Genomic DNA, 120,496 nt, shown 5'->3' on the forward strand with positions numbered 1-120,496 from the left:
GTTCATTTCAGATATTACGAAGAAATAAGATATTTGGAGTTCGATAATTGAATTATGAAAATTATTGGCAAAGTTTTCTTTTTTTGTTTTTGCACACTGTGTTTATTTTGATAAGATAACTGCTTTAAGCTTTCCGTTACGTTTGATCATGAGCTCTCACGTAATTTTTTTTGTGTTAATCTTCTGATTAACAGTCCTATGGTTTTAGGGCCTATTATTAAGGGCCTCGAGAAATAAAAATGTATCAAACAAACAGCTGAACTAAAAATAACTTGTAGAGCATAGATCATCATCAGACATAAAATCACTGACTAGCTTTTAATCGAACATGCTAAAAATTAACTCAAAACGTTGCTTACTTTCCCGTTCAGTTCGCTTTTTAATCAGACTTAGCATAAATGATGTCGACAATATAAACGTTGCTTTCTGTGAAAGAAGTAACTGCCAACTACTGACGTCACAATAAAAATTTGAGCCCTCGGTGTTTCAAAACACCACACATTTTTACTTAATGGGTTAGGGTTAGGGTTGAGTTGTTGGGTTGGGGTTAGATTCAGGCTTAGGATTGCAGTTTGGGCCTGGGTTAGTCTCGTGACCAGCACTCCTTCCACGCTGCAGCTGGGTCACCTTAGTTTAAGTAATTATAGCCGTGTTATTTCATTGAGCCCTAATAAAGTTTCCAGCCAAGCTATAATTTTAAACGATTTACTTCCCTTGCTTCAATTTTGTGCTTTGGTCTAATGATAAAGGTTTTGAGGGGTAGTGCTATCCACCCTCCCCTTCAACTTCTTGCACTGTGCTCCAGCTGACACAAAGTTTTGCATGAGGTCTAGTATTGATGAGCCTTGCATGTTTGAAGCGTCTCAGAATTTGAAAGATGAATTGACTGACAAAAAATATTTTTTGCTAATCTGTGATTCTTCTGTGTTTTATTCTTTAGTACTATTGTGTATTTAATACGGTAAAACGGCTTATATTAAACTCGGATGTGGATCTCAGTCCAGTGTCTTTATGAACGAACAATAAAAACTGCTTAAAAGTCGCAAAATGCTGCTATCAATTTGTTCCGGGCCCGCCGTGTGCGTATGTGCCGATATTAAGAATAAGACAGTGGCTGGTTCAAAGATTCTTTCTTTCGAGGAAGTGCGGGTTAGAGTGTTTTATCCGGTTTTCTTAAGCATTAGGTTTTAAACAAAACGTCTGTTTTTGCTATTAAACAGAAATCAATATCTCTATTTGGTGCACAAAACGACGTATCTGTGGTCGATGGGGTGTCCGGGGTGGCGAATTGACCGCCAAGAAATTAAAAAAAACGAGAGATCCCCGGGAGTGTGGTAACAGGTAGAAATGAGCCATGCATTGCCGACCGCATTACCAGAATATCAACCGCAGTTTTGAGAACTTGGGCTCTCTCTTCTTGCGCCTGGGTTCAACCCCTATAAACGGCGCGCGGAAGAAAGGATTCAGGGACGGGACTACAGTTTACATGATCGGAAAACCCCAAAACCTTCGATGGACTTTAATATAGTTTCAGTTTCCGGAATTAAAAAAAATCACTTTGAGTTATATCGCGAGGAAGGTGATTCAGGCGTCCCCAGAAAAATACAGCTAGATTCTTTTTAATTTGAAATGCGATCTTTTTGACTGAAGACACCCCTTAACGCATACGGTAACCTTAGGTATAATCAAGATAATATTATTTCACTGCAAGTTTTTGAACGACAGTTACGTCGGCATAGTAATAATGGTTATAACAAAGTAATAAAAGTAATAACACACACAAAGGCTATGAAGATCACAAACGACATGGATTCCAGTCTCTCTCAGAAGAGCTTTTTTTGTAAACGCTGAGCTTTGCGTGTTTCGCCTTAACCCTGATGCACTTAAATAGGCCAATTTCGCGCTTCTTGAAGAAGTTCCAAGCTAAACTTGTATCAGCGAAACCGGACGTAAACAGCTTTTTTTCCTTTTCATAGTTTTTCATTATTATTATTTATTTTATTGTCATTGGGTCATTTAGACAACCCAAAATGCATTCATCATTTTAAATGAAAGTCGTAGCTTTTTAGCTTTCTGTACGTGTTCCAATATTCAAAGTCCCCCGCCCCCTCCTCAGCTGCAGGTGGTGCAGTTAACTGATATTTTAGAAAGTGTCGTTCTTTCTAACCTCGTTGGGTTATTTTGGATAACCTAACATGCATTCGTCATTTTGAAGGAAGTCTTTAGCTGTCTTTAAGCTTTCCGTACGTGCTCCAATGTTCGAAATTCCCTCCCTTCCTCAGCTGCAGGTCGTGCTATCCTTTAACTGCGTTTTAAAAAACTCCTTTCAAACCTAATTGGATTTTTTGTACAACCTATCATGCACTCATCATTTTGAAGGAAGTCGTAGCTGTATTTTAGCTTTCCGTACGTGCTCCAATATTCAAAGTCCATCGCCCCTGAAGCTCCAGGTGGTGTCATCTTAAAAATGTCGTTAGACAACCTTATATGCATCATCATTTTGAAGGAAGACATAGCTGTTTTTTAGCTTTCTGTACGTGTTCCAATATTCAAAGTCCCTCACCCACACAGCTGCAGGTTGTGCTAACTGTTAACTGATATTTTAGAAAATTTCCTTTTCAAACCTTTTTGGGCTGTTTTGGACAACCTATCAAGCATTCATCATTTTGAAGGAAGTCTTTAGCTGTCTTTTATCTTTCCGTACGTGCTTCGATGTTCTAAAGTCTCACCTACCAAGTGCAGATGTTTCTATCTGTTAATGTTAGAAAAAAATTTTCTTTCAAGCCTCATTGGGTTACTTTAGACAACCTATCATGCATTCATCATTTTGAAGAAAGTCATAGCCATCTTTTTTAGCTTTCCGTACGTGCTCCAAAATGCAAAAGTCCCTCCCCTCTTTAGCGTGCTCGTCTCCGAGTCGAACGGCCCGGGTTCGAGGCCTGGCCGGGGCGCTGCGTTGTGTTCTTGGGCAAGACACTTTACTCTCACAGTGCCTCTCTCCATCCAGGTGTATAAATGGGTACCGGCAAATTTACTGCTGGGGGATAACCCTGCGATGGACTAGCATCCCATCCAGGGGGGAGTAGCAATACGCCTAGTCGCTTAATGCTACGGAAACCGGGATAAGCTCCGGCCTGTATGGGCCACTACGCTCGAAGCAGACTTAAGTGCTAACTTTTAACTGATATTTTAAAAAATTTACCTTTTCAAACCTTATTGCGTTATTTTGGACAACCTAGCATGTACTCATCATTTTTAATGAAAGTCGTAGCAGTCTTTTAGCTTTCTGTACGTGTTCCAATATTCAAAGTCCCTCACCCCCACAGCTGCAGGTAGTGCTAACTGTTAACTGATATTTTAAAAAAAATTCCTTTTTAACCCTATCCAGACCGGGGGGGCGGAAAGTGCCCGCGCTGACTTTGGACGCTTCTAACTTTTTTAAGATTCAACCAAACGCTTCCAAACTTTGCGACTTTATCTAATATTTATCTGGTAAAAAAATTAAGTATGATAGGTTGTTGTATCAGGTATTTGACATCACCATGGTAACGGCATTTTGACAGGCATGTTTTCCCAATTTTGTAATTTTCATGTTTCTATTAATGAAAAATAACTCAAATGAATTTATTTTCACCCTTTTACGATTTTTTAGCACATTTTTATTGAACTTGAGTACTTTGCAGTAATTTTGGACGGTTTTCTTACGTTTTGGAAAAGTTTTGAAATCCAAGATGGCGGCCATTTTGACATTATGATGTAATTGTCACGTGATGTGACGTCATCCTCCCACGTGACGTATAGCAAAAGATAGATTTTTGGACATACTATATATCCTCTAAGTTTCATTATGATTGCTTATGTATTCTGGAAGTTACGGAGGGGGGCGGGCCTTTCCCCCCCCCCCCCCCCCCCGGTCTGAAAAGATCCAAAAAAGCCCAGTCTGAATAGGTTTAAACCTCATTGGGTTATTTTGGACAACCTATTATGCATTCGCCATTTTAAAAGAAGTCTTTAGCTGTCTTTTAGCTTTCCGTACGTGCTCCAATGTTCTAAAGTCCCGCCCTCCTCAGGTGCAGGTGTAGTGCTATATAACTCATCATTTTTAAGGAAGTCGTAGCTGGCTTCCAGCTTTCCGTACGTGCTTCAATAATTTAAAGTCCATGCAGGTGTAGTGCTATCGGTTAACTGATATTTTAGAAAATTTCCTTTTCAAACCTCATTGGGTTACTTTGGACAACCTAGCATGCAGTCATCATTTTCAAGGAAGTAGCTATCCTCTAGCTTTACGTATGTAATCCAATATGTTAAAGTCCCACCCACCTGGGCTGCAAGAGTGCAGGTGGGTGGCACCGTTAGCTCCCTTTGCAAGAAAGCGTCTTCATTATTCTCTTCCCTGTATGTTTTTTTCTCACAAGTCTCTGGTAGCCGCCTGGTTTACTTTGCAAACTTGCTGAAGTAAGTTAAGTTTTGCTTCGTATTTCTGTTTTCAGTCAATTACAAACAAAGTTTTGAGGTGTTGTATTTATTAGCTATAATTTGTTTTCAGTTTACCTCATATCCCACCAGAAGAAGAAGAAAAAAAAGAAACCAGAAGGACGTTCAAATTTCAAACTCTTTCCTGCTTCTTCCAACGTGAGAGGTACTTCAGCTTATCCAATACGTTCAATACTGATGATAAAACTATTTGTCGGGTGCCTAAATTCTATTCTCTGGGATAAAATGCATAATCTCGCTAAATTAACTGTTTCCTCGAGATCAGCGTTTATCGTTTGCGTATTTAGCGGACTTTCATGAGATATCTTGGCTTATTAGTTGGTATTAACGTTTAAAATGATTATTTTCTGATCTGTACTGGGTGTTTGAAACAAAATGCTTTCTGGCTTCAGTTTCCGTATTTTTACCTCATTTCCCCTCATGTTTACTTTTGCTTTTATATAAATAGGGTTTAAATTGTATTTTTTTAAAACATACAAGCAGTTAAAGTTAAGCTTTCCCCCAGACAATTTTGAGGCATTTGAGCGCGCGTACCTTAAATTAAGGTGGAATTATATCGTTGCGTAATTTTACGTACATTAACAGGCGTAAATTTATCTGGCTTAACGTGCGCAAAACATTCAACTTTTTTCGCAGACGGCGACACTTTTGGCAGCACATCAGTTACCTTATTATAGAAATGAACGGTCCATAAAATTAATTCGAATTTGAAAACTTCGCGTTAATTTATGTCGGCGTTAATTTCCGCGTCATGATAGCGTAAATTTCCACGGCCTTAATTCCCATTAATATTACCCAAAATCCTGGATCCTGTCCAGACTTTCTATCTGTCTCTCCCATCTCTCTTCTGCAAATTGTTTTCCGATCTATTACAACAACAAAATTCTACGGGTATATTGTTTACGATATTTCCTGTGCGTGCCTGCTTTCAGAAAGGCAGTTCGACATTTGACACATCATCTTCTTATGATTTCAGCCAAAAAGTTTTAATGTTGAAATAAAATTTGTTCTTGTTGTCGCCACAAATTGCGCTTCCTTGTGTCAATCGCGTCAATCGCAAATTGTGTCAATTTCCTTCATTTTAAAAATTTACCTCCTCTTTCGCGTTTATTTACTATATTCAGGAGTAAGATTCCCCCCAATTCGCGTTAATTTAAGTCGCGTTAATTTCAAATACCCTAATTAACAGGAGCGTTAATTTCCTATAATAAGGTATTCAACATTTCGTGCGACAATTAAGGGTGTGTTTATCTTTCGCTCGAAGATGTTGTGACAGAGGATTTATTTGTCTAATATATTTTAAAAGGGCTGTATAACGGCTGAGTTTCGTCAATATTATTTCGTTTTGCCAAATATTTGCTATGAAACTTATAATTTTTGTTCATTATTGTTTGCTGTGTTATTGAAACATTCCTCCAGCTCCTTTTAATATGTACAAAACTTCATGCATTTTCCTGGTGACAAACAATGTTTTTCTTTGGTTTTTAAAACCATAGCGTGTGCCAGACCTGTCATTCAACTTGGCATAACCTTCAAAACCAGATCTCCAACCATCCAATTGGGAATCAAATTAAAGTTCTGTTTTATATACTTCCTATTATGACGGTCTGTAGATTTTGGCGGACGTCTGCTCGATTGCGAAAAGTAACATACACAGATAAAACCTAGTTAAATTTTAAGGGTTATGTATGTTTGTTCGTTTTAAAACTTCCGTTAGATTTCTCCTTCTGTTGTAATTCACATTCTAGGGTTTCTTTGTCTCGATGAACATGATATGATATGAAGTTTTGCTCTCTTTATTAGAAAAGCAAATAGAGAAGCAAAAATTTGAAGATGCGACCCACAAAACGTCTTAATTTCCTGTTTTTATGTTAATATAAAGTACTGTTTACATAAGTAATTTGCAGTTTTATGCCAAGAAACGTCTGTCATATAGGCTATTGTAGTGCTCCGTAGCTATCGGTTTGCACGCGCATAAGTTATTCAGAATCCAAAGCATTTTGTATGAAAACCTGTTGTTTTTTCATCAGCAATTGTAGATGCGAGTCATTGATGCTGTCATCATTTTATTTCTGATCATTTCTCACTTGCAGGCCTTTCATAATTAGTCGTAAATTAAATAAAGAGTTCAGTCTGTCATTCGTTATTCTGTTTTGATAAACAGGTGTAAACGTCATACATCACTGATCACTGGTGAATTGCAACTCACGCCCCGACTACATTTCTGTTTCAAACAAGCGCCTTCAAAGGGCCATTCACTGAAAATGAGCGATTCTGCTCTGCTGACGAGGCTTCGTGGAATGAAACGCTGTCGGTCTTTTTCAGCTCTGGCTTTGCTTTTGGTATTTGTCCTTTGGGGAGGCTGGCTTCACTGCTTCACGGTTGCTGACTTCCATGGTGAGTTAACTGTCTGTACTAGGTAAATGAAAGTTTTTGTACGCAAAATATTGCGAAAATGACCAAAAACCGTTTTTTTTTTTCAATTGAGATGTAGCAGGATTAAAAAAAGGATGGGAGAGGGCGAGTCAATCCGCGGCATCGTTAAGTTTACTATTAAGGCCCTGCTGGTTAGGGGCTGTTTTTTTCAATACTGTATACATTACTTTCAAAAAGTTTCGGGCGTGAAAATTTCGGACGTTAAATTTTCGGACGCTTTTTATTTTATTAATTATTTTCGGACAAAATTCGGACAAAAAATTCGTACAATGCTGAAACAAAGCTAAAGTAAATTTACGCCTACAAAACACGAATTTTACTAAGACAGCATCTGTGAAAATAATAGTTTTACTCAGTGCTTTCTCAAGGTTTAACAGATACCTTGACTAGATAATAGCAAAAATTCCATCAATCCGTTACCTATCTCAAGCAGCGTCTCAACTAGAGTTTCCTACATCAGTTTTGTTTTGGAGGCGGTCGTACCAACAGACAAGCCAGTGGACGCGAACCGGCATTTATCTGCATTTTGTTTCTTTCATAAAAACAACAAAGAAATTCCTTTTCAGCGATAAAAGAACAAATAAAGCCTAACCTGTACCTTGTCCTTGAATGCATGTGGTCGTGTCCCCAAGAAAGTAGGTACTCAAAAGTTTAATTATATACTGTAAAAAACTCGGACGCTTAAAAATTTCGGATGGCTTTATTTTCGGACACTTCTGATGTCCGAATTTTTTTTGCAAGTTATATATGCCCCCTGCCGAAAATTGAAAGAAATTTGAATAATTGTCTTCATCAAATCTCGATGTATTCCCACAGATTGCAAAAAGAAAGCATGAAATTTAAAAAATATATATATAAACTGGTTTGAATAGTGCGAACGTAATTAACGGTAAACGGTAATCTCTCATATTTGCAGGTCTTGGCTGCCGCAGTCTTAGGTTTCCAAGACCAGTGGATGGCTTTGCCTTACAAGGCCACGTGATTCAAAACATCTCTTTAAAGTTGGACCCTGATGATGTACGTTATGAATGTAGAGCTCTGTGCGGCGAGGAAAGTACATGTGTGTCTATCAACATCGGCCCGCCAGGAAACGACGGCGTCAGTCTATGCCAGCTAAGCAACTCTGACCACATTCGACACCCTGACGACCTCAAGCCTCAAGAAGGATTTCTTTATTGGGCCACTACGGTTAGAATTACCATCGATAGTATCTTTGAGATTTAGTTTTTAATTTAAAGAGCTAAAGGGACACTGTCACGGAGATTTTAATGCTTTTCGGTAAAAAGTACTAAAATTTGCGAATAGGTCTTCTCAAGATGGAGATATAAAGTAAATTGTTGTTGTAATTTTTAGCTGTTTTCCATTCCACAAGGACAAAACTTGAAAAAAATCAGCCTGACTTTTTCAAGATGATATCTAAAGTTCCTGATGGCATCACAATAACATCACTGAGTTTATCACTTCAGTACACTTGCACGGTGATTTTTAACAAAACTGGATGACCACCATTCGTAGTTTCCATATGTCCTTAGGCTCTTAAGTTTTTGATGTGAAACTCGTGACAGTGACCCTTCAAGTAGATGAATATACTGAAAAGACATTCTTTGTTCTTATCAGAACCCTTGCAATAGTGACCCATGCCTTAATCATGCCACATGTCTGAACGGATTTACAGACAAGAGATACGTTTGCCTTTGTCAACCTGGTTATACAGGAGAACACTGCGAAACGGATGAGGCTAACCCAAATGTATTTTGTTGCTATGCTAAGTTAAGGCCCGGTAATACGGGCAACATTTTTGCTCAACTTGTCTCGCAACATTGTTGCATTGCAAGTTGAACGAGTTGTTGCCCGTATTACTATCGCACGCACAACTTGACTCTCAACAAATTTCGGAGTTGCATGTTGCACAAAGAAGAACCGAGTTCTACTTTTTGCAACAATTTTTTTCAATTTTCTGTGAATGTTTTTTCCTTGTGCTCGTGCTTCTGCCCACTGCAACCAGCCTTTACAAATTGTACTTCCTTACATTTCTTTAGAAAAAGACGCGTGTACTATGAAGGGTCACAAATGTGATGTCAATGCCCTATGCATCAGAGACGAGGAAACGCATAAATGCGTTTGCAAAGATGGATTTCACGGCAATGGGGTAACCTGCACGGGTACGTATAAAACACTTTAAGCCATTAATTTTTCTTTATTTTGATTTTGTCTTGTTTCTTCTACTTTCTGGGTTTCGTGTTTTGAGCCGTAGTGTCTTGTTTGACTTGTGGCTAGTTTTCTGTAGCGTGCCACGTTTCTTGTTGTTGTCTTTTGTCCCGGAGGGGGAGCATTCCCTTTAAATGGCTTAACGGGGACGTGCGGCCCGGTAGGGTATGGTTTTTAGGCTTTTTTTGAACGGGGTATATATTTCACCCCTTTTTGTCTTAAACAGGGTATCTTTCAGGGTTTTAGAGGTCGGGCCGCACATCCCTACTCGATATTATGTCAAGAAACCCCCACCCCTCCGGGGGGTGTCTTGACTCAAAATCTGTCTTCCGTCCATGTGTCATCCGTCATGTGCCTCGTCTCGTGTCTCGAATCTTGTGTCTTGCCTCCCTTTTTATCTCGTGTCTCATGTTTTCTAGTTTCTTGACTGGTGTCTCTTTTCATTCTACCTTCTCGTACATCTTAAGGTTTTTGTGTTGGTTTTGATGTTACATTTTCAAATGAATCTTGAGTTCACTCAAATACAATCTATTTTTTCTTTACTTAAGATATAGACGAATGTACCACTAACACCTACAGCTGTCATGTGAAAGCTTGGTGCAGTAATACCGAAGGGTCCTACAAATGTACATGCAAAGACGGATATGGTGAAAAAGGAGGCCTCTGCATCGGTAACTATTAAACAATTTTTGTTGACAGATTTGATGAACTAATATATTAATGTTACTGCGAATGTCACAATTACACTGGCAGTGGTGTTCATTTTGATACCAGCCCAAAATGGTCAAATGCTTCAAGTTATCCCTCCTTATTCCCAGATCAAGAGAAAGAGAGAGCACGGAAGCGCGAGAAATAACTTCGGCCAGGGAGACTAGATGACTAGAGAAAGCGAATGAAAAAGATATTTTTTTTTAAAATGACACGCTCTTTTTTCTTCGATAAGACATATCCTTTAAAAGGTTCTATGATGACTCTCCCTAAAGCCAACATCTTAAATAAATTGAATTTAATTTCTCTTAATTATTTTGTGACGATTGAATCAAGCCAATTATGACAACAACAAGGGTATATATGCATAGTCGCCAGATATCGGCAAATAAAACGTCTCACCCTGAATTCATCATGTTTGCTTAGATATAGACGAGTGTGCATTGAAGAAGAACAACTGTAGCACCCATGCCATCTGCAACAACACAGAGGGATCTTTCAACTGCACTTGCAAGGATGGATATGATGGAGACGGGATCAGCTGCGCTGGTAACTATAACATGCGTGTATCATTTTTAAATGCCAGACTTATTTTGTTGGATTAGACATGTATTTTAATAGCTATCATGATGATTAATTCTGACGCCACTATCTGAAATTAATTTAACAAGGACTTTTCTCTTTAACTTTCAAGTTTTAATCAAGCCAGTAATGATAATGACATATATCGGCAAAAAAGGGTACTGACATGGAAATTATTACCTTTACTTAGATATAGACGAGTGTGCATTGAAAAAGGACAACTGCAGCACCCATGCAATGTGCAACAACACGGAGGGATCTTTCAACTGTACTTGTAAGCCTGGATATGTTGGAGACGGGGTCAGCTGCGCTGGTAACAATAGAATGCGTGTATAACTTCTAAATGCCAAGCTTATTATTTTCGATTAGACATATCTTCTAACAGCTTTCATGATGTCTGATTCTGGAGCCATTAACTAAAAAAGTCTTTTCTCTTCAACTTTACAAGTTTGATTCACGCCAGTTATGACAACAACAACGTTACCTATGCATAGGTAGCCAGGTATCAAAAAATAAAATGTATTGACACGGAATTCATCATCTTTGCTTAGATATAGATGAATGTGCATTGAAGAAAGACAACTGCAGCACCCATGCAATGTGTAACAACACAGAGGGATCTTTCAACTGCACTTGCAACGCTGGATATGATGGAGATGGGATCAGCTGCGCTGGTAAATACAGCATACATGTATAATTCTCTAATGGCATGTTTATTTTGTTCGATTAGACATATCTTCCGACAGCTACATGTATCATCCTGATTAATATAGGAGCCATTTACATAAACACAACTGTTATCTTTACTTTTCCAAGTTTGAATCAAGCTTACAACAACAACAACGCCAGCTATAAATAGTAGCCAGATATCGGCACATAAAACGTACTCACACGGAACTCATCATATTTGCCTAGATATAGATGAATGTGCATTGAAGAAGGACAACTGCAGCACCCATGCAGCATGCAACAACACAAAGGGATCTTTCAACTGCACTTGTAAGCCTGGATATGTTGGTGACGGGATCAGCTGCACTGGTAAATATAGCATACATGTGTGATTTTTAAATGGCATGCTCCTATTTCTTCTTTTAGACACATCTTCTAACAGCTATCGTGATGATTTATTCGGAGCCACTATCTGAAATTAATTTAACAAGGGCTTTTCTCTTCAACCTTTCAAGTTTGAATCAAGCCAGTAATGATAATGACATATATCGGCAAAAAAATGGTACTGACATGGAAATTATCACCTTTGCTTAGATATAGACGAGTGTAAATTGAAGAAGGACAACTGCAGCACCCATGGCATCTGCAACAACACAGAGGGATCTTTCAACTGCACTTGCAAGGATGGATATGTTGGGGACGGGATCAGCTGCGCTGGTAAATATAACATGGGTGTATGATTTTTAAATGCCAGGCTTATTTTGTTCGATTAGACATGTCTTCTAACAGCTATTATGAAGATTAATTCTGGAGCAACTGTCTGAAATTACTTTAACCAGGGCTTTAATCTTCAACTTTTCAAGTTTGAATCAAGCCAGTAATGATCATGTCATATCGGCAAAAAACGTACTGACATTGAGAATTCATCATCTTTGTTTAGATATAGACGAGTGTGCATTAAAGAAGGACAACTGCAGCGCCCATGCAGCCTGCAACAACACGGAGGGATCTTTCAACTGTACCTGTAAGCCTGGATATGTTGGAGACGGGATCAGCTGCGCTGGTAACTATAACATTTAGACAAATCTTCTTGCAGCTATCATGATAACTGATACTGGAGCCACTATCCGACATAAATTTAACAAGGACTTTTCTCTTTAACATTTCAAGTCTGAATCAAGCCAGTTATGATAACGACAACGGTAGTTCTGTATAGTAGCCAGTCATCGGAAAATAAAACGTATTGACATTGAGAATTCATCATATTTTCTTAGATATAGATGAATGTGCATTGAAGAAAGACAACTGCAGCACCCATGCAATGTGCAACAACACAGAGGGATCTTTCAACTGCACTTGCAAGGAAGGATATGTTGGAGACGGGGTCAGCTGCGCCGGTAAATATAGCATACATGTATGATTTTTAAATGGCATGCCCCTATTTCTTCTTTTAGACACAGCTTCTAACAGCTATTATAAAGTTTGATACTGGAGCCACTAACTAAAAAAATGACTTTTCTCTTTAACTTTTCAAGTTTGAAACAAGCCTGTAATGACAACGACAACGCCATCTATATATAGTAGCCAGATAATGGCAAGTAAAACGTACTGACATTGAGAATTCATCATCTTTGCTTAGATATAGACGAGTGTGCATTGAAAACCGACAAATGCAGCACACATGCAGCCTGCAACAACACAGAGGGATCGTTCAACTGCACTTGTAAGCCTGGATATGTTGGAGACGGGATCAGCTGCGCTGGTAACTATTACATGCGTGTATATATTTAAATGGCACGCTTATTTGTTTGATTAGACATAATTAATCTTCTTACAGCATCATGATGATTGATACTGGAGATACTATCTTAAATTTATTTAACAAGGTCTTTTATCTTTAACTTTTCAAGTTTGAATCAAGCCAGTAACAATTATGACAACAATAGCTATGTAGTAAATAATAAAGATGGTAAATTTTAAGCTCGGTAATAAATAATGAAGATGAAGTATTCAACATGACACGAGCATGGGACAAAGAAACATTCTGAGTCCCCGACGGGAATCGAACCCATGGCCTCCCAGATACCGGTTGGGCGCTCTAACCAACTGAGCTACGTGAGACTCGTTGTGAGCTGGGCCATTTTACTAGGTTGATAAGTGACACGCGTGTCTTTGTCCCATGCTCGTGTCATGTTGAATACTTCATCTTCATTATTTATTACCGAGCTTAAAATTTACCGTCTTTATTATTTACTACAAACTTGATGAATTCGACATTGCTGATCCTAGCAGTATGCAGTACGCGTGTCACTTATCAACTTAGTAAAATGGCCCAGCTCACAACGAGTCTCACGTAGCTCAGTTGGTTTGAGCGCCCAACCGGTATCTGGGAGGCCATGGGTTCGATTTCCGTCGGGGACTCAGAATTTTTCTTTGTCCCATGCTCGTGTCATGTTGAATACTTCATCTTCAATAGCTATGTATATAAGCAAAAATAGGTACTGACACGGAACTCCTCATCTTTGCTTAGATATAGACGAGTGTGCGTTGAAGAAGGACAACTGCAGCACCCATGCAGCTTGCAACAACACAGAGGGATCGTTCAACTGCACTTGTAAGCCTGGATATGCTGGAGACGGGGTCAGCTGTGCTGGTAAATGTAACATACGTGTATGATTTTTAAATGGCACGCTTCAATTTCTTCTTTTAGACGCATCTTCTAAAAGCTATCACGATGTTTGATACTGGAGCCACAAACTAAACAAGGACTTTTCTCAACAACTTTACAAGTTTGAGTCAAGCCAGCGTACGTGTTTAATTTTTAAATGGCATGCTTATTTCGTTCGATTAAATATATCCACTGATAGCGACATGAATCATGATGATTAACACGGGAGCCATTTACTCAAAAATGACTTTTCTCCTTACCTTTTCAAGTTTGAATCAAGCTGACAACATCAACGCAAACCATAAATAAAAGCCAGATATCTGCAAATGAAACGTACTGACATTGAGAATTCATAACTTTTGCTTAGATAAAGACGAGTGTGCATTGAAAACCGACAACTGCAGCACCCATGCAATGTGCAGCAACACAGAGGGATCGTTCAACTGCACTTGCAAGGATGGATATGTTGGAGACGGGATCAGCTGCGCTGGTAACTATACAACTATATATTATAGTCAGATATCTGCAAATAAAACGTACTGACATTAAGAATGCACCTTCTTTGCTTAGATATAGACGAGTGCGTTTTGAAGACAGACAACTGTAGCACCCATGGCATCTGCAATAACACAGAGGGATCTTTCAACTGCACTTGCAAGGATGGATATGTTGGAGACGGGATCAGCTGCGCTGGTAAATATAACATGCGCTTCTCATTTTTAAATGCCACGCTTATTTTGTTCTATAAGACATGTCTTCTAACAGCTATCACGATGTTTGATTCTGGAGCCACGAACTAAAAAAGGACTTTTCTCTTTAACTTTACAAATTTGAAACAAGCCAGTAAAGACCATAACAACGCCAGATAGTAGCTAGATATCGGGAAATAAAACCTACTAACACGGAATTCGTCACCTTTGCTTAGATATAGACGAGTGTGCGCTTAAGAAGAACAACTGTAGCACCCATGCCATCTGCAACAACACGGAAGGATCTTTCAACTGCACTTGTAAGCCTGGATATGTTGGAGACGGGATCAGCTGCGCTGGTAAATATAGCATACGTGTATAGTTTTTAAATGGAACATTAATTTGTTTGATTAGACATAATTAGTCTTCTTACAGCATCATGATGATTGATACTGGAGCTACTACCTGAAATTAATTTAACAAGGTCTTTTATCTTTAATTTTTCAAGTTCGAATCAAGCCAGTAATAATAGCTATGCATGGTAGTCAGATATAGGCAAAAATGGGTACTGACATGGGACTCCTCATCTTTGCTTAGATATTGACGAGTGTGCATTGAAGATAGACAACTGCAGCACCCATGCAATGTGCAACAACACAGAGGGATCGTTCAACTGCACTTGCAAGAATGGATTTTATGGAAATGGAAACAATTGCACTGGTAAATATAACTCATTTTTGAAATATTATATCATGTACTTTATTTTTTATATGAATGACGATGAAATATATAGATAACGTGAATGAAATGCTGTGTACTCGCATATTTGTACTCGCACAAATGCGAATATAAAACCAACTCATCTGCAATTTATTATCTTTCCTTATTAGATATCGACGAGTGTGCCATCAGAGCTCATAACTGTAGTTTAAATGCTACCTGCAAAAATACCAAAGGATCATTCATCTGTACTTGTAAGCCTGGATTTGGCGGCGACGGGATCAGCTGCGCTGGTAACTAAAACATACGTTCATGATTTTTGAATGTCACGCTCTAGCTTCTTTGACGGGACACATTTTCTTACAGCTACCATGATTACTAAGCATAGAATCGCCATCTTAAAATTTAAGACAAGATTCTCTTGAAAGCCACCATGCAAGCATTGAGTATGATGTCTTGTTTCGTTGCCCTTGTGAATATTGACCCAATTTTATACCTCCTTTCCTCTTTTGAAACATGTATTTATTGTTTGCTTAAGTGTTACGATTTACATCCCCCTCCCCTTCCAGCATTCGTTCCTCTATTTGTCCTGCTCACCGTGCGGACATTTCTAGAGAGGATAGGATAGGTGTAAGGGAGTCAATACGCCAGCATTCTCACGTGACATGAAATTCTCTTTTCTGTAAAGCCTGACACTTTTGCTTCTACCATGCAACTGTAACCAACTTGTTTGTTTGCGCGGTGTTAATAACAATTCGTGTTAGAAACTTCAATAAGAAAGGAAAGCATCTTAAGAGTTTTTTCCTTTTAAATCAAATATATAAAAATAACTTGACTTTGTTTAACGAGGGTTCCACATTGCAGTCTTGCGACTGAAAAACGTAACCTGTGGCCCTCGAATACCCAATTGAATTGGAATTTAAATTAAATGGATTAACCGAATTTCCGTTAATCCTTCAACATCTAAACAAGAAATCAAGGCATGCAGTTCAAAGCTTGCAATTAATTGTTTTCTTTATTACTTAGCGTTCAAGGCTGTGTTTACAAATCTGGGTGCGAGTGGAAGATATGGCCCAACATCACTTGGTAGTCACTACACAGGTCAGGATCATGACGATCACGTAACACTGTCCAGTGGTGTTCAACAGTGGACTGTGCCGTACACTGCTGACTATCAAGTAGAAGCAGTAGGAGCAGCAGGGGGGTACGATATAGAAACGAAAAGTGCTCAGTACCGAGGAAGAGGAGCAAGAATGATAGGGACCTTCAGTTTATCGAAAGGCGAAATCATCCAAATACTTGTAGGCCAAGAAGGAGGAATCAACGTAGTCTCATATAGTTCTGGTGGCGGTGGAGGTACATTTGTAGTAAGAGGAAACAACACGCCTTTGATAATAGCTGGCGGCGGAGGTGGCATAGAACGAGCACAGTCAAGACATGCAGGATGTGATGCCAGTACGAACACAACAGGGAATCCTGGGTACAAGTCATGGTCAGGAGGGAGCAATGGACATGGCGCACAGACTGCTGATGATGGTGATTCAGGTAACAATATATTATGTGATCACTTAAAAATCAGTCATTACAGCAGACATAATTTGGCCTATTACAAACAATAATTATTATCATGATGTGAAATGTACTCATTACTCAATTACGTGCATTTGCTTTTGTCCAGACTGAGGTATCCAGAAGTATAGCAATGAACAGCTGTTTGACCGACTTCATCCATGTATCCACTATGCCAAAGCTGAAGACACCTATGTAGAACAAAACAACTGTACACTGCTAGGCTTGTGGATGTATACTAATTCTTAAGATGACCGTGGCCAGAACGCCACATTTCAAAGCAAAGGATACCTTTAGCTGGCTACCTAACAGAAAATTCAATTCTCGCATTTGATTCAATTACGTTTGATACAACTGAAATGTGATCAACACTTGTAATGGATTTAATAATAATAATAATAATAATAATAATAATAATAAAAAAAATAATAATAATAATCGATATTTTAACAGGGTGGTGTAAAATAAAATAAATTTAAAATAAAAGAGAGTATGTATAAAATATATATCTATCTATAAAAACTACTTAAAAAAAATACCGCTTAAATGCTTAAAAAAATTTAAAAAGTTTAAAAGAAGTACTAGTGTTCTCATAAAAATTACGAATTAAAAATGTTCTAAAAATAACCTAAGAAGAAAAAGCAGAGATAGCTTGGAAACGTTCCTTTGGCTGCATAGTCTTAATGTTCGTCGGAAGACAATTAAAAATGTATGCACCATGATAATAAAAAGACTTTTTAGCGACATCTAAATGAATGTTTGGAAGTATAATGTCAGTAAAAGACGATCTAGTGCATCTCTGATTAAAAACATGTTGCTTGTCGCTCTGGCTACGTAACAGGAAATAGTCTTTAAAATATGAGGGAATGTCTCCGACCAAGCAATTGTTAACTAACAGTGCACAGTGCTTTTCCATAGTTTTTGTAAGAGGCGGCCAACGTAGGTTCTCGAGTATTGTTTCCGTGGCTATGTCAGGTTTAAAACCGTATACTATTTTCGCAGCTCGTCGTTGTAGGCGTTCAAGAGACTTTCTGTTAGTGCTGCCCAAAGGGCAAAAGCACGTATCACAACAGCTTATTATCGGTAGCACTGTGGACAAATAGATCTTATTTGCTGCTTCCGTGGTTAAACAACCTCTAAGTCGTGACAGGAGGCCAAGTCTGCTGGCAACCTTCAAAGAACAACCAAACTTACGTACGAATCCAAAGGCGGATCTAAGCGTCTGGCCCGTGTTTGTCCTGTGTTTTGTTCAAATTTTCTCGCCAAGGCCCGAGAGGGCAAACATTGTTCATCCCATTCCCCGCCCCCCCCCCCCCCCACTTATTTCTTTCTGATCACTTTCAATTGTCTTGAAAAAAGCTTTTAATAAAATCGTTAATTGAATATCCAATCGTGAATCAAAGACGACATTTTGAGATTGTGTGAAACGTGTTAATAAGATAATAACAGAATAGCGCTAAAACAAAGCTTTCAAGTATAATGCCCCTTAAATTTAAATATAGGAATAAATCAAATTTTCACTTTAATTTTAGGTGGTGGCGGTGGCGGTTTTTACACTAATGGAAGAAGTGGAAAGAATTTTAGGGGCACCATGGGATTCGGTGGAGAAGGCGGTAAGGCCTTTCTTCGGGGAGGAGTGGGTGGAAGAACCCCTGCTAACAAAGCTGTTGGAGGATTTGGTGGTGGTGGTGCTGCTTATGGAGGGAGTGGAGGTGCTGGAGGCGGGGGAGGATACTCTGGTGGAAGCAGTGGGGACGATGAAGCTGACTCCTGTGGAGGAGGGGGAGCTTCCTACAACAGTGGAACGAACCAGCAAAATGACTGCTGTTACAACACAGCAGGCCATGGTAATGTGATCATCACATCACTGTAAAAAAAATGAAACCAGGTGCCGAAACAAATGAGTTACAATAGAAACTGTTGCAACAAAAAATAAGTTGTCATCATTTTAAAATTCAAATGTAACAGATAGTGTGAAGCTAATTATATGCTACATTAAGTGCGAAATGTATAAAATAACAAAAAGATTGCCAAGTGTTCATTTCGTAACCTCGCCTCCCTGACAACCATTACTTAGGTCGTCACGCAATGTTTCTAAGAAAAGCAATGCGTGACATTGTTTTACAAAGCCAGATCAGAGGTAGCCCAGTCTCTGAACTTTCGCTTCCGCGCGCCCTTGGGTTTATCTCAGGCGCGAGAAGCGAGAGCCCAGGATAACATGCATGCGCCTGCTCAGAACAAACTAATCAGAAGCGACAAAGGAGTGTGCCGTTACTTGCTTGGGACGCGCGCTAGGGTTAAAATTGCTCACTCAAATGACATATTCGACTACGTGACTTAATTGCAAAAAATGTGCTAAATTGCATCACAAGCCAATTGAGTGGACACCAGGAATAGCTGACAGATAGCGATAAGTGATTCTGGCATTTGACTTTAAGCAGATACTTCCGGTGTTCTTGCTTTAGTACACAGTCACGCTAATGAAAGCGGCATATGTGCGCGCATTTTTTAAAAAGAGTTGCCAATATGGTTTTTCCCCGTTTTTTTTGGAGGGGGACGGCGGATTTCTTGGGCATGACGCATGACTCTACTAAATCTATTTTCGCGCCTTGGTTCAACTCTTATAAAGGGCGCGCTGACACACTCACGAGAATCTTCAGTATTGAAGGAAGTGAGTTACGTGGAAGAAGATCATGAAGAGGGAGTTCAGGGACTGGACTAGGTCAGAGGCTAAAATGTATATAACTTAGTTGTAAATAGGTTTAGAGACGTCCGCCAGTTTATAAAGCGGTATGTTCCGGTAAGAATACTATAATATATAGATTTAGGCTAGCCTAAAAGCGGAGCTCCACATTTATTTAATTTTAACTGGAGCTTACAATGTTTTCATTCTATTGAATAAGCGGCCAAAGTACTAATGTTTACAGTGGTTTATGGGTGCAAGACAAATTTAAATCGCTCACGTCCCGGTTAAACTGAATGTCTGCGGTACGACAAAAAAAATAATCTTAAAGCAGGGCAAATGTCATTACTCATAGCACGACAAATTACTTTAGGGTACTTTAAATTATCTGCTTTCTAACATTAGAAAATAGTTTCGCGATCCTGTTATAGTTTCGCAGCAGTTTAGTAGACCCCACAATATCTATTACATTGATATACGATATATTCGTCTTGTCTCACTGAGCTTTTCAGATTAGCACAATCGAGAAGGTGCCAGTACGCGGCGCAGGAGGTCGTAAGTTCAAATCCCAGAGGGGTCAGGGTTGAGTATGGGGCTCTGCTCTGCGGCCCTTCGGGCCGCTGTGAGCTCCGCTATAACTTATTATACATGTATGCTATATTGTACCGTGATATGCTATTGCCATTCGCAAGACTGTTTGAATGAATTTTGACCGACAATCGTTTGTCATACTTTTGTTGGTTTTCGAGATGATTCGACCAATCAAAAAGTCGACACTTGCACGGTTAATCTATTGGCATGTGTTTACACTTCGGATTGGCCAGGTTATGGGACAGAAATGTCAAAATCTATTCAAATAGCTTTCGTAGAGTGGTAGCAGTTTTACAGTGTGATTTGACATTTCACCTTGCATTTGTATTATTTACCTAAAAACCTGATTACGAAATCGTTTAAACCGATGTTTATTAATTAAAAGTACCAAGGTGGATGCGATATAGACTTCGTATGGACTTTAAAGCTTTCAGCTTTTGCCAATGATTTTCAATATTTTAAATTTTACATTAATATAGGTTATTAGTTGGTATAAACGGAATATTTTAAACTTTTGCAACATTGTAGCTAATACTGGAAGCTTATTGTGCAACAATCAATAAACCAGTTGACCAGTACATTGTTGGCTCTCTTTAACAGATGTAGAATCAGGCATGGCAATGTTCGTTTGTTATTTGTCCTCTACTCAATCACTGCGCGCAAAATGACGAAAACAAGTTATACAAAGGGACAGTATTACGAGAAATCTTCTAAGTTTTTATGTAAAATATTCTATAATTACAAGGATGCACCCACTGTTAAGCTAAATAACCTTTGTACAACAAAAGAAAGGCATGAAATCATTCCCAAGATGTAAATAAGACGAAATCAATGATTTAAAGGAGAAGTTCACTCCAGAATGGCCATTTATTTTCTTTACGCCAATAAAAAGTTTACACAAAGATATGTTATTCACCAAAATTTTAGCCTCCAACGTTCGCTATATCCCTACGAAATCTTTCCCAAAAGTCGACAACTGAACGCCGCCATCTTGGAGCTGGTAATGTATGCGTGACGTCAAAGAGCTCAGCCTGAAGTTTGACGGGAAAATTTTAATAGTCGAAACTCCTCGTGTTTTGTATTTCTTGGAGCTCTGTTTGAGCAGAATGGAGCTGCACAAACAGGCATATTGACAAACAAAAGCCACTACGAAGAAACAAGGAGTTTCGAGTATTTAAATTTTTCCGCCAAACTTCAGGCTGAGCTCTTTGACGTCACGCATACATTACCAGCTCCAAGATGGCGGCGTTCAGTTGTCAAGTCTCGGGAAAGATTTCGCTGGGTTATAGCGCACGTTGGAGGCTGAAATTTTGGTGAATAATATATCTTTTTATAAACTTTTTATTGGCCTAAAGAAAATAAATGGCCATTCTGGAGTGAACTTCTCCTTTAAGAAATTTTCTTTACAAAGCAAACTGTCAAATTTTAAAACGTCAGCGCAACGTTTTCAAGTTTTAGGCCACTTCTTTCCTACCAGTCCAGATTTAACAGTTTTTAGGACTTGTTAAGTAGGTTCTAGCAAGGCCAGGCCACTATGACTGGATTTTCAATTTATTCAAATTGCACTAAATCTTGGTGATACTGCCCCTTGGTGATACTGCCCCTTTTAGCGCATGCTATTTGGAGATGCAGTCATTGATTCACTTGTGACGTCATCAATAAGCACGTCAGTGGAATTTCGTGATAAGAATCTCATAGAGCTTGGATCGACCTTTCTACAGGACTGTTCATTTTGAATATCGGTTGCATTCTGACAGAGCTAATCAAAGAAAAGCACAATCCATTTTTGGTGCAAAATCGTTGCTTAAACAGGCCAGTACACCTGTAATTGGTCAAGGTCCCCCGTGTTTTCCAATGATAACGTCGAAACTTTTTTGGCCAAAAGAAAGGATATGAAGAGTAGAAAGTAAGGAGAAGTAAGAAGACAGAAAAAAAAAGGAAGCAAAAGGGGCAAAAAATAAAAAATTGGAACGGTTCAGTCCAAATTTTGGCTTATGCGCATGCACCAAAGTAAAATATTGTACGTTTTTACACAGAATCTTCATCAAAATGTTGCTGAAGTGTAAAAAAAGTGCTTCTTTAGCAAATTTGAGGTAAATTCAAGACCAAAGTAGCAAAATGTCAGTTTAGCGGCTAAAAAAAGCGGTTTTTTGGGAAAATTTGGGTGTCAAAGGGTTAATGAAGTCAGTTGGATTGTTCTTGGATTGCTCCTCTACATCATGCCGTCAGAATATTAATTTTTTGTACGTACCAAAAAGTAGATAGCATTGCTGGCACACTCTGATTGGCTACTCAAACTCCGAATATCCTTTGCTATTCACCTCCGAACAACTTGCACGAAAATTGCAATGCGCTTGTGCTCGAGTCGAAGCCGTTTTCACGGTGAAATAAGAGCTGTTACGGTATTCTTGCGCTTGTGCTTTTGTCGCTAGTGAAAACCAGGCTTAAGTCTCAAAAAACGTATTCGCACTTGTTTTCTGTAACAAGTGACACATTAATGATAAAATCAACCAATTGTTGCAAAATTTGTCCTCTAGTGCGAATTGGCCCTTAGCCACGCTTAATTTTAGAAGACTTATCAAAACTCAAAGCCAATCGACAGTGTAAAAGGCCTCCTGAGAGGAAAACAAATTCATGAATTCTTCACGTGCACAAATACAAACTTGTACATGTCCCATAGGCCAATATGCATATTTTAACCAGACCACCATTCGGTCTTGTCTTAATGCTTTGATATGACAACGTCAATTGAAATAGCTGTATATTTTAAATTATACAGTCGAAGCTCTCTTAACGGACACTCTCGTAAGCGGACAGCTCTAGTTACGGCCGACACATTTGAAACCCCGTTTTAACTCCCATACAAACTCTGTATTTTCACATTCTCGTAAGCGGACATTCCCGTAAGCGGCCGCGGACACTTTCAGAGATTACGACTTAGACTTTTTCTTTGCTTTTAAACTCCCGTAAGCGGACACCTTAAAGAAAATCCTTTAAAAGCCTCTGTATCTTGTTTTTATCAATCAACCTTATATCGCCGTTCGTCACAATGATTTTACAGAAATTACAGTACCATATTTCAGTGTTTTTTTTGTCGTCATCTACGTCCGTCCGGTTATTGTTAGCTGGGCAAACTCCCGTAAGCGGCCACCGTATATCCCCCCCACCTCTAGTGGCCGCTTACGAGAACCATTCTCGTAAGCGGCCAGCTCCAGTTACGGACACTTTTTCGCGTCCCTAGGGTGTCCGCTTACGAGAGCTTCGACTGTTCACTTAAAAACCACATGACCACACCAAGGAAACGAAAGTGTTGCTGTACAGTGACTTTATTTTGGCTCAGTTTTACATTCCAAAGCAACCCAAACGACCTTTGCCTTTGCCAGATAAGTAAGTCACAGTCATGTCCAAAGTAGTTTAAAATACCTTATTATAGGAAATTAACGCGTCATGAAATTAACGCTAATTTAAAAAATCGCGGTTATTTTAGGCGCGATAATTTTTGTTAAAGTTAATTTCCGCGCCATTAATTAAGTTTAGCGTTAATGTCCATGACCTTAATTTCCATTATTTTGGCCCCAATTTCTTGACTTCTAGAAAAAGGCATAATTTCATCAGGGTGGAAATCTGCCAGTATCACTGAAACTGTGAAGAACGCTCGAGGCGGTCAGATTTCTTCTTACGTTTAGAAATATACGCCTAGTGTTGAAATAAACTTGTTCCTGTTGTCTCAACAAGTGGTTTTTTTATTTGTGTACGTCGCATTATAATTTCCTATAATGAGGTAGATTAAAAGGAATAAAAATCATACGCATCTCATAATTTCTATTCTCAATTAAATATGATTTTGAACAATTCTCTATAAAATAGATTTTCTTAAATTACCTCTTTTTTCTCCATAAACTTTTCATACAGAGCAAGCTTTGCTTGCTCGATGATACGTACAAAACATCAGCCGCATACATCGTCATGGTGTAAAGGCTTTCTTCTGAAAACTAATAACTTATGCTTTATTTAACAACTAAACAACTTAAAAAAGTTAATACCTATATTTTACGGGATAATGTCAAGTAGTTTAAAAATAATTTGAACGGAATAAAAATTATAGGCTTATATTTATAATATTTATATAAATTCTTTTCTTAATCAAATATGGTTTTGAACCATTCTCTATAAAATTGATTTTCTTAAATTATCTCTTTTATCAATATAAATGCTTTTACAGCAAGGCGCCCAAAAGTGTGACCACTTTTAATTTATTCACATTCTTTCGTGCAGATTTAATCCAATCAGAAGTCAACTGCAAGCTATCTACGGCTTTTGATTGGTTTGAATCTGCACGAAAGAATGTGAATAAATTAAAAGTGGTCACACTTTTGGGCGCCTTGCTGTAATACATAGCAAATAAGAGCAAGCTTGGCTTGTTCGATTTGATATAAACAGAACATCAAAAACCTGTTAAATCATTCATGTTTAAGGGTCACTGTCACGAGTTTCACTTCAAAAACTCAAGAGCCTAAAGACATATGAAAACTACGAATAATTGTCCAATTTTGTTAAAAATCACCATGCAAGTATACTGAAGCGAGTAATGTTATTGTGATGCCATCAGGAACTTTAGATCTCAACTTGAAAAAGTCAGGCTGATCTTTTCAAGTGTTGTCCTTGTGGAACGGAAAAACACCTAAAAACTATTCCTTTAACAAAAATTTACTCCCGGGGGGGGGGGGGGGCACTCAAAAAAGTTTTATACGGGGAGGCTCCGCCCCAAGCTCTTACCCCTTACCCTTTTATATACCATTTTGACAGAAATTGTACCCCTTTCGTATACCTTTTACTGAAATAAGGTACCCCTTTCATATACCTAAAAGACGTGACATAGCCTTAGAACAGGACGTTTTCTTGTCATTTTTATGAAGCGCTTAATAAATTAAAATAATACAGCCATAAAGTGGGTCTGTTCGAAATATTTTAATTACAGGCCTTTTTAAAAAACCTAAATGACGGATTTTCGTACCCTTTCATATACCTAAACTTGTGAAATCGCTACCCTTTTATATACCTGAAGCCTGAAAAAGGTACCCCTTTCGGGCGGAGCCTCCCCGTATAGGCCGTTATATGGAGTACCCCCCCCCCCCCCGGGAATTTACTTTATATCTCTATCTTGATGTACTAGGTGCATTTCATGTACGAGAAGACCTGTTCGCAAATTTTAGTACTTTTAAGCGAAATACATTAAAATCCCCGTGACAATGTCCCTTTAAGAAGTCGTCCAATGGCTTATTCATTTCATTTATCAGAAGATAACGACAGTTTAAAAAAATATATATGGCGGTATTTACAATACACTGTACAAAGCATCGCGCAACGGTTCGTGCGCGTGTGATCCAAACTTCTGTAACTTTTGAAGAAACTCATCCAGTCGCAACGATTTCGGTTTTTCGAGGTTTGATACACATGCTATTTTGCATGCAGCTTGTTTCGCAACAAAGTTGCAAAGTAAGTTGTACAATGTAAGCATCGAACCCTTTTAATTATTACTTCTAAGTGTATAGTAAATCATATTTTACTGAGATCATGTTCTAAAACAAACGGAGAGCCTAGAGACTCACCGCACTACCATCATCTTCGAAGGCATTTAAGCACTCGGAGAAAAAATAAACACTGTGACATTGCTATCGCTTTGTGTTTTTATATGCCCTGGTGTTTAATGACGGTATGATAGTGGGTTTTGCGTTATAGCACATTATACCGAATTTAAAATCTATAAAAACTTAATAACCTTTCGAATACCGTATTTTCTCGATTAGATGCCCCCGGCATATTCAAACTTGGCCTGGTGGACCCTGCGTTTATTGGACTCCTGTATTCGAGCCTGGTTTTCATTAAAGGGCAACTCTCGGGAAATTTACCCCAATTTTTTATTTTTTCTATAAGTTGTTTATAGCAACAGGAATCTTTAGCAGGTAATTTTTTAAAGATATCGGCCAAAATGAATTTACTACGAATTTTCTTTTCCGCCAATTTGGCGGCCATTTTGAAAACGTTCGGATTTTGGTACGTCACGTGATGCTACGTCACAGGTGTGGAAGGCAGATTTGCTTTTGCTTCCGATAAGAGGAAAACACGCCAAGCTTCTCTTCATAAATGAGAATCACAAGGAGAGAAAGACCCTATGCTGTTCAATGATGTCCAAGATAAAAAAGGTAGTGCTTCAGTACTTAAATATGAAAGGAAATAAACTGAAATAGACTAAATCTTGTGTTTGTGAAACGAAACAAATCCGTCAGATCGATCGGCCTTCTGAGGTCAGGAAATGTTCATAGATTTATGCTCAATGCATCCTCCCCTGCACCATATCATGATAAAGATTCCTTTCGTCTGGAGTAGATAATAAATTGAAAAGGGTTTGCGAGTGCTGACTCCCGTAATTTGTCAAGAATCTTTGCATTTGTAAGCAGGAATAGCGTCTATGGTCGTCTATATGGGGCTATATATGAGCGAAATCCACGCGTTCGGAAAAAGACAAATATATTTCGGTTCTAATGTTGAGAAATTTGCAGCCACCCCAAGATTTGTCCTGCTGTTAATTGGCAAAAATTAATAGAAAGCAATTCTCCCCAGCAAATGAAGTCTTTTAAAAGTCACAGCCTTCGAAAGGCGTGTATGATTGCGTGCAGGTCAGTATTGCGCAATACGAAGCCATACAAATTCACTACCCCGCGCGCTAGCAGAGGCGCTCTCGCAGGGTATAAAATCATGCGGAGAAATGGGGAATTTAAAGCAAATATAAAACAATATCCGAAGTAATTAAACAGAAGAAGATTGTGTTGCGTGTAGTACTTATTCTGTGATTGCTTTTGAGAAGCTATTGTTGTAAATAAAAGCAACTTGTAGTGTAGTACAAAAGCATGCCACACTTTCCCTTCTCTCTCCCTAGCCTGACCACGAAACAGTTTCGTGTGTGCAGATGTTAGTCTACGACATAACTTTAGAAAAACATGCCAAGGCTGTATAAAGACACGTACAGTGTAGAGCAGTTACAGCAAAACGATCATCTCAAATGCAAACCATGAATAAAAACGCACGCAAGCAAACGCGAATATTCTTAGAAGAGAAACAGCGCGGTCGTAAAGGGCCAGGCAAACCACAATTTTCGTGGGGGCATTTTTCACAAAAAGATACGAAATTGCAAAATATAAACATGACGACTCAATTACACCGTAAAGTGTAAATATCACGCACTGTAGGGTCGTGTAATAGTCCCGGGCGGGAGTGATAGTCAGTTTGCAAAATCATTCTACACAAGCACGTCATGAACAACCTTGAACAAAGTTCCCTCGAGGCGAGTTGTTTCAACTAAAAAAAGCGAAACTCCCTTCTTCCAACAAAAGAAATGAGTTGATACAGTTGATAGCGATTGAGCAGTCCACCATCCCTAAGAGACCCAGAAGAGTTTTGTCCACATTAAAGTTCTGCAAACCCGAGTATGTCAGGTATGTTCTAAATATATTCTGGCACAGAATTTCGAGCAAAGTTTTAATAGTTTCGTTAGCTGGCATTCCGCCGGCAGAATTCTTCGCTTTTGAGCAGAATTCAGAAAAATCGGTAACACAAAGGATGTAGCTAGCGTTTTGGTATTTGCAAGGTTTCAGACGCACAATGTAGATAGGATACATTAGGCTAAAGCTCAAAAACCAATTATAACAAACATGAGCAAAAATGTGACGACCGAATGTAAACAGCAAAATGTAACAAACAGTTTGGTCGTATAATGTTTAATTAAGCTTCTCGAGTACATGTAAATAATCATAAGGCTTTTCAGGTTTGACTTAGTACACAATTCAGTGGCCGAGGTAATAGAGAAAGATTAGAAACTGTACATTTAAGACTTCAATTCACTCACCATTCCTCGCTGTCGAAATCACAGCGGTAGTGAGAAGGTTCGATATTTTCCTCTCTTTCTCGTGTCTCGCTGTTTTTCTCTGGAGGCTCAAAACGCTAGGGTTGAAATACCATAGAAAATTCTAAATCATCCCCTGACATATCCCCTCCTATAGCTCTCTGAAAATCAGTGAAATCGCTAGCAGAAGTTGAGCTCTCACTGCTAGAATTTGAGGCAGCCATGTTCGTGACTTGTTGTGGTTCCACACCTGTGACGTATCACATCAGGTGACCACAATCGAAGCGTTCATGGCGAGATGTCACAAAAGCGGCAAAATTCGAAGTTTCACGTTAAAATTAACCGGTAAAAAAGCTTCTGAAGTCAAATTTTTTGCTTTCTGTATGATTTTGGGAACATTCGGAAGCTTTTAATGAAATATAGTTTTCTAGCCGAGAGTTGCCCTTTAAGCAACCGTTTTAATTCGTAATTTTTGACAAAAATGTGTCTGGCTACTATAACCACGGTTTATTATACCGTAAATAAATGCCTGAGGTGACTATTTTCAACTTTACCATGTTTATTCGGTACCTGGCATTCAATCGAAAAAATACGGTATATATACAGCTAATTCGTGAAAGGTTGTCGGAAAAAGCACAAAAGTGCACACGACAAGACTGAAAGGTTGTCTGGGTATTCGCTTCAACTTTGCATATTGACCAAGAGGAAATGTACATGTTTTTATTTTTGGACGTGGAGATTTTGTTTTTCCTCTCAGGAGGCCTTTTTCTGTAGCTTTACTTTTACTGTCGCATGTCTTTGAGTTAAAAAAAAACTATTCTTAAATTCAGCGTGGCTAAAAGTACCTTGTATCCACATGTCTAAAGAGAAAGAAAACGTGCAAATTCGCGTTTGTCGTATCGTATTATCTCATTAGTATTCAGCACGTGCGGTAGCTCTCAACGTCTACCCATACCAACTTCCGGTATTGTCGCGTGCACTTTTGTGCTTTTTTTCCGACAACTTATCTCGAATTAGCTGTATTCATATGATATACATGTGAGCACACTACTGCCCTGCTTGAGCTAGTCGAAGGAGAGACAATGGTTTGACAACGTTCATTAATTTATATAGTACAGATCTACTTCTATATTGACCTCCGCATTTGTGTTTTCGTTTCCTTTTCATGCTTCCTGCAATTCGACTACAGTGGGACTGAAGATATAAAAGTTGAAAAAAATTAACATATTGGCTATAAACAGCATATATGAGCCTGCAAAACCTCCACTGCCGAAACAAAACGGATATAAAATCTCGAAAGTTGTTTTACAAAACACTAAAAACAACCATTACTAGTGAAACATCTTTCACTGTGGAGTACTCCCTAAATTTTACTGCAAGATGTGCCGCTGAATCTCTCAGACTCTGGACCTGCTTCAGAGAAAAAACCGAAAGAAAAGAAAGAAAGTCCATACATTCACTATAAAAATGTAAATGTGCACACAGTTTGTCTGAGCCCTGGTAAGGTCTGGTAAGACGCTCGCTTGCCCCCTCGAATGCGAAACGTGCTTGCCGGTTAGTCGATTTTAGCCCCTGTTTATAAAGAGCATGAAGCCTCATAATGTGACCAGTCAAGTACATGCGAGCTGCTTGTGTGCAAAAACAGAAAAAAAGAAAGACGAAGAACGAACGCTAAATGACATACAAGTAAGATAGTCAACTGCAAGCAAGTTTAACGTATCAGGCATGGCGAATGAAAGTCCAACATCAGAACTTGGCCTACCTATTATTCATTTTGAACTTGTATAGAGCCAAAGCTGCCAACAACACTCCAACTCCAACTCCAACACCAATTCCAACTTTCGCTGCTGTATCTAAATGAAAAGGAAATGGTAAACAAACAAGTTTTGCCTGTCTTAGTTTATGCTTCTGATTGGCTCCAGTTGACCCATTTTTTTTCTTTCTAATATACACCGGTAGCTATATTAAAGGAAAGAAACTTATTTCAATATAACTCATTTACGACTTTTAACATTATTTGACTGTATTATGTAATATAGTTAACACGAACATCGAGGTTTAATGATGCGACGAAACACTATCTCTCGTGTTGTTGATAGAGTTAAACCGTTCCTAATGGTAACTTGCTCAATACGGACACCATTATTGCGGACAGTTTTTTCTTCTTATGCAAAGGCTGAGCTATCGTACACTATCAGCTATTAGTAGAAACTCAGCTGTGTTCTATTGGAAATCGGCAAATCTGATTGGTTCTCCCGCTGTTTTCTATTCGCCATTATAGTTCACCACTAATTTTTCTCCGATTCTGATTGGTTTAAATTGAACACGTGACGCGATAGTGCCCGTCCGCCGGAGGGCACTATCAGCCCCTAGTGCCCTCCCGTGAAAAAATGCCCGGATCGATAGTGCCCGCCCGTGACTGTTTATTGTAAACAAGCTGCCTGCAGACAGAAAAACCCAACCAAATTCACTGCATTTAGTGGGTTTCTCGTCTGTTTTTGTTTCGTTTGTTAAATTTCGGCTTTCAATTGAGTTTTTTTTTCTCAAAATTAAAAATAATTCACGATGCTTGTTTTTGTATGTGCGCGCGGAAGAAAATTTAGTGGTGAACAATAAAAACAATTATTTGATATTTTACACAGTTTAAAATATTTTTAATTGTCTTTTTAGTATCTATTTATTTTGTGTCCCCAGTGTAATAACATGGCATATTTTGCACGTTCTTTTGCCCTAATAATACTGGATAATTCCATTTTAGGAATGAATAAAAGAATGACGGTCACTTGTTGCTACTTTAAAAACTCGAAATTGTTGAATGAACTCATTTGTATCAATTAAAGCTACATTAGAAACAAAGAGGATTTCTGAGGATATAAAACAGGCTTTCTTTGCAATCCTTGAGTTACAGGGCCATACCTAGCGGGGGGCAGGGGGGAGAGGCAGTTGCCCCCACCAAGAAAAACTAAAGGAAAAAAGGAAAAAACTAAACTAAAAAGAAAACAGTTGCCCCCCGCCAGGAAAACTTGCCCCCACAGACAAAAATCCTAGGTACGGCCTTGAAGAATATAAAGCTTGACTATGCATTTGATTTTCCAGAACGATGAGACTCGAGGCTCGTTTTCACTGACCGAGCATAAGCACAAGCACATGAATTAGCACAACCGCATCAGAAGAACAAAACTCACAAAAGCACTAGAAAACAATTAGCACTTAATGACTGGCCCAAAGGGAAACAGTGACCATTGTTTCCCCGAGACCTCAAATGTCGAGAAGAACATTGAGGGTTAAGCGGAAGTAAAACTCACTGCTTCCCGTGGAGACAGTCGTTAAGTGTTTTGTTATACCCCTCAAACAGTGTATAACGAAAAATATGGTTCTTCTTATGCTTGTGAGTGTGCTTATGCTTATGCTTACGAATGGGAGTGTGTTCGTTCTTCTTATGCGATCATCATCATCGTCATCATTATTAAGCTATTATTATTATAATGCTTGTGCTTAGTGTAAACGAGCCTTAAAGGGACACTTTCAGGGGGATTTTAATGCTTTTCGGTAAATTAAAATGTACTAAAGTTGGCAAATAGGTTTCTCGTACATGAAATGCACCAAGTACATCAAGGTGGGGATATAAAGTGGAATGTTGTTGAAGAAAGAAGGGAGCCATAATAATTTTCAGGTGTTTTTCCAGTCCACAAGGACCAAACTTGAGAAAATCAGCCTAACTTTTTCAAGTTGAGATCTAAAGTTCCTAATGGTATCACCATGACATCACTTGTTTATCGTTTCAGTACACTGGCATAGTGATTTTTAGCAAAATTGAACCGTATGTCTTTAGGCTCTTGAGTTTTTGAAATGAAACTGCTGACAGTGTCCCTTTAATTGTCAGGAAGACTAAATCTTACCTGCCAATGTTGATGTCTCCTCCGCTGCAGGTGAAAAGAAACTTTCTTGTGAAAATGTCTCCGTAAATAACAACGTACTCTCAGAAGGTATTCCTTTCCAAAAAAGAAAACATTCATTCATTGACTCATTGTTAAAGGGACTATGTCACGGGGATTTCAAACATTTTTGATCTAAACTGTTCTGAAATTAGTGGTAGACAACTTAACCCAAAATAAACATTATCTTTGAACATCTAAAGGAATATATAACCTTAATTTCCGGATAGAAATCAAGCTACGGCTATAAATATCGCTATTGCGAAGACGCGCGAAAACAACTAGAAAACGTTTGCCTAACTTTTTCAAATTGCAATCCATTTCTATCCGAGCCATCCGCAGCCAAAATTGTTTGTTAACAGTTTCAGTGCTCTAATATAGCAATTTTTAATAAAAATGGACTATTATTTTTTGTTTTCCTGCGATGCAAATATAAATTTTGGTGGTTAAAAAATCCGTTACATAGTCCCTTCAATCACACGTAGCATATAGTTTTCTGTGCTTTGGACGGCAACACCAACGAGTAAACATTGTAAATGGTGACAACCACAGGAAAAATGCAAACGGTACCAAACGAGATAACTACAACGACTGCCAAGAGCGCCAAAAACTATGACGTTTGATCGCTGACAGGCACGTAAAAGCAGCTGCAGGGAAACTAACAAAGGGAATAGCGCGCATCTGGTGTCAAGAACGACTGGATTAAAGGGACTATGTCACGGGAATTTCACAGATTTTTGGTCTAAAACCCATGAAACACATTATCTTTGAACATTTAACTGAAGATATATTATCTTATTGGGGGATAGAAATCAAACTTCGGCTAAAAATATCAGTCGCTTTTTTAAAGGAGTAAACGCTGGCTAACGTTTTCAAATTGCAATCCATTTCCATCCGAGCCATCCGCAGCCAAACGCACTTTAAAACAAGTTAAGTGCTCTAAAATAGCAATTGTTAATAAAAATAGACCATTATTTTGTAGTTTCATACGACAAAAATATACATTTTGGCTGTTCAAAAATCTTTTAAAATCCGTGACATGGTCCCTTTAATAACAAAAACAAAAACTGAACTTGGTTCAGTAACGCTCAGAAATCCTCTATGTTTGTCAACTAAATTACTGTCATGCCATTTTCAACATTTTTTGTTTTACATTCATTCCTAATTACGTTCTACAGTAAACAAATAACATCAGAAAACACATTGCTTTAAAGAATTTGCCTGTTATCGACATTTGAAAACGTTTTGAGTATTGGCTTGTTTTGTAACAAAATAATTAAGGCAAGCCCTTTAAATTAAACATTTTATCACCTTGTTGACTTGTTACATATGAGAAGGAAATAGCTGTGCACGTGTTCTTGGCAAATTTGTAAGGCGTCTTCTGATAAACAACAAGGAGAAAAGATTAAATTCTGTGTGTTTTGAACCAGATCGATAATCTTTTATTTATTTTTTTTGTTTCAAACTAATTTAGGCTACGTTTACACGGACACGGTTATCAATCGACACGGTTTCATGACCTCGAAACCGCATCGAAAACGACACGGTTTCGAAGTGTTTACACGGAGCCTATTTAACGATTTTCCGACTGTTTTCGAATGTCATTGTATAAGCAAGCGCTGCTCTCTATGTGTGTTTTACCATGTTTACCCTTTGCAAGCCAGCCAGTTCGTGCCAAAATATATGGCCGTTTTCAAATCGATGCGGTTTCGCCGTTTTTGATCGTTTACACGACAACGAAACCGTATCGTTTTGAAAACGCTCCACTTTTGACAGCGTTTTCAAAACGACCCGGTTACAGTAGTGGTCTCGATCGGTGCCGTGTAAACGAAAGGCGTAACCGCATCGCTTTCGATGCGGTTACAAATGAAACCGTGTCCGTGTAAACGTAGCCTAAACGTCCGCTTTATTTCGATTTAGGTTTCAAAGAAGGAGGAAACACTTCCTGTTTATTTTCTTTAAAACAATTAAACTGATTGCTTGGAGGTTTTCTGAACACCCGTGTGTTGTTTTATTGTACACAAACATTAGAATATTTTGCGGCTCATTAGCATTTAAAAAACGGGTTACACGAATTCACTCTGTTGTGTACGTTTTCGAATTGAATGGAGTAATCGTAGAATTTTAGTTAAGTGCCCCCTCCCCCATGACATCTCCCGTCATCTTTATTTATCTTTTCTTTTTGTGCACCTTGTACAAGATTAAGTGTCATCAAACACAAACAATAAACAAAATAGCGTTCTTATAAACTAGATAATTCAAATATTAAATCTCAACAAACCGTTGTGTTTTATACCGCCGTCTCTTACCTAGGCAAACGTCTCGGGAAACAAAGAAGTTTACTTTAACGTGTTCAAAAGATCGCATCCATATTTTGCCGTTGGTGAATTTTGATACATATTTTTTTCTTTTTTAAGGTCCGTGGATGGTCGTCGTTATTATGATTGACGGCAGTATAATTCTAAAGTTAGGTTTTTAAACTTCAGAGTTAGCGTCTTATTGAAAACATGTTTATGCCATTCGCGTTTTACGTCATATACAATTATAATCAGTTATTGGATGAGGTTTTTGTGATATCCGGAATAATGAAGGTCGAGGTAAGTGTTATCAGTCGAAGCCGAAGGCTGAGGCTGATAACACTTACCGAGACCTTCATTATTCCGGATATCACAAAAACCGAATTTAATAATTGTTTTATTACACATTGTTTTTCTGAAAAAAAAAATAAGGACAAAACGATTTCAACCGTTCTACTAATTCCTACTTGTCGTCTTGCTTCTGCCTTTCCTTCACGGTATTCGTGGAATAGTTCCTTCGCAATCTTTGTTGGTCATTTTGTGTTTCCGAGAATTTCTCTCAGCAATTTTTCAATTTAGGTTCAATTTTTTGCTCGGTTGAAGAAGGGAATCGACAAACTATGAATTTCTTCGCTGTCAGATGTCTCCCATATTGCTCTCGGAAATACCGTAAAATTCCGGTTATAAGCCCCCCCCCCCCCCCCCCCGCTTATAAGCCCCTCCGGTTATAGGCCCATCTGCTAGAAAACAAAAAAAAACATCCGATTATAAGCCCCCCCCCCCCCCGGATATAAGCCCCCTCCACTGGATGGTAGTACTGAATAGGGCTAAATGTTGCTTTATTATGCGTTTTTAACTTAAAAACCTATTTCGATCAACACTCCCGTGGCTCTTTTCGAAACGTTTTTTTCATTCCACTTTTAAGCCCTCCCGGATATAAGCCCCTCCGTTTAAAAGCCCACTCAAAACCCCTCACGAAGTTGTATAAGCCCAGGGCTTATAACCGGAATTCTAGCAGATTGTTCACTAATCTGTGGGTTGCGCTGATTCTCAGAATTAACTGTAGGCTCTTAGCCAATGAGAAGACAGATAGTGACTACAATGTTTAATTATTACTAGTAATTACTGTCTAATGCAAATGCTGCAATCTAATTGGCTGAGCTTTCATACATCATTTGTTAATTATAATTATACAAAAGCAAAATGACCAATACAAAATTCATACAAGAAAGTCTTACTTGTAGACTCTGTCTGTCGCGTTTCCTCTGTCGACGGTGGACTGACAGTAGCCACGTGAGGGTTGTAGTCGAGTGGGTTCAAAGTTGTCCCATGTAAAATCAGCGTCCAGTTAAAAAGTATTCCTTAGCAAGAAAAATACACAGTAAAATTTCACACAGCACAGTAAAACTAAAACAACGAAAACAAAACAAAACAAACAAAAATAAGCAAAACAAATAATTTGTAAAGACGCAATAACCTTTCCATGATAGTAATATGTGGCGTTAAGTTTTTGTTGTATTGCATGGTACCTAATTGTGCAAAAGGCCTACTGAGGAGCAAGCTGTTGACACAGGTACCCCGAAAACAATAGTGTTTATGCAAGAACTGTGGCGAAACAGCGAATCATAAGGATTATATCAGTAAAAATTAAGTTTCTCTTGGGATCTTTGAGTTTTATGGTTTGTCTACTTGTTTTTAAGACGATTCCAGCGAGTTTTACTTTCACTGTTTTCACCTCTCTTTTGAATTCGAAAAACCCAATTTCTTTCGAGTTCACGTGAACACCTGATCTCTTTTGGGAAAGTAATCATCTTCTTCTACAGTCTTCAAACTTTCGCTGTTACTTATCAGACACCCGACGCTTACATATCTCGTTTACAATTACAAAGCTCGCATAAACACTCGTATTTTGCTCTCGCATCTCGCCCAAACCACACATGTCAATATCACAAGTCAGCAAGTCCCCCCCCCCCCCCCCCCCAAACTTGTTTCCATTGTCTAAAGGTTGCTGACACACTAGTATGTATTTGTCATTTTTCTTTCTTTTTTACCGTTGGTACCGTGTTGCTGAAAATACACATCACAACGGTTAGAATGGCCACTTTGAGATTTTATCCAGAGAACATGACAACAGGTTTGATTCCTCAAGTAATGGGGTTGTTACAAAAAAGATGTCAGACCATTTCATCTCTCTTTCTCTACTTTATTATTTCCAATTTTTACAGTGGAACCCCGATAAAACGATATGCCAAGGGAGCAGTAAAATAATATCGTTATATCAAAACTCCCGATATAACGATATGGCCGTAAAATAACCGAAAATATCGTTATATCGGGGTAAACCTAACAAGTACTTTTTACTGCATATTAGAGGAGGATAAGGAGGATAAAGTTGATAAAGAGGCTTATAACACAGTATCATTTTCCTAAATCATTGTACAAAGCTGTTTTTAGAAACGTTAGAGATGACTCGATTACCGTAATGTTATTGCATTAAATTCGATGTTTTGCAAATAAAATGTGACTGTGTACTGATAATATCGTTTTAGTATAATTTCAGAGGTGATTATAAGAATTGAAGCATTCTGATTGGTCGAGAAGCTCGGCTTATGAGGCTATAATCACCCCGCGCGAGGTGATTATAGCTTTGAAGGCTTGGTTACTTAGCCACGCCACCTTTGACATCCAGGCAAGTAAACATGGCCGCTTTTGCTGAATGAAAATTTCTTTGATTTGAAAGAAACCAGTCTAAGTTCTGGATATTTTAAACATTGGGAAATTTTCAAACTAACTACCAAGGCTTTTGGACCGAAAATATTTTCAAGAGATGGTTTTCAAGGCATTAGAAATGATCGTAAACACGGCGGTTTTGGTGATCGATGAGAAACTCAGTCAGATCGATTGAGCCACTGATTGAGCAAACATTATTTAGTTCTCTTCTCACCGTAGCTACTCATTTTTAGAGGTTTCGCACATTCGCTTAGAAGTCATCCACAATCATACAAAGGTACCAGACATCTATCTTTCTCATTGTGTTTGTTTTGTTCCGTTTTATTGCTTTAACTAAATAAATTCTGATTGCAATCGATGATTTAAACTGGTTTACACGTCACCGTATGCAAGCGAACACTTGTGTTTGCTGTTTTCTTGTTTGCTATCGTTATTTTTTTAAGTTCTTGATGATCACCTCTAAAAATTATACTAAAACAATTATTCGCCTCAGGCTCAGTGATTATTGTTGAATAATCACTTCGCCTTCGGCGAATAATTGTTAAATATCAGGAGGATTTTACGTTCGGTCCGCTAAATTCTAATCGTTATATCGGGAATATCGTTATATCGAACATCGTTATATCGGGGTTCCGTCCCATACATTTTACTGTAACTTTTGCTGGGACATAGAATATTCATCGTTATACCCGTCCGGGAATATCGTTATATCGACGATCGTTATATCGGGGTTCCACTGTATATGTATCCTACTAACCTGTATTATGACGATACAGCTGTGTGTTCTGTAATGTTAATTTCCATAGACCCATAGCATTCTCTCCCCAATAATGTAACGACATCAGAACCCAGTTTAAGTCTTTGGCTCCGACAGAACTATCCAACATCCTGTACTGGGTAAGGTTGGACACAGTGCCATGAGGTGAAATAAGCTTTATCAACAAATCTCCACGGCGGGAATAGTTTAAATTGACGGCTACTTCAACGTGTTCCAAGAAGTTAATTTTATCACCACAGAAATCACTCCAGTTACTCAGGTCGATCGATTCTTCTAACGCCTCTATTGAAGGGATTAGACTGAAAAACAAGAACAAATATAATCCATGACAGATCATGACCATCAACCATCTACAATGAATGAATGCGCATAAAACCCATTACTTTACGTACGATATTTCGCTTTAAAAACAAGTAGACAAACCATAAAGCTAAAAAATCCCAAGAGAATCTGAATTTTTACTGACATAATCCTTATGTTTCGCTGTGGAAGGAATGTTTACAGGCCTATTGCGTGCTGTTTATTTTGTTCAATTGTTGTTGTTTGTTCCACACTTCACAGGTGAACCAATTATCTGAGTGAATTTGAATATTTAGGTTAATATATAACCTAAATACAAAATACAGTGGAACCCCGATATAACGATCTTCGATATAACGATATTCCCGATATAACGATGAATATGTTTTGTCCCAGCAATAGTAAAATGTATGGGACGGAACCCCGATACAACGATTCCTCGATATAACGATATAATTTTACTGCCCCCTTGGCATATCGTTATATCGGGGTTCCACTGTAATTAAAAGTATATTAACCGAATTATTCAAATTCACTCTTTCTGTACACTGTAACTGACGATAGTTGAAACTGTCAAAACATATCTTTAAAACTACAAAGTACTGTCTTTTTCGTGAAACTTCAGTGTTACCTGTTTACACCATGACGCGGTATTGTGCAATTAACTTTTGGAGGAACTGTTGTCCAGTTGACTGCCAGATCAACCATCTTTTTTGCATCCATCAGGCCAAATCCAACTCTATCACTCACTGTATCAAAGCAAAGAAGCGTGGTTACAAGAGAACTGACAGAAAGTGCAACTGACAAAGCATAATAATAAAGCAGGGTGCACGTTAATTTGTTTGGGTGAGGTCCAATGGCAACGACAGCATTATTTTTGTCTGTAGTTTCCCTTTTCTTTTGCTTCTAAGTAAGGAATACTTCCAAAAAAATACCTCAAATAATAATACAGGAACAAGCAAGCCACTTACCTATATTTGTGTATTGATATCAGGGTATATTTAAGGGGCTATGTCACGGTATTGTAGGTAACAAGTTCTTTTTTTTCCTTAATTAAGAGCTCTAATCTTTAAATTGGAGGAGCAAAAGTCTTGTTAATGATCCCCTGGCCTTACAACATTAACACCTAATACAACAACAACGGGAACAAAAGCGACAGCAACAACACGTTTTACTGCAAAAATGCTTCTCTAATCCTATTAATCATTGTACTGATCAACATTTTTCCTATAACTTATAAACAATCACTTGCCTTAAGGTTACTATTGTTAGCGGCTACTAATAGCCCTTATGCATGTTTACGTCATCATGTTTACGTTACACCACCAAGCCTCGCTTTCGAAGTGTAAACTTGTAAATTTTATCATGTACGTATTCCCAAAGAAGCAAAGATGAAAAGAATACCCACGTGAAAACGGCGCGAAGGTGGCTGAGGGTTGAGAATAATTCGCGTAAACGAGGCTTGGTGGTGAATTTTCAGCATAAGGCCTATTTTAGCGATTTAAAAACAATGATATCGTTTAAACCAGTTTTTAATGAAAGAAGTAGTAAAACACTCTCGTGCTTCCCAGCCAGCAGTTCCAATGCTGGATCCAGCTCGGAAGTCGTCAGGAGGAACCATGGCAGACAGTTTCGGCCCCTACTCCTCGACTGCCTTCTGCCATGGCGGGGCTCCTCCCTAAGGACGCTCCACAAGAGCTGGTGCTGGCTGGGTCATCATAAGTTAAAAAAAAAAAGCTAGCCTAGCCACACTTTGTCGTCACGTCACGTCAAGTCGACTATGTTTTTAAATTTTGTTTTCCTTTTCGTTAGGAGTTGGTACTTCAATTAAACGACTATTAAATTTGATCGAGACGAATTTTAGCGACTACTAAATTTAGCGATTTTTGCCCAACTCGCTAAAATCGCTAAAATTAGTAGCCGCTTACAATAGTAGCCTTAAGGTATAACTTGACGACACACATACCTTGTATGCCAGCCTTATTCGTGATCCAGTTGCTAATTTTAACAGGATCTGGCCTTGCGGTTCGAACAATGATGTGCTGAACATCCCGCCAAGAAAGCTTTGGACTGAAATTACATAAACGGAATTAAACAGAAGGAAAATTCTTGAAGTTGATCTTTCAGAAAGTTCTCTTGATTTTAGGTGCCCAGGTTTTTAAATTTTGTTTGTTTGTTTTTTCGTCCACAAGCATCAAAGGTAACTTGCTCGACTTCTTATCCTAGAGTCACCTTTGAACAGACAACGAAAACGAGAAACTGGGCATTCAATAGGCTAGATAAGGCAAAATTTCTGCCATTCAAAGCACAGGCAGCCCAAGCTAACGACAAGAGCCATAAGGGTTTGTATGGGAATGAAACAATTTTGTTTTACAATATATAAATTGGAACGTTTTATGAATATACCTTATTACATGAAATTTTCGCGACACGTAAATTTCGCTATTTTAAAGTGCGCATATTTCGCGACACTTAAATTTCGCGATTTTTCGAAAATTTTGTATTTAGAATCACTCAAATTTCGCGTTTTTGAGAAAGACACTATTTACATTTCGAAAAAGGAACAATACAGTCGAAATTAACAAGAACGCAAGGGCGGGACTAAATCTCGGCAATAGCATCAACGGAGCAGTTCTCACAATGTCAACAAGTAGGTCATGCTTGTACGTGCATGAGTTATGGTTCTTAAGTCAATTGACGACAACATCCATGCACATTGAAAATTCCTTCCCGTAGTAGTTTTAAACTTATTCTTTCTTGATTATTGACATAACGCGAGTCACTTAATTATCGCGTCACGTTATGTTCGCGTCACTTTAATTTTGCGATTTTTTTGGAATCGCGAAATTCGCGAAATTAACGTGTCGCGAAAATTTCATGTAATAAGGTAATTGACTTACGCTGTTGCTGTGTCGTGTTCTTTCTTGTTTGCCAGTTCTTCGGGCCAATTTGAAGTGATTTGGATGAGTTATTGCTTTGCGAAATTTTGAACACGTTTACTTTATTAAATACCGTATTTATTCGGTTAAGCGCCCAACCTCGAATAAGCGCCCACCTCGAATAAGCGCCCACCCTATTGGCTATAGGTAGGAAAAGTTAATAAGCGCGCAGCCTCGAATAAGCGCCCACCCCGCCCCACTCCTCCAAAAAATCTGAAGTGTACAAGGAGAGTATTGACCTTAGTGACAACTGGGTTGAATGTTGTTAACTAAGTACTACCTAAAGACTTTATCTAAGATCGGGTTTTCTTATAACTTTACAGAAACTTTCAATAAACAATTAAAATTCTGCTTTAGTACATCTTCAAAATAAACTTACTACTTGCTAAAATGGTGAAAATTTAATAAGCGCCCACCTCGAATAAGCGCCCACTCTCCAGGTCCAAAAATTTAATAAGCGCCGAGGGCGCTTAATCGAATAAGTACGGTATTTCCAAGGCTGGAAACTATTATCGACAACATCTCACTCGAAGCGAAATAACCTCCGTGAAATTGGTCAAATCGCTACAGAAATTCCACCACCGTAATTTCGGGTAGTTTTTCTTTCCTGTCGTTGGCCCTTTAGTTCTGAGTGCTCAGGTGAAGCGTAGAAAATTCCTCCAAAGTGCGATTTTTCCTTTTCTTGTTATGTGCGGGTGGTCAAGCCTCGCACACAAAATGGCGTCAGGTCGACAAAATCGACCTCAGCGGTGGAGGGGCATGGTGATATTGTCACTAACTGTCAACCAATCAAAACGCAGGAATTGCAATATACCATTGCTAGTTTTTGATAAAAACATGTATTTAACAGTAACTTACTTTGCACTCAGTGTCAAGGCTATGAGCCCGGAAGCCATTGCTGCAGCAGCAGAACTAGCACCAAAGCTGTCTGTACATGCCTTGTTTTTATCAGCAGTAATCTGTAATTAGATGATGTCATTGCTGTTGATCTCTGATTATGAATTTTGACTTTTGGCCCGTAACCGATCGATTTACATGCGACCAGGTTTAGGCGTGTATTTGGAGTAACACAGAGTATGGTCAATGTTCACTACCGCCCAAATTCTATTACTTGGTACGAGGCACTGTGAACATCTTCAATAAAATTTACGGGAACACAGCAGAACTATGTACTACTTTTCAGTCTTCTACATAGAAGTTATGCAATATTTGATAGGCATACCGTAAAATATGACTTGACTTTTCGGTATACACACGAACTTTTATGCCGGTTTGTATACACAGACAAATCAAGTGACGAGTGGGATAGTCACGGTATGTCACCAGAAAATATCGCATAACTATAATTTATTCCATGCCTCTCCTATTATGCATAACAGTTAAGCTTAATATGAAGATTTAGCCAGGGCTTTTGAGCTCCACAGTTATTTATTTCCTGCGTGTGACTTGTAAATAACGTCAATATCTTTAAGATCTCTAATTTTTTGCGTATTTGAAACAAGAAAATACTGGTAGCGAATAGTTATTTCCTCTTTCTCACATGTATATTTCCTTGCTTTACTTAACTTTGCTCTTTTTTTAAATTATACAATAACTGAGCTACTGCGCGCATTGTGAAGAGTACAAACGTACAGATGACGTCACTGCGTGGTGCACTCGCGTCAGTCATATATATATATATACATATATATATATACATATAGTCATATACATTTTAATCTTTTTAGCTTGTGAATTTAAATTTTAAATTTTTAGTTTTTTTTTAACTATATTGTAATGCGCAATTGAAAATTTTTAAATTGATAATTGCGCAATATAAGTGAATTATTTATTATTTATTATTAAAACGGTTAGTATAAAAACGAGGCAAGTCGAAAACTCTCTCATGCCTGATGTTGTAGTGGCCATAGTGTTTCGGGGGAAGCAGGCAAGCGAGCTTGTGCTGATCCGATGATATACTGTTGAACAACTTTACACATTGTTCATTGCGCCTATCCGGCGTAAAGTGCGGAGACCAAAACTGTCGAAGCAGTGTTTGTATGATTTGCTAGGTGCAATTATTGAGAGCGCTCTTTTTTGTACACGTTCGAGGCCGTCACTTAAATAGTCGGGCAGACTATGGTGGAAATTGACGAGCAATATTCAAGAACGGGTCTTCTTACTGTAGAGTAGAAAACATTTCTTTTAGTGACCTACCACTTTGCTTTTACCACCAAGGGTGTCCCTAGTGTAAGTAACCGCCATGATTCCAGTGCAAGGCATCGCGAATAAAGGAATTGACCCATCACTCCTCACTCCTGTTATGGCTATTGTGTATATATTGTTGACATAGCCATTGAAAGCACAATGGTCCTTGTAAATTCCACCATTGCCTCCAGAAAACACATAGATTAAACCACGACCATTAATATACGACCCTGTAAGTTAAATAGACAAATAGAGGATAATACACGGTTGCGTGGAGATATGAAATTTTTCTTCGAGTGTTCAAACTGATAGCTCACGAGTGAGCGCAGCGAACAAGTGAGATATCGGTTTTGAACACGAGAAGATAAATTTCATATATCCAAGCAACCACGTATTTTCCTGTTTATTATTTAAACCTACTAATTATGATATTTTTGACAATTTTCCGAAGATTTCCGACCATTTTCCGAAGATTTCCGAAGATTTTCAAAATGTTGTCCGAAGGTCGTACGAATGTTTCCGAACATTTTCCGAACTTTTCCAAAGATTTCCGAAGATTGCCGAGGAAGATTCGAAGATGTTTGACAGTTGCTGTTCTTTTTTAACTCGTGAATAATTTGCAAAATAATGCAATTCACGAGAAAATAAATATAAAACCTCTAGCTTGAAACACTTCCATACTGATGAAAAACAGAAGCAAACAAAACACCTTGAAACCTTGGGTGTGACTGTTTCTTTAATCTTAGAACAGAAACGGCTTGGAAATTTTACTGTGGAAAGAGTAAAAATACGTTTCCAAAATAACACGTTACCTTCTCTGCGCCATTTTGCAATGCACGTTTCGTGAGGTGGCCAGGACCATCCACTGTAAAACCCCTGCTAATTGGACCCCAGCTATTTGAATAAATGTCAATGTAATCACTTGCGTGACTGAGAGCTCTAGCTTCGTCAGCATCTGAAGCTTTTAGTCGATAAAAACAGGCGAATTCCTGAGTGGAGTGGAGAAAGAAAAACACTTCAAAAACGGTGTTTGAAAAGCTGTTTACGTAATACAGTGTATATCATCAGCATCTGAGGCCTTCAGAACGTCTGGCACTCGATAAAAGATCATGAAACAGGCGAATTCCTGAATGGAAAAAGATAAACAAGAACGGGCTATGAAAAGCTGTAAAATATTTAACAATTAAGATATTTGACCAAAGTGAAGTTAACATTGGAAAATATTTGCCGTACTTTGAGGTAGATATTCGCCAATGTTTACTGAGCGGAGGTCAACATCAGGGACTACAAAATGACAAACTAAAACACAGACAACGAACACACGCAAGCAGTGGCCTGCATACATGTGTTCACTGAAGTTTAATCAATGTACACGACATTTTTTTTGTGGGAGGCGCGGTGGCCTAATGGTTAGCGCGCTCGGCTCCGAGTCGAACGGCCCGGGTTCGAGACCTGGCCGGGGCGCTGCGTTGTGTTCTTGGGCAAGACACTTTACTCTCACAGTGCCTCTCTCCACCCAGGTGTATAAATGGGTACCGGCGAACTTACTGCTGGGGGGTAACCCTGCGATGGACTAGCATCCCATCCAGGGGGGAGTAGCAATACTCCTAGTCGCTTAATGCTACAGAAACCGGGATAAGCTCCGGCTGTATGGGCCACTTAGGCTCGGACACAGACTTTACCTTTTTTTTTGTTTACACGACAATTTTGAAAGTCAAATAAAAATAAATACGATTATCAGTTGAGTAAGGCAAGGAGGACGTTTGGTGATGAGCTTTTGACGTCAAAACGACATTGTTGTCTAGGGCAACTTGCTGCATGCGTTTCCAGTGGTAATTTTTTTTTTCGTGTCCAAAACCGATATATCACTTGTTCGCTGCGCTCACTCGTGAGCTATCGATTTGAACACTCGAGATAAATTTCCATCTCTGCGTAACCATGTTTTATCATTTATATAAAACCAATTTCCAGCAGGATTTACAATAAGATAAGTTTAGAAATTTTGACTTCAATTTCCTGTTTTGTTCAAATACAAACGCTTCCGGCAAAAACCAGCTACATCTGCATGGTTTCCAGACTTCACTTGCAACTGCTATTTATAGCTAAAACTGAGAAAAAACAGTTTCTTGCCACCAAATTGAGAATTTTGCTGGGTATAAATCGTGACATGTACATGTAGTATTCTGTAATTTAAAGGGGCTATGTCACGCAATTTTAGGCAATTTCGGCCCTGACCAACTGGGCATAGAATTAACTGAATTATCACAACAACGGCTTAAAACTGTAAAAGAACTCAAAACAAACATAGAAAGGCCAAAAAGGGACACGGATGGGCAAAATTCGAGAAGACTGAAACGGATTGCGTTCGGGTAAACTTGAAAAAAGTCGGCCTGACTTTTTTCAAGTTTATCTCAATTTGTTTGAAGTGTCATTAACAATGCTCGAAAATCATCCTTGTTTGTTATGTGGCCGTGATTTTGCCAATAAAACACTTTTGCTCTGACAATTTGAAGTTTAGAACTCTTACTTAACGAAAATAAATAGAATTATCTAAAATACCATGACCTAGTCCATTTAACATACCTCCAAGGCGTGCATGGTATGCCAATCCTACTCCACAAAAGGAGTTATTCAACACAGCAGCAATCACACCCGCACAGCTTTCCCCATGTCTGAAAAATATTTAATATCTTTCAGATATGATAAATTTCCTATATCACGACACGAGTGTTTTACTTGACATAAGTGGTATGCCACCTTGAGAGCTACATGTATACCATCGGGGGTCTCCCCCTAGCAGGTGTAACCTTGGCGGACAGGTCAAAAGGTAGAGGCCAGACTAAATGGTAGTCACTGGTCCTCCAGGTTGGGGGTTGGGCGGGCGGCTAAAATGTACGTGTACCTAATATATTTTTTGTTAACTTTTCTTTTGCTGTTTCCAAGACCAAAAGCCGTTTCTAGTAAGGACAAAGTAACAAAAAATGCAAAACAGTACAACGTAGTTTGATGAAGTCTATTTGAAATGTAGTGTAAGATGTGTAAAGTAGTGTAACTTGATTAAGTAAATTATATTGTAATGTAGCGCTATGTGTTTGAAATAAAGAGAACTGGGGGGAAGGGTAGCCTCGAGCCATGCGGCCCATACTGCCGGAGCTTATCCCGGTTTCGATAGCATTAAGCGGCTAGGAATATTTCTACTCCCCCCTGAATGGGATGCTAGTCCATCACAGGATACCCCCCAGCATTATTTCGCGGGTACCCATTTATACACCTGGCCCCAGTTGTTGAAAGGGTGGATAACGCTATCCACCGGATAAATCACTATCCGGTGGATAGCGTAGTATGTTTGGTTAAGACTTATCCACTGGATAGTGATTTATCCAGTGGATAGCGTTATCCACCCTTCGAACAACTGGGGCCTGGGTGGAGAGAAGCACTGTGAGAGTAAAGTGTCTTGCCCAAGAACACAACGCAGCGCCCCAGCCAGGGCTCGAACCCGGACTGCTCGATGCGGAGTCCAGCGCACTAACCATTAGGCCACCGCGCCTCCCACGATTTATTAAAAAAATGCATTCGTTCAATTGTTTCTGGGATCTCCTTGAGTGCCTCAAGTACAGTTAAAATGAATGCAATTTACCCTGTTTGCGAGTAAGATGAATTGGATGGCACAGGATCAGCATCATTGTCAACTACATCATAGCTTGCTTGTTTATCCTGCAGAGAAACAGGTACAGGTGAAAGTTTTTAAAATAATACTTTTAGTTCAGTTCACAAGTAATTTTAATTACAGTATTTATTATTTATTTTTTAAACTAAGGGCTGCTAAACGTATTTATCAAGTGAGAATTTACAGGGAAGCCAGGTTACACAAGGAAGTTGGATTGACAACATATCTGACCAAGATTCGGCCCCTACTTGAGTACGCTTCCCCAGTATGGGGCGGTCTGCCACCATATCTCGAGACAGATCTCGAGAAGCTGCTGAACCGGTGTCTGGATATAATCGGCGTGCCTTTCACAGCGGTCAAACGCAAAAGTTGACGTCACATCCGGTCTTTGCCGCCTCGAACTTTTGACTCGAAAGTGGGCAAACTTTTGCAAGAAATTGTTAAAGAAATAGTACGGTGAAAGAACAGTTCAAGCTGGGACACTAAGTGGAGATGAATTATCAAATTTCCAATCCATGAGCGGCGTATAAACCTTAACTTTCCAGGGACGGCGTTAACTTTTGGCTTTAAAGCAAAAGTTTACGGGAAATTTAAGACTTTGTATGGAACATTTTGGCGGCAATTACACATGAACTGAGCACACGCGCTGCGTATGACCGCTCTGTGAATCGGCGTGCCTAGGGACACTGTTGTACCGCTGTCCATTCGTAGAAACGATCTTACCGTCAACGAATTTAAGAAAATTGCTGATTCAGATATACATCCTTGCAAGCGCTTAATAGACCCATTTAAGGAGCACGCGTATTATTTTAGATCTCTCAACCTTATACGTGTGCCCGTTTCACGTACAAAGAGGCACCAGACTTCATTCATCGTTTGGGGAGCGAAACGTTACAGTCGTTTAATTTAAATGTAGTTTTTCATATTTTTGTATATAACTTTTTTACTATTTTAATTTTTTGGTAATATTGTTGTAATTCGTTTTTGCCTAAAACAGTAATAAAGTCTATTATTTACCCGGGGGGGGGGGGGGGTACTCAAAAAAGTTTTATACGGGGAGGCTCCGCCCCGAGTTCTAACCCCTTACCCTTTTATATATCATTTTGACAGAAATTGTACCCCTTTCGTATACCTTTAACTGAAAATAGGTACCCCTTTCATATACCTAAAGGACGTGGCGTGGACTTAAAACAGGACGTTTTCTTGTCATTTTCCATGTAGCGCTTAATAAATGAAAATAACACGGCCACAAATTGCGTCTGTTCGAAATATTTTAATTAAAGGCCCTTTTAAATACCTAAGTGACAGATGTTCATACCCTTTCGTATACCTAAACTCGTGAAATCCCTACCCTTCATGGCACCTTCCGCTGCAACTCGAAACACGGATGTCTCACCTGCCCCCGCATTGAAAATGGCAGAAGAACATACACTTTCAACAACACGGGAGAAGTGCGAGAAATCAAGCATCGCATAACTTGTAAATCTTCAAACTTAACTTATATGATAGAATGTAACAAATGTAAGAAACAATACATAGGGGAAACTAAACGTAGTATCCGAGAAAGATTCGCTGAACATAGACAAGCCACGAACAATCCCAGACACGCTAACGCTTCAGCAGCAGTACCTACGCATTTTAATCTACCTGATCACTCTATCCAAGACATGACACTCATTCCTTTGGAACTCCAACCGACAAATAATGCATCCCGCAGAAAGGCTAGAGAGGCCTACCTGATACACAGAGGCCAAACACTTGCGCCTAATGGTATTAACCGTAGAAATGAACATTGACAATTTCATTATTTTTGTTTTTTTCAATTTTATTATTATTATTATTATTATTATTATTATTATTATTATTATTATTATTATTATTATTATTATTATTATTATTATATATCTTGTCACCGTATATCTTTATATAGCCTGTATTAGTTAAACATTAACCCACACTGTATTATCCAAATTCAAATTTTAGAGCCGTTATTTTCCTTATATTATAGTACTGGCCCTGAAGAAGACTAGCTCTGCTAGTTGAAATATTGGCCAATAAATCTTGCCCTCCTGCCGTTGTACCAGCCTTGCAATCAATTTGGTCGTATAGGCCGTTATAGGGAGTACCCCCCCCCCCCGGGATTATTTACTTTAGTGTTCCATAATTGTTAGGCAATACACTTCACGCTCAAATGGGTCTCTCTTTGGCTAGAAGGCGAGCTCGGGGCCGTTTAAAAACCTCCCCCCCCCCCTCTCCCTCTTCGTATCCCAGGGGGGTACTCCGGCTTGTAAATGACGGGGATGATCGAATAGTGGCAAAATTCAGGACCCAAAAAAATCCCTAAGTCTTCCGACATTACCCAAAAAATCCCTGAACCAAAAATAACCCCCCAAAAAATCTCTTGTCAAATTACCCCTAAATTGCCAGGAGGTGCAATAAAATAACACGAAGAACGCTCGTTTTGTTTATTCATCATACCATAAATACGCCAAGGCGGCGCCAAGGCACATTAGTTCGTTTTTAATACCCAAAAAATCCCCTATCTAAATTAAGATACCCAAAAAAATACTTGCCAAATTTTTCAACCCAAAAAAATCCCGAAATCGAAAATTTCAAACCCAAAAAAATCCTTCGATCATCCCCATCATTAACAAGCCGGAGTACCCCCCCCCCCCCTCCCCCTGGGCTTCGTATACAGCCTTGCAACAACAGTAGCACCCATGGATTTGTTATACCAACGCAAGTTGTCCACGAAAGAAGGAAATCATGAATGAAAATCATTTTTACCTTTTTGGCAAATATGCCAAAACCTAGACTTTCATATTAAAAATAAGGTTAAAATCTGTGAAAAAAAGGCACTAAACGTTTTCGATCGATATGATCATCTTCAGAGTGAAAAACTGCATTAAGCTGGGTGTTTTTATAGTTTGGCTTAACCGTTACGTAATGTCAGTTCCCATTTGGAACAAGGTGAGGTCAAATGATTGGACTTGTTTGTTAAGTTCTTGATGGAAACGTGCGATGTAAAACGCTTCTTTTATTCTTCTATTCATCCATTAGTAAGCGGTGGTTAGAACGTCCACGAGAACTTATGATTTGGATGATTCTAAATGTGTTTAGCTGGCACCGACTGGCCATTAACATCTGAGTGCTCGTTGACACGAACCTCCAGGTTGCGTGCTATTTCGCCAATATACGTTTGTCCACGCTCGTGTCATGTTGAATAATTTCTTCACTATTTATCACCGAGCTTGAAATTTACCATCTTTATTATTTACTACACATTTGATGATTTCGACATTGCTGATCCTAGCAGTATGCAGGACGCGTGTCACATATCAACCTAATAAATGGCCTAAGCTCACAACGAGTCTCTCGTAGCTCAGTTGGTTAGAGCGCCCAACCGGTATCTGGGAGGTCATGGGTTCGATTCCCGTCGGGGAATAATTTCTTCACTATTTATCACCGAGCTTGAAATTTACCATCTTTATTATTTACTACATGTGCCTTTGTAAATGACGTGCGACTGATGACTTCCATACATGCAATAAACAGTGTAGCTTACATAGTTAGCTTGAATCTCAGGATGTTCAGGGTCGAATCCATCATCAACTACGGCCACGACCACTCCTGCACCGGTGATGTTTCTCTTCCAAACGTCAATCACATTGTATGTTGGCAGACCATCAACTCTGTTCTAGCAATGAATAGATATAAAAACAGACAGCAACAGTAGTTAATGTGTAATTGGCGAGCATAGAAGCGATATATATATAATTTGGGGACACAGAATGAATAGATACCCCCACGGGGGGGGGGGGGCACTCAAAAACGTTTTATACGGGGAGGCTCCACCCCTAGCTCTAACCCCTAATCGTTTTTTATACCATTTAAACATAAATTGTACCCCTTTCGTATGCCTTTTAGTGAAAAAGATACCCCTTTCATAGACCTAAAAGACATGGCATAGACTTAGAACAGGACGTTTCCTTGCCATTTTCATGTAGCGCTTAATAAGGGACGGACCATTAGAAAAGTGATAGGGGGTGGGGGATTTTCGGCTTGCACGATTTTTTTTTTTTTTACGCCATTGCTTCTGCAGGAATTTTTTTTGCGGGTGTAACCCTCTGCTCGAATTTTTTTTAGACAAATGTTTGGGGGTTTTTTTAGAGAAATAGTTTTTTTTGACCTGATATCACGTATTGTTACTTTATATCATGCTTTTGACAAATGTTGCTTTGTTGATCATTTGCTAAATAGTTTAAATATTTCCCCCAAAATGTTGTCATTCATTGATTCATTCCTGGTCAATATTGTGTGGTCCGTCGGAGCAATTGCAAAAGTGGCAGCTTGAGAGCCCGGGGGGGGGGGGGGGTACTCCCATATGTGGCCTATATAGGTATGTGCCGCCCGATAGGGTATGGTTTTTGAGGTTCTCGGTCCTTAAATAGGGTATCATTTTTGCTCCTTTGGCAATGTATTCCCGGTGTGATCCTTAGATAGGGTACCTAAATTCTATTAGCTAAAATAAACGCCCAGCTAAACGAAAAAAAGATACCTTAAAACTGAATTTTCTGTTCAGGTATTAGAAAAGCGATTTTAGAAAGATTTGTGTCTTGCCTTGCGCGGTTAGCCGTTGTTTGGGTCGTCACGGAACGCTTCTCTTCCCCTTGAATAGGGTGTCATTTTTTGATTTTGGGCCTTAAAAAGGGTGTCAATTTTCGCTTTCTTTATCCTTAAATAGGGTCAGGGTTTAAGAACCTTGGCGGCACACCCCTATCCGAAATTTATGGGAGTACCCCCCCCCCCCGGGCTTGAGAGAGCCCACCAAAAAAGTTGATACGATCACAAGCTTCTAGGGGGGTCCGGGGACATTCTCCCACGGGAAATTTTTAAATTCGGACCTTCTGAAATCGCTAGAAAATTATACATCTAAAACTGCCCACGTCAAGAAACTTATTCAATTTCTACTGAAGAATACCACTGGAGATTTTATACCACTGATTGTTTTCTTCATCCTATGCACTTGTCAACAGCAATTTATATCGAATGTCCAACAAATGTTGGTGTCAAAGTTTTTATACAATAAACAGAAGGCAAGACCTGAAAGTGAATTTTCTATAACCATCTGCGTATGGGAGGAAAAGTTTTACTTGTAGTCAGGCCAGGCTGAATGTAGCTTATTTGCTTCAGTGAAACTAGAAGTTGAGTGCTGGAGACGCTTGTTTGTAGGGTGTTTGGGGGCGGGGGCATGCTCCCCCCGGAAATGTTTGAAATTTCAAGGCTCGAAAATTCTATTTTCAGCATTTTTCCTGATATATTTCGTCGAAAAGTCGATCTCATCAAGTGTAAAATGACAGGTGTTTTAAGTGCTTAATTAGGAACTTTTCTTTCTGCATGAATTTTTTTGTCTTGTCTTCCCCTTTGCACGAATTTTTTTTCTTGGGGTTTTTTTCTTGCATGAATTTTTTTGGGTTTTTTCCCCACCCCCCCCCCCCAACCACTTTTCTTATGGTCTGTCCCTTAATTAAAATAATACAGCCATAAATTGCGTTTGTTTGAAATATTTTAATTAAAGGCCTTTTAATTTAAATATACCTAAATGACAGAATTTCCCACCCTTTCATATACCTAAACTTGTGAAATCCCTACCCTTTTATAGACCTGAAGCACTGAAAAGGGAACCCTTTTCGGGCGGAGCCTCCCTGTATAGGCCATTATATGGAGTACCCTCCCCCCCCCCCCGGGACTTAGCATTTATCTGAGAAGAAAACCCTATCTCAACATCATCGTCTAGACACAACTTTAATAATAATAAATAGAATTTTTTTTATTATGACTGCTTATTAGTGCACTTACAATGTACCACATTTCTTTGAATCTTGGATCATTGGCATGAAAGTCCACAACTGAATAAGATGATAGCAAATTGTAAGTCTTCAATTCTTGTTGCGCCACCATCTTGACCTGATGTGTAGTAATTAATAAATAAATGTCATAACAAAAATTAATATAACATACATATTTAAAATAGAACTTTTAAGCCAATCAGCTGTACTTTGTCGAGCTGTACATACAGACTTTAATTAATTAATTAATTAATTATAGATGCTTATTCCAGATTTATCCCATTTTTTGCTCGAAAGGCATTGCACAGTAAACTGGAAAAAGAGTCACACAATCACATACAGCTGTACATACAAACTTGACCCTGCCACATGCACATAACTAAACTTATATGGGTTAATCAACACCCAAAATTCCAGATACCATGCTGAGACACAGCAAGAGTATTGGCAAGTCCATTTTAAATGAAAGTTCTTAAAAGCCTACCCTGGGTACCACAGGATTTTTCTCTCGCCCAGCAGAGTACTTCGCTTTGGTGGGCGAAGGCCACACCCACAAAGAAATGGGAAGCAAGGGAGGGTTATAAACTTCAACCAGTAAAGCAACTATCCTGAAATTGACATGGTTTATTTCATGTAGTGTTCTATTAGCTTCTTTTCTTGGCAACCAATTGCAGCATTGGGTGGTCACCCTGGGGGGGGGGGTGATGTTCAGCTGATTTTGCAACCCTTAATACTAGACTAGACACCAAAAATCTCTACCCTATCCCAGACTTTCATTTTTTTACAACTGTAACACTATCAGTGTTTTTAATTAATGGAAAACCATACTAAATTATAGTTTTTTATCCATAATTATTCTTATCGAGATCAGGAACTGTTTTGTGTACATTTGGAATTATTACTGTGCTCCATGGTTACACAATAATTCAGTTCAAACAATAGTTTTCATGCCACAAAAAAACAATGACAAAATGTGACATACGGTAAATGTCAGCTACCAGCAGGGACGATACAGTTTGAAATTAAATGACAGATGCACCTGGTTAATGTGTAAGACAGAGATTCATGATGAAATTCACAGGATTAACTCATCTTTTTGGAGATGTTTGGTAATTAGCCGCTGTTCGGAAAAATGACTGGAATCTCGTGGCTACAGAAATCTAGCCTCACCACTATGAAAAGATTATTTTTGTGCAATTAACAAGATTTATGTTTGCGTGCGCAGCTCGGGCAGCAGAATGCAAGCAAATAAAATTGAACATATGAGAATGAAGGAGCCTGTCTGGAAAAAATAAGATAAATTTTATACACTCCCCCCCCTCAGGAATTTCCTGAGCCTTTGACCCCCCCCCCCCATCCCTCTAGAATTTCCAATCCCTAGCCTGATTGTATGCATGCAACGTGTTGGAAGTTTGTATAAGAATCTATTGAAAAAATTGAACTACAAAAAGGTGCAACTTCATACATGCGTGCCGTTTATTGTTTTTCCATTGAACAGGGTGTCACTATTCTATCTAAATCTATCTTTTTACAGCTGTACTTTGGATTAGGTCATGAGCTTCTCCCCAGGGGGGTACTCAAAGTATTCATGACGGGGGATCCGACGGACCTTCATATTGCAAACCCAAAAAAGTAAGCAGGCCTGAAATTTTAGACCCCAAAAATACCATGTAGAGAAAACAGGAGAAGTAAACAAGATTACAAAATAATGTACATTGTATTGTCTGCTTAATTATTAACAGTCTTCCGGAACACAAGTCGCTGAAAAAAGTTTGAATGAATATTTTTCTGATCCACTGATTGCAACAAAAACCCGAAACGAAAAGTTCGCTCGTGACAGTTACAATTAAATCACGAAGTCACGGTAAAATTCACTGGTATTATACAATATATGCATGATATTATTATCGTTATCATTATCAATAGAGCATGGACATTATACAAGTCCATCAATACAGTTATTAATAAACTACACATATAAGTATAACCTACATTTGGCTCAGACATTAGTCCTTTGTGTAGATGGGTAGTAGGATTATTGGATATCCTTTCAACCATTTCATGTTCAAAACTGTAGTAATCGTCAACAATCTAAAAAGAAAAGAGGAAAACATAATAAACAAGCAAAAAATAAGCAGGGAACTCTGGACACAAAAACTATTCACAGACTACACAGGGCATTCAAAATTCACACAAACTTGCTCAAAGGGGCCAGAACCTAGCTAGGCCCAGCAGTCAAAAGTGACACCCTCCCCTCTCCCAGCTTTTGATGGCTACTCACCAGCTGGTGACCAGCAGATAGCCCAGAGCCTGCGCAAGGTCCCCAAAAGCCCGAGTTCAAGCGAAAACCTTGCGGCCAGGTTTCTGCGAATTCGCTGAGATAACAGGCCCAGAAAGGCTCCGGGAAGCCAAAGTCACTAGCCAGTGGCCCAGACATGCAGCCAGAGTGGAACCCAGGTGTTGGGGGGGGGGGGCAGTCAGTAGCTGGTTGGCTCTCAATAATTATTAGGCCCAGAAAGGCTCCAGGAAGCCAAAGTCAGCTGGTGACCCAGACATGCAGCCAAAGTGCAAAACAGGTGTTGGGGGGGGGGGGCAGTCAGTAGCTGGTTGACCCTCAATATCTGATCGATTTTCCAGGAACCTGGCGCCCAGCACCCCGAAAACAGCGCGGGTCACTACAAGTCCCTTGCTCTCCCCCCAGGCTAGAAGGTTGTCACATTATATCTCATTTACTTCTTATAATTGATTATCAGATCAAAGAATGTGTAAATCATATTGTTCCAAAACAAATGGAGTGCCTTAAGAGCTGCACTGCACTATTATCAATACCGACGACATTTGAAGCACTTGAATATTAAAAATAAACATTGTTACATAGCTATCGCTTTTTTAGGTTTCGTTTGTTTTATCATATGCCCACAGTGTTTAATGACGGCCGGTACAATAGTGTTACAGCACATTATACCTGATTGATAATCTATAAAACAATTAACTTATTGGTATTGATTGATCGATTGGATTAATTTCCAATGATTTGATTGTCATCGATTGATCACGCCAGGTGAACAATACAACAAATGTACAGCTGTGATACATATTTGCATGTACATGTTTAGCTGGGCGTTTATTTTAGCTAATAGAATTTGGGTACCCTATCTAAGGATCACACCAGGAACACAGTGCCAAAAGGAGCAAAAATGATACCCTATTTAAGGACCGAGAACCTCAAAAACCATACCCTATCGGGCGGCACATACCTATATAGGCCACATATGGGAGTGCCCCCCCCCGGGGGGGTTTTCTCCGCTTCTCCGGTTTTCCTCCCTCAACAAAAACCAACACTCCAAATTCTAATTCGATCTGAAATCAGTGGGATCAGAAGAGCCACTATGTGGAAGACGCCACTGTAAGTTTCCATATATTAGTATAGCTCACCTTCCCTAGGTTTACAAAGGCATGTTTACGCGCCAGTCTGTTTGCTTCGTCCACATCACCCTCGATTTCCACCGTCCATCGATTCCAATAATCCACCGCGTTGGAAAATGAACTCATGGAAAAGAAAACGCTCCAAAATAAAATAATAATCGACTGCATGATCATTGACGCTTCTGGCTTAAGTTTAGTTCGCCAGTGAAACTGGCACGGATGCCGTTTTTAACCGTCTTCCTCATTGTTTGTGTGATTGTTCTTCTTCCTGTTTGCTTCCTCTTAACCGGGTAGGGCCTGGTGCCGGGTGTTACTGTCGGGTTACTAAAATCAGGAACGGGGAAACGTAATCCGTAAAAATAATTCAAAATTGCGGACGAAAACACAGAAACGGAGTAAAATGTAGCTTAAGGTAAATGCTTAGTGTTACTAAATTAGATTAGCTTTAATGCTAGGTCGCAGTGTTAGACGACTTTCTTTTCTTAAGTATCAAGGCAAAGTACAGTAATCTTATTCCTGGGTGAGAATTAGTAGCCAAGGTAAGTGCAGGCGTTTGTAGAGTCCAGCATCGTTATCAGGGACGTCGATAATGGAAGGAGCTAAAACAAATAAGGCAGAGTAAACTGAGTTTAAAAAGGCAGTCTTTTAGTAAACTAAATGAACAGCAAATTTATTCAAATTGTTGCATGTAGAGATCTGCTTAACGAGCTAGTAATTACCATTGAACAACGTTACTTGACAGATTATCTTGTTTGTGCGAATACAAATTTGCTTCCTGATAACCCAACAGAATAACTCAAGGAAACATCTGGAAATACAAGTTCCATTATACATTTGTATCGAAGAAATTAGTAAACAGTAGAGAAATGAAACAGGCAGAACTTTTAAATAATAATGCAAACATTATAAGTTAATAGTTATCTTCGGAAGGCCCTTACGCGGTGAGCTTCCAGTTCTGAATTCATTATTTAAATGTTGTGCAGCTTTCGATTCGTTCTGGATACTCACCTGTCCGCAGATCGGACTTCTATCGAACATGCAATGTATGTTAGAGAAAAACTGAATTTTTGAAGTCAACGTTCAAGTTACAATCATTCAATAAATACTACACTTAACGTTCAGAGGGTCCTGATGGGGTTCAAGAGAGGGGTTCAGATACCTTAGGAATTCGGAAGGGGGCCGAATCCCTAAATCTTTGATTTTCTTCCGATGGACTATTGACGGGCGTTTCACTGGTCCAGTTTTCCTTTATCCGAACCGTGTCCGCTTTTCTGTAATCTAACTAAAATCATATTGCAGGAAAGCGAAAATAGATTGTTTCTCATGTGAAAGATAATTCAGCAGTCGATTTGAAATCTTGAAATGTTTCTTAAAGGAAGTATTAATTCGTTTCATTCATCGCCGCATGGCAACCAGGCAAAGATGTTCTTCAAATAGGTATTCCTCCTGCAGGGGTAATGTGCTGGCTGAGATGAGAGGGTTAGGGTTTGGGGTCTGGAGAGGTGTTTGTTGTGTTACACTGAAGTTAGATGTTTTCTAGTTAATAAGTGTTTAAAGAGATATTTCCTTAAAGGGTCAAAATTGTGTGATGAAAATTTCGTTCAAATCCCATTCCTGAAGATCGACAAATTGGTCATTAGCCATAAGCCGCCCTCACCTGGCCATATTTATATAGAAATTTATAGTTAAAATGCTTACTGTCTGAAAGAATTTGACCGCCAGGACTTGCTGGGAAATTTCAGACACCTTTTGTGCGAACAAGAGGAAAAGTTTCAGCAGCTAGAAAAACTGTTTAAGAATGTTAATTTATTGTTGATCACTTTGTTGTCTTCATGATGGTGGCCATTCGTTATGGGTCCCCCCCTTTACCCCCCCCCCCTCCCCCAAAAAAAAAATTGAAACAATGATGGTAGCATGATCTAAACACTAAGCAAAACGGCTGTAAAAATACTACAGTTTGGTCTCTTAAATAGGATAAATCATTGGGTCTCAACAGTAAATGAGCTGTGTTTGATAAACATCATCGGGCTCTACTAGTGACACTAGTTATCACCCAAAGAAGACCGTATGAAAATATCAGCAAAGCACATTTTATTGCAAACCAAGTTAACATAAAAAATACATTGCATATACATATTATGACCTTTGAACCCCAACGTTAACAATCAAATCATAATGTTGACAAAGAAATAGTCTTCCTAAATAGAACTTAACACTTAAAATCACTAGACCTTTTAAAGCATTTCAACTTGTTTGGGAGCAGTTTTACAATCAGTTAAAATAATCAGAATCAACACATTCGTTCACATAAACAAACTACACAAACATTAACAAGATCTGGTAGAACCTCTTCTGTTAATGTTTCAACAATTTAGGAGTTCACTGAAGAATTATCCAAATTTCTTAATTAAAAATATTCTTAAAGGCCCGTTTACATAGGCGATTTTTGTCGCGCAATTCAATGCAATAGTTGTCGCACCGAAGTTGCATCAAGTTTCGAACAGATTCGAAACTCCTGCGGGATCGCGCCGATTTTATCGCCCCTAGTTTCCACGCGTGCAAACTCGCGACAATTTCATGGCGATTTCAACGCCGCGATATCGCAGGATATCGCGACAAAAATTGCATTGAGTTGCGCGACAAAAATCGCCTGGGAAAACCGGCCTTGACATGCAATTATCTTATTTTCCGTTACCAGAAGGGCACACGTAGTCACAACAATGGGCCTCTAACTGGAAAATGTGCGTTGAAGTGCAAACCCAGACATCATCCTGTTGTGGAGTTGGAGTTTTAGTATTTTTACAATCTACAGTGTAATAACAGTCCCGATCCAGATGCTTCATTTGACACTGAAGATCCCAGTGACTAAGCCAACAATTCCCATCTTTAACATTTTGTAAGGGATCCTGATGGCCATGACTCACTGACGCAAGGCACGATGTGTATGTGTTCGCACGCACATGTACAGCGGTCTGTCGCCTCTGTCGACCTGCTGCTCTTACAGCTGCAAAGAAAATTATACATACAGGTCATCCCATGGATCATCGTAGATGTTAGGTAACTTGGTCTCTGAATATGTTATGGTAAAGACAATTCCTTGTGTTTTATAAACAATTTAATAATCTCAGAGTAAGCACTATCAATTTCAATGCACACACATACATCACAATCTATGAACAAGGAAACAAAGAAACTTTTGAAAGTGTTCATTCATCACATTTACTCATGAACATTGTTATTTTGCGAAAATGTGTTACCAAATACTGGTATTAAAACATTAAAAAGTCCAATTTATTTCCCTTATATCGCACATGATGTACGCCAGCTAACTGATATATCAATGATGTGTAAAACCCATACATGGAATGACTCCAGAATAAGGTTTGTGTTGTGCAACGACGTGGCGACTTATCGATTAAGGGATGATGTAAACAAGCTAATGCTTCCACAACCTTGCACTGAAGTTTTCTGTATAGTGGCGCCGAGTTAATTTTATGTTGAAACTAGTTTGATAATAAAATTACCTTACTTTACCTTACCTATATGATTTTGAAAGAAGTCCCCATGGCGTCTCACTCATAATGTCTTAAAAAGAAATAATCTCCCGAGGGGCTCAAAAGACCTTAATAGTAGTTTATATGAACTTACTTATAGTTCCATTTCCATCCTCGATTGGGTCGTTGTAAACTTCTGTTTTGTAAATCGCCAAGGCTCCGCAAAAGTCCAGAATGTCTTTTGTAAGTAGAAGTCTATTGGCAGGACCAGTCACCACTACCAGATTATTCTGTATTGTCGTGGAAAGTTCACTTGATTGGGAAGCAGCCTGTGAAAAACAAAAACAGCAAATGTATTCCTGAGTATTTTCATGCATGGTGCTACCGAGACAACAAATAAACTAAATAAAATATTTGTTAATTAAATAATTAATGATTCGCTCTTTTATCAATTGCTCAAAAGACAAAAGTAGCAGTTAGTCTGCTCATATTATGGATCCGCATCGTTAAAAAGAAATAACACTTTTTCATAACAAAATGTTTAAATAAATTCTGTTTCTTTTAATAATATTTAAATGTACAGTGAGCAAACTGTCAAGTTTTCAGGAATTTAAGGTCGCGCAGGACCCTTGCAATCATTAGTATGTATTTATTTAAAGAGTATGCACGAACTGCAGGACGACTGAAGCCGACAACAAACGAAATATTCATGAGAATGTTTGTTTTTAAACTCTTTTATACAAGTAATTACTAGTAATTGTTCTCAGCTTTGTGCCACGTGCACTGGAACATAGGGAATTATCATAATTAGATTCACAGCTTTGAATATATCACACGTTGTTGTAAACATTGACTCGGAAGGTCTTCGGAAGCGGAAAATCCTGCAATTTTGTGTCCAAGTTTTCTCCGCCGATATAGAATTTCAAGAGTTGATTCGCGAGGAACATAAACTTGGTGTACTCTATTGTGCTCTGGCTAGAGCGAATTTTTAAATTTCCTTCTCAAAATGAAGATAGCATGTTTCAAAGTTTAGATTTCACATTTTTACTCTCTTAAAAGCCATTAACTTGTAGCAGTTTTTGAAATCGAAAATTTCGTTCTAGCGGGAGCACAAAAGAAGTTACGATTTATCACTAGGCTATATAATCATTTAATGTGGTGCGCTGTGCTAGCTTAAAACTTGGACACAAAATCGCATTATCTTCAGTTAAACCTTTAAGGGCTTGTAACATCACAGACAACGGTCATCTCTCAGTAAAAGGACAATCTTGATGTAATTCCATCATCCCTGAGTATCCTTATTAAATTTTAGAGGAATCGATATTCAAAATGTAGTGAATTAAAGCTTTACAAGATAGCACTCCAACAAGAAATTTGGCTAATGAATATATTAATGAGCAAGGGTCCTGCGCGACCTAAAGAACTGTAAATTCCATATCCTAAATTAATTTTCGTATGTCCAGGACGTTTAATATGGTTGATAAAGTCGGAGAATTTCACTTCGAATAAGACTTGAGTTCAGTTTTAAAAGACGTGACTATGAAAAACAGCTTCGAAAAAAGAAGACCTCTTAAGCGCATTAAAGAACTGTTAAGCTAACAATGGTTGACGTACGAATAAACGTTATAAATACGAAACACAAACAGCGGTTCGTTTATCGGATAAAATGTTACACTGAACAGTTCAAATTGGGGCAATGAGGCAGTCAAAATTATATTGGCACTTACGTAATGTTCGAAATTGTTTGTCGTCAAGCTAAGGAACCAGGGAGCTAAAATGGTCGACATTTTACTAATTTAAAATTTGCTAAGAAATTTGTCTCATTTGCTTTTTAAACTGTTATAAAATAGAATGTGACATGAATGACTACGTAGTTGACGATAACAAAAAAGTGTCTTGGTCTGCATAATTATGTTTGCTGTTTTTCAACTAAGTGCTTTATAACACCCCAGCAATAGATCAATATATTTACCCGCGCAAGATCCCCCTTCAGTTTCTTTGGAGATGACACGGATGGGTCCATTTTGGCAATGTAGCAGGCCTTTCGTGACAGAACTCTGGTAACAGTCACACCCTACAAAAAAAGAAAGCAAATGTCAAAAGGACTTCTTCAAAAAAGAGGGAGACGGATTCCATAATATTCCCGTTTTAAACAAAAAATTTAGCACTTCGAATCACTGTTAGGCCCGGTTCAGACGCCGTACTTTTCATGAGCCGAACTCAATTCGAATTTGGACCGACACAAATTGACAAAAGTACGCCTCTTGATTCAGACGCCGTACTTTTTGGCCGTTCCGAGGCCGTTCCTAATACAGTTCTAATAAAACAGTCGAAATACATTATAATAATTTATGAATTAGGATCGGCACATGAAAAGTACGGCGTCTGAATCAAAGTCGTTCCAAAGGCGTTCCACAGGCGAAATTCTCGGCCAAGCCAGGCGGGAAGAACGGGTGAGCCGTTCCAAATTGAAATAGCCGTTCTAATTTGATTCAGACGCCGATCTTTTCATGTACTTAATTCAAGGAATTAGGTTCGGCTCATGAAAAGATCGGCGTCTGAACCGGGCTTTAGGCCCTGTTTATATGGAATGACGGTAGCGCTGCCAGTTGGGTTACTCGCCTAGAAGGATTTCAATATAGCAGGCCAGTACATGTACAATTTCTGGATCAATTTAGGTTTCTGGGAAACTGCTCACCTACCCCTCCCCAAACCTAACATTTTGCCCAAAGCGATAAGTAAGGGTTAATGTTAGGTTTGGGGAGGGGTAGGTGAGCAGTTTCCCAGAAACCTTAATTGATCCCAATTTCTTAACCCTTTCATAATCTCGGGTTTCGGGACAGCTTCGTGGAAATGTTTCATAGCGTGAGAATATAAACTCGCCTCTATACAAAATGTATAAATAAAACAAAATAGCCGGGTCTTTGGAATTTTGTACTTTGTACATAATCAAACCCATCTGCCAAAGTGGAAGGCAATTATAGTTTAAAATCCAACCATGTCTTATAAGTTCACCAAGCACGCTTTGTTACATATTTGAATATTGAACAATCTTTTGCGAATGTTCTTTTTGGTTGTATAACGAGATTTATTCACTTTGTCGGTACCGTGGATCAAATTTAAATTAACGAACAGTCGCATGAAGACTTAGTTAGGCGGGTGCCTCTGGCTTTACTTTTTTAATACTACAAAAATATAGCTCGACAAGAAGTCTAAGTAATGAACTTACCATCTTAAAATCATGATAGAAGTCAGCAGCAGTAACATTGTTGTGAGCAGGAACTCGGTAAACTTCTACGTCTTGTTCTTCATCGACTTCGATTTGTTCCAAGAATGGTGTTCCCTTCCCTACAATGGACATTTTATAACGATCAACCTGGACAAAAATTCATAGTAAAACAACAGTTAGTGCATTAAAATTTCCTCTCCACTTCTCGATTAAAGGTTTCCGACTTCGCATTAACTTGTAGGGGTCATGAATGGTGCCTCAAAATGTCGCAGTGCTCGCAAAATTTTAGTGGATGCTCGTTTGCTCGTGCTCGCACATTTTTAAAAGTGCTCGCATTCTCGGTTTTTGGTGGGGTAGCTTTTTGAAAAGTGCTCGTTGCTCGCAAGGTTAATTTTTGTCAATGCTCGTGCTCGCAAAGAAAAACGCTGTGCTCGATGCTCGCAAAGACCATTTGATTACCCTACTTGTATTATAACTAAAAATTGAAAGTGAAAGAGTTCACTCACTACAAATTACAACCAAAAAAATCTTTAAAATAATTGTTGAGTTGTAGTTTCGACTTCAAAGTGCCAAAAGGCCGAAGCTGTTTTCTTTATTCATGTATTCATTTTCTCAGTTTCATTAGCATCACATGCTAGAGGCCTAACACGCCACATAACACCGAGGGTAAATATCCCTACTGAAACTAACCTTTCCCAGAGAAAATGGCATCAAGCATGAAAAAGCCAGGCTGATGACTGCAGCTGTAATGATCTAAAACAAAATTCAAAACCGAAAAAGTGAAACAAAGGAAAACATGTTTACGTTCACTGCGTTCAAAACAAACGTAAATACAAAACAGACAATTAATAACAGGTTATGTCTGCGTTCGCAAGTGGACACAAACTAACGAAACATAGCAAACCATGCATGTTAAAGACTGAGTTAAATATGTACTCACCTTCATGTTAAAACTCTTTTGCCGGTGCAGGGTTGAAATTCGTGGCCAGAACATGAAATATAAAAATGTAGAAATTGGAGTTTAATTTATAGGACTTTGCAAGGTAAGAAGATACATCTCTATTAGAAGCTTAACATAGTTGAATGTTATTGCACTTGCTTCTTTTTGTTTGCTTTGCGGTTGAAAAGTTAAAACGGCCGAACGGTCAAGGCAACAGCGGATGTTCTAACCTATTTTTAAACTTGGACAAAAACTTCACGAGAAAACGTGTTTGTAAGTTGATTGTTTTTATTCTGGATTATCCTGGATATGTATTCACCTTCAAGTCAAAACTCTTTTGCGGGTGTAGTGTTGAAACTCGTAAGAAACTGTTAAGCTGAGTAGAAAAACAGTCCTTTGCTTCTGAGCCAGAACATGAGATTGAAAAATGTGCGATATGCAATTTTTGGACTTTGCAATGTTAAAAAATCCTTCTCTATTGAAAGCTTAACATAGTTGAATGTTGTTGTACATACTTTTTTTGTTGACTTAATTGCGGATAAGCGGTGGTATTCGGCATGCATGAATGGCTAAAAAAACTTAAAAAGTTAAAACGGCCGAATTGTCAAAGGAGAGCGAATGTTCTAACTTATTTTTAAACTCGGACAAAACCTTCAGGAGAAAACTTGAACGTGTTTGTAAGTTGATTGTGTTTAAACTGGATTGCTGAAGCAGGCTCGCGCGAGTTGAAACTCGCAGAAAAATAAATGAGGAAAGATATTTGAACTGTTGATAAAAGACAATTCCTTATCGAATTCCAATAACGTCAAACCAAAAATCAAACCAAATAAGAATCCAAAAGCTCCAATTCTTGAATTGCTGAAGGAACTGGGAAGTCTCTCCGTTAACAAAGGATGTTCTAACTTGTTTCGAAACTTATTGAAGGCCAGGAATCCGCATTTCTGAGTTGTCAGGAATGCGGATTCCGCAATTCCGCAAAATGCTTTGAAAGTAAAATACAGTCAAAGCTTTGAACTGTCACTTAATCTCTGGAATAATAACCAGCTTTGAGAATTACCAACTATTAAATCTTTTCCTTTGTTTTTTTAACGCTTCCAAGGGGCCAGTCAAAGATTCTCATTCGCAGTATTGTCAGCTAGGCCTTTCTCGATTTGCACTTTTTTCGGCATTTTTTGGGAAAACGAGCATTTTTTTTCGTTTTTTCTTGAAAAAGAATTGCTAGCATTTTCTGTCATTTTTCATGACTGTGATCCAGATTTCAGCACTCAGAACTCAGAAGGATAAATAATCCTAAAGTTTCATATTTTGATTACTTTTAAAATTTGATTGTTTTCTGTCTGTTTCGAGTCGACTGTCTGTGCGTTGTATTACTTGTGTGTGTGCACCAACGGAAAAAAAGGTATGGGTGGTCAGCGGGTAACTCTTTCTCTTGCTCAGCCAAGATCAGCGAAGATGGCATCGGCCACGAACTTGCAAGATAGACCAGTTCCATCATCTATAGCAAGTGATCGATCACTACAGTCCACTACAGTATCACCTGTTGTTGATATGAGCATATAATGTAAGAGTTTGTACGTTTTGTTTGAAATAAAACAAAGCATTCTTTGGAATTCAAGTGGCATTTTGTAAAGAAATCAGGCATTATGTTAGCATTTTTTTGGCTTTATTCGAGAATTTCTAGTAGCATTAAATGCCAGTTTTACTAGCATAATCGAGAAAGGCCTATTGTCAGCACACTTGAACAAAAGTATAAAACATAAAAACACAAAACATACTTTATTTGATAAGTAGGTTGGGAAAAAGGCAGCCAAAGGGCTGATGTGGACCTACTATAATAAAAATTAAGAATTATACATACAATACATTACTGACATTACTTGATCTGATTAAACATGTAAATATAATACTGGCAAATAAAGAAGCCTAAGCCATGTTTTATACTGTCATAAAACAAGACGGGCATTTGATTTGAGAACACGAGGGAAATGTAGAAAACATGAGACGCAGGCGAATGTTTTCTACATTAATGATTTTTTTATGTTTTATACTCTGATAAAACAAAAAAGTTTTTTGCCAATCAGAGCGCGCGCAGACTCCTATCTATATTAAAAATGATGTTTGTTGATAAATATTTAAAACCAAGTTGTAAGCAGCCGCGACCATCTTTGGGAATTACTAACTAATCTTTTCCTTTGGTTTTTAAAGTTCCCGAAGCGGGGGTCTGGGTTCATTTAAAAAGCCAGGAGATGCAGAACCGAAAGATTTTGTTTAGGTCGATCTCGCTGAGAATGTCGGAACAATCGTTAATGCCCTTGGCGCGAAACAGCCTTTGAAAAACTTAGTATCGATGTTAATTCAAGACAAGGACATCACATCATATCAATTGTTGTTAATAAAACAAGATCGTGTGCTTGTATTAAAGTACTTGCCTCTTTGACTAGTGAATCTGGATTTTTTTTTACATTTCGAGAAAATGGGTCGGTCGGGCGATGGGAAACGAAACATTTTGTTGGGATGGCCTTACGAAAGCTACCACTGTAATTTACATGACTTGGGGAAAAAGTGGGAGAGGGGCTTCAGTTTTATTTTACTCTCAGGATAACACCACAGAACAAAGACATGATCTACTATTTTTCATTTTATTCTGCTTGTGTGTGTTTCCACAAAACGTACCTTAAAGTTACTATTGTTAGCGGCTACTAATTTTAACGATTTTAGCGAGTTCGGCTAAAATAGCTAAATTAAGTGCTCGCTAAAATTTATCTTTAGGTTGCGTGACATTCTGGGAATTTTAAAAGAGTTTGATGAACACGAGGGACTTTCCCATTCATACGGGTCAGACAAATATAAACACCGACCCTAAGAATGTTATTTTTCAAAATGCACCTCTGAAACTCAATTGTTTTAACGGAGGCTTAACGGAGGAGTAAGTGTTTTGAAATAGACTAGTAGAGTTTGTTTTCACGGCGTGTGTACACGTGCGATTTGTTTTTATAATTATTAGCCATGAGACAAGTAGAGGTTTCGCTTGACCATTACTCAACCTCAGGAGTAACCTCGTTCCCAGGGTCTACTCCGCTTTCAAGATGGCGGCTGGACGCGGAGAAAAGCGTTTTTAAACAGGAAGTTCTTGAATATTCTGTACGCAATATTTTGCTCACAAAATTGGGATCCTGAAACCTCTAGTTTGACTTCGAGTTCGAATAAGACTTGAAGTTGGATTTTTTTCTTTTTAAATCTGAATAAATAATTAATTGACCTAAAAGATCAGAAGCTATTACATGACCGCGAGAGGATACGAATTTTATCTTCGAGTGTTAATATCTCCCACGAGTGAGCGCAGCGATAAATGTCAGGTGGCTCTTAAAATATCGCACAAAAAAATCAATGTACTAAAACATGAGCAAAACATATTTTATAACAAACGTTTATTAAAAGCTGACATACAACATACATTGCATGTACGTATTATACCATTAATTATTTTCTCGGGGAAGACTTTTACAGTCAAATGTTGACAAAGAAATAATCTTCCTAAACCTATAACCTAATGCGTGTAATCGCTCAACTGTGAAGGCATTTCGACTTGTTTGGAAGCAAAGAAAGAATAGTTGGGGACACCTAACTTAATTTCAATGTTTAAAAACAGCTACCTATAAATTACAATCTAAACTTTAAAATTATTCATAATCATCTATTTACAATTAAGATTTAAAAAGAAAATGCATCAATATAAAGTTATTTTTTTTTAAAAACTTCAAAATTGAACCGCTAAAATTATTAAAGTTTTCGACAATTTAGCAAAGTCACTGAATAATAATCAAATTTTTTATCTACATTTCTAAAGCCTGGTTTTCACTAGCGACGCAAGCACAAGCGCAAGCATAAGCCCAATCACGCAAAAAGACGAATGTTGATCCTTGTTCTTGTGCTTGCCGCAAGCACAAGCACGAGCATAAAACTGCTATGCGCTTGTGCTTTTGCTTGAGTCGAAGCCGTTTTCACGGTGAAATAATAGCTGTTATTCCTGCGCATGTGCTTGCATCACTAGTGAAAACCACGCTAAAAGAAAGCGAAACAATTTACGTTCTAATTCACTGCGTTCAAACAAACCGCAAATAAAACAGACAATTAACAATAGGTTTATATGTTGGCGTTCGATTTGCAAGCCGACACAAACTAAACGAAATAAGGAAACCATGGTCGGAATGTTAAAGACTGAATTAAATATGTATTCACCTTCACCTTCATGTCAGAACATGAGATTGAAAAATGTGCAATATGCAATTTTTGGATTTTGCAATGTTAAAAGATCCTTCTCTATTGAAAGCTTAACATAGTTGAATGTTATTGTACTTAGTTCTTTTTGTTGACTTTGCGGATAACAGCAGCCCGGCGGTATTCCGCAATCATGAATTGTTGAAAAATGTTTTAAAAGTTAAAACGGCTGAATTGTCAAAGGAGAGCGAATGTCCTAACTTATTTTGAAACTCGGACAAAAGCTTCACGAGAAAACTTGAACGTGTTTGTAAGCTGATTGTGTTTAAACCGGTTTGCTGACGCAGGCTCGCGCGAGTTGAAACTCGCAGAAAAATAAATGAAGAAAGATATTTGAACTGTTGATAAAAGACAATTCCTTATCGAATTCCAATAACGTCAAACCAAAAATCAAACCAAATAAGAATCCAAAAGCTCCAATTCTTGAATTACTGAAGGAAGTGGGAAGTCTCTCCGTTAACAAAGGATGTTCTAACTTGTTTCGAAACTTATTGAAGGCCAGGACTCCGTCAGGTTTCTGAATTGTCAGAATTGTCTGAATTGTCACTTATTTAGAAACTCGGACAAAAGCTTTACAAGAAAACTTATTTGTAAGTTGATTGTTTTTATCCTAGATTGCTGTCGCAGGGTCCCGCGTGTTGAAGCTTGCAGGAAAACAAGGAGCAAAGAAATCTGCACTGTTGATAAGAAGCAATTCTTAATTCCAGTGCCTTGCATAATGTCAAACCAAAATCAAACCAAATAAAAATCCAAAGGTCTTATATTGACATGGTTAATGCGATCAAGTAATGTATAATTTATACTTTTGTTAAAGTGTTCTAACAATACACGGATCCAGAGTTTCAGACTTCCGGTCCAAGTTCAAAGAATAAGTAAGCACTCATTAAGTCAGACCATTGTTAAACATCGCAAAACACAATAGCCTGACTTAATGAGTCTCACTTTTCTTTTGAATTTGGACCGGAAGTCTGAAACTCTGGATCCGTGTATATGAATGAGAATCTTTAACTGGTCGCTTCGGGAACTTTAAAAACCAAAGGAAAAGATTAGTTCGTAATTCCCAAAGGTGGTCGCGGCTGCTTACAACTTGGTTTTAAATATTTATCAACGAACATCATTTAAAATATAGATAGGAGTCTGCGCGCGCTCTGATTGGCTAAAAACTTTTTTTTTTTTATCAGAGTATAAAACATAGAGAAATAATTAATGTAGAAAACATTCGCCTGCGGCCCATGTTTTCTACAGTTCCCTCGTGTCAAATGCCCGTCTTGTTTTATGACAGTATAAAACATGGCTTAGGCTTCTTTATTTGCCAGTATTATATTTGTATGGTTAATCAGATCAAGTAATGTATAATGTATACTTTTGTGAAGTGTGCTGACAATACGAATGAGAAGCTTTGACTGGCCTCAAAGCTTAAGTAGTTGCTAATTTTCAAAGCTGGACGCGGCCGCTTTCAAGAGCTTGTTATTCCAGAGATTAAGTGACAGTTCAAAACTTTGACTGTAATTTACTTTCAAAGCACTTTGCGGAATTGCGGAATACGCATTCCTGACAATTCAGAAATGCGGAGTGGCCTTCAATAAGTTTCGAAACAAGTTAGAACATCCTTTGCTAACGGAGAGACTTCCCACTTCCTTCAGCAATTCAAGAATTGGAGCTTTTGGATTTTTATTTGGTTTGATTTTTGGTTTGACGTTAGAGCAGTTTTCAATTGAGTGTCGTAAAACCAAAACCAAAGTAATTACTCTGGCCAATCACAAAGAACATAGACAATCCAGTGAACCAATCAAAACTCGAAGCAAATACATGTAACTGGCACGAAGCGCGGGAAAACGTGCGCTAGCGAGTCACGATTGGTTTTGGTTTTACTTCTGATTGGCTAAGAAAGTGGCGCGTGATTTTTAAGCCAATCACTAAGCGTAGTAATTCAAGACCAAAGCAAACGTAATTTACTTTCGACACTCAAATGAAAACCGCTCTATTAGTAGAAGTGGGTATGGAATTGTCTTTTATCAACAGTTCAAATATCTTCCCTCACTTTTTTTTTCTGCAAGCTTCAACTCGCGCGAGCCTGCTTCAGCAATCCAGTTTAAAAACAATCAACTTACAAACACGTTCAAGTTTTCTCGTGAAGCTTTTGTCCGAGTTTAAAAATAAGTGAGAACATTCGCTCTCCTTTGACAATTCAGCCGTTTTAACTTTTTAACCTTTTTTAGCAATTCATGCATGCCGAATACCAGCGCTTATCCGCAATTAAGTCAACAAAAAAAGTATGTACAACAACATTCAACTATGTTAAGCTTTCAATAGAGAAGGATCTTTTAACATTGCAAAATCCAAAAATTGCATATCGCACATCTTTCAATCTCATGTTCTGGCTCATCCTCGGAGACCCAGGGGGTAATTATTTTCGTTCTTGACTTTTCTTCGCCGAAATTTTTTTTCGCCCGTATAGACTTTTCCCCGCCCCCACTAACTGCCCCTGGGTCTCCAAGGATGGTTCTGGCTCAGAAGCAAAGGACTGTTTTTCTTCTTAGCTCAGCAGTTTCTCACGAGTTTCGACACTACGTCAGCAAAAGAGTTTTGACATGAAGGTGAATACATATCCAGGATAATCCAGGATAACTGAAAACAATCAACTTACAAACACGTTTTCTCGTGAAGTTTTTGTCCAAGTTTAAAAATAGATTAGAACATCCGCTGTTGCCTTGACCGTTCGGCCGTTTAAACATTTCAACCGCTAAGTAAACAAAAAGAAGCAAGTACAATAACATTCAACTATGTTAAGCTTTCAATAAAGATGTATCGGATCAATTTAGGTTTCTGAGAAAATCAATTTAGGTTTCTGGGAAACTGCTCACCTACCCCTCCCCAAACCTAACATTTTGCCCAAAGCGATAAGTAAGGGTTAATGTTAGGTTTGTGGAGGGGTAGGTGAGCAGTTTCCCAGAAACCTAAATTGATCCGATGTATCTTCTTACATTGCAAAGTCAAAGAGGCTATCCAAATAAGACTTCATTCTAATAACATCAATAGAGATAGCGGAATTGAAATTCCTGAAGCATGGATACCTACGATCAGAAAGCACAACAGCCGTTCAACTACAAAGCGGACCTATGAGGGAACATCATCTGTTAGTCGGAATAATAATGAGGATCGAAATGCACCAATCACAGCGAACCAACGTGTTTAAATAGCGACGCGTAAACAATCGACATCATCGCCTGATGAAGACTAGCAGTATTGCAGTCGAAACGTCGCGATCAACATCTCAAAGCGATTCTATCGTGAGACAAACGAATAAACGTTCATTACCCTTCTACATTTTTATATTTCATGTTCTGGCCACGAGTTTCAACCCTGCACCGGCAAAAGAGTTTTGACATGAAGGTGAATACATATTTAACTCAGTCTTTAACATGCATGGTTTGCTATGTTTCGTTAGTTTTTGTCCACTTGCGAACGCAGACATAACCTGTTATTAATTGTCTGTTTTGTATTTACGTTTTTTTTTAACGCAGTTGACGTAAACATGTTTTCCTTTGTTTCACTTTTTCGGTTTTGAATTTTGTTTTAGATCACTACAGCTGCAGTCATTAGCCTGGCTTTTTCATGCTTGCTGCCATTTTCTCTGGGAAAGGTTAGTTTCAGTAGGGATATTTACCCTCGGTATTATGAGGCGTGTTAGGGCCTCTTCACATGAGCCCGGTTTACGAGCTGTCTCAGTTACCAGGACGGATTTTGACCTCTGTTCATATGGAAAATTTTAGCCCGGTTGACGGGGATAAAATTCAAGAAACGAAGGCAAAATGGCGACACATAAAGTTGCATCTTTCGCGACTATCGTAGTTTTATTGACCCATGTAACTTTATTAATAAAGCTAATTCGCATATTTCTGAAGTGGAAATAGATACAAGGCAAAATTAAACCATTTGGACCGCCCAATTACGAAAGGGAAGCTATTTTCTCAAAAAAAGTTGCGTCCCGGCGACCGGGCTGGAGCGTTCATATGGGAAAATATTCTTCCCGGTTGTCGAGATCTCGGTTGCAGAAACCGAGATATCGGTAACCGGGCTGGCCAACCTTCTCATATGAACACATCCAAAATTTTACAAAGAAAATAGGAGTGAGCCTATATCTCGGTAACTGGGCCAGCCCGGTCAACCGGGATCATATGAAGAGGCCCTAAGGGCCTCTTCATATGATCCCGGTTGACCGGGCTGGCCCAGTTACCGAGATATAGGCTCACTCCTATTTTCTTTGTAAAATTTTTGATGTGTTCATATGAGAAAGCGAGCCAGCCCGATTACCGATATCTCGGTTTCTGCAAACGAGATATCGGCAACCGGGAAGAAAATTTTCCCATATGAACACTCCAGCCAGGCCACCGGGACGCAACTTTTTTTGAAAAAATAGCTTCCCTTTCGTAACTGGGCGGTCAAAATCGCATAATTTTGCCTTGTATCTATTTCCACTTTTGAAATATGGGAATTAGCATTATAAGTAAAGTTACAAGGGTCGATAAAGCTACGATAGTCGCAAAAGATGCAACTTCATGTGTCGCAATTTTGGTTTCGTTTCTTGAATTTTATCCCCGTCAACCGGGCTTAAATTTTCCATATGAACAGACGTCAAAATCTGTCCTGGTAACCGAGACAGCCCGTTAACCGGGCTCATGTGAAGAGGCCCTTAGGGCTGGAAAACTCAGCCCGGGCAAACGAGCTGAAAAACCTCATGTAATCGCGTTTTCAATTTCAGCCCGGGCTGAAAGTGAGCTTGCGGATTCGCAGTGGTGGTTTTCAACGAAAGAAAATGGCGGCCACGATAATTATTCAATTTTAAAAGGGTTCAGCCCGGGCTGAAATTCTCCATGTGATTGCAACAAAATTCCAGCCCGGCAAACGGGGCTGAAATTCGCCATATAATCGGGCCCTTATTGGGCTATATTTTTGTAGGTTACCATTCTGGTAACGGAAAATAGGTTAACTGTTAAGCCCGTTTACACAGGCGATTTTTAATTTGTCGCGCAAATGAATGCAATTTTTGAGGCGCCGAAGTTGCATAAAGTCTCCTGAGATAAAATCGCCATGAAATCGCCGCGAGTTGGCCCGTTTGCACGCGTGTAAAATAGTTGCGATAAAATCACCGCGATATTACAGGAAACTTGGGCATGATGCAACATCGACGATACAAAAATTGCATTGAGTTGCGCGACAAAAATCGCCTGTATAAACGGTACCTTGACAGGGTAAAAGCTTTTTATTTTTTTATTTTTTTTTCTTCAGTGAACTTCTAAATTGTTGAAACCTTTAACAGAAGAAGTTCTACCAGATCTTGTTAATGTTTGTGTAGTTTGTTTATATGAACGAATGCGTTGATTCTGATTTTTATAACTGATTGTAAAACTGCGCCCAAACAAGTTGAAATGCTTTACTGAAAAGGTCTAGTGATTTTAAGTGTTAAGTTCTGTTTAGGAAGACGATTTCTTACTTTGTCAACATTACGATTTGATTGTAAACGTTTGGGTGCAAAGGTCATAATATGTATATGCAATATATGCAATGTATTTTGTATGTTAGCTTTAAATGTTTGCAATAAAATGTGATTTGCTGATATTTTCATACGGTCTTCTTGGGTGATAATTTAATAGAGCCCCATGATGTTTATCGCCAATGTTTAAGAGGCCAAACTATAATATTTTTTACATCCGTTTTGCCCAGTGTTCAAATCACGCTACCATTATTGTTTCAAATTCGCTAAAAATGGTATCAGGTTTGATAGTTTTATACTGCAACTTGATTCTTTTTTTTCGTGGGGGAGGGGGGGGGACCCATAAAGCATGGCCACCATCATGATGACAACAAAGTAATCAACAACTAAACATTCTTAAATAGTTTTATCTAGCTGCTAGCAATTTTATATCTGTTTCGCACTCCCACTGCCTGAAATTTCCCACCAAGTCCCTGGCGGTCAACTTTTTTCAGGCAGTACGCATTACGCATAATTACCGGCATACAACTCCCACAAATTGGCCAGGTGAAGGTGGCTAATGGCATAAAAACTGCGTTCGTCTTGCTGCAATATAAATTTTAAGGGGAGTACAGAAAAGCCGACGAAAACTGGACCGGCCGAGCGCCCGTCAATTAGGCTTAGCCACAAGTTGCTCGAGATGTCCCAAGAGTTGCTCAAAAGTTGCTCAAAAAAATCCTAAACGTTTCCTTAAAATAAGAAAATTTTCTAAATATATGCTCATTTACCTTTGAGGTTAAGGCAACTGAAATTTGTTGAATTACAAGGGTTTCTGTTACTGAAGAACAATCGTTAAGATACCGATGACGTCATGTTTGCTGATAAGTTTAAATGTTTAAAGATGAATTCCAGTCCGTACTGCGCAATCTCGGCTGCAATGTTTATGTGAGCCCACACGAAGGAATGTTTACAAGCAAAACTAAAAATTCCGCGACAAACTTACCTTTTTCTTCATAATTAACGCCAGATATCCTTGCAGAACAAATAATAACGAGTAGAGGAACCTTGACGCTATTTCAAACCGACGTTCCGCAGCTCATCGGAAATTCTTCATTAATTCTCTTAATGGCGGACTAAAAAACTTCATGTATGCTGTCACCGAAGTGTAACGTTTCAACGAATTCAAAACAAAAACGAAAACAAACCCCGAGTCTGCGCAGTACGGACTGGAAATCAGCTTTAATAATCTGAAAGTTGAAGCATCCCCTGAACTTCCTCAGTCGAAGTCTTCGGCAAATTTCATCTTCGGAAATGGTCGAAAAATACTCGGAGACGTTCGTACGGCCTTTGAACAACACTCGGACAATCTTCGGACTAGTAATTGCAAAAAGTTGCTCGAAACTGCAAAAGTTGCTTGCAAAGAAAAACGTTGCTCGAAAGATGAAAAGTTGCCGAGCAACAGGTGGCTACCGTATTTACTCGAATAAGCGCCGCCCCCGAATAACCGCCTCCCTCGAATAAGCGCCGCATTTGGGACAAAAAAGTTAATAAGCGCCGCCCCCGAATAAGCGCGCAGTCCCGATGCGGCACTTATTTGAAGAATTTCGTTTAACTTAAAACGGCACTACAAAGCAACTCTAAACCAAGCTTGAACATTTCTTTGCATCAAAAGCGATGTTTTGCAGTTATGAGTGATTGTTTTATCGCTCTCCCATTAGTTTTTCTATTCAACACTCTTACAATACGTAGTTCTGTAGATGTTGTGAAGACCGCAAACTTTGCCACGACAGCTAGCGCCACTTCTGTCTCAGCAAGAGACAAATCAGTACTGACGATCAAGAGACGCTCTTCTCAATAACTGTAAAAGATAAGATTCCAAATTTTAAATAAGCGCCGCCCTTGTAGCGCGAAAAATTTAATAAGCGCCGCGGCGCTTATTCGAGTAAATACGGTAAACCTACCGTCAATGGTCAACTCGGTCGCGCCTTGTTGACACTGTATTCGCTCGGGCACGTAGTCAACAACTTAGTCCCTTGGTAAAAAGACGTAGCTTAGTGTAATACACCCCATATGTCTCAAGTGACCGTGGTGTAAAGGAGCCTTCTTGTTTTCCGCACTGTATAGAAAACATAGAATACGTTTTGAACTGGGCAAGGTATTTGACAACAGGAAAGACACAACTAATAAAAGTTCATCTCGTGAAGTTTTCAATTTTTATATTTATTTTGGAAAAATACATCTTTCTACAAATAAGGCACCGTTCTACGATCAAAACCCATTTTTCTCTTCAGGAGGAAAATATGTTACAATTATAACAATTTACGTTTAAAATAGCTATACCTGTAAAAGAATTTAGCTTAAAATATCACAAACCTAACTGATCTATTAATATATTTCAAAGGTTGTAAGCTTTATTTGTGGCCGAGTAAAATGTAGTTAAAGAAAATACATCTATAATCTCGCATGTTCTGCAGGAATTTCGCAATAAAAATTTGCGAGAAATATTTGCACCTAAGAAAACACCCTCACCTAATATCACGACTTCAAGTTGGTTCATATTGTAATTCGTTTTCATTCTCGCCATCGCCAGTCATCATCGTTCCTAAGTGAGTTTCTCTCATTTGCTTAGCACTGTTCTACAAAATTAATCATTGTTGTTGGGGTGTCTGTGGTCTGTAGATATTTTAGAACTTCTTGAAGTCACGTTAAAATTAAACGACGGTGTCCTCTTGAAATACTTTTCAGATTACATTTTTAAGTTACAGGTTATTTCTACCCAATAATTACTTCCTATTTTTAACATACAACCTTAACTAATGTTGGGCATAAACAACCCAAAAAATTTCGTTGTAAACCTTTCTTCATTTTAAACATTTACTTTTTTACAAAACAAAAACCTTACAATTGTGTAAGCGGTAAAACACGGCCAGGATTAACGGAGTTGTGTCATGGGTTTTAAGAAATTGAAAGTTTTAGGAAAATATTTGATCTTTAGGCAAAGTCTTCATACAAATTGTACATAAAGCAACATTAAGAAGGAGTTGAGTCCTAAATTATGGTCTTCTACGCTTTCATATACATTTTCGTAACTTTTTGTCACAATTTAACGTAATTTTCTGTCACTGCTTGAAAATAAATTTGGTTTCCATGGAAACCAGATGACACATCGCTTTAATCCTGACAAAATGAAAAATTTCACATAAATTAAAAGTTCTTAGCGTTTAAAAATTTACTTCCCTCAAATTTGTTTTAAAAAAGAACGATTTCAATTGATTTCATAAAAAAGCATTTTGTCGTTGTGAATGACAAAAAATGTTGCAGTCTAATTCTGGACATGCCAAGCGACTTTTAAAGTCACAGCTGTCCATTGCAGTGAAAAAGCTAAGAATGAATCGATCAGGAAAGTATATTATAGCAAGTTTAAAAAACTTCCACGAAGAAAAGTTATTTTGAAAGCGAAAATATTCTTTAAGTAAATAACAAAACTACGATCCACGAGATAGGACTAACTAATCGTAACTCTTAAAAAACCTACAAACTATCATAAAAACGAGCTCATAAGAATTCGAAAATGCTTTGGTGGAGAAAATACTCTTTCTGTCGATGAATGAGCGAGTGTGAAGTTAAGACTGAATTATACACAATGGTTTTCCAGCGACTGAGTAGCCTCTCTCCTTATTTGGGTGTCACGAACACGCAAGGTTTCCTGAAGCGTTGCGTGAGCCGGCGTTACGACCCGAATAGCTGAAGACAAAGGGACGAGTTGCACTGTGTAGAATTAATCGGAAAGGACACGAACAAAGCTTATTGGAAAAACTCCTTTTTTTTCTGGATGGCCTTCAATTTCACCAGACTAAAAAAAAAAACGAAAGGCAAAATTAGTTATATTTACCTTCTACGCATGATCATGCGAAAACGTTTAACAACAATCTACTTTGTATACTTTGTAGTAGGAATACGACACGGTCTACTGTGATTAGTTCTTATCGTTAACTATTTAAATAAGTTAAAATAAGTTGATTAGTTTTGATTCAGTCACCATGGCCGAGAGAGATTAACAGCAGCAAATTTAATCGCATTAGCATAACTGAGGGCCTGCCAGGGGGGGGAGGGGGTTTTCCGAGTCGCTTGTCTAATTTTAAAAATGCGCCGTGTCACTGTTTTATCAAACTTCGCGTCGCTGTCGGTAGAAAATTGAAGGAAAAATAATTCCTTGTCGGAATTTAAGTTTTTCCAAAAGGTTATGGTTTGTCGAGATTTTATTTTATGTGCTGTCGCTACTTTTTGGGCCATGTCGCTTGTCGGAATTTACCCTGGCAGAGCCTCATAACTAACCTGACATTCTTTCCAACTAAAGAACTGAAGACCAGAACACCCACTTCCCCTCCACCACACGTACAACCTTACACTTCGCGTGCTCCACCTCCCCCTCCCCTCCCCCACATGTCTAACCCCACACTTCGGCGTGCTCACCCCCCCCCCCCCCTCCTAAACACGTACAACCCCACCATTTGGCGTGCTCACCCTCCCCTTCCCGACAAGAAACAACACACCTTTCATTTTGCTCACGATGCCTTTTCCCCGCAGATGAAACCGTATTATACTAACCCACCCCCCACCCTCAAAGATGCATACTCACCCACCACTCGGCGTCTTCCCCCTCCCCCTTGACCAAAATAATGTCTCCTTCTTTGAAGGTAAGCTCGTCCTCGTTATCTGCCTCGCAGTCGTACAACGCTTGCACTCGATGGGGAAGGCCTGGGGCACTCTAAACACAGAAAACGAAGCGTTAAGTGCGTGAAGAACGTGATTCGCTAACACAGGACAGCGAGCATCAATAATCTAAAACAGTGTTGGGCTAATGAATGTCTAATGAAGACCTACGTCACGCAACACTGCTCCTTTCGTAAAGCAATGCGTTACAAACAAGTCCAAATGTAACGCTTTTCTTTAGGAAAATATTTCTGTTATTTACCTAATGTAACAGTCATCATAAAAAAAATATTGTGTGACAACCCACATGTAACACATCTCTTTGGGATAAGTGTTGCGTGACAACCGGAATGTAACGCTTCTCTTTGGGAACGATTTGCGTTACAGTCCAAATACTAATGCTTCTCTTTAGAAAAGAGTTGCACGCAACGCAAATGTAACATTGTGCGTTGGTAAAAGCTTTGCCCCGCCTCTTTGACGACTCAAAAATCGTGCAGATTTCGGGCAACTGGATGTGATTTTGGCAAACAAACGAAATTCCTTTACTTCCTTACTCACCATCACGCCGGGTGCTCTTGGGGGTAGGTCGGGAATGGGACTCTCTGGTACATCCGCTTCATCGACGGGTTCCTTCGCTTTATCGGTACTTTCTGTCTCGACGTTTGCTAAAGAAGCAAATTTTAAAATTTATAAATAAAAATTGAGAAGGGTACTCAGGCGGTGACGCAACCAACGCAAAAAAAGAATTTAGAGTTCTCCGAACAGGAGTCGAAACTATGCCTTCCGCACATCGGTCGGACCCTCTACCACCAGGGCTCGAGACTAACGGTAGCCAACTAGCCAAAGGCTACTAAAACTTAGGTTTTGGCTGCCAGGTTTAGCATTCCTTCTAGCCATTTGGCTAGTGAAAAACTCGGAAAAGTCAACTGTTCTTGATAGAAATCAATATACCTGACTAGTGAAAAACTACTTTTGGCTAGTAAAATCTGACAGTAAACCAGTGCGTTAAAAAGTTAGTCTCAAGCCCTGACCACTAAACCACTGGAGACAAGAAAACCTGTCCAGTGTTAAAGGGAGTATCATGCTTATCCCTGCCCAGTTTTCTTTTTTTTATATATTTCTCAATCAAATTTGAGACGTGAAGCGGTAAAAACAAGGGCCGCGCCACTCGCTTCGACCGTTGTGACGGCATTCTGTTTGGAGAAGAAGGTAGAAAAAAATCTCTGGGACAGTATATTAACGCGCCTTGCATCAAAGTGCGCGAATTTCTACAAGAGCAAGCAAACGACTGCTTTACGTAAAACAAAATTCCACTTTCTGTATAGATTGTAGGTCGAGGGCTTTAGAGGCTTTTTTTAAAACTTACAAGATGAACTTACCTTTAAGGGAGCTTAGCTCTGAACTCACTCGTGGGGGAGGGCGTGGCAATGTGGCAGACCTACATTACAAAACACAAACAGTAGGTTATGAATATTGTAAAAACAGTCAATGGCCATCTTAGGGGCGATGGTAAGTGTCTACTTAAAGGAGCAATGTCACGGTCTTTTATTTCACGGTCTTGAAAGTCATTTTTCTGATGACTTTCAAATTGAAGGAAACCTCAAAATAGTAGTACAGTCAAAGCTCTCTTAACGGACACTCTCGTAAGCGGACAGCTCTACTTACGGTCGCCTTGTTTGAAACCCCGTTTTAACTCCCATACAAACTCTGTATTTTTGCATTCTCGTAAGCGGACATTCCCGTAAGCGGCCGCGGACACTTTCACACTTTACGACTTAGACTTTTTCTTTGTTTTTAAGCTCCCATAAGCGAACACCCCGAAGAAAATCCTACACAAAACCTCTGTTTTTTGTTTTTATCAATCAACTTCTCATCGCCGTTCGTCACAATGATTTAACAATAATTACAGTACATATTTTAGTGTTTGTTTTGTCGTCATCCACAACCGTCCGGTTATTGTTAGCTGGGCAAGCTCCCGTAAGCGGCCATCTATCCCCTACACCTCTACTGGCCGCGTACGAGAACCATTCTCGTAAGCGGCCAGCTCCAGTTACGGACACTTTTTTCGCGTCCCGAGGGTGTCCGCTTACGAGAACTTCGACTGTATTCTAAGGAAGAACAACACTAACGGAGTAATTAAAACCCGAAAATAAACAAGGATGGTTTCGATCGACGAAGATTAAGACTGATTATGAGCAACAAACGTAAAGGAGCTATGCACGACGATTTCGCAGATTTTTGGTCTAAACTGTTCTGAAATTAGTGGTAGGCAACTTAACCAATGAAAAACATTTTCTTTGAACACCTAAAGGAAGATATTACCTTAATTTTCGGATAGAAATCAAGCTACGTCTATAAATATCGATTTTTTTTTTTTGGTAGACGAACGGAAACAACTTGAAAAGTTAAGCCTTAAGTTTTCAAGTTGCAATCCATTTCCATCCTAGCCATCCGCAGCCAAAGACGACCGTTGACATTTTCAGTGTTCTAATATAGCAATTTTTAGTAAAAATGGATTATTATTTTTAGGATTCCTGCAACACAAATTACCAATTTTTTTAAGTTGCGTTGCCCGTGTCGTTGCTCTTTTAATAGGGTTGGCCGCTTAATAGAGGTTCGTCACTTAGCATAAAGCTAAGTGGAAACAACACCTTATTGCAAGGAAATCGAAAGAACATTTCTTAGCTTAGTGACAATGGAATCGCGTTAAGACGATAATCGATAGGAGCGTGTTTGAAGGAACATCCGAAAAGTGGACGCGGCGGCTTAACAGAGGTGGCCGCTAAATAAGGGTTGGAAATACTTTCGGGAATTTTATAGCTAGACGATTAGTAGGGTTCCACTCTGTTATCCAACCCAAATAACGAGCTTATTTGTACTTCGGTTAGGAGACTGGTTGTCTGTGCGTCCCTTACTCTTTCTGGCCGCGCGAGAGTGACAAACACAGTTCAAAATCAACTAGCGTGACTTACGACGTGTAACGCAACTAACCTGGGTTGTGTTATCTCGCCATTTGACAGTAACGGAGTTGATGACGTTACCCGAACTGACCCAAGCTTCAGAGGTCTTGGAGGTGGGTTCGGTCGAGCCTCTTCCTTGCCAGCCGAAAGCTTTTTCTCCACAGGGGGCTTTGAGTCTGATGTCAAAGGGATATCTTCGCCAAAGGGGGTCCTGCCCTCAGATTTAGACCTCCGGTGGGTGGGGAGAGGGGGTGCGGGGGGTTTCTCCGAGCCAGCATGTTTAGGGGCGGGAGGTACAGGCGGAGCTCGTCGATTCACTCCGTCAGGAGGCCGGCTCTTGACTTCAGGAGGCGACGGTTTGGAGGGTGCAGCGCCTGGATCGTCAAACTTTGGTTTGGCAGGTAATGGAGGCAGGGGTACATCAATACCGAACCGCTTCTCCCGGCTGACGGAGGAGCAGCGTACCGGGGGGATAGGGGGAGGGGAGTCTGACGGCTCAACTCCTGCTCCTTCAGCCCTGAAAAAAGAGAACAAATTCAAACAAAGAACTGTTACTTAGCACATTAATTTATGTTGGAAATGTTCCCCAGTTTGGACTAAAACTAATTGAAAAAGAAATTCTAAACGAACTTCTAGTTCTTACAAGACGTCAAAATTTAACATTCAAATCGGTTTTCTAATACCTCAAGTTGAACTCTTTCAATTGTGCCTTTATTATAATCCATTTCTATCTTCGCCATCGTTAGTCATTCTCATTTCTTAATGGGTTCCTGTTATTTGTAAAGTACTGTTCTACAAAATTGAAATATTATTTTCTTCACTGGAATGGACTGGTATTAAGCCTAGAAAAATCAAATATAATTCAAATTCAATTAACTTTATGTTCTGGGTTTCTGGTTTTGTATCCACTATATTTGTTTACGTTACAGGGCTCCAAATAACAGTTGGTCATCGGCCATTGGCCGACCAAAATTTGCTCATGTCCGACAAAATCCCAATTGTGGTCGGACATAATGTTCGGACAATTTTTTGATCGTAAATCATTTTCGGCAATAATGAATAAAATTCAGCCTTTTTGTTTTGGTGATGCCCGACCAATATTTTGTTTTTTCCGACCAAGAGAGATGTCTTAGAAGAACATATGTCCTCTCAAGTGAAAAAAAAAAATTTGCAGCCCTGCCGTTATCAAAGAGAAGTAAACACCTTCCTATACATCTAGTTTACGTTTCCCAGCGGAATTTGGCTTTAAGATAAGTCCCACACCACCCTATCCACCAATAACCTCCACCCCCCCCCCCCCAATCGCTCCCGCCGTCTCTTAAGGCCTATAACAAAAATGTCTCCGGGGAGGGGGAGGGTTTAATGAAGCTTTTTTTTTCAAACTCTCAAACTCACGCTTTGCTTTTCGGTCCGTGACCAAACGTGCTTGTTGTAGAGCTGAACGTGCTGCCTTCTGACACCGAACTGGGAACAAACATACTCGCGCGCACATTAACAGCCACTGTTTCCACATTTGTTCCCGAGGGACGGGTAGGTGCTCGCCGCCTCACGACCGACGGGGACGCCCCGGGTGCCTTGTCAACTGCCGGTGATTCACTTCCTACGAGTGTCAGACCTGATACCAAGGGACTCATCCCCGGTAGTCCCTGTATTCCCTTCATGTACCCCCCTCCCGGCAGAATCATTTGACTGACAGGTCGTGTTGGTAACTGGCGACGGTGACGAGGAGGCGTGGGAGGACTGGAACGAGCCTGGGACAAACAAACAAAAAAGTTAATATCTAAAGGTAAGGGAGAGGGGGAAGTCGGAGCGCACTCACAGTTTGTAGAAACACGAATTTGATTGTATTTAGCTAGATTTCAATTCTATTTAGTTCGCACACAACGCTTGCTTTAACGAAAACGTTGCGTGTTCAGTTCGGCTTTGTGATTTTCATTCAAATTGTGTCACACCAAAACTGCGAGACATGCTGCACTAAAGACCGCTTAGTGTTACAGAACCTTTGAAGCGCTTTTAGTCCCTTGACCAGAATGGTGATTCTTTCTTATATAAGTTCTCTAGAAGGAATTTGGTAGATTGAAGGCGCGTTTACACGAGAGAAAAACTTGGGTACGGACCCGTCAGAAAATTGGTCCGGACCTGACCACTTTGGTAGAGAAACAGTCAAATCAAAACGGGGCCATAGGCGCCTATGGCCCCGTTTTGATTTGACTGTTTCTCTACAAAAGTGGTTAGGTGCAGACCCTTTTTGAGACAAGTCCGTACCCAAATTTCTCTGTCGTGTAAACGCGCCTTTCTTTTCGTCTGAATCCAAAGCCCGATTTACACGACAAGCTTTTTGGGCACGGCACCCCTAAAATTTTCCTTAAGGTCCGGTAATACGAGCAACATTTTTGTTCAACTTGTCTCGCAACATTGTTGCATTGCAAGTTGAACGAGTTGTTGCCCGTATTACTACCGCGCGCTCAACTTGTCTCGCAACAAATTTCGGTGTTGCAAGTTGAAAAAAATTGTTGCAAAAAGTAGAACTCGGTTCTACTTTGTGCAACATGTTGCTGCAACTTGCAACATCGAAATTTGTTGCGAGACAAGTTGAGCGCGCGGTAGTAATACGGGCAACAACTCGTTCAACTTGCAATGCAACAATGTTGCGAGACAAGGTGAACAAAAATGTTGCCCGTATTACCGGACCTTTATGGATAAAAACAGGAGCAAATCCAAGATGGCGTTTTGTTCTTTGGGCAAAACTCCGCGGGCTGTTTCTTGGTCAGAGGAGGCGACGTTGCATATAATTGAGATCTTGGGTGTTAAGACCATACAATTCTAACTATACGTAGCAAAAAAAGGACAAACAATCGGCTCAAATTTATAAAAAAAAATTGCTGCTGATCGTAAACGCATCCATAAACTCTTAGATTTTGGTTGCTTTAAAACCGCAAGCACGGCCTTTATGAACATTTTGAGTCTTTCATGCTTCCAATTAAATAAGTAAACGAAAGCGCATTTTTCCTTCCGAAGCATATTTATGATATTTGATTTCTTTCTTCATTAAATAGAACCAGAAAATAGCACATCGTGTGTTGTCCGAACGCCTTACCGAACATCGGTTTACATAAAGTGCACGCGACGCTCCACAGCGGTCAAACGCAGCGCGCGTGCGCAGTTCCTGTGCAATTGCCGCCAAAATTTTCCATACAAAGTCTTAAATGTTCCGTTAACTTTCGCTTTAAAGCCAAAAGTTAACGCTGTCCCTGGAAAGTTAAGGTTTATACGCCGCTTATGGATTGTAAATTTGATAATTCATCTCCACTGAGTGTCCCAGCTTGAACTGTTCTTTCACCGTACTATTTCTTTAACAATTTCTTGCAAAAGTTTGCCCACTTTCGAGTCAAATTCTTAGAAAAGTTCGAGGCGGTGAAAACCGGACGTGACGTCAATTTTTGCGTTTGACCGCTGTGAAACGCGACGCATGCATGGACAGGCTCAATAATTAGGGGGTGGCGTTTCTCGTTTTAGGAGTGCCAAGAAGAAAATTAGGAGTGCCGTAAAACAAGACAATTTGTCGTGTAAATAGAGAGTTGGCGGGCCATACTTTAAGGCACGGGTACCGAAATTTAGGAGTGCCGTGCCTAAAACGCCTGTCGTGTAAATCGGGCTCAACTTTCCCTTTAATTTCTTGAACTTGTTCCCATTGTAACTTAAACTTCACTATCCACTCGGGGGTGAAAGTACCAGTTGATGACGACATCCCACCTCCGAAACGGGACTGAGCCCGCGGTGTTCGGCCCTGAAGCAACAAGACGTATCTGTTCGCGCGATTACTTTCGGAGTATTCGTGAGGTGAGCGCTCACGCTAGTTTTTGATTCCATGAAATAAGTTGGAAATCTTTTGAGTGCTTCAGCGAATATTTGGCACTTATTTCCTCCGACTGTAGCGCCTGTTTTTCCTTTTGCTTTACCTTTGCCTCAGCTTTCGAGTCATTCAGTCCTTCATCATCACTGAATTCAGGTTTAATGTCCAACAGTTCTAAAGGATTATCGTAGATTCCATCAACCTGAAAAAAAAAAAAAAACATGATTAACTGTCGATGCAAAAATGTTTACTAGTTGGTGAGAAATCATCTATGTCCTTGGCAAAGATTTATAATCTTATTTGGGCTAACGCCGTTCTATTGTAGGCTCGCACCCTGTCTTACAAATCATTATTCTATGATCAAAGATGTATCATACTTATGATGTCCAAGATACAAAACATATCATTCTATTTCTCACACAGGAACACATCAATCATGTTGAAGCCCTCAATTTCTTTCTCTGTGACTTCTTGAATTTCAAGCGTAACTGTGAGGACAGGGACTCCCTTCAAACCCTACCAGCAGTCCATTTATAATCTCAATCATATATGACATTTTGAACAATGAAGATTATATCTTACCGCGTTGAGTCCCCAGTCAATTTTGACATTGTCGCACGGGCCCATCTTACCAGCGGAACTAAGTTTCAACTGACAAAACACAAACACAGGAGTTCGGGTCAAATAACACTGCACACAGAAAAAACTACGTGTGTGACCATTCAGTCACACGCAAACCAGCAAATCTGTTGCCTGTCTATTAATGTGGTTCATTCTTAGCTTTCAAACACCCAAACCTACCACGGTTAGGTAGGTATTTGCAAGGTACCACAGCGAATTTTTTAACATTAAGAGCTTTGTCACCCGGATTCGTCGTGGATGAAATTGTCTACCTTCCGTGAACCGCGTCAATTTTCTTCCCTCTAGACCATCCTTGTTTCTTGGTGGTATATCATTTTTCTTTTTCTCTTATTTTTAGTCATTTTGTTCCTTGCAAACAAGGCTTAACAGGTTGTGATGTAAAGCCGAGAAATAACACCTCAGGTTGGTAAAGGGGTAAGGGCTGCGTTCGGGCCTTGTGGCTCATCAGGCATTATCCGTAGCATTACGCGACTCGGAGTACTTCTACTCCCCCCTGGATGGGATGATCGTCCATCGCAGGGTTACCCTCTTCCCCAGTATTAATTCGCCGGTACCCATTTTTCACCCGGGTGGAGAAAGGCACTATGAGAGTAAAGCGTCTTGCCCAAGAACACGATGCAGTGTACCAGATAGGCCTCGAACCCGGACCGCTCGATCTGGAGTCTAGCGCACTAACCATTAGGCAACGAAGCCTCCCATAACCTAAGGGTGGGGGTAGGGGTTTAAAGGGGTATCAAACCTGCTCATTTGTTTTAAACGAGACATTTCGCTTTGAAAATTTTTGGTTAATTTTCTTACTTACCAATTCAATCGACTCCGTGTGTCCTAATCCTTTTGAAATGTCCAAGGGCGTTTTACCCTCGTTATTTTCTGAAAATGAAAAACAAGGAGTTATTTACAGTCGAAGCTCTCTTAACGGACACTCTCGTAAGCGGACAGCTCTACTTACGGCCGCCTTGTTTGAAACCCCGTTTTAACTCTTCTACAAACTCTGTATTTTTACATTCTCGTAAGCGGACATTCCCGTAAGCGGCCGCGGACACTTTCAGAGATTACGACTTAAACTTTTTCTTTGTTTTTAAGCTCCCGTAAGCGGACACCCCAAAGAAAATTCTGTTAACAACTTCTGTATTTTGTTTCTATCAATCAACTTCAAATCGCCGTTCGTCACAATGATTTTACAGTAATTACAGTACCACCCCAGTTTCAGTGCTTGTTTTGTCGTGATCCACGTCCGTCCAGTTATTGTTAACTGGGCAATTTCCCGTAAGCGGCCATCTATCCCTTACACCTTTAGTGGCCGCTTACGAGAACCATTCTCGTAAGCAGCCAGCTCCAGTTACGGACATTTTTTTCGCGTCCCGAGGGTGTCCGCTTACGAGAGCTTCGACACATGTACAGACGGTAGCCTGATGCTCAGATGGCCCAGGCCTCTCGCGGCCATGCACTCTCTCCCTTCGGGAAAGGAAGAGAGTGCATGGTCGCGAGAGGCCTGGATCGACTGAGAATCAGGCTATACAGAAGCGAGAGTAGAAAGAAGTAAGTGTAAGTAGGAAAGATTAACCTTGAATGAACTCATCATACCTAAACTAAGACTATCTGTAGCACCAGCTCTCAACAGAACTCTCATACATTCTGTTTTACTGGAAATAGCCGCCACATGGAGAGCTGTGTTTCCTTCTTGGTCGGTCACGGTTACATCATTACTGAAAGAGAAATATGAAACAATTTAGATAAAGAAACAAAAAAAGGCAAGGCAGGCAGGTAAAAAAGTAAGCAAGCAAACATAACTTTGACAGAAACAAAATACATAAATTAACTAAGCAACAATCTCCTGCCAACCTTAGAAAGTAACAACTGAAACACAGATTTCCCGAGGAAACATATTTAACCGGTTTCTCGAGGGACCAGTCATTAAGTGATTTGTTCCTCTTAAGTCATAGATTTGTGTACTTTTGGCCACTCAAAGACCTGTGACTTACCAATTCTGCGCTAAGAAGTCGACAATATGAAGCGAAGTTAAATCTTCTTGTTCAACCGCTACATGAAGTGCCGTGGATTTATTTGGCTAGAACAAAATAAATAAAAATAAAACAGAAGGTTATTACATGTAAGACAATCGTAAAGTCTTTTGTATTGAAAGCCTTCTAGCAGACATCATAAAGGGCCTTGCGCAAATCGTTTGTGTTCATCAACTCAACGATGCTTTTATTTTTCTAGATAGGAAAACAGCGGGTTTGACATAGAACTCACAAACATCAATGAGAAACGCACAGGGACAATTTAGAAGACTTAGTTAAACCTGATTTACGACTGGATTGTGGTTTACAGGGGCCTCTGTAAACCACTCAAAAATAGAGGCTAACTTGTATTACAAAACAACGTAAATAAGCCGCAGTTTACGCAGACCGCGTTTATGCTTGTTGTATAACAAGTACGGCTATTGGTTTACATCTAGTTTACACCACGACTTTCAAATACGCCGACAAAAGTTAGCTTAGATAATCTGCCTACCGTGACAAAGTGCAAGTTATAACTTAATTCAAGCCAGTAGATGACAGCCTGCGTTGCAGACGAACGCAGGCTAGTGAATGACAGCTAAAAGTAGATGTTCGCGTGTTAGCAGTGTCATACAAGTTTATCAGAAGCTATAGGAGTAAAGATTAGTGCAGTGACTACCGCATGTTAACCTTGTGCACTTGATTGTACACTTACATGTCCAGGAAGCGGTGTTGAGAGCTCCACTCCCTCGGCGAATGCTTGTAAAACAGCTAAAATGTCCTTAGATTTGACTGCTTGGTGAAGTTCCTGTGTGGGACAGCGATATGGAAAACATCAAAATTCATTACTAAATATGGACAAGATAACAAGAACTAACTAACATTAAAATAGACAAGAAATAACCACAAGTAAACAATCGACTGCATCATCTGAGGAAGACTAGCAGTATTGTAGTCGAAAATTCGCGATCAACATCTCATGACATCTCAAAGCGACTCCATCTTGAGACAAACGAATAAATGTTCATCTTTCCAGTTACAAAATGTTCGTTTTTGAGGAGGTAAGAAAACTGGAGTAACAAAAGAAAATTTAAACCGTCAAAGAAACGTTAAAAAATGGAAACAAGTTCAACTCACACGCATGACTACACTAACAGACGGGGGTTGAATAGGTTCGCGGATCGACGGATTTGGCCTTAAAAAGCGCGTATTTCAAAAAAGCAGCGGATCGCGGATGAGCTGAGAATTATGGCCCGGATTCCGGACTCTTGTCAGGAAGTTCAGATCGCGGATACTAATCGAAGTTCGAATCAGTTTGGTCGGTTTTCGTCGGTATGTCGGCGGAATTGTCGCAAAAACCAGCAATGAAACGAAACTTCTTAAAAAATTGACACAAAAAAACAACTTCTGCTGTCCTAACAGTGAAACTATACCACGCAAGGTTTTCAAGTAATGCGGACTGGATTCAGATTTGAACGAAAATAGTGGCGGACTGACAGATTTGTCCAAAAATAGCACGGATCGGCGCATTTGCGTATCCCTATTCACTCCCCTTCTAACAGAGGCATACCACAACAGCTTAACTCGTTTCAAATGTGTACCCTGTGTCAGAATAAATAATTGAGAACTTAAAAAATGTTTGTTATAAAGCAGGATAAAAAAGAAAGCCTAAGGAAAAACACAAGAGAAAAGCAAGAGTTACATGTACATGCAATAACAGCTTAACATGATGCACAGGCAGGGTCCGATATTTGCTCATCGGACTGGACAGAAACAATTTGCGATATCTCACTCACCTGGAGTATTTTCTCTGTATTATCACCTGATTTGATTGCATATTTATGCTGGATGTACTTCGCTCGTATAAACTCTTTTCTTTCATCCCTGAAAAAAAATAAAAGTTTTACCATGAGAGAGGCAGACCTCATTAGGACGAAGAACGAACTAAAACCAACTCACATTTTACTTGAAGCTGTTGGCTTCTCATTGTCATCTAAAGTCGCTTCCATTATTTCATTAAATCCGCCATTGCCAACAGCTTTTGCTTGCTGTAAACAGAAAAAATACCATTAATAAAATGTCAATGTTGTTTAAAGTGGTCATGCACTTAGCTTCATATCTCTTCGAGATAGCTAGTTTACAGGCATGCCACTGAAACAGAGGAAACAAATATTTTGAATGAACATAACAATGTTAAAAATCCCAACCAGCAGGAGGCAGACCAGTTGGCTATATACAAAGCGTGACCGAGGATTTAAACTCGGGACGACCGTGAACAAATCCAGCTAGTGGCAGGGTGGAAGGCTTGAACCGGGGACCTCCGGATTACAACACCAGCTCCCTAACCACTCGGCCACGCTGCCTCCAAATAAGCAATTTAAATGGTAACAAAGGATAAAAGACGTTAAATGAGGAAACCACTCACTAGTAATTCTACAGTGCCTAGTTTGTCGAGTTCTATGGATCGTATTCTAGAGATGTGAACGCCCATGTCTCGGTGAATTCCTGAACACTCAATACACAATAACACGCCAAGGTTAGTGGCCAGCCATGTGGGATCTGTAGAGCAAACAAAACAAACAATTTAATGCTTGAGAAAGATTTTATTCAGTCAATGACACGAGCTACTTGGGAAAAAAGCCCCATGTTATCCAAGCTGAGATAGTTTTATTGAGTTCACGAACAAAACACTTTACTCTCACAATACCTTTCTTCACACAGAAGTACCGTTTCTTCTCAATTTTAATTTTAAAAACTTCGAGCCTCGAATAAACGCCAGGTCTCCAAGATCGAGCTGGGAATAAGTCCCTCAAGCATTTATTTGAGGAAAGATAAGCTATAGGAACAGGTCTACAGGTCAAAATGATGGATAAAATAAACCCGAACTCGAATAAAATGCAGGAGCCAAAATATCGCCGGGTTCACCAGGCCAAGTTTGAAATAAACGCCGTGGTGTCTGATTGAGAAAATATGGTATAAATGCGTACAGGCAAATAGCAAAATGCTATGAACAAGTGTTCCGTCCTGGAGCTGTAACAGTATACTTTTTTTTTTATAAGAACCATTTTTGTAAGAACGTTGAGGCTGAGATTTGCCCCAAATTTTTTAAAAAATGTATGGGCTAAAATAAGAACAGCCTCACGCTCAGCCAAATTTTACGCGTTCTTAAAAGAAAGAGTGTACTCCTCGTCACTCAGTGCAAGGGAGACCGGATTAAAGCTTCGGCTTCTTGAGCCTGTAGACTTCAAAGAACTTATCAGGCTACCAGCTGGGTAATGGAGATTATGAAAACTACCTTTTCCTGAACAGTCAGCACATGTGTCGTTTCCCGGTAATCTTCGAACTTGCGAGACAATTCTCTGTCTCAGCTAGAAAAACAACAACAAAATAAAATTAGTTACTGTAATAAAAAAAAAAAACCCTCGGTCATACTTTTTTTAGATGCCGTTTTTAGTGATCAGTGCCAAATTACAATAAGACTTTTCTCTAACGTAGATCAAACAAATATAAAGCGTCAATAAAACAATTCAACAACAAATTTAAGCCTTACCTCTTTGAGATTGCTAACTAGTGAATTGTTATCCTCGGACTGAAAAAGAAAAAAAACAACAACATGTTAGAGCTATTCAGCCCAGGAAAAAGATAACACTTTAAGGGTCCCTCTCATCGTGCTTGCAATGCAGCCGTTTGCTATTGTTATTATCCCTATAACTCTATTTTTCAGTTAGTCGGATAAAGTGAAAGCCGGGCGTGAGAAATTTGTGAGATCGATCACACATTACACTAAATTTTGGGCAGTGATCATGAACGAATTTTATAAGGATAGTACTAAAGGAAAGCCAAAAAATAATTAATTTACTTGCGCCTTGCAAGACACCATGTTCAGGTGATGGCTGCCTATAACTGGCCGGTATGCAATGCATACTGGGTGAGAGGGAACATTTAATGAATACGTGAAATTCACAGGCAGACCAAATTTCTTGGTGTCAATAATGTAATGGATTTAAGTGTTAATTACCTCAGCTTTGTCGCTGTCACCAAAAGCCTTCTCTAAGGCTTCCGTCCGGCTGTTATTAAGTACAGATACCCACCTGCAAAGAAAAGTATTTTATAACCAATTAAGCGTACAATTCCAATCAAATTTAAAGTTGAAGCAGACCTTCGCAGGTCTCCTGAGCCAAAAAAATGCGAGAGCACTGTTTCGAACCCCAAACTATATATAATTTCATGTGCTGGTCAGAGAAGAATTTAAAATGAAGATAAAATAAATAGATGATCTACTTACGCCTCTAGATCTGCTTCATCGTCAGCTTGAAATAAGTAAGTTCTGTTATCTAAAGAGTGAAAGATGCTAATTTAGAACACATAATATGTTGATCTATTAGTCAGACTTACACTTACAGTCAAACCGGATGTTCTTGTGATGGGAACTTTGCAATGTTGCAGCGCAATGTTCCAATATTGATTGACAGTTTGCTCGTCGCAACTTGTAATTTTGAAGCGTAATTCCTAACTTAGCAATGTAAACTAAGCCTGAAACTTATTTCTCCCATTCCATTGATAAACAGTCGAGTAAGGGGCAATTATTTTCTGGTTCTTTAAAACAAAGGTGGTACAACCTCGTTTTTACGGCAAAATGAAAACTGGAACTTGGCAAATTGCTTGAGCAAATTTGAATTGAAGGTTGCAAGTTGCAACAAGCAAACTGTCAGTCGATATTGGAACATTGCGCCACAACATTGCAAAGTTCCCATCAAAAGAACATCCGGTTTGACTGTAATAATGCCGATGGTTTCTATGCCGTGAAAAATCAACTTACGTGATACAATGTTGAATGTATGCTTCTTCCCATCCTCTTCCTGAAAAGCAACAGCAAAATAATAAAAATTTTTTAGGAAAAAATAGGAAAAAACACACTGTCTAAAACTGTTCTGTAACCACAGTGTATCCGTGTCTGTAGCAACTAGGAGCACTGTTACTCTGCCTGGATGGGAAGAAATACATCACAGGTTATCAAGGCATAAAATGCCTTTCCGAAGAGAGAATAACATAGTGACCCAGATACTCTGAGGCCACTTTTACACACAGTCACTTAGTACACAACCACTAGCCTGGATAGGATTTTGTGACTGTCAATGTCCGGCTGCAACACAGGCTATGGTACCTGAGCACCAGCGAAAAATAGCATCGTGTTCAGACATAGATAACCAAAGTACCCAAAGTTGAGACCTTGTATGCAGGCATGGGCCCTGTTTTTAAATTATTGTGAGGGTACTTCAAAAAATATCATGTTCACATTAGTGCCCATTCTCGTCCCCATAGCCCTTTCGTTCCTCTTAGCCGGCTGAGCCTTGGCACGAGGAAACAAAGGTCTCTGGGGACACAGGATTTCCAGTCCTAATTTCTAGGACTTCCAGTCTTCATGTATGCAGTCATGACGTTTCAAAAGAATGTATGAGAGAGTCGTTACGTTTTCGACTTCCGTTTAGGAATTCTTTGTTCCAAACAGCCAATCAAAAAAATTCGAATTAATTCAAAAATCCTATGTCCCCAGAGCCCTCTGTTTTCTTGTGCCAAGCCGGCTAAGAGAAACGAAAGAGCTATGGGGACGAGAATGATTAGTGCCCAGTAAGAATCGTACGCGTGCACCATACCCAGGCACCAAGTGTGGACACAGCTGGCAAGCAGCCCCCTTCGGTTTTCTTAGTCCATCAAGCATGAAGCCAAAAAGAATGTGAGTGGGAAAATGGCCGTGCAAAATCTGGGAGCACGTAGCACCCACAGATTTTTCACAGCCATATTTCCACTGTCATATCTTTCACATTTTTTCACTTCATGAGCTGCTCGAAGTCTAACCCCAGCGAGCACTTGAGTCCAGATCACTTGAACTGGAGTCCAATGCACTAACAACTACGTCACCACACCACCCACACTAGTACACTTTTTTTTTATAAGAATATTGTCTTTCCAACCCAGGCTGAATATTCTTATTTTTCTTCTGACTTTAGGCTGGAAATATTCTTATGAACATTCTTAGATGATACTGCTTGGCATTTCTGTGCATGTATTGGGTGTTTGGTGTCCAGATCTGTAACGTGTTATATTGTGCACATGTACCATTGCTTTTTGTTGAAGCCAGCAAGATCAAGATGTTGTGTCAGACGACACTTGGCTTTAAACAAAGCATTCCTCGTATACAGTGACGGAAATGAAAATACCTGATTTTGTTTCAACTAAAAACATATTTAATTGTATTGTATTTACAGATTTTCAACTCAAAACTATATTCTTTTACAAAAAAATCTACCTCGGTTTATTATTAAAATATTCAATCTTTAAAATTTGCAAATTGCAGCCTCGATATTCTTAAAAACTAGATTCTTATAAAATAAAAAGAGTTTACTACAAAAGAGTAAGAATCTTTATACGGGAACTTACTTTTACTTGGCACACAAGAAGGTTAAGGGTTTGTGTTGGTCTGCTTGTCTGAATAAAAAATAACAAATACCACATGTAAGGAAATGCATGATGCATGGATCCCTGAATGGTAAATCCTACAAAAAGCTAAAAGGTTTCTCAAAAAATATCTGATATGAAGACACTCTGCCTTGAAGAGAACCCAGAAGAGTGGAGTTTATAAAATTTCAAAGCCACAAAATCAACTTACAATTCGTGCGAAAAACCGTCGAACATTGCACTTTTTCTTAAACTTTCACCACTGCTAGTTTACAAGTTACTTATGTCAGAAATGTACCATTTGCATCTAAGCATGAATAGTGTCGCTAAAACATGATCTAATACCCGATTCCCCCTATAGCGCACGCCTGCAGGGAATCATGGTAGTTGTATTCCACGCGCGAGACTCAGCAACAATGCAGTTGCTGAGTCTCGCGCATGGTTTGATGAATACAACTACCCTGATTCCCTGCAGGCGCGCGCTATAGAGGGAATCGGGTATTGGGTATCAAACGTGGCATGTTTGATCGTCAAACATTTGAAGTTTAGCAGACTCAAAATGAGCATAAACAATTAGCGCGAACGTCCTTAAATTCCCCCAAGTAATCAGCATCTTATTTCTCAGTGCATTATCGATACATCATTAAACAGGCAGGCAATAAGAATAAAGAGAAACGCCAACTTGAGGACTTGTGTAATGTCTTGTTGTACAACCAAATTCACGCTACTTACAATAAAAGAAATGCATGGGAATTAATTAGGAGAATCAACATTTTGATCTTACCGGTGAGTGAGCTAAAGTGAAATGACCATCCTTAGCTACACAGTATCTTTTTTGCCATACTTTTCGCAGCCTGGAACATAGATGGTCAAAAATATTTAATTTTTTTTATTCCATAAATGCATCATTTAGTGAACACATTTTAAACCAGGGGGGAAAAGAAACAAGGTCGGGGACTGAGTAGCGATGCTCTCACAACTTGCAACACGATCAATTCACGAGACGATGATGCAACAAAATCTTTTCCCGCAAAATGGAAGCTATGGCAATCACGACTTCCATGCCGTGGAATCACTTATTACTAAGGGGTTCAATTCTCTTAACTAAAAATCTAAAAGCAGTGTGTTTATCCGAAAATTTCGTCATCGTCGTGTAGTTTCAAGAACAAAGAATTTTGTGATGCCGTGCCACTTTTCAGTGCTGAAATGCAAATGTTTGTACCACGATTTTCCACTGGCCCAGATGGGGATTGTAAATGAGGTAAAACAAAGAACGACCAAGTCAACAAACAACCTCGAAACAATAGAGCAAGAACAATAGCTCCGACCGGCACGGCAATATTTGATCGCCACGTATTCATTGCCATTTCCGTGATGGTTTTATTTTATGACAAACGCCACATATTGATGCCAAGAACCTTTTCGGAGAAATTTTTACTGATTTAAAGACAAAACTTAGAAGGTCTTTTTTTTCATTACTATATAAAAAAAATAATCGAACTGTTTCACTGGTCCCATGTTATTATTGTTTTGGCAAGTTCACAAAGAAAGGAGCTGCTCATGCGCCTTAAGAGTCATCCGCTGACTACCGCCCTGATGATTGCTTTGCAATTTTGAGAGCATCGCTCAGATTTCATGATTTCACATGAGAGAATGTAAGGGAAGTTGCTCCCCCCCCCCCCACTCTGTTTTAAACATAATATGAAACACAAAACAAGTGCTACAATCATGTAATAAACATTACAAGTCTATGCGTATTGCGTATACTCTTTAACAAGGTAAAATACAAAGCAAACTCTACAATTACATTGTAAATTATCAGAAAAGTCCTTAAATTCCAGGATTACAACATGTAGAGCAAATAAAGGCATTTTTTTTTTCATGACTCTGGTTACTTGACACAGACTCACCCTTCACTCCGCTTCTGAAGAAAGCCAGTTCTTTCATTCCCATGAACTTTGTCACCTTGTTGGCCATGTAAACTATAGCCTCCCTTACTCTGAGTGGTCTGTAAAAATTCAAATATACAAAATTAATACCATGTGTGATTGAAGAAGCTACGTCACAGTGGAACACATGCATTCTAAAACAGAAATCTGATAAATTAGCAAAAAATGTTCAAGAATATAAGTAGCATTGTCTGCAATTTTCAGTTCCAGAAAATATCCCTTACCACCCTATAGGAGATTATTAGAAATTTTAAGGGGGGCGGGGGGGGGGGGGTTGTCTGAAAAACCAAACTTTTTAAAGGAAAGTATGAGGCTTAAAGCTGATTTCCAGTCCGTACTGCGCAGACTCGGGGTTTGTTTTCGTTTTTGTTTTGAATTCGTTGAAACGTTACACTTCGGTGACAGCATACATGAAGTTTTTTAGTCTGCCATTACAGTTCGTTTCGTTCAAGAATTTCCGATGAGCTGAAACGTCGGTTTGAAATAGCGTCAAGGTTCCTCTACTCGTTATTATTTGTTCTGCAAGGATATCTGGCGTTAATTATGAAGAAAAAGGTACGTTTGTCGCAGAATTTTTAGTTTTGCTTGTAAACATTCCTTCGTGTGGGCTCACATAAACATTGCAGCCGAGATTGCGCAGTACGGACGGACTGGAAATTCTTTAACTGTAAATTCCTACCAGAGGGTGGGGGTATTCAAAACCTTCCATGGGAGGGGTATGGATATTAATTATTTTTTTTTCTGGATGTTCAAACACAAATGTGTCAGTCTTTTGCTTTCTTTAGGAAGGTAGGCAGTTAGCCCTGAACCACAGGTTCCCCAATCTTAACTCTGAAAGGGCCGTTTAGAGGAGAACCTGAAAGTGAAACCAATTTTTTGGGTTTGGCTCTTAACTACAAAATGACAACCTGGAATTTATTTTCACTTCAGGCACAGGGTGTGACGAACTATGCATACCCGTAATTAGGTGTTATTATGATTGTCGTTATTTTCATAATTGCAAGTGCACATATGCGGTATTTTTTACGATGTAGTCCTGTAATTTATGCGACTAGTAGTCAGTTTCACAAAGTAACGGCTAGCACTGTTTGTACGCCATTAAAGACAACCTTTTACCGTCATCTTTTGTTACACTGGGCATGTAAAATAATCGTCTTTTCCTGCTTTAGCATTTAGCATTTATTTTGACACTCCTGGCAGCCAACGGTCACTTTCTTTGTACTGTTAAACTACACTTGTTTAAAAAGGGCTTTGTCACGGATTTTACCAGATTTTTTAACAGCCAAAATTTATATTTGTGTTGTAGGAAAGCTAAAAATAATGGTCCAGTTTTATTAAAATTGCTATTAGAGCACTGAAACTGTTTAGCTGCGTCTTTGGCTGCGGATGGCTTGGATGGAAATGGATTGCAATTTGAAAAATAAAGGCTAAACTAAGTTGTTTCCACGTGTCTTAAAAAATCGATATTTTTAGCCGTAGCTTGATATATTTCCGCAAATTAAGGTTATATCTTCCTTTAGATGTTCAAAGGTAATGTTTTTCATGGGTTATGCTGTCTACCACTAATTTTAGAACAGTATAGACCAAACATCTGCGAAATCCCCGTGATGTAGCCCCTTTAACTCACTTCTTTATCTAGTTGTAGCTGGGATTTGATTTCATTCCTCAATTCACTCAGCTCCTTTCTCTCTTCATCCTGCTGGGCTTTTAACTGAATGAAAAATATAACAACAAATTAAAACTTATGACAATTATAGTTTTATGGAATAACTGGGCATTCACAAACCCAGTCAAATTACTATCTCTTGTTTTTCTGTTGACACCCCCTAAGTAGCGACCTTCAGATTGGACTACGAGTACGAGATTGAGTACGAGTTTTCAAACCAAATTTGTGTGCCTGCTATAAACACTTATCACACCAATCTTATCCCTAACATTTATTTATGTGTTAGTCAGCAACAGGAAGAGTTATAGTTTGTGGGATACAATTGTGCCGAAATTCCAAAGTCGTACTCGTACTCGATCTCGTACTCGTAGTCAAATCTGAAGGTCGCTAGTGAGGGGGGAGAGGACAGGAGAGACTGAATGTCCCACTTCCTGTGCCGTTTACTCCCGGCTCCTGCCCCTTCCTAGTTAGTGGTTCCCACCTCTTTGTACTAATTCTATTTCTATTCTATTTTCTATTGCAAAACTTTTCTTCCATTCTCCAGGCTCACACCCCCTGCCCCCATCCACGCCTAAGTTAATAACAGAAAAAAAAAAACTCCTACACCAACCTGTTGGAGTTCCACAACAAGCTCTTCTAAATAACCCTTCATGCTTTCCAGCACCTGTGACCCCAGCTGAAAATACCTGCAACAAAGAGAATTACTCTGCTCAAAAACTTTAACACAATTTTTTACAACAATGCCTTTTCTTGGAAGCGCTACATTCTATCCAGGATATTAATTATGTCAATGAGCATGTACATGTCCCTCAAGTCTATTTAACCTTGGGAAGATCCTTGGAGACTGGCGACATATAAAAAGGATGTTTGCTTATTATGCATGAAGTGAAACGATTTTACTCTGTCTGACGAAGGAACAGAAAGTTGTCAAAAATTTAGTTTTATACACTTTTCAACATGTTTTAAACCGTTTTTAGAATTTTTAAGATCAGCTACAAGCCCTTTTTTTATCATCATGTCAAATACTGATCGCCCTAATGACAACAACTTCCGGTTAATCAAAAAAAGTAATCCAGTAGATCCCTTGCAGGCTGCTATCTAAACGAGAATAAATGGTCAGATACTTACGTGACTTGTGCATGGTAGAAATCCACCAGATGTTGAGCCAATTCAACTCCCTTCTTGACTTTTATTTCATTTACCTTCATTAAAAACTTCAAGGAGAAAAAATATAATCAAAAAATTACTAATTAATTAAAAATACGTCTAATAAATTACCAGCAATTTCCGAAGATGTCTCCTACAAATGCTAACCAATTATTTCCAAATGATGATACAACCCTCGTCAAAAGTGTTGGAATGATTTCCAAATTATTTTTTTCTCTCCCCACTCCCCTTCTCAATGTTGAGCTCCCGAAAATATTGCACAGACAATCCTTAGCCACAATGGGTTCAACATTGAAAGGGGGGAGGGGGACCTCTTAAAATGTTTACATGCGCCATTGAGAAAGTTTAAGGGTCAAGTATCCGCATTTTTATCTTCTTAGCGTAAGCGTTCCAACTCTGTTTGTCTAAGGTAGTAGATCACTATTAACCATTTATGGAGGATCTTTTTTTTGTTAATTTATAGTTACCAACCCTCCAAGTTTATTTTTTTCCTTAGTGGCCATTTGGCCACCGACTGCTCAGGTTTGGTCGCCAGTGAAAAAATTTTAGTCGCCAAATTAAGCTCACACTTTCAATCGTTCTTCTCCAAAATTTTAGTCGCCCTGGCGACTAAAATGGTCTTTACTTGGAGGGTTGGTTACTTTCTGGATCCTGGATGACATACTTACTGTCATGTTAATGAAGTAAAATATTGATTTTATATTTCTTTGTTACATTTATTAAATTGAAAAGTCAGGAGAAGCAATAAAGCAGGAATAGTTGATATCAGGGAAGAATACCACACAACAGATATTAATATATTAATATAAAAAATTAAACATAAAAAATAACATTTGCATTGCATCAATACCTCACACATTTGTAACTGGAAAACTCTTCTCTCCCTTTCTGTTTCTTCAGCCATCTGAAGTTAGTAAGAAAAGGCGAACCAAAAACAATATCAAAACGAGCCAAGAAATGTCTCAAATTAAGGGGAGAATGAAGTTTTCGCTCTTTCACAAAAGATTAGAAGAAAGGCCCAAATGAGAGACTAAGGGCACTGGGAAGGTACAAGTCAGAATATAATCATATTTTGTGGTACCTTATTCTTACTAATTTTCGCGCGTACTTAATTTCACGAAAATTCGGGAGCCGAATTTCGTGAATTTGTAATACTTTTCGGGATCGCAAGAACAAATAATAGAAAAAGTGTATTAAATTTTGCAATTTTGTCAATGTTTTCTGTGATCAGTCGTCAAAGACTAAGGAACTACTGAAAATACACAAAGGTCTAACTCAATGTTACTACAAGGGGTCCGCAAACGGAGACTGTACTTTAAGATTTCTTGACCGATTTACAAGCTGAAGAAAACAGTAATCAGAGAGTGGCAGTGCAAAACAAGACGGAAAGATATTTTCAAGGATAGTTAGTTGCCGTTCCTAAAGTTATCATTTTAAAAAATATGGTATTAATTTTTGCGTGTTTAAATTTTCGCATAAATTTCACAACTATTTCAAAAACACAAAAATCACGAAAATTAGTACTCGCGAAAATTAGTAAGAATAAGGTAGCTAGTCTAATAAAATTGAAAAATGGATTAAAAATATAAGATAAAGTTGCTTAATAGTCAATTATAAAAATAATCCTAGTAGAATTCCTGCTCTTACCTCGCCACCTGTTACTTCTGTTCTAAGAAATCCAGCCTCTTGAGCGACCTTCTTTTTCTCTTTCTCTATCTTTGCCCTACCAAAAATGAGAATAAACAGTTCACATATCCAAATCAAATAAAAATACACAAACAAATCAGATAAAACCTTGAAGTTTGATGTCAAGAAATCAAACCAAGAGCATTCTTTAGCATAACATACGGTAACAGAATGGGTAATAATCATAGGCTCCTTACACTTTAGCTTCGTAATCCTTCCATGCTTTGTCAAATGGCTTTCTCATGTCCTGAAACAAAAGTTACAGTCTGTGACATAAATCTACAGGTATGGAAAACTAACATCCACACACTGTCTTATACAAAATGCCCAAACAAAGACAGAAATCTGGGTGAGGAAAGCTCTGAAAAAACTGTTGTTAGTGACTGGCACTTCAAATCCTGAGCAGAAGTCACCTTGAATTTGAATTTACTCAGCTTAGCTGGTTGTCAAAACATCAGTCGATTACCAACAACTAATAGTTCTTTTTAGAACAACATTTACCCTAAACCAATCAATTTGGCTAATACTAATAAAAGTTTTGTTTTTTACTTTGATCAATTTAGTTACTGTCCCTTTCAATGGCACACAAACTCTGAAGTTCAAATCTAACTTTAATAATTGCATTTTTTTTGCTTCCATCAGTTACCGTAAAATTCCGGTTATACTGAACAGGGCTAAATGTTGCTTTTTGTGCGTTTTTAACTTAAAAACGTATTTCGATCAACACTCCCGAGGCTCGTTTCAAAACGTTTTTTTCATTCCGCTTATAAGCCCTCCCGGATATAAGCCCCTCCGCTTACAAGCCCACCCAAAAACCCTTACGAAGTTGTATAAGCCCAGGGCTTATAACCGGAATTCTACGGTATAACGGTACTAATTAACACAAAGGTCATCAAGCCTTAACTTGAAAATCAATAACCAACAAGATGGTTTAAAAACTACCAATCACAACCAACAGAGAGCTAGTCTTTTTCAAAGTGAACCTGTTTTTTTTTTTTTTTTTTCTGAGAGGTCCACTTGGATAATTGATGGCAGTAGAAAAAGTAGACCGTTGATTGAGCAGAGTTCTTGTTTTATTAAACGGGAAAGAAAGATTAACTTTTCTGCATGTTCTTCTTTACTTACCCCTCTTACATCTTTCATATCTCCTTTCAACAAAGATTCAAGAGGAAACAAAACTATGTTGTGGTAGTTAGTAAACTGGAATTTAAAATGAAAACATTGTGGTTAACAAAAAAATCACATACCCTATTGTTACTTATTTTCACAGGAACTTAATTTCGGCAAAATGGAACGGGCATATTTCGCGGGACTTAAATTTCGCGATTTGGCCAAAAAAATACGTTTATAGGAACTAAATTTCGCGAAAATTGTCAAAATACTGGTCTGCATTAACAAACAGTTAGCCTCAAAATTGGCACAACTGATTATAATTTTCCACAGCAATAGTTTCCACTGAACAGAACCATATAACGAGACGAAACTGGCTTAAAACAGTTTAGTATGTTCCTTTGTAGTAAACAAAGTAGAGCTAGTTTGACGACTGTACCAAGATAATTATATATTAAACTGACGGCAACGTTGATTAATCATAGGGGATTATATAGAAGGGTATTAAAATTTGCGACGTTATTTTTCACGAGAACCTTTTTTCGCGGGTCTTTAATTTCACGATTTTTTGAAAATCGTGAAAATGCGCGAAAATAAGTAACAATAAGGTAATACAATGTACAATTCAAAGAATTAATTGTTTTCAATGTAGCATATTTCATCCAGACAATTAATAAATGCTGAAGCTGGCCTAAAAAATAATATATAAGATTATGTAATTTGAAAGTTTCTTAGATTAATTTTAGAACAAATCGATTTTCTTACCAGCGTTTTCATAACTGAACAGAGTTCCTGCAGGACAGAAAAGAATGTTGAAAAATTAAATTTCTCACAGTGAATTTCAGGGAAAAACCCTGTGAGTGTATCACTGAGGACTTCATAATTATAATCCTTATGGTTTTATTTGTAAACTCCGGGTTGGAGGAATGTACATTATTACTGGTTCAGTTTTAAATTGCATAAAGAAGTAATTAATACATGTAGCATCAATACAAACCTTGGCTGTGACAGAAAATTTTAAAAATGCAGTTCCTGAAAAAGATGTTCAAAGTCTTATTTAAAAACTTAACAGTGCTATGAATCATTTTGCTACCACCAAACAAAGTTTTGGATTAACTTGACTCCTATCTTTTTGAAATCATTATTCTTTTAAATTGACAACTTACTGTTTGCCAATTTAAGTGCAAGAACTATGAAAAACCGAGTGCAGAGCAGCTATCTTTTAGCTTCCATGATTCAACGTGCTAAAGAAACAAGATGTATTGAAATTCACCAATCACAGCCCACAAGCATGACTTTTTGAACTTGTGGGATCATTATACATGTAAATGCATGAAACAAACACCCGTATGCATTAGTCTTGATTGGCTAATTTCAAACAGCACGTCAAAAGACAATGTCGAAAGGTGGATGTAGAAAGATAGCCACTCTGCATGTAATACTGAACGTGGGTGTAAAATTAACTTTAACTTAATTGTTAAACCAGGAGCAGGTTTACTAAAGCAAAGAAATTTAACAGGGTCTGGAAGGGTATTTTCAAGATCCGGGATTTCACCAAAAAACAGTGCGGGATTAGGGACATGCGAAAAATATTGAATCTCTTACCCCCCCCTCCCCCAGGGAATACTGGGGCAAACTGCAAAGAAGAATTCAATGTTTTGTTAAGCGACAAACAGAAAGCGCCCTACATATTCCAGACACCCTTGAAAACCTTCACTGGGTTAGAAGAAATCCGAAAGAGTAAAGGATTATCATTTGAAGAAAACCCGGAAGTCATGATTGCTAGAGTGCAAAAGGCTTGCAGTGGCATTGAGACTTTTTCCCTAAAGAAAAAAGATGCATAGCAATATCTACATCTTATATTTATTAACTTGTGCATAAATTAGTCTTTTTAATGTATTTTTGAAGAAACAAAAAATGGGATTTGGGATTGCAGTGGAAAAAAGGATGGGATGTGGGATTCACGTGAGAAAGGAGCGGGAATACGGGATCAGGACCCCCCAACCCCTTCCAGAACCTGATTTAACTCAATGTGTTTGACTTACCAATCCCAGTGTCCGCTTCCTTGGAAAGAGACGATGTACCCAACTTTTCAAGACTCTCTGCTAATGATAACTGATTTGTTGAATAATCTGGAAATTACACAACAACAAAAAATTAACATTAATATTCATTCACTTTGTTACGAGAACTCAGACAACCTTTCTTGAATTAGCTGTATATGGATGCCATAGAGTTGCCAAATGTAAGACAAGATCACTAACTAAAAATTTGTTTGTCGTGTGCAGGGAATTTCACACAAAAACCAAAGTTCATCCTCAGTGTATAAACCTGTGAAACTCATCATCATCATCATCATCAAGTCTCCTCCCACCAGTAGGCACTCACCAGACTGAGTGACATAAATCAAAGAATTCACATAACAAACAACCTCAAACCAATATAGCGCAGGAAAATAATAGCTCCAATACAAAGAAAAATTTTAAACAATTATTGGATGAGGTTTTGGTAATATCCGGAATAATCAAGGTCAAAAACCGAATCTAAAAATTGTTTTATTATACATTGTTTTTCTGATAAAGAAAATAATGAAAAACGATTTCTACCTGTTTCAAAACTTGTGCTAATTCCGGCTGAATGCTTTTTCCTCAAAGTATTTCGTGGAATAGTTCCTTCCCAATTTTTGTTAGTCATTTTGTGTTTTCTGAGACTTCATTGTCCAGCAATTTTTAAACTTAGATCAAATTGTTTCTCGGTTGAAAAAGCGAATCGACGAACTTGAATTTCCTTCGCTGCCAGATGCCTGACACATTGCTCTTGGAAATCATACATTGCGCGCGCAACCTACAGATTAGTGAATAATCTGCTAGCAGATTATTCACTAATCTGTAAGTTGCACGGATTCCCAGAATTAGCTGTAGGCTCTTAGCCAATAAGAAGACAGTGAGTTACTACAATGTATAATAACACAGGTAATTGCACCAAGGTAAACCCGGAACCACTTGCTTTGCTTATGGTTTGACTGCGTTGTAAACATTGAGACAACCAATCAGATTTGTGGATTTGTAACAGACCATGAAATAATAGTGTCTAGCAAGAGTGTGGACCATGGAAACATGATATAAAATGTAATAAGCATACTTAATCCTGCAGCATGGACAGCCTTGCTTGATTTCTTCAATTTGTTGAGAATGTTGTAATCTTCATCGAGACTCTAAAATAAAATTAAATAAAATTAAATAAAGTTTCAAGAAGGTGGGGCACCTTTAATAGAGATTATAGAATACTTATCAAATTTACACAAAGCTGTTCTTTCTCATTATGGGGGAGGCGGATTCAGATTGAAATCTGGGATAACATACAGGGAACTAAATACCAGAATACTTAAATACAGTCCATGAATAGAGGTATCAAATACAGCAGTATGGAGGGTGGCCGCTTAATAGGTGACAGCTTAATAGAGGTCAGACTGTATATCGCAATGTTCAGAAGTACTTTTACATGTAATATCATAGGTGACAAATTACTCCTTAATTTTGACGCGAAATTTCAACGTTAATTTATAATTTCACATGTGAAATTATAAAATTGCCATGGCAACGTAGTTAGCGGCAAGATGGCGTCTGGAATAAAAGATGTTTTAAGGCTTAAACTTTGTACATTTTCGCTTGAATTTCATCTTAGCCAGCTAGCCTTGGCCATGTACTAAAACTTTTGATGATATTTTATATTTCAAAACGTCAAAACGACTTCAAGATTTAAGCCAAGTACATAAATGGCATCGAGCCGATTTTTGAGCGTTTTACACAAGCGCCGTTTTCAGTTCATTCAAGACGAACTATGGTCATAATGTGAGAAATAATTGACAGTTGATTCATCTTTGAAACTTTTTGTCAACGACAAAAAGGAATCTCTGAAAGGTTTTATTCAAAGACTAAAAAACGTTGCGAACTTAAGCAGAATGTATGCTTTCAACTTTTCAAAGCTCAGAGTTCGCGATGCAATGTGCCAGTCAAAAACATCTAAGATTGCAAACGTAATTTGTCACCTATGATATTAAAATGTAATCAAATGGTATACTCGTGAAATTAGAAAATAATTTCACGCGCGTTTTGTCAAAATTCTAATATTATAAGAATTTTGACAAGACGCGCGTGAAATTATTTCCTAATTTCACTCGTCACCATTTGATTACCCATACTAATTACAAACTTCTAAAATAATTTCACACAGAAATCTTCTAGAACTTCTTTTCATATGAAATTACCAACATTTGCATTAACACTAGCCTGAATTTCAAGCGTCTCTCCAAGGCTGTGCTCTAAGAATAATTACAAGGAGCCCAAAGGTTCCAAACTATGAGATCCAGGGTGCCCAGCGTAAAGCTTATATGAAAGAAATAAGATTATTTGGTCGCCCAAAGACAAAAGTTAGTCGCCTGAGGCACCTGGGCACCCTTAGAGCACAGCCCTGCTCTCTCTGGTCACCTTCTCCCGAGAAGAGACGTCTGAAAAAATCGACCTCTTATGCCATCCAGTGGCGTCTCTACTGTACACTTTTCTTTATATTAATCATGCGGAAAGGTTTCTAATGTGTAACACATAATATCATGCTTTCGAAATTGCTGATAGTTGAATGAACCTAGTAAATGGCCCAGGTCGCCACGAGTCTCTCGTAGCTCAGTTGGTTAGAGCACCCAGCTGGTATCTGGGAGGCCATGGGTTCGATTCCCATCGGGGACTCAGATTTTACTTTTGTCCCATGCTCACATAACATTTCATCTTATCATTTAATCACCGAGCTACAAATCTACCATCTCTTATTTAAAGCCAGCCACACACTAGAGCAACTAGCTGAGCTATCCGCCTCATGTGCCAGTTTGCTCAGCCATTTACTCACTGCACATTTTACCGCAGACAGTGAGGAAAGTGCTAAGCAAGTTTGATTCAGAAGCCACCATGTTGAATCACGTGAGCATTCTGCGTGTTTATTGGTCAGTTGATATTTCTGGCTGAGCAAGTAGCTCACGTCACCCGCACATGTTGAGGATTTTTCCACTCGAGGCAAAAAATATCAAACTCAATAGAAATTTCCTCAAGGCCTCGCGAGGAAAATTCTCACGAAAAATGTCAGCACACAAGAGAATCTGCTGAGCAAACAGGCACGCGAGCGTTTACCTCAGCTAGATGCTCTAGTGTGCGGCTGGCTTTGAGGATTTTTGCTCTTGAGGCAAAAAATATCAAACAAGATAGATATTTTCCCCAACCTCTCGCGAGGTAAATTCTCACGAAAAATGTCAGCAAACAAGAGAAATCTGCTGAGCAAATGGGCACAAGATGGGGTTAGCTCAGCTAGAAGCTCTATTGTACAGCCCGCTTAAGTAATGTATTCCGTCGGTAGTATCGAAAACGAAGACCTCGAAAACGAAGACCTAAGACCTAAGACCCAGTCGAAAACTAAGACCCAGTCGAAAACTAAGACCCAGTCGAAAACTAAGACCCAGTCGAAAACTAAGACCCAGTCGAAAACTAAGACCCAGTCGAAAACTAAGACCCGTACGAAAACTAGGGAGAGTTGAAAACACTGACCCCCGATCCGCGGACTACCCACTGACCCCCCACTCCGCGGATCACCTACGGACTACTCCGCGGACTACCCTTACGGAGACAAGAGAAACCTACCTGTGCCACTTGCACGATCGATCGAAACAGCCGCCATCTTGTTTACCTCGATCCAGTCCTTCTTGTTACAAACTCAAACGGGACTCCGTCGGCTAGTACTAAAACCAGGAACGCCGGAATACTAAAACCCGGAACAGATAAAATGTATATCGTGTAACCCTTACAAATATAAAGAGCTAACCGTAAACAGGCTAACCGAAGTTCATAGTAGGCTAACCGATGAATAGTAGGCTAACCGAGGTGAATAGTAGGCTAACCGCAGTGCATAGTAGGCTTGCTATTCACTCCGGTTAGCATACTATTCACCTCGGTTAGCCTACTATGAACTTCGATTAGCCTACTATTCATCGGTAAACATACTATGAACTTCGGTTAGCCTGTTTACGGTTAGCTCTTTATATTTGTAAGGGTTACACGATATATTTTATCTGTTCCTATTCCGGCGTTCCGGCGTTCCCGATTTTAGTACTAGGCTAGTCCCGTTAGGACTGGATCGAGGTAAACAAGATGGCGGCTGTTTCGATCGATCGTGCAAGTGGCACAGGTAGGTTTCTCCTGTTTTTTTTTTCCCGTAAACATAAATTCGTTTCATTTTATAGGGTACTCCGTAGGGGTACTCCGTAAGGGTAGTCCGCGGAGTAGTCCGTAGGTGATCCGCGGAGTGGGGGGTCAGTGGGTAGTCCGCGGATCGGGGGTCAGTGTTTTCAACTCTCCCTAGTTTTCGTACGGGTCTTAGTTTTCGACTGGGTCTTAGTTTTCGACTGGGTCTTAGTTTTCGACTGGGTCTTAGTTTTCGACTGGGTCTTAGTTTTCGACTGGGTCTTAGTTTTCGACTGGGTCTTAGTTTTCGACTGGGTCTTAGGTCTTAGGTCTTCGTTTTCGAGGTCTTCGTTTTCGATACTACCGTATTCCGTCACAGTGAGTGAAGGATGTCTACAAAATCGTAAAATTATTCATGGCTTCAACCGTGGGCTTTTTCAAACTAATCAATTCTCCTATCAAGCTAATATTACTTGTATAAATAAATATAAAAGTACCATTTGTGTTTCAAAATAAAGGAAATCGTAACTGAAATTAAACAAGCGTAGAAATTTTAGGGAAATGGTATGTAACTGTTTTAATCACTCGAGAATTTTGTTGGTTGTAAAATTAGCTTATTTGCATGAAACCTGCATACCGTCATCGAAACTAAAATATAAGCTAAAGGCTAATTTATAAACAGCATTTGACAGTCTTCAAACTTATCCCAACAAAGCGACATAATTACTCGAGCTAAAACAGTTTAGTAATGTTGTTATCCAAATCCTGTGGTCCTGTGGTTGCTTTATGAAATGAAAAAGCGGAGATCGATTAATCCTAACTAAAACATTGCAGTTTTCTCGCTGTGGTTGATCGAGAAAACAGTGTAATGTTTATAAATACGGTTAGCGATCATAGAATATATCCATTACTACAAATTAGTCCAAAAGCTATTAACTCTTGATTATTAGCGTAAACTAGCAACGGTGTATCACTTCTTTAATATTAAGAGGCATTTCATTCACCGAAATATAGAAATCAGGGCAAACGAAAGCGAAAATTTCGTTCATCTCCGAAAGCTTACCTCCTCCAACGCGCCGACGGTGTTACGGCAAGCATTCATGGTTGACATGAAATTTGACGTTGTTGGCGAAGATACATCATCTCTAGCTTCATTTAGGAAGCTCCTGACAGTAATTCTGTCGGGCATAATGGCTGGATTTGGAAGGATGTCTGATCTAAGGGCTCATTTAGCGAACATTTTTGCGACAGTCTTGCCGAGTTTAGCGACGTTTTATCGAAAGTTTCCGGCAAATTACGCGATTAGTACCCAGGTCCTCGCCGATTGACACTCCCACACTTTTAGACCGGAAACCAAACCTTCTCGAAGCGTAATACAAGAGTTTTATGAAGTTTCGAACTAAAAATTTTTCTTATCAAACCTTATAAAATCACGAAATAAATTTGATCAAATATCATCAGGTTTTATAAGGGCTTTCTGGTGATTTGAGTGAGTTTCCCACGGAAGAATTATTTCGCGACAAGGAAGTAAAAATTTTCCGGCTCCTTGTTTCCTTGACCACTTCCCTTACCTTGTATTACGCTTGGTTTTCTACCCAGCCAGGGGACTAGAAAAACTGATTTCGATCGATAAATATAACTTATTTGCCCTGAGAGCTCTTGAAGGCAATCAATCTATATCGCATATGACACTTCATTCTCAAACAAGGTTACAATATTAAAATATGTACACTCCATTCTTTTTATAAGAATATAGTTTTTCCGGCCCAGGCTGAATATTCTTATTTTCTGTCGATTTTAGGCTGGAATGTTCTTGTGAATATTCTTAGATTATAGCGTTGACATTTCCGTTTTAGAATGAATTGGAGTAACAATTACAAGGAAATAACTTCTTGCCGAAATGTTATTAACCGTCAAACATACGGCTGGTGCTGCTTTGTTGTTTTTTAGCAAGTATTTTTTTCATTTAGAAAAGGGAAAACATTTAACGGTTTTGTTGAAAATATATAATTATATTGTATTTACACATTTTCAACACACAAAATTATGTTCGTTTCAACATCTCATCCTCAGGCCGTTATTCTTAAAATATGCTTAAAATTTCGCAAATTTCAGCCTCGATATTAAAGAATATTCTTATAGAATAAAAAGAGTGCATACATGTACTGTATAAATACATTATATGATCTATAAATCGCTACTATCGGTGTACAATCCAAAAGAAAACCAAATAGCTAGCCTCAACGCTAGCCATAATGATCTTATTTATAGCTTTGGTAGTCAAAAAAGTCGAAAGAAGTGTTCAAGAAGTGGACTATGGCAAAAGCAAAACAAAAACACCAGGTGATTTGCGATCATTTATAAAAAAATCATGCTGAAATGAAGAAACTGAATTGAAAAACGTGGACAAGCGGATGACCAGAAATAGTTCCGAATTTCCAAAAGGACATAATTTGTTAGTTTCTTTATTGGCCAGAAGATATAAGTTAGAGACCAGAATATTTTTTTATTTTTTTTTTTTTTTTTTTTTTTTTTTTTTTTTTTTTTTTTTTTTTTTTTTTTTTTTTTAAGTGTACCGTGGACAATTTGAAAGAAAAAGAAAAAAGATGGTCTATAATGTAAATTCATCCTTATATTTTTTGGTTTCTTTGTTTCCGGTTGGGAACCAAAATCATTTCTTCTCAAAGTAAACTTACTTTGCTGTAAACTGTTGCAACCAAAAACGACAGGCAAGACTCACTAAAAATAGCTTGGCGCTGCTCCCAATTTAAACACGCTATAATTTTGTGTTTTGTTGATGTACATATTAAATTACTTTCAAACTGAACTGAAACCTGAAAATAATAAACGGAAACTAAACGAGACAGGTTTCGAACGACAAACGTGAGATAACCGGCCAATTTTCTTTTCAAGATGTGCCTGCCTTGATGCGAGTTTTGCACCGCTGCAATGTAAAACTTTGCACCCCATTAATCACAATAAATTAAGATACTTAGGAAACAGGTTCACAGATGGGTATGCAGTTATGTCATCCGTTTCAAGCCTTTTATTTTTCATATCATCGATCGATGGGCTCCTGTCATCGATCACTTGATTGGTGTAATCGTGGAAAGAGATCGGGTCCCCCTATAAAGTTACCCAATTTCTGGCCTCATTTTAATAATCTGAGATCAAGACAGAGGGAGGGATACAGTTGTATCGAAATCCCAAGTCGTACTCGTACTCGATTTTTTACTTGTAGTCAAATCTAAAGGTCGCTGATGTTCATGTCCCTGGGGAGGGGGGAGGGGGTGAGCCACGGGCGGACTTCGTAAAGAAAAGGCCTTTTTAAAGACAGTTTTCACTACCCTTTTCCAACCTGTAAAATCCCTTCCCTTCTCTATACCTCCAGCCTGAAAAACGCACCATTTTTGGCGGAGCCTCCCCGTAGAGTCCAATATAGGGAATATTTCTTGGGGATCCACGAAAAACTGATCGGGAACACAGGCTAAAGACGAAGATCGACTTACAAATTGGCCCTTCCCTCTGTCCATTTCTATTTATGCGAAATTACAAAAGACTACTGCTTACTTAGCGAAGTACCATACCATAATATAAGGTGGTCAGACAAGATAACACGAGCTTGATTGTCCGCCCTTTAGATCCCTTTGCAGACGTGATTATTTTGTCATTAACGGCTGGGGTCAGTCTTTCTTCTCTTGTCTAAACTCAAGGAAAAACACTGAAAATTGAGCCACGAAACGTTGAAAACACATTATTGACTTTTCTTTTTTAGTAGGAAGAAAGCATGCAATTGTGGAATTGCCGGTTCACTCGTTCTCAGTTGGCCGGTTTACACGCTACGATTTGTCGCCCCGATTTGCCTCAAGCGAATTCGACATACTGCGATTCGTCGGCCCAACTTTCTTTGCCTTATCTAAATTGCAAAGATGAACTGATCGACCCGATTTCCAAAATCTGTCGCCCTGCAACGTTTTTTTTTTTTTGAAAAAATCGGGCCAATTTTTAACTGTTCATTTATTTTCTTACCATTCTGGGCCAAATAGGGCCGTGAGACAAATAGTACCATGCACGTGTAAACAGGCCTTTTACATACGATTTCTCGGAGCAATTTTCGCTTCCATTAGGCCATCCCAATAAAATGTTTCGTTTCCCATCGCCAGACCGACCCATTTTTTCGAAATGTAAAAAAAAATTCCAGATTCACTAGTGAAAGAGGCAAGTACTTAAATTTACAAGCACACGATCTTGTTTTGTTGTTAACATTTGGTGTGATGTAATGTACTTGTCTTTAATTTACACCGATACTAAGTTTTTCAAAGGCTGTTTCGTGCCAAGGGCATTAAAAATTGTTTCAACATTCTCAGCGAGATCGACTGAAACAAAATCTTTCGGTTCTGCATCTCCTGGCTTCTTAAATGAACCCAGACCCCTTAAAGTGTTCATTCATTTTTTTTTTTTTTTTTGCCTGACCGACCGACCCACAATCACAAGAGACGGGGCGATGGGAAACGAAGCATTTTATTGGGATGGCCTTAGAGACCTTAGAGATTTAAGTTAAGAAATCGGGATTTCACAAAATCCGTACTGCTTCATAGATTAGAATTTCTTTCTAGCCACGACCACTTTAAGCCTCCTGGATAGTTTATACAATTCAAAGATTAATAACGTTGAGATGAGTTGAGTGAAAAGTGATAGTTCTTATCCGCAGTATTACAGTGAGAGGTATGCGAATGTACGGCGCCTCTAACAACTTTATCTGCTTTATTACGTAAGCCAACTTAAATCCTACCTAAAAAGGAAAGTATTAAAACTCCTATCACTTCTGTGAAAAGGACCGCCAATTATTAAATCTCAGAAGCATTGTGGAACATAGGATGTAATTTGCCTTGGAATTTCACTCTTTTTTTTATAAGAACCATTTTTGTGAACATGAGGGGAGCCCCAATTAGATATGGGCAAAAAAGACCCCAGGCAAAGCCAAATTACGCGTTCTTATATAAAAAAAGAGCGTACTCAGTAAAGTAAACCATCGCAGTTGGCGGTCAAAGGCAATAACGTCAACAGCGGGTTATATATTTACACATAAAGGGTCATAATTTACACAGGCGATTTTTGTCGCGATTTTTGAGATGACTCCACTGATCGCGCGTGTCAACCTTACCAGCTGTGATTTCCGTGCGATTTGATCCGTGTTATTTCAGCGTGATATCGCCGAAGGTTTCAAAGTGCCGACGAATCCAGCATGCACCATACTTGTTTATGTGTGTATATGTTTGTTCGTTTTATTACGTTTTATAAAATTTAAATCGTGTTGAAAATGTATATCTGGTTGCTATGCGAGGGATCTAACAGCCTCGTTCCCAGGGCCGGCCTCTCTCCTTTTCCCGGGCGTTATAAACGAGCTTAACTTTGAAAACTGTTTAGCCTACTGTAACAGTTTTTCAAAAATCCATATTGCAATCCGCTTCTTGAAATTTTGTCTAGACGTACCTTCTTTTGTAAATGCTTTGTTACTGAAATGTTCCTTGTACTAAGTAAGTGTTATCTTGTAAAGACCTGTAAACTAACCTACGAACGGAACTTTCTTGAACAACCCATGCCTCAGACATGCCGGTAAAGTTATGTCGTAACATCCGACTACGAGATGGACAAGGCGTTCGATCTTTTTCCTAATAATAGAGCGATTTTCGATTAAGTGTCACAAAACCAAAACCAAAGTAATCGAATATAATTAATCAGTCTGGCCAATCACAAAGGACATGGAATCCAGTGAACCAATCAAAACTCGTAGCAATTACTTGTAGCCGGCACGAAGCGCGGGAAAACGTGTGCCAGCGAGCCACGATTGGTTTTGGTTTTACTTCTGATTGGTTGGGTAAGTGGCGGGAATTTTTTTTCAACCAATCATGCACTAAGCAAAGGTTTGTAAAACCAAAGCAAACACGAATTACTTTCGACACTCCTTGGGAAAAAAATATTCGAAAACTCGTCGCTTTATTTCCTTTATTGAGAGGGGAGAGCCCGGATGTGGAAATGTTGTTTACAATTTTCAATTGTTAGGTCGGTCAAGCCGCCATTTATTGCCTGTCTTGTGTGTTGATAGAACAGGAAAATAACAGGAAGAACTAGCCCCCACGTTCACTGTACCGTAACATCCCGTACTTCTTTATTCCACGCTGCGCGCGCGCGATGGCTCTATTTTCCGGACATGTCACCCACTCCGACCCAAAACGTCCCTCGCGCTAAAGCCGCAATTTGACAAGGTGATCCCATATTTATCCAACAGGAAACAAGGCTGTTGAGACGAACAAGGAAGAAAAGATGATTGTATTTGTACTTTGAATATCTCGTAATTTTAAGAAAACTAATTTGCATGTAACAATAAATTGAAAATTGTATCGTTTGGGACTATCCTGTGAATGGTAATTTTAGGCAAGCTAAGAAAGAGTATACATAAAAACAACTTAACTTGAAGAAATTAACAAAACAAACCTCCTGAGCTAACTCTCGAACATGATTTTTCGCATAGTGAAGCCATCACTCGGATTTCGTTTTCGTAGATCATTTTTTTTTTCGTTTTCTTTATTACTTCAAGGTATTCTTTATAAAAAACGTTTCCGTGAAGTCATGTGAAGTTCCAATCTAACAGTGATGAAGGATATATTATAAGAAAGCCACTTTGATTTATTATTTAGATTTGCACTCTACTTCCAAATCTATTCATTGCCTATTTCTATTTAGTCTCCTTCGCAGCCGTTATTTGGGATGCCAAGCCTGGAAACGTTTGACGGGCGTGGTTATATCCGAGTTATATCCAACTTGCAACACCGAAATTTGTTGCGAGACAAGTTGAGCGCGCGGTAGTAATACGGGCAACAACTCATTCAACTTGCAATGCAACAATGTTGCGAGACCAGTTGAACAAAAATGTTGCCCGTATTACCGGGCCTTTAGGGGCCATTAAACAGGGAGGGCGAGCTAGTTGGCTCGATTTCCAGCCGCTGTTTAGAGCCCGCGCTCAACCCGGACTCAAGAAAAGGGGCGGAATTCGAGCCTTGGACTTGTAAAACGTAAGCAGTGGGGATCGGTATTTTGCGGTATGCAAGCTCTGGATAAATGGCTTAATTTGATATCCCAGCTGATCTTACCCGGCAAATCTGTCGATTTTATTTGGTTTCGAAACAATGATTGTAGTAACATACCGTCCAAGCCAGGATCACCGCTTAGCTAATATGGGATTATTCCTGTCGGGGTTTCAAAGCATTCTTCGCTTCTAATAACTTTAAAAAACAACTTTGTCAAAGGTAAAACTTCCAAGTTGAAAAATTACTGTTAAAGTTAATCCAGGATCAGTTTAATACCGCTTCAGACGGCAACCTTTCACGCCTTTTAGCCACAAGTAACTGAGAAGCAATGCCGACTTTCCTGGCCCGGCAAATGACGAGAGAGGGATCATTCAATTCTGCAGCAGCAAGAAAAAGACAGACACATTAACATTTCCTTTTTCATTCTTTAATCACAACTATAAACCGTGACTGCAGCACAGTAAATGTTGGGACGTTCAGACCTTCCATTCCTAAAACAAACCAAATGCCCTGCCTTGCTCGCGCGCGCGATCGCTGAATAAATCCCATCTTATAAAAGCACAGAGAAGCGAAACTCCGCAAAAGCATGCGGTTTCACCCTCCTTGAACTCTTATCTTTGCGCAAAAAGCCGTTTAGACTAAAAATAAGAAAACTATACACACAATACCTAGATATAAGATAATCTGGAACTCAAATATCGGTATTCAGAAAGCTAAAACGAGGGATAATTTTTAAAAGTGAAAAAATCGATCTAATAATTTCTCTGGGATAAGCCATACTCTTCGTGTCGTCTCGCAAATGATGCGACAACGTAGCTATATATATATACAGTAAAATTAAATAATCTGCTACTATAGACAAGACACTTAGAGAAAGAACGACGGGGTATCGTCGGAGGCCAAGTCGGGGACTGTCTGGTCAGAGAGTTTCTGATCTATTTTACACGGACTAGCGATATGAAAACTGGACATAAACCACGGATGCTCGAGAATTTCCCGCGCGGAGAGTCTTTCGGTTGGTTCTCGACGCATCATGGAACGAATCAAACACTTCGCTTTCGACGAGATTGTGTCCGGTATTGTAAAATGTCCCCGTCTGATTTTCGTGAACAGCACGCTGGGTTCTGTATCGTGAAACGGGTACCGACCAACTAGCATAGTATACAGCATAACACCTAGGCTCCACACATCTGCGGCTTTGCCCGAGTAGCCTCCGCTAGCCTGTAAGATCTCTGGGCTGACATAAGCAGGGCAGCCATGCTTGTCTTCGAGCGTATCATCTTGGCCATCTAGAGGAAATGCGTCCTCCAATCCTTCAAGTTTCACAGTGGTTCTAGAAGAAATCAAACAAGGGTCACGTTAAACAAAAGCAGATATAGCCCGCTTAGCCAAGTAGTATAATGTATTTCTTTTTTAAAACAATCGCCATCCGGTATTCACATGTCAGAAATACTCAGAATTCACAAGATACTACGTAGACCTCAATAAGGGCTAACTAGAACAAAGCACACGGAATCGAACAAAGAACAAAGGGGGCGGTTAACGCGGAGCCCGTGAGCCACGAGGCACGTGGGTAATTTTCGCACGTGAAATGCATTCAAAAGACTTTCTGTGACAAGCATTCAGACGTTTTTTCCTTCTCAAACATAAAAACTTCTATCCAAGTGTCTAACAAATTTCAGATCCATTTTCCGGTTTGAAATGCTCAAGTGTCATTTGTTGCTTCGAAGTTTTTTATTTGTTTCGCGGGCAAACAAAAAACTGAAAAGGGGTCGAAGCGAAAGGCGTAACAAAAGATCAAACAGGAACGTCAACTAACAAACGACGGCATTTCAATATTAGACATATGGCGGACAATTTCGCGTCAAAAAAAGAAAGGAGAAGAGGAAAGCGCGAACTTCTACACTGTAAGAGCTCTGCATGTAAAAATGATGACTGAAAGATTCTTGTGCGGAAACTAGAAATAAGGTAAATTCTTAAGCCGATTATTGCCTCAAGAAAGCATCAAATTGGGCGAGGCCACATGTTCGTCCGTCAAAAAGCACGTGTACTTTTAGTTTTGATTCACATGAATTAAATTCACTCGAGACTAGCTGGTATTTCTTTAGAAATCGAGACCACTTACGGCTAAACATTTCAACAAAAAGGACAAACAAAAGGCAATAGCACGACATCTTGCAAGCATTTAAAAACAGATCGGATTTAACGTTCACGGTATGCCAAAAAAGGAACGGTTTTCTGGGAGCATGGATATCAAAAGTAAATGCACAATCTCACAAAAGAAAACCACGATTCAAAATGTTCCGAAAAAGCACTTAATAAAAAATTTTCTTCAAGATCCGATCTTCTGTTGAAGATTTATATTTTTGTTTTTCAATTCCAATTTAAAAGACTTCCGCTTAAAAACTTGTTCAGAAACATCTGCACCGCGTATAAGGCCAGCTTTCCTTAAGTTAACTCCCACAACTGCCACACGCAGAAGGTAACAGAATACTTCGTGACAGAATCAACGAATACCTCGTGTAGAATTTATAGCGTGACACTTCGTTGTTCATTTTGCAGCGCTCTTCAATTTCAGATAGGATTCATAAATCGTTTGAGATCGTTTAATAAGAGCAAGTGAATTCATTTCTAATTGTTAAATAGTAAACATACAGTCTATGGCAACAAAAGGCGCTTCAAAAACCAACCAAGGAGTATTTATAATGTCAGACATTCACTTGTCGAAAATAGTTTATTCACAGTGCCCACGATTTGCGAGAAGTAAAAGGAAACGAAGGTCGCTTTAGGCAGCTGTATTTTATTTAAATAAAGAGCGCTCTTTAATTTTTTTTTATTTTGAATTTTTGCTGTAGGCCAAAGTTTAATCACCACAATTACCGCAAACACAGAAGTATTATTCAAAGGGAAACGCGCGGCAAGGAAGTAAAATGTAACACCCCCACTCTATCGAGATTGACACCCTTTGTAAACTGAATAAAAATAACCCAGGATGATTGCTCGATATGGTTTACTGTTAAAAATACTTCTTTAGACATATCGTAAATTGCCCTCTTATGCACTTAAGAAATATTGAACATTTTACCACGGGAAATCTCATACACTTTTGATAAGAAGAAAAATAGAGAAAAATACATACATCTATGGCCGTAGGGTATTTTTGGGCAGGAAAGATCAGTATTTAATTAGAAAAAGTTTCTCTTTTGCTCACAGTTAAACGCTTCCGTCCACAAATCAAAGAAATGTCAGCCTGGGCGTTCGTCTTTTGAAAATCGTGGAAAACAATGGATAATCATCGAAACACGCCGTCCGTTTAAGAATAAAAGCGTGCAAAGTTATTGTGTTTCCACAATAATTGTTTTGTCGTCGAACTAACGGATAAATTTCCACAATGAGGCACAAAAGCAGGACGAGAGCGCTTCCACGTGGCTACCTCCGCTTCAACAAGTTGCAACGTTTTGAGATTTTGAAATGCCACGTGGAGATAATGATTTCATCTGCCAACGACTCAAAACTACCAAATCACCGGTCTAAAACATAATCCTATCTGACAATTTTAAAAAGCTTTCTCGGCGAAATCCCTTTTGGAAAATTGAGCGCATTTCCTTGCCACGATTTCATAATAAGTTTGGGTAAGCGGGTTGTATGACAATGAGGATTAAAATTTCCCGCCGCACAACCCGCCATTTCCGGGAGTGGAAAAATGCGGAGGGAAAAGGGAAACTATCGCAAACAAATTTCCCGCGAACGCGGATACACTAACGTCCGCGCGCGATTTTTGTCATTTCTCTTTCATCCCACAAAGACGCGACGCGACGCGAATGACGAAGTTCAATGATAAAAAATCGGCCCACACAATTCGTAATCATGTTTTGTCGCACACAACGAACCGACTCCTCTAACAATTCCCTCTAATCTCGCATTTTATTTCAAGCGATTTTTCGTGTTTTCGATTCTTTGTTGCTAAAATAACGCCACGAGATAGATTTCACGAATTCCTAGTGCAGGTGCCTACAAAACGCTGCGAACCGGAAATGAACTGGCATACACGAACAGCGAATGTTATTGTCATGAAAAAAAGAAAATACATGCCAATTCCTAATGCGTTTGATCACGGGCACGATTCAACCAGATCCTATCAGAACTCAGTATCAAGTTTAAGGGTGCAATGTCTAGAAATGTAGATAAAATTGCTTTGTAGTTAAGAGAAAAAGATCCAAAACAAACCAGCACCCGCTTATAGCCACGCTACACTGTTCACACAATCTCCGCCACGAGGAGCAAACGAACAATACTCAATAGATCGAGCAATAAAGCACATGGAAAATGCCAATTACACTTATCTATGAGCACTAAAGATTTCCCAAAACCTCCCTCGCTTGCAGATTGAGAAAAATAAAGCTTACCTCTCTGGATTTTGAAACACAAACTTCCTGAGTTTCAGGTCGCGCAAGACAACACCCGATTCGTGACAATGTGCAACAGAACTGACGATTTGATGAAACAGTTTGCTAGCTTCTTCTTCCTTCAGTCTGCGTTTTGTTCTAACGTACGAGTGTAAATCTCCGTAGGATCGCTCAAAAAACACATACGCGTAGGAGTCACTGACCAAAATTTCGATAATCTTGTTGATGCCATCGTGAGGTGGCAGATGAAACATCGGAGCAAGTGTCTCCCGGAATTTATTGACGTCTATTATTTTGCAAGAAAGTTCTGTTCTTGTTTCAGTGTCCACCGCTTTGTATAAAGCACTTCCACCAGGACGTTCCAATAAAAGATATTTTCCAACCTTGCATATCTGCGGTAAATCATTTGTTCGCTTCGTTGGCTGATGAGTTATAGTCAAGTTTGGTAATGGCGTAGACTCAATATTTGTTTTGGATGCATTGCGCTGATAGGGATGGAACCGAGTCGTCGTCGAGTTCATTTAAAGCGACGCAATTCCCTTCTAGTAAACTCTTTTTCGTGGTACGAATAAAGAGAAACGGAGGCGACCAAATCAGCAAAATGCGTCCGTATACGGCTTTACGTGTATTCCGTTTTTGCCAAGTAAGAGGTATGACGTTGCACGAAAGTGGCGATGTGATGGCGTAAGACAAGATCGTAGCGAGACAAAAATTTTGGTCGTATTTCGCCGGAAACCGCGTCCTTCTTACCTTTGGCGATGGTTTAATTCGCTGGAAGGCCTGTGTGGCCTTCCTTTTAACAACCAAGGTGGAATACAAGTGCCATGATGGTGTAATACTCAAGTAAATTCGAGGATGAAAGTTTCGCAACGAAAATTATTTCTGAGGACACATCAAATCAAACTGACGCAATGAGGTTTTGTGTTTGTGGCCATCAAAGGCCCACCGCTCCATATAAGGATCTATTTCGTCATCATCAGGTCATCTGAGGCAATTTACGCGATATGATTGGCTCAAAATACAATAGCTTTTGTTTCTCGAGAGTGTGTCCTTCTTCCGGTCGCTTTCTTTCGATTTTCGCAAAAATTTGCATTTTCGTGCAACAACTCATATGCAAACACGACATCAGATGTTCAATAA

General features: G+C 39.0%; 6 protein-coding genes and 1 non-coding gene across 7 annotated transcripts in view; 3 read left to right on the top strand and 4 right to left on the bottom strand.

Annotated features, from left to right (window-relative positions):
• LOC144664682 (furin-like) overlaps nt 1-56,294 on the bottom strand; it is a 142,888-nt gene extending 86,594 nt beyond the window's left edge. Inside the window, exons 1-14 of the mRNA XM_078525875.1 lie at nt 56,035-56,294; nt 54,592-54,690; nt 52,610-52,717; nt 50,316-50,447; nt 46,721-46,797; nt 45,667-45,755; nt 43,093-43,313; nt 41,755-41,855; nt 39,924-40,027; nt 38,589-38,706; nt 37,637-37,956; nt 35,388-35,510; nt 31,817-31,909; nt 29,680-29,770 (exon numbers count right to left, since the gene is read on the bottom strand). Of these exons, the coding sequence (XP_078382001.1) occupies nt 29,680-29,770; nt 31,817-31,909; nt 35,388-35,510; nt 37,637-37,956; nt 38,589-38,706; nt 39,924-40,027; nt 41,755-41,855; nt 43,093-43,313; nt 45,667-45,755; nt 46,721-46,797; nt 50,316-50,447; nt 52,610-52,717; nt 54,592-54,690; nt 56,035-56,199 (1,841 nt within the window). The 5' untranslated portion in view covers nt 56,200-56,294. The remainder of the gene's footprint in view (nt 1-29,679; nt 29,771-31,816; nt 31,910-35,387; nt 35,511-37,636; nt 37,957-38,588; nt 38,707-39,923; nt 40,028-41,754; nt 41,856-43,092; nt 43,314-45,666; nt 45,756-46,720; nt 46,798-50,315; nt 50,448-52,609; nt 52,718-54,591; nt 54,691-56,034) is intronic.
• Nucleotides 10,666-14,836, top strand: LOC144666686 (uncharacterized). Its single transcript, XM_078528073.1, has 11 exons — nt 10,666-10,741; nt 10,980-11,102; nt 11,344-11,466; nt 11,692-11,814; nt 12,038-12,160; nt 12,372-12,494; nt 12,737-12,859; nt 13,628-13,750; nt 14,133-14,255; nt 14,336-14,458; nt 14,691-14,836. The coding sequence occupies exons 1-11, from the start codon at nt 10,666-10,668 to the stop codon at nt 14,834-14,836; spliced, it is 1,329 nt and encodes a 442-aa protein (XP_078384199.1).
• Nucleotides 14,704-18,680, top strand: LOC144664777 (uncharacterized). The gene is made up of 4 exons (XM_078525985.1): nt 14,704-14,813; nt 15,052-15,174; nt 16,201-16,719; nt 18,276-18,680. Exons 2-4 carry the CDS (start codon nt 15,099-15,101, stop codon nt 18,614-18,616), a joined length of 936 nt encoding a protein of 311 aa, XP_078382111.1. The 5' UTR covers nt 14,704-14,813; nt 15,052-15,098; the 3' UTR covers nt 18,617-18,680.
• A 1,807-nt stretch (nt 56,295-58,101) lies between the features above and the next one.
• On the bottom strand, nt 58,102-64,226 carry LOC144664789 (uncharacterized). Its single transcript, XM_078526004.1, has 6 exons — nt 63,689-64,226; nt 63,439-63,501; nt 62,749-62,895; nt 61,492-61,593; nt 59,674-59,848; nt 58,102-59,029 (listed from the first exon to the last, which is right to left on the bottom strand). The coding sequence occupies exons 1-6, from the start codon at nt 63,740-63,742 to the stop codon at nt 58,707-58,709; spliced, it is 864 nt and encodes a 287-aa protein (XP_078382130.1). The 5' UTR covers nt 63,743-64,226; the 3' UTR covers nt 58,102-58,706.
• An 11,397-nt stretch (nt 64,227-75,623) lies between these two features.
• LOC144664630 (arf-GAP with SH3 domain, ANK repeat and PH domain-containing protein 2-like) lies at nt 75,624-109,157 on the bottom strand. Its single transcript, XM_078525785.1, has 35 exons — nt 108,926-109,157; nt 104,783-104,855; nt 103,687-103,773; nt 102,639-102,673; nt 102,407-102,433; nt 101,657-101,731; nt 100,729-100,778; nt 100,493-100,568; nt 99,696-99,749; nt 98,807-98,892; nt 98,289-98,364; nt 97,640-97,723; nt 95,974-96,071; nt 94,848-94,917; nt 94,046-94,093; nt 92,427-92,466; nt 91,893-91,941; nt 91,626-91,698; nt 91,158-91,196; nt 90,903-90,975; nt 90,033-90,166; nt 89,567-89,655; nt 89,404-89,491; nt 88,323-88,415; nt 87,590-87,675; nt 87,192-87,313; nt 86,410-86,477; nt 85,548-85,616; nt 85,072-85,167; nt 82,508-82,863; nt 81,144-81,629; nt 79,532-79,590; nt 78,711-78,817; nt 78,079-78,207; nt 75,624-77,292 (listed from the first exon to the last, which is right to left on the bottom strand). The coding sequence occupies exons 1-35, from the start codon at nt 109,049-109,051 to the stop codon at nt 77,218-77,220; spliced, it is 3,396 nt and encodes a 1,131-aa protein (XP_078381911.1). The 5' UTR covers nt 109,052-109,157; the 3' UTR covers nt 75,624-77,217.
• Trnat-ggu (transfer RNA threonine (anticodon GGU)) lies at nt 106,309-106,383 on the top strand. The gene has a single exon. It is a non-coding gene; the product is annotated as a tRNA-Thr (tRNA).
• A 6,204-nt stretch (nt 109,158-115,361) lies between the features above and the next one.
• LOC144664764 (tribbles homolog 2-like) lies at nt 115,362-120,278 on the bottom strand. Its single transcript, XM_078525969.1, has 2 exons — nt 119,357-120,278; nt 115,362-116,283 (listed from the first exon to the last, which is right to left on the bottom strand). The coding sequence occupies exons 1-2, from the start codon at nt 119,875-119,877 to the stop codon at nt 115,818-115,820; spliced, it is 987 nt and encodes a 328-aa protein (XP_078382095.1). The 5' UTR covers nt 119,878-120,278; the 3' UTR covers nt 115,362-115,817.
• Between the last annotated feature and the right edge of the window lie 218 nt (nt 120,279-120,496).

This window comes from Oculina patagonica, chromosome 9, assembly GCF_052425735.1.
Source record: "Oculina patagonica isolate OP01 chromosome 9, crgOcupat, whole genome shotgun sequence".
Lineage (NCBI taxonomy): Eukaryota > Metazoa > Cnidaria > Anthozoa > Scleractinia > Oculinidae > Oculina > Oculina patagonica.

Bases quoted from the DNA above. Each gene is read 5' to 3' on its own strand.
- LOC144666686 (XM_078528073.1), top strand. From the start codon at position 10,666: ATGTGCAACAACACGGAGGGATCTTTCAACTGTACTTGTAAGCCTGGA. The intron at 10,742-10,979 runs GTAACAATAGAA...ATCTTTGCTTAG, and splicing joins AGACGGGGTCAGCTGCGCTG to ATATAGATGAATGTGCATTG. The intron at 13,751-14,132 runs GTAAATGTAACA...ACTTTTGCTTAG, and splicing joins AGACGGGGTCAGCTGTGCTG to ATAAAGACGAGTGTGCATTG.
- LOC144664777 (XM_078525985.1), top strand. From the start codon at position 15,099: ATGTGCAACAACACAGAGGGATCGTTCAACTGCACTTGCAAGAATGGA. The intron at 15,175-16,200 runs GTAAATATAACT...TTTATTACTTAG, and splicing joins AAATGGAAACAATTGCACTG to CGTTCAAGGCTGTGTTTACA. The intron at 16,720-18,275 runs GTAACAATATAT...CTTTAATTTTAG, and splicing joins TGCTGATGATGGTGATTCAG to GTGGTGGCGGTGGCGGTTTT.
- LOC144664789 (XM_078526004.1), bottom strand. From the start codon at position 63,742: ATGTTCTGGCCACGAATTTCAACCCTGCACCGGCAAAAGAGTTTTAAC. The intron at 61,594-62,748 runs GTAAGTTCATTA...CTTTTTTTGTAG, and splicing joins TCTATCATGATTTTAAGATG to GGTGTGACTGTTACCAGAGT. The intron at 59,030-59,673 runs GTAAGTTCATAT...TTTTCTTTGCAG, and splicing joins GGATGGAAATGGAACTATAA to CTGTAAGAGCAGCAGGTCGA.
- LOC144664630 (XM_078525785.1), bottom strand. From the start codon at position 109,051: ATGCCCGACAGAATTACTGTCAGGAGCTTCCTAAATGAAGCTAGAGAT. The intron at 97,724-98,288 runs GTTGGTGTAGGA...TTTTTCATTCAG, and splicing joins TTGTTGTGGAACTCCAACAG to TTAAAAGCCCAGCAGGATGA. The intron at 77,293-78,078 runs GTGAGTATGCAT...TTTTTTTTTTAG, and splicing joins GGGAAGACGCCGAGTGGTGG to TCTGGTGAAATTGAAGGCCA.
- LOC144664764 (XM_078525969.1), bottom strand. From the start codon at position 119,877: ATGAACTCGACGACGACTCGGTTCCATCCCTATCAGCGCAATGCATCC. The intron at 116,284-119,356 runs GTAAGCTTTATT...GATTTCTTCTAG, and splicing joins GTGTTTCAAAATCCAGAGAG to AACCACTGTGAAACTTGAAG.